General features: G+C 44.1%; 4 protein-coding genes and 3 non-coding genes across 8 annotated transcripts; 5 read left to right on the top strand and 2 right to left on the bottom strand.

The window, feature by feature from the left end:
* Positions 1–10355: 10355 nt before the first annotated feature.
* On the bottom strand, positions 10356–20030 carry MRPL18 (mitochondrial ribosomal protein L18). The gene is made up of 4 exons (XM_090042350.1): positions 19850–20030; positions 19474–19657; positions 12317–12551; positions 10356–10564 (listed from the first exon to the last, which is right to left on the bottom strand). The coding sequence occupies exons 1-4, from the start codon at positions 19923–19925 to the stop codon at positions 10493–10495; spliced, it is 567 nt and encodes a 188-aa protein (XP_089898476.1). The 5' UTR covers positions 19926–20030; the 3' UTR covers positions 10356–10492.
* A 292-nt stretch (positions 20031–20322) lies between these two features.
* Positions 20323–36379, top strand: TCP1 (t-complex 1). Its single transcript, XM_090042323.1, has 12 exons — positions 20323–20480; positions 23456–23541; positions 25607–25735; positions 26710–26807; positions 27569–27679; positions 29016–29197; positions 31355–31481; positions 32229–32404; positions 33109–33232; positions 34901–35093; positions 35490–35653; positions 35921–36379. The coding sequence occupies exons 1-12, from the start codon at positions 20408–20410 to the stop codon at positions 36135–36137; spliced, it is 1680 nt and encodes a 559-aa protein (XP_089898449.1). The 5' UTR covers positions 20323–20407; the 3' UTR covers positions 36138–36379.
* On the top strand, positions 22970–23104 carry LOC149873303 (small nucleolar RNA SNORA29). The gene has a single exon (XR_016440118.1). It is a non-coding gene; the product is annotated as a small nucleolar RNA SNORA29 (small nucleolar RNA).
* LOC149873302 (small nucleolar RNA SNORA29) lies at positions 24276–24410 on the top strand. Its single transcript, XR_016440117.1, has one exon. It is a non-coding gene; the product is annotated as a small nucleolar RNA SNORA29 (small nucleolar RNA).
* Positions 33312–33447, top strand: LOC149873301 (small nucleolar RNA SNORA20). The gene has a single exon (XR_016440121.1). It is a non-coding gene; the product is annotated as a small nucleolar RNA SNORA20 (small nucleolar RNA).
* A 10-nt stretch (positions 36380–36389) lies between the features above and the next one.
* Positions 36390–55887, bottom strand: ACAT2 (acetyl-CoA acetyltransferase 2). Its single transcript, XM_090042337.1, has 9 exons — positions 55650–55887; positions 47977–48111; positions 44669–44850; positions 43265–43382; positions 41539–41682; positions 40285–40407; positions 39376–39530; positions 37226–37336; positions 36390–36624 (listed from the first exon to the last, which is right to left on the bottom strand). Exons 1-9 carry the CDS (start codon positions 55711–55713, stop codon positions 36457–36459), a joined length of 1200 nt encoding a protein of 399 aa, XP_089898463.1. The 5' UTR covers positions 55714–55887; the 3' UTR covers positions 36390–36456.
* Positions 55888–76528: 20641 nt separating this feature from the next.
* On the top strand, positions 76529–112811 carry WTAP (WT1 associated protein). Of its 2 annotated transcripts, XM_090042298.1 has the most exons (8): positions 76529–76795; positions 78675–78712; positions 78803–78858; positions 89616–89674; positions 93064–93191; positions 104285–104463; positions 109265–109419; positions 111567–112811. In XM_090042298.1, exons 2-8 carry the CDS (start codon positions 78683–78685, stop codon positions 112148–112150), a joined length of 1191 nt encoding a protein of 396 aa, XP_089898424.1. In that variant the 5' UTR covers positions 76529–76795; positions 78675–78682; the 3' UTR covers positions 112151–112811. The 2 variants fall into 2 exon arrangements, with proteins under 2 accessions (XP_089898424.1, XP_089898434.1); XM_090042308.1 differs by lacking the exon at positions 89616–89674 and having other exon boundaries at positions 76750–76795.
* The last annotated feature ends 13765 nt before the right edge of the window (positions 112812–126576 follow it).

Here is a 126576-nt window from a genome sequence, read left to right as displayed (position 1 = left end):
GTACGGGGGGGGAGGGGCGAGAGCAGAAAGCAGCGTGGCAAAAGTGGGCAGGGAGCATGCAGGCAGCAGAAAGAGAAGCAGCAGCAGAGCAGGCGGGGAGCATGGGGCAGGGAACCAGGCCGCAGAGTGGATGGGGACCAGAGAGCAGAGCAGGCAAGGAGCACAGCGCAGAGAACTGAGCAGCAGAGCAGGCAGGGAACCGACAGCAGAGCAGCAGATAGGACAAGGGGTGGGGCACAGAAAGCAGAGCAGCAGATCAGACAGGGAGCACAGGCAGTGGCCCTTTGTCAAGAATGACTGTATAAAAACATAAGCATTGCCATTTGCTGGGGCAGACCACAGGCCCACATGGCCCAGTCTCTTGTGTCACATGGGGTCCGCTTCCAGACCATCCATCGCCACCTGCTCTACGCACTCATGCTCCACACCCTCCACCATCCCTCCTCGCTTGGACACGAAGTGGAGGGACATGCTCAGCAAGGACGAGGTGGAAAAGCACGCACGCTGTCTTGATCCAGTGAGCCACCGGCAACCTCAGCTGGCGGCTCCTGCGCAGAGCCATCACCATGGGCATGCATCTGGTGCAGTTTAGAGACACCTTCAACACCTGTCCCCTTGGTAAGCAGAGGGAAACCCTGGCACGTGCGTAGCTGGAGTCCACCAGAACCTCCTGCTGAGGGTCTGGCCACCTGCACCTTTTTATTTATGCATTCCCATCTGCAGCCCCAACAACTCCTAGGGCCTCCTGGTCAACCTCCTCCCAGTCCTAGCTAAGCTAGTGATATTTGTCACCAGGAAGGAGGAAGGACAACTGGGTATTGCAGGGCCACTTTCCATTCCCTCATCCAATCCTGTGTCTGGGTAGTTTTACTGGCCAGCATCCACTGGCTCCTTGGACTCATCTGAGGACCAGTGAACACTGTCCAGTGTGCTCTGCTCCATGTCCACCCCCCAACCCCCCACGCACTCAAATATATGACCCTCACTCCTTTCCCTGTTTTCCTTTTAGTTTGCCCAAAAAATTACTTGTCTTCAGTGGCCTCCCTCTTAAAGGATGCTTGTAGTTAACTTGGTGGGCTTTGGCCCATGCCTAATGACATAACAAATAGACCTGTCACAGTGGCAGAGAGAGGATGCTGGAAAGTAGAGTGAACCAAGTCTGCCCAGGGTCATCGCCACCCCCCATTCCTCTCTCATTTGCAACCTGCAACATTTAAGGTCCAGGAAGTTCTGGTTCAGAGGCTGTTGCCCTAACTCCCATGCTCAGTAGCTACTGCTGCCCCTTTCCTTCAAGCAATAGCTCCTATAGGATCTTCTGCATTTGGCCCTCACACAGTAAACTGAAGTTTTGAAGAAGTCTGGAGGTATTAGATGTGGTCAGTAAACTCCAAAGGACCTGCTGTGGTTCCGGTTTTACTTGTGGCTGTGGCGAAATGCCGGGCTAGCGGCTCCGGCACCGCTTAGGGGAGCCGCGGGCTTTGCGGAGTTGTGCGAGCGCGCGGCTTGTGGGGCGGAATTGAGGTAGCTCTTAGCCGCCCTCGAGGTTCGCCGAGTTGGCACAAGTAGACGACTTAGAGTAAGTAGTTAGTGTCTCTTAATCTATAGGGTGTCCGTTGGTTCACGAGGTTCCAGAGCCAGCCCTTGCATTCCAGCAGTGGAACTAGTCCAAAGCTAGGTGCGGCTGCCGACTCCTTAAGTCCCAGAACTGGTCAACGGCTCATTGATATGGAACGTTAGTAATAAAAGTTATTACGGAGCAGATATAGAGTAAAATAAAAAGATTTATTCACTCACCTGGCCTCACCCTCTTACAAGTAAGAGGGGAGGCCGGTTGGAACGAAGTTGCAGTAAATACAAGTATAGCGAGCGTAGATATGCTGTCTAAGCTACGATGAGAGGCAGTCGAGAAGCGGAGTCTCCGATGTTTCTTCAGTTACAGTATGCCGGATACTAAAGGGGTCTGTTGGTTCACGGGGTTCCAGAGCCAGCAGCTGCCGACTCCGTAGTCCCAGAACTGGTCAACAGCTCATGAATGGGATAGTCTATAGGGTGTCCGTTGGTTCACGAGGTTCCAGAGCCAGCCCTTGCGTTCCAACAGTGGAACAAGTCCAAAGCTAGGTGCAGCTGCCGGCTCCTTAAGTCCCAGAACTGGTCAACGGCTCATAATTGGGAAACACAAAGCAATACTGTAACACAGTGAATCGTTGTCAGTTGTCGGATTTCTGAGGCCTTTATCTTCGCTGGGATACGCCCAGGCGGGGAGGCTGAGAACCGGTCTGCAGGGTGATCAGGCCCACAGAGTTTTCCAGTTGTCGTCTCTGCTGCTTCCTGCTTTTTTGCCTCTTTTATAAATGTTTGTTGGACTGCCTCTATGACACTAACTATAGTATACAGATAGGATAATTTTCTTTTACATAATTATTGCTAGGCAGATTTTCTACATAAGTTTCATTTCTGCAAAAATGACACTTTTAGATAAGAAATGAAATTTACAGAATGCGCATGTGTAGCTTAATGGCAGTGGAGAAAAGTACAAAGCGTTCATTTTGATTAACAGTCCACTTCAAGGTTACATAAATGTGAGAGTGCCGCGCGGCAGTTACACAAAAAAAAGAGAAAATAATATAAAGTCTTTGCTAAAAACTATAAGATAGTTACATGCCCCCGTGCCGTGGGGCAGTGAAACATTTATGTAGTGGTCTCATTTAAAAACGGGTTGATGGTGAATAGTTCTTCTTCGTTAGGTCCATTAGGAAGTTTGGTATAGACAAAGGCACTTACAGAGTTTATACGATTTTGGATATACTTCATAACACAAGAACAAATACAAAAGAAAATGATAACAGGTACAAATACTAAGAGGAGTGCTGAAAGTAGGTTAGATAGCCAAGATGAAATATTAAAACCTAGTGCATTAAAGACTTGAGAAAGTAGACTGTTGCCAACGCCAGCGATGCTGTTGACACGGGTAGCTATTTTGCGAATACTATTAACCTGTTGGTTAAGTGGAATGGAAACATTTGGAATTGCAATACAACATAGGTCATTAGATAGGTGTAATAACTAGGAACAGGTAAACAGAGTGTGTTACTAATGATAGACATAGCATGGTGGGCATTAGCTTGTAGCTATAGTTCATTTACGGGAATCTTTAGGCGTGACAGATGGTGTTGTATAGTGGTTACGACAGTGATGCGCAGGGGTAGTGTTAACGGAACGATGAATAGGCTCGCCGACGTATCGCGTTAGCAGGGAATACAGCCACTTCTTCGGAGGAGTGGTTTCTACGGAGTCAAGGCGCGTATACAAGATGGGTGACGAAGGTTTCCCGAACGGCTGTCCCATACGATACACTTGCCCGTAGAGAAAATAAACTGATTAAGGCAGGGTATAAAAGCTATATACAGAATAATAGCTAGTCTTTTATCTCGGAACGACGACTCAGCCAATTATGATGGGCTAATAATGTCTTATTGGGCGTGTCAGTTTTAATGTGATAAGTGTTTGGGTAGGTTCCTGCAGATTGTATTGTTCCTTGGTATAGAAGCTGTTTCTTTTCGGTAGACCCTGGTAGGAAGCCAAATCTTGCTCGCTCTAATGACGTTCAAGTAGGTGGTCCTTGGGCTGGTGGTTGTTGGGGCAAACTATAGGCGGAGGGATGATTTGGCTGTTGAATCGAGGGCTGTGTCCATACTGGTTGAGTTGTAAGGGCTGCTGGGGGAAATGAAGAAGACGACTGAGATACAACTCCGGTGGGTGAAAAAGACTGCGGTTCTGCGAGTAGAGCAAATCGTTTTAATGTTTGACTGGCAGGGGAGTCTAGTTGGCGTTGTAAATGAAGAACAGTACTGCTAGGCTTGCCAACAGCAGTAATCATTACTAGGCGAGCTGCTTGCCCAAACCCGGCTCCATAAACTTGGTATGCTTCTTCTACTCCCTCTAGGGTAATTGGGACTTTACTAGGATCTGGTAGGTACTTATGTGGCCACTTGTCTATAGTGGTCCTGAAATCTGCGCTGCCAATTTGGTTTTCTCTAGGATCCCATCGCAGGAAAGAGCAGCCTATCATGGCATAAATAAGTGACAAAGCTCTTGGTTGTTCAAGTAGAGTAGAGAGTCCGTCATGGATTCTATAGGGACAGTTGAGAAGTGCCCCGACAGCTAGGGCAGCCGGCGATAACACTGGTAAGTCTTCTACATCTAGAATTTCGGTATTCACGCAGATTCCTCCACTCCACTGGGATTGTTGCATTAAAAATCGCGCTTCTGTCTTGTCCAGTGTCTCCATAGCATGTACGACTACGAGATGGCCTAACCAGATGGCGGGGGTTTCATCTGGGCCGATTCGTGTATCCAAATAGAGTTCTCGTAACTCGCTTCGGTCGCGCGTTCTGAAGACGATGGTTGTACGTTCTGTTTTCATGGGGTCGCGAGACTTTCCCTTAATTTTGTTATTTTCTGTATGCCGTTGGTTGCTCTCACCCTCGTTTTCTTCTTTTATACTTTCTTCTCCTTCTCCCCTTTCGCCCTCCTCTTGCTCCCCTTCATCTCTAGAAAATGGAAGTGTGTCATCCTCCTCTTCATCTTCTTCAGTAATAACTTTTCGAGTCCGGGTAGTAACAGGCAAGGCAGCTCTTCGAGTAACAGCTGGTAAAGTAGTTTTTCGGGTGGCAACTGGTAAGACGGCTAATGGCGGAGTTGTCGATGGTAATGGTGGATAAATTGACGATATTAGCGTGGTAGTAGTAGCAGAAGGGTTAAGTTCTGTAGTAACGACAGCGGCTAGTGGTGCGGCGGCAGCTGGCGGTGCGACGGCGGCGGCTGGCGGCATGGCAACGGCGGCTGGCGGAGCGGCGGCTGGCGGAGCGGCGACTGGCAGCGGGATGGCGGCTGGCGGAGCGATGACTGCGGCTGGCAGGACGGCGGTCGGCAGAACGGCGGCGGCGGCTGGCGGAACGGCGGCGGCGGCTGGCAGAGCGGCGGCTGGCGGAGCGGCGGCAACTGCTGGCGGAGCGGCGGCTGGCGGAGCGGCGGCAACTGCTGGCGGAGCGGCGGCTGCTGCTGGTGGAACAATAGCAACGACTGGGGGGTAGAGGAGCTTTGCGGCGGTGTTAACTGGAGGGTTAGGCTCTGAATACGGAGGTGGTTCCTTATATTCGGTTAATGTATATTCTGGAGCAGTTGGAGTAGTTGGGGGAAGGCATGGAAGTAACTTCGCTTCCTTTAAGCACTCAGGGCTCTTTTCTGGGTTGGTCAGCACGCTTGATGCCTTTGCGGCTGCTAGTTCTGTGGCATTGCGGCATGCAGTGTGGAGCTGCGACTCTAAGTCTCCTATAGCTCCTACAGCATTTATGAAGTGTCGCAACAAAACTTCTGTCACTCTACTGGGAATTATTTCTGTTTTGTTAAAGAGTCTTTTCTTGGCTCCCCTCTCGGCTTCTAGTTCGCGGCGGCAGCGGACTAGACTATCATAGGCCTTCCCAGTTTCAGGTATTCGCTGGGGGTTAATTTGGCCGGGGGGGTGCTTTCCTATGACATTATGAAGGAGCCCTAGAATAGAGGCTTGTTCTTCACTGGCCGGTGACGCATCTCCTTTAGAAGGGAGAATACCTGCAAGGGCTCCGTTTCCCCCTGCATTTGTTGGGGAAAATATGACTTTGGGGGCGGCCATTACACACCCCAGGGCAGCAGCAGCTAGTGAGCATGTCCAGATTCTACTTCCTGGTTCGTTTACCCAAATGCGACCAGAGATTTGAGTCTTAGGGTCGCTATCGCCTGCCGCATGATAAGCAAGATGATTCCAAAGATCATCAGAGGTTAATGGGGGTGAACAGTGTCCCAGTCGCCAGGGACACATGCAGACTAGCATGGCCTGATCGTCTACTTGGGATCCTGTTCGTGACGCCATGTGGCGAAATGCCGGGCTAGCGGCTCCGGCACCGCTTAGGGGAGCCGCGGGCTTTGCGGAGTTGTGCGAGCGCGCGGCTTGTGGGGTGGAATTGAGGTAGCTCTTAGCCGCCCTCGAGGTTCGCCGAGTTAGCACAAGTAGACGACTTAGAGTAAGTAGTTAGTGTCTCTTAATCTATAGGGTGTCCGTTGGTTCACGAGGTTCCAGAGCCAGCCCTTGCGTTCCAACAGTGGAACAAGTCCAAAGCTAGGTGCGGCTGCCGGCTCCTTAAGTCCCAGAACTGGTCAACGGCTCATAATTGGGAAACACAAAGCAATACTGTAACACAGTGAATCGTTGTCAGTTGTCGGATTTCTGAGGCCTTTATCTTCGCTGGGATACGCCCAGGCGGGGAGGCTGAGAACCGGTCTGCAGGGTGATCAGGCCCACAGAGTTTTCCAGTTGTCGTCTCTGCTGCTTCCTGCTTTTTTGCCTCTTTTATAAATGTTTGTTGGACTGCCTCTATGACACTAACTATAGTATACAGATAGGATAATTTTCTTTTACATAATTATTGCTAGGCAGATTTTCTACATAAGTTTCATTTCTGCAAAAATGACACTTTTAGATAAGAAATGAAATTTACAGAATGCGCATGTGTAGCTTAATGGCAGTGGAGAAAAGTACAAAGCGTTCATTTTGATTAACAGTCCACTTCAAGGTTACATAAATGTGAGAGTGCCGCGCGGCAGTTACACAAAAAAAAGAGAAAATAATATAAAGTCTTTGCTAAAAACTATAAGATAGTTACAGTGGCAGGTTAGGGTGCTAAGTCTGTGTTGTCAGGGCTGACAGTAGTCTCATGTGGAGGTTAGATTATGAATTGTACAGGAAGGTTTGAATAGGATCCTGGCTCAGGCAGGGGTTGGACTAGATGACTTCTGAAGTTCCCTTGCAGTCCTACCTATCTATAACAAGACAAAAGTTGCATTCTTTTTACTAATTTTTAAAAAGGCTCTAAAAGCACAGGTAGGTGATTGTAGGGCAGTTAGCCTATCACTCATCCACAGGCAACATTGGGGTAAGGTTATTATAGAAAGTAATGAGTAAAGATTTGCAGGAAAATAATAGAATTAAGACTAACCAGCACGTGTTTTTAAATAGCATGGTCTAATTTCTACGCAAGACCATCATGGTTTTTAAAGGAAACTGTTGACAGGATTCCTTCTGTAAGATAGTCATCTAGGTATTGCACAAATATGCAGAAAAAAAATTACAACAGCATGGGCGAAAAGGGAACTTGTTTGATAGGCTTGCTATTAAATAGCTCCAAGTGCCACTGTTTTCTTTTGCTGTCCAATCTGCTGCTGTTTTCTGCTTCCTGTCCTGCACCCACTGCCCAATCTGCTGCTCTACTTCCTGCCCTATCTGCCACTGTGCTGCCTGTCCCCTCCTCACTCTACAGCATGCCACTTGCAACACACATTGGAGAAGGGCCACCACTCTCACCATATTAGTGCAGCACATTACATTGATTTGGAAGCTGACTACAGCCAAAGGAGGCATTTCTTGAAGGCTTCCCACCCCCACTTACAGTGGCCTGTTCTTTGTCCATTGTGATCTCATATCTACCAATACTATAGAAAATAAAATCAGTGCTAGTAAAACTGGCAAGCAGACTGGTAAATATTAACAGATCAGTTGCACAAAGAAATCTGGCTCACTTGGCAATATGGGTTCATTTGAGTAAGTGTTGGTTCCATCTAGGAAAAAAATGCAGGCCACATGAACATGAAGGACCAAACCTTGCGGACAATTGTGTTGCGATGAGCTAACTGATCATCATGAACTTCCAGTACAGTGCTATGAACAATAGAGCTAATGGGATTCTTCAATATACAAGCAGTAGAGATACGTATATAGCACTGGTAAAACCATTACTGGAATAGTATTTAGACCTGGACCTAGGACCCACACTTAAAAAAAGAAAAGGTTCAACAGTGAAAGGGTTCAAAAGAAAGATGCACAAATAATGTAAGGGAGGAGCCTCATTATCTCAGTAAATTAATAGGATGCTTGATCAATTATAAGTCCTTCTTCAAATACATAGGGGGTAAAAAGAGGGTCCCGGGGTAATGTGGGGCCCCTGCAGGACACGATGGGCAACTTAGTCATCACGCCAGATGACAAAGCTAACATATTTAACGATTTCTTTGCCTCTGTCTTCCTAAGTAGGGACCAGTTCAGCCACCTCCCTGCTGGGCCCCCCTCGGGCCCCGGGAGAGACACGCCTGGGCCAAGGGTTAGCGAGGAGTTAGTTAGGGTACTTCTGGAGAAGCTGGACGTGTTCAAGTCCGCTGGTCCGGACGATCTTCACCCTAGGGTTCTACAGGAACTGGCTGAGGTCATTGCAGGACCCCTGGCACGGCTCTATGAGCACTCGTGGTGCTCTGGCGAGGTGCCGGAGGACTGGAAGAGGGCCAATGTGGTCCCTATCTTCAAAAAGGGAAAAAAAGAGGACCCAGGAAATTACAGGCCAGTTAGTCTGACCTCAATCCCGGGTAAGCTCTTTGAAAAAATTATCCTGGCACACATCCAGGAGGGCCTTGCGGGGGAATGCATGCTCAGGGGCAACCAACATGGGTTTATCAGTGGCAGGTCTTGTCAGACCAACCTGGTGGCCTTTTACGATCAGGTCACCAAATCATTAGACGCAGGGGTTGCTGTGGATGTAGTCTTTTTGGACTTCCGGAAGGCTTTCGACACTGTCTCTCACCCTGTCCTCATCAAAAAGCTGGGAGACTGTGGTGTCGATGCCCACACGGTCAAATGGGTCGCCAACTGGTTGGAGGGCCGCACCCAGAGGGTGGTAGTGGATGGGTTCTTCTCGACCTGGAAGGATGTGGGCAGTGGGGTTCCGCAGGGCTCGGTCCTCGGGCCTGCACTGTTCAACATCTTCATCAGTGACTTGGATGAGGGGGTAGAAAGCACCCTGTTCAAGTTTGCTGATGACACTAAGATGTGGGGGGATGTGGGTGCACTAGAAGGGTGCAATAGGCTACAAGCTGACCTTGACAGGTTGCAACGGTGGGCGGATGAGAATAAGATGGGGTTTAACACTGATAAGTGCAAGGTGTTGCACATGGGGAGGAAGAACCGGCACCACACTTACAGGTTGGGGAACTCTCCTCTTGCCAGCACGGAGACGGAAAAGGATCTTGGAGTCGTCATTGACTCCACGATGAACATGGGCCGGCAGTGTGGGGAGGCAGTCAAGAAGGCCAACCGTACCCTGTCATGCATCCACAGATGCATCTCGAGCAGGTCCAGGGAGGTGATCCTCCCCCTCTATGCGGCACTGGTCAGGCCGCAGCTGGAGTACTGCGTCCAGTTCTGGGCGCCACACTTCAAGAGGGACGTGGACGATATGGAAAGAGTCCAGAGGAGGGCCACTCGTATGATCAGGGGTCAGCAGGGCAGGCCTTATGAGGATAGGCTACGGGACCTGAACCTGTTTAGCCTCCACAAGAGAAGGCTAAGGGGGGACCTTGTGGCCTGCTACAAACTGGTCAGGGGGGATCAGCAGGTATTGGGGGAGTCCCTGTTCCCCCGTGCGCTGCCAGGAGTGACCAGGAATAACGGTCACAAACTGGCGGAGGGTAAGTTTAGATTAGATATTAGGAGGCGCTACTTCACAGTCAGGGTGGCTAGGGCCTGGAACCAGCTTCCAGGGGAAGTGGTGCAGGCTCCTAGCCTGGGGATTTTTAAAAGGAAGTTAGATGAGCACCTTGCCGGGGTCATCTGACCCCGGTGCTCTTTCCTGCTAAGGCAGGGGGTCGGACTAGATGATCTACCTAGGTCCCTTCCGACTCTAGCTACTATGAAACTATGAAACTATAAAGGAACTGTTTCTCATAAAAATGTAAAGATCAAATAACAAGGCTAAATATAAAAGAAAAGTTTAAATAATACTTTAATTCACCACTCAGGGAGGTACAATTTTAGGCATAAATGTGACAAACTAACCTAACAGGCCATGAGGCAGATCTGGCCAGTGTATCTGCTCCCTTGCTGCCAAATGTCTGGACCCATGGAGAACCGTGGGGCCCTGGATAGACTACCAAGTTCCAGGGCCCAATCCTGGTTTGGGGGGGAGGGGTCAGTGCCAGGCCCTGAGACCCAATCCAGTAAGCAAGGGTTGAGAAGAGACTGTGCTGAGCCCACAAGAGGTAGGAGTGGTAGAGGGCTCCTGGGACCCAATCCCAGCACATGGGGTAGGTCAGGCACAGTGCCAGGCCCCAAGGCCCAATCCGGCCTATATGCTAGCTCCAGGCAATCATCTGGCTCATGGGGCAAAAGGCTGAGAACCACTGGGCTAGAAGATTATCTAATTTCCTCCTCTGATCTTAAAAAACACCCTAATCCGCTTCTAGAATTTTAAGTAAAATGAAAGAAGAAACAGCAGCACTTGTTCTATGAAATAAAATTTTATTTTAAGATACTATACTCCAATTTGTTCAAGCTCTGGACCTTAATTTTTCCGGTGCCCTTTTCTACATGACTGTTGATTTTCCTTCACAAGAACTTTCTCCAGCAGTCTCCACATTATTGATAGATTCTTCGTGGCTCCCGCAGGACAACACCACCATCTGTCATGGCTTTTTCAAAACCCTGGAACTGTTTTTAAAAAAAAAAATAAAAAAATGCAAAGCTTTAAGAGCAATCTAAACATACTGAGCCAGATTCTATTCCACCTATTAGGCATCTAAGTGCAATTTTATTACACCCTGCTCAAGTCCCTAAAAAAATTTGAATACAGAAGTCAGGCAAGTCCTCCTCCCACTGCTGCTTTGTGACAACCTTAAAAAATGACAGTATGGCTATTTTGTGGCTTTGGAAAAAGGGTAGAACAGAATTGTACTTAGGCATCCAATACACTGAATAGAATCCGACTCCATGTGTCAGCAGACAGCATCAGATAGGCATCCTAAGCTACAAAGCATCAGAACTCAGATACTCCGTGTAGGCTATAGTAGGCCCTCAGCTGCTTAATGTCAATATGGTCTAGCGCTTGTTTGCATTCGACAAAATTAGGGTAAAGAAGAGGCAAAGGAAATGAGCAGGCCAGAGGATAATACAAAGGTAATAACAATTTCAAGACAGAATGGAAAAAAAGGTTAAGACCTAGGCAACCTTTAGCCTAGAGGACATTTAGTGGTCTGATGCCAGACAAGACCAATTTTAGACAAGATACGGCTCATGTGGAATAAAAATTGACATCTGCATATTAATTAGAGCAATGGTTTTCACAGGTGTCCATGGCCCTGAGCAGGTTTCAGGGGGCCTACTCAACCCAACGCGAGGAGCCACCTCAGCCCCCTAGGGTTTGGATGAGTTCTAAGGAAGGAGAGTGGGCAGGCCCACCCCAGTCTGCCCAGCCCCACAGCCTTCATTTTGTGGGCAGTGCTGCAGGCAGGTGAGGCTCCATACTGCTGCTGCTTAGGTGAGTGGGGACCCAGGGCTCCCTGACACCGAGCCCCACCCACTGCACCCAGGGCCATGTGGGTAGAGCTAGGGGGGAGGGTGGGGGTTTCAGGCTGGTCCTCTCTTGTGCAGGGAGCAGCAGCTCTACAGGGCCGAAAAGAGCTGCTGGAGAGGTCAGTTGGCAGATGCTGCAGATATGGATGGGCAGAGATCCAATCCAGTCCAGAGTGGCCGCTGGAATGTTTGTGCATGCCTGTCCCCATTTCCCACCCAGTCCTGCTGCAAGCAGCTAGGGTTCCCAGCCCTTGGCTGAACTCTCCTTGGGCCTCTGTGAAAGCCTGGGAGGGAGGTAGCCAGGCAGTAGTAGGAGCATCCACAGCCAGAGGCTGCTGACCATAGCTGGCCCAGCAGCACCACGCATTGACAGCACAGGCATCATATTGCCTGCTGCCTTAGGAAAATGGCAACTTCAAAAAGAAAAGATTTAATGATAATATATCCATGCAGGTGAAATGTCATAATTTAATGTCCACTATAATTATACTTTATTTTGTCAATTATCATTTTTTGTACCTACCTACAGAGAGAGAGAGAGAGAGGGAGAGAGAGAATCAATTTAACATAACTTTTAATCTACTGGATATGCAGAAAAAGTTTGTGGCACAGGTGGATGTGGATTTTTTATAGCATGCTGTGGGCCTCAAGGGCCTCCTTTTCCACTTAAAAAAATGAATCTTAAAATTCTCTAAAATTCTCTCAAGAAATAACAAAACTGTTATTTCTTTGGCTAAATGCACATTTCATAAATTTTAATCATTTGCTTGATATGCCTTATCTGCTCTGTATTTTATTATTACATTTGTATTAAAAAATTAGATAATCATAGCCACAGAAGAAATGCAGTAAAATTCCCATAACACCAAGTGTAAGGAGGTTGGCACTTGCCGAGTCAGAGTGGCGTTCCCAAGGGACAACAGCTTTGAATTCCACAAAGTTGATTCCTGCTTCCAGACAACGTTGTGCCAGCACAAGTCCAATATTCTTACATGCTACCACACCCCTAGGGCTGTATAAATGTCTTTTTATAGCCCACTCCCGGGTAGAGGCCGAGACAATAACGTTCCCCCTGGGATCTTCAACAAAGGCTTCCACATACTGCTGTGTCCGTTCAAAACGTAATCTGGGTAAAGAAGTATTGTGGAAAAAGAAAACTAGTCAAAGAATTAATAAGCCCCTCGAATAACTTGGTTTACTTATTTTTATTTTAAATTACATAATAGTGTACAACCAAATAAAAAGTGATGGCAACTTTAAGACCAAAACAGTATCTTTCCAAAAACCACTGAAACGGATACATTGCAATATAGTTGTAATAGCCCTGTTTCTCACTTAATTTCTAAAACCAAGCTAAAGGAAATAAGTTGCATTACAAACTAGGGGTGTGCTGATAAAGATCTCTTTGGACAATACTAACCAATTATTAACCAGCCATATTAGCCACACTGATCCAATAGCCAATATGCAACCCAGCAGCTTAGAGAGCAGCATCCAGCTGGTAAGTCTGTGGGGGGAAAAGGGGCATGGGAGAGAGAAGGAACAGATCAAGGCCCCCACAGTAAGGGAGGGAGTGGGGCAGGGGCACAATCCCCCCAGATGTGTGTGCTGGGTGAGGGCAGGCTGCAGCTGTGGGCTCGGGGCCAGAGGTTATGTTGGCTTCTTCCTGGTGAGGGGGACTGGGCCAGGGCTGCGCTTAGGGCAAGTGGCAGCAGAGCTAGGAGGAGGGTTATAGTATGGGTTACAGCTACCTCAAATTTCACTGTACCCCCTCCACAGAGCTGCCTCCCAGTACCCCCACTGCCCACCCCAACTGCACCCCCTCCCTTCCCCCCCACTGGAAAGAGGTCAGCGCAGCCCACCCCTGCCCCATGCATAAATTGGTGGGGGGAACATGCCCCCCATGCCTCCCTCAGGGACATGCACAGTAGCGGAGAGCCCCTTTCCCCACCCCCCTGGACAAGCTGCCTGTGGCTCTGCCCTGTGCCCCTCCCAGGCAGCCCCTGCTCCACTCCCTCTCTCACCATGGGGGCTTTGATCTGCCACCCCTTTCCCCCTCCACAGACTTACCAGCCAGATGCTGCTCTCCAAGCTGCTGGGCTGCATTTAAGCAATCTGCAAGTTACCTGTAAGTTACTATTTCTCTTTAAGACAAGGGTGGGCAAAATATAGCCCATGGGCCAGATCTGGCCCACCAAGGGATTTTGTCCAGCCCACAACAGGTCCCTTGGCCCCACCCAGCCAAAGCACAGGAGATAGCCCAGGCCGTGGTGTGTACAGTGGGGATGGGGTGGCATTGCAGCTGGACTTGTTTCCTGGTAGCTCCCACAGTGGCAGCTCCTAGCTGCTTCTACCAGTCTCTACCATTGCCACCAGACCCAACCCTGCTGCCCCGGCACCCCAGCCTATCTATCTGCCCCACACCCACCACTGGGGGCACCAGATAAAGCAAGTGGGTAGGGTTTCCATGGAGACCAGCCAGGAACCCACATGGGCAGGGTATGCTTAGCCGGGCATATGGGATGAGGCCTCAGGCAGGCTGGGAGTGGGGTGGGTGAGTGGGGCCAGAATGAGAATAAGATGGAATTCAATATTGGCAAGTGCAGGGTACTGCACCTAGGGAGAAAGAACCAGCAGCATACCTACAGGCTGGGGAACTACCTTCTCCTCAGTACAGAGGCAGAAAAGGATCTTGGAGTCATTATAGACTCGAAGATGAACATGGGCTGCCAATGTGGGGATGCAGTCAGGAAGGCTAACCACACTTTGTCATGCATCCACAGATGCATCTCAAGCAGGTCCAAGGAGGTGATCCTCCCCCTCTATATGACATTGGTCAGGCCGCAGTTGGAGTACTGCATACAGTTCGGGGCACCACACTTCAGGAGGGATGTGGACAACATGGAGAGGGTCCAGAGAAGGGCCACTCGCATGATCCAGGGGGCAGCAGGGCAGCCCCTGAGGAGAGGCTAAGGGACCTGAACCTGTTCAACCTCCAGAAGGAGAAGGGTGAGAGGGGTTCTGGTGGCTATCTACAAACTGGCTGAGGGAACCTGGCAATGGGAGAGTCCCTGTTCCCCCGAGCACTACTGGGAATAACAAGGAATAATGGCCATAAGTTGACAGAGTAGTTTCAGGCTAGACATAAGGAGGCACTACTTCACAGTCAGGGCAGCTAGGATTTGGAATCAACTTCCAATGGAAGCGGTGCTTGCTCCTACCCTGAGGGGTCTTCAGAAGGAGGCTAGAAAGACACCTTACTGGGGTCGTTTGACCCCAGCATTCTTTCTTGCCCATGGCATGGGATAGGACTTGATGATCTGCTCAGGTCCCTTCCAACCCCACCAACCCACAGTCAAATGGGTCGCCAACTGGCTGGAGGGCCGCACCCAGAGGGTGGTAGTGGATGGGTCCTTCTCAACCTGGAAGGACGTGGGCAGTGGGGTTCCGCAGGGCTCGGTCCTCGGGCCCACACTGTTCAACATCTTCATCAGCGATTTGGATGAGGGGGTAAAAAGCACCCTGTTCAAATTAGCTGATGACACTAAGATGTGGGGGGACGTGGGTACATTGGAAGGATGCAACAGGCTACAATCAGACCTAGACAGGTTACAAGGGTGGGCGGACGAGAATAGGGTGGGTTTCAACACAGACAAGTGCAAGGTGATGCACCTCAGGAGGAACAACCAGCACCATACCTACAGGTTGGGGAACTCCCCTCTTATCAGCACGGAGGCAGAAAGGGATCTGAGGGTCATCATTGACTCCAAGATGAACATGGGCCGGCAGTGTGGAGAGGCGGTAAGGAAGGCCAACCGCACCTTGGCATGCATCCACAGATGCATCTCGAGCAGGTCCAAGGAGGTGATCCTCCCCCTCTATGCGGCACTGGTCAGGCTGCAGCTGGAGTATTGTGTCCAATTCTGGGCGCCACGCTTCAAGAGGGATGTCGACAGCATGGAGAGTGTCTAGAGGAGGGCCACTCGTATGATATGGGGACAGCAGGGCAGGCCCTATGAGGACAGGCTGTGGGACCTGAACTTGTTCAGCCTCCAAAGGAGAAGGCTGAGGGGGGATCTTGTGTCCTGTTATAAACTAGGTGGGGGGGGGGGGGAAAATCAGCAGGCATTGGGGAAGTCACTGTTTCCATGAGCACCACCAGGAGTGACGAGGAATAACGGTCACAAGCTGGCAGAGGGTAGGTTTAGGTTAGATATCAGGAGGCGCTACTTCACAGTCAGGGCGGCTAGGGTCTGGAACCAGCTTCCAAGAGAAGTGGTGCAGGCTCCTACCCTGGGGGTGTTTAAGAGGAGGTCAGATGAACATCTTGCTGGGGTCATTTGACCCCAGTATTCTTTCCTGCCATGGCAGGGGGTCAGACTAGATGATCTGCTCAGGTCCCTTCCGACCCTACAAACTATGAAACTGGGATCAAGACTGCAGTGTGGCAACAGCACAAGGCTGGGTCCTGAGGCAGAACCACAATTGGCTGCCCTCACATCCCTGCAACAGGTGCTGGTTTTGCAGGCAGGACCATGTGGGGAGCAGATCATGGCTCTGCCCCATGCCCAAGTTGTCATGGCTCTGAGATCTTGATCCCAGCCCCAGACCTGCTTGCCCCACTCCCCACCCACCCACAGCCCCATCCCATCCACTCGGCTGCGCACCCTGCCCATTTGGGTCCTGGCCAGTCTCCAGAGAGACCCCAGGATCTTGGGGCAGTGACAGTGTGAGACGAAGGGCCAGGTGGTTAACAAGTGGCCACCTCCACAAAATGTATTTAAATTTGCGTTTCAATATATATTTGCAGGTTTTTTTGATTGGCTGTTCAGCATAGACAATGAGGAGTCTTAAGAGGTAACTAGAACCCCCTGCTTTGCAGTCTGTAATCATCACCATCTGAAATTCACCATAGAGCGCAGGGTGTCAAGGGCCTGCAGTAAGGCAATAGCCCTTGACTTCAAGAGGGCCAACTTCAATGAGTTGAAGAGATTGATAAGAAAGGCACTGGGTATCCAAGATGAGTGGTCGTTCCTTAAGGAGATGATCCTCCAAGCCCAAGGGGTGACAGTCCCAACGAGAATCAAAGGGGGCAAGAGTGCTCAAAAGCCCCCCTGCCTCACCAAAGGCATTCAGGAACACCTGAAAGCCAAAAAAGGAGGTATACACCCAGTGGAAGGGAGGGGCTATCACCAATGAAGAAGGCATCGGGTATGCTAGGCAATCTGGTGGTTGCACCAGAGGAAAAGACAGACCTTTTTAACAATTTCTTTGCCTCCATTTTTTTTTGTGCAGAGACCGGGACTCCCCCACCGAGATTCAAGACGGATTCAGGAGAGACTCTGCCAGGCCTAGAGTCAGGGAACTTCTGGAGGGGCTGGACGTGTTCAAATCCAGCAGGTCCAGATGCTCTCCACCCCAGGGTGTTGAGGGAATTGGCAGGGGTTATCGTGGGGCCCCTGGCACGGCTTTATGAGCACTCATAGTGCTATGGCCAGGTGCCAGATGACTGGAAGAAGGCCAATGTGGTCCTCATCTTTACAAAAGGGAGGACCTGGGCAACTGTAGGCCCGTTAGTCTTGCTTCAATCCTGGGAAAGCTCTTTGAGAAGAATATCAAGGAGCACATCTGTGATGGGCCAGCAGCAGGGATTATGCTCAAGGACAACCAGCATGGGTTCATTAGGGGCAGGTCCTGTCAGACCAACCTGACTGCCTTCTAAGACCAGATCGCAGAATCACTGGATGCAGGTGTTGCGGTGGACGTAGTCTTTCTGGACTTCAGGAAGGCCTCTGACACTGTCTCCCACTCCGTTCATTAAAAAGCTAGGCGACTGTGGCACTGATGCCTACACAGTCAGATGGGTCACAAATTGGCTGAGGGGCTGCACCCAGAGAGTGGTGGTGGACAGGTCATATTCGACCTGGAGGGATGTGGGCAGTGGAGTCCCCCAGGACTCTGTCCTTGGGCCCGCACTGTTCGATTTCTCTATTAGTAACCTGGACAAGGAGGTGAAAAGCACCCTGTTCAAATTCACTGATGACATCAAGATTTGGGGCGAGATGGGCATGCCAGAAGGGAGAGACAGGATACAGCTGGACCTGGACAAGTTACATGAGTGGGCGAATGAGAATGGGATGGGATGGGATTCAATACTGACAAGTGCGGGGTACTGCATCTAGGGAGAAAGAACCAGCAGCATACCTATAGGCTGGGGAATACCCTTCTTGTCAGCACAGTGGCAGAAAGAGATCTTGGAGTCATTATAAATTGCAAAATGAACATGGGCCGCCAGTGTGAGGACACAGTCAAGTAAGGCCAACTGCACCTTGTCATCCATCCACAGATGCATCACAAACAGGGCCAAGGTGATCCTCCCCCTGTATGCAACACTGGTCAGGCCACAGTTGGAGTACTACCTCTAGTTCTGGGCATCGCACTGTAGAAGGGATGTAGTCAGCATCAAGAGGGTCCACTCACATGATCTGGGAATAGCAGGGCAGACCTTACAAGGATGCTATGGGACCTGAACCTGTTCAGCCTTTACAAGAGAAGGCTGAGAGGGGACCTGGTGGCTGTCTATAAACTTACCAGGGGGGACCAGCAGGGAAATTAGACAGACCCTGTTCCCCCGAGCGCCTCCCGGATTTGCAAGGAATAACAGCCATAAGCTGATGGAGAGTAGGTTCAGGCTGGACATTAGAAGGCACTACTTCACAGTCAGGGTGGCTAGGGTCTGGAACCTAGGGAAGTGGTGCTGGTTCTTACCTTGCGGATCTTTAAGAGGAAGCTTGATAATTACCTAGCTGAGGTCATATGAGCCCAGTATTTGCTCCTGCCCAAGGCAGGGGGGTGGACTTGTAGGGTCAGAAGGGACCTAAGTAGACCTTCATCTATAAATCTACGAAATATTTTTAAAGATGCTGGATTATCCCTTATGTAAGAATCTTCAAGTTTTCCTTTACATTATCTTTTATGAATCACCCTAAAAAATAGTGTCAATCTTCTTTGCCCATATATTCAGACCTGCACAGACTGAACTTTATAGCATGCATAGTATTTTGAGTTAGTACAAAATTTGTAGTTATTCCAAAACTAAAAAGCTTCTTTTAAAATGTAAGCCTCATTCATAGCTTTTTATTATGCTTATGTTCAAATAAGGATTCAAGCTTTTTTTTTCTTATTTGTATTAATTGGTCTAGTAAAGCAGTATAGTCCATCTTACCAGGAGTGACCAGATTGGGTAATTCATCACTAAACACCCTAAAGAAAAATCCACTCCAGAGCACAGATGTTCTGCATCTTCAGACATGAACCAAGTGTCTCAAGCTGGGCATTGACACCAGGCAATCACAGCCACAAGAAAATTCACATCTCTCACTATGCAAGTTGCCTGTTAGTAACCCTAAAGCACATGGAAAGTACCCCATAGCATCTTTAACACAACTATGCCTCTGCATATCTGAAAGAGGAAAAAGTCATGGAATGTATGATTACAGGCCTGCCTACATGGACACTTAGGGTCTGTCTCAACCAACCTGAGCCACATGTGCCACCCTTCCTCAAGGGTGGCCACGGAGCTTAGGACAGCGATTCTCAACCCGCTCATTATTAGGCTCAAGGCACCCCTTGGAAAATACCAGTTCTGAGTTTTCTTGTCTTTTTAATTACAAAAACAAAACAGAATAGTTTTTCTGTGGCAAGGAACTCAGAAAGACCACAGTGGGGAAGAATTTTTTTTTTTAACCTTAGGGCTTTTTATCTGAAATCTGTTTCAGTCTTGCAAATCATATCCACACACCTAGCAGTGCTAACATGGCTTGGCATCCTGCACCACACCTGAAAGGATCTCAAGGCACCCAAGTTAGGCATCACCACCCTAAGCTATGTTGACCCTAATTACCTGCATACACAAAGTCTAAGTTTGAGGGGGCCTCTGGTCCAACAGTTTTACTACGAGCACTTCCTGAGAACCACCAGATCTCTCAGATTTAAAAAAATGCTCCCATTCTTTAGCTCAGTTATTGCTAAGCGAGTCCACAACTCACCTACGCCAAAACTCTCTGCTGGGCCAGCTTGTTTCCCAGCCACGCTCCTTCCTGGCGAGTGCCAACTGCTCCAGGTTCCGAGGGTTCCGGTTGGTGAAATCCGGGGCAACGACCTCATTTTCCCTCGTGTCCACCTCCGTGCTGGCAACTTCAAAGCTGGGTTTAGCAGATGTGAAACGAAGACCTTGGGGGAAAGTGGAAAGAAGAGACAAGGAAAAACAAGTTAGAAATACTGGATCTACTACAGCCAATGGCCTTGCCTGCGAGATGTCAGCGACTCTGCGTGTCCTAAGCAAAGTCTTAACAGAACTCAGGCGATCGCAAAATTAGTCCGCGGCCCAACGTAGCCCCTACGCGGAAGCCCCATCCCCGGCACCTTCTCTGGCCCCACGCAGCCTGGCAGCGGCACCGGCACTCAACGGCAGCGGCCGGACACAGCTCCGCAGCGCCATGGCGGCGGCGGCAAAACGCTGCCGCCCGCGCCGACCTGCCTCCTGCACTGAGACTAGAAGCCTAGAAGTGGAATGACCCACTACCCCGGAAGCAGAAACGATGTAAATTTCCGCCTCAGTAGCGAGGGAGCCTTCCGGGCAGCCTCGCTCTCGCACCAGGGGGCGGGGCCAATCGGCTGCCTCCTTCTAGAACATCCTGGAAGCCCAGCGCTGAGCTCCACCTGAGCCCCGCCCATGTCCTTCGAATTCCTGTGACGCCCACACCCGCGTCTCCCCGCCGGCTTCAGCGCCCAATCAGCGCCCGCCGTCGAAGCAGCGCTCTCCCGGCGTTGTGAGGAGCACCCGGACTGGGGCAACAGCCGTATGACGTTATACCTCCTCCAGGCAGCCATTGGCTGCTTCCTCCTCTCTCCCCTTCCACAGTTCCCGGCGTGCCCCGCACCCACCTCTCGGTGGCCGGCGTGGTGCGGGCAGGCGGGACCATGGCGGCGCTGGAGGGGCCCCTGGCCGTGCTGGGCGAGCGCAGCTCCGGCGATACCGTCCGCAACCAGAACGGTAACGGCCGCGGGCGAAGCCAACCGCCGCCTGCCGGTGGGGAGGGGCTGCGTGGCTCCGGGGTCCCCTCACTTACGGGGGGCAGGGTGGGGGCAGCGTTTGTCAGGTCTTAAATATGAAATTATCGTATTGGAAAGACAGAATTACTGTATTTAATGAAAAAAAAAATAGTACACTGGGCAATATGCAAGTTGATATGCAAAGAGGTGGTTGTCTCATTTGCTCGATTTTGCTCCCTGGGAGTCGCTCCTGAGCGAGGCCTGGGTCATCCAAGTGGAAGTGTTTCTTTATTTTGAAGGCAAGGAGTGGTAAGAAAGTTCCAATGGCCTGCCCGAAAGGTAGCTGAGGCTCCCTGAGAGTGATTTTAGGTTTCCATATGCTGTGTGAATGAGCTGCCTCAAAAGTGATCATATGTTTTGAGCACTTTTACTATTATTGATTCTGCAGGGGTTGAAATTGAGGCAAATACAATAATTACCATACAGCTGGTGATGCTAGTGGGGCAGGCTTTGGCCAGGCTTGTGCACAGAGTCGTTCTGGGTGGGTGGGTATTTCTTTTCCATAAATAGAATTGAATTATCAGAGGGGCATGTTGAATTCATCCCCCTCCCCCACTGCAGCCAGGCTGCAGGGGGCTCACTCAGATGGCCTGACATCTACCCCCCCCCGTGCCTCCATGCTGCCACCCCCCCCCCCACTTGTTCTCTGTCTCACATGTACCTGCACCCCCTGGTCCCACCCACGCACCCCTCTGCCAGCCTTGCTCTCTGCCCAGGGAGCAGCTCTAGCCCTGGCTTGAACCCCTGCCACAAGGGCCACTGCCTGGCTGGGTGGAGAACTGGAGTCCCCATGTGCTCCAGGCTAGATTGGGGCTGGAGCTTCAGGAGAAGATCAGTGTCTGGGGAGCAGGGGCTGCTGGGGGCAGCGATTCTGATCCCACACCTGGGTTGAAGTCAGAGCACCTACCTACCCCTTGCCCTTGCCTCCTACTTGAACCCAAGATGAGGGCTTTTTTTCCCCACCCCCTGTGTTGAATGGGGGAAAACTTTCCCTTGAATTCCGTATTTGAAATAAGTTGCTATCAGAGCTGTGCACAAATACGCAGAAACAGGATTTCTTCTTGAAGTGAAAAATGAGACTAGAAACAGAAGATGGAGAAAAGTGGTTCAAGATTTATTTCTTGATGACTCTGTTTGCACTAGTGTTCTTGTAGTGTCCCTAGATCGGGGGTGGGCAATATATGGCCCACATGCTGGATCCAGCCCTCTAGGCCATTCTGTCCTGCCTGCAGGACCCCTAAAAAATTTAGAAAATTAATATTTATCTGTTCTTGGTTCCTGTCAAAAATGACAGGAGCCAGGGGCAGTAGGAGCCAGAGGAAGCCCCAGCGGGCTCCTGCAACAGCAGGGCCTGACTGGCCCCAGCAGGGGCTTCTGGCCTGGGACCATGTGGCTCATCCAGTGCGAGAAGCTCAGATAAGAAGGGTGAGTGGGGGGGCAGGGGACAAGCTGGTGCTGGGGGGGGTGCAGGGCAAAGTGACCCCGCCCCATGGTCCATGATCCCTGCTGCAGCCGCTTGCAGCCCACACGGCTGTACTGAGCAGGCAGCGGGGCAGGGGAGGGGCTGCTTTTCCCATGCACAGCACCAGCTTGTAACCTATCCCCACTGCCAGCTCAGGCCCCGTGCGGGTGGGCTCGCCCGTTGGGGCTGTGTTATGGCAGCACCAGCTGTGACAACAACTCCGCCCGCCCCCCTGCTTGCCGTGCTGCGCAGTGTTTGCTGCTGCTGTCTGCCCGGAGCTCGCACCACAGTAGGCTACAGTGAGACTGCCACTGCTGCCTCTGGGCTGCCCAGCAGGCTGCAAGCAGTTGCAGCAGGGAGCATGGGCAGATACACTGCTTTTCCCTGCACTCAGCACCAGCTCATTTTCTGCCAGTGAGCATGGGGTTGGGGCTGCATGCTGCCCCGGTGCCTGTACCACAGGGTTGCGGGGGCACTGAGAGTGAGTGGGCATGGGAGCCAGTGGGAACATGGGGCCCAGACTGGTATCCTGGGGCCAGTGCCAGCAGGGCCCAGAGCAGAGTGACAGGAGTCTGGGGGTCTGGGCCAGCTCCCTTCTCTCCCTGCTGGTGCAGCCCAGCCTGGCTTCACAGACCCCTGTGTGGCCCTGGGACATTGTTCCCAAGATGGTGATCAGGGGGCGGGGCACCTGCCAAGGGGTGGGGCTACCCATGCAGCCCTCAAGAGCTTGCCAAAACTGGGTAAGCGGCCTTCCACCCAAAATAATTGCCCACCCCAACCTAGATTGCTCCCTGAAGGTAACCTGTCTGCCTCATTCACTATTAAATAAGGTGAATTTATATTAATAGGAAATTTGGTACCATCAGGTAAATACCGGTAGCAAGAACAGCTCTTTGTAAATACTGATTACAAACATAGGAAGGGGTTTGGTACTTTTAGAGTTCCAAAGGGAAGGTCAGATTTTAACACTTCCCATTTGACTGCCACTTCTTCGATTTACAGATTAAGTGGCTATGCTTATGGGATACAGAAAAAAGTGCTAGAGTCTGAAGGAAAAGATTGTTAATATCTCTTTCCTATATGAGATGGCAGAACATTATACAATAAGACTTTGAATAATAAGTAAATTACATGTGTTTAGTACAGTTATAGTTGTGGGTTGATTAACTGTATTAGGCAAAAATTACTATTTTAGTCCTGAAACCAAAGGAGGTGTCTTCATGGTGTCCATTCAAATTGTGCAAATGGATTTGTCATGGATCCTTATACTGTCACCCTAACCATTTGCATTTCCCCAGTCAAATAGGCCCTGAAGAAGCAGATGTGCCAGAAGTAGATAAAAATTATTTATATTTCGGGCTTTTAAAACAGGGACTGTACTTACAGAAATGTGGGCTATAGAATCAGCTATTTGTGAAGAGTTACATAATTACTTGTTGTTCCATTTTTTACAGTTACAGCTGCAGCTGCCATTGCAAACATTGTGAAAAGTTCCCTTGGGCCAGTTGGTTTGGATAAAATGTTAGTGGATGATATTGGTGTAAGTAGATGTATGTCTTTGTCTTAAACTGTAATGAAAAGGTCTCTGCTTGCTTTTTCTCAATTCACACTCTAATTTATTTAGTAGGAACCTGTTCAGTCTGTTCTTGTCTAAAATGTTGTTCATGGTCTTTATGCATTTAGCAATTTGACCTCTTCAGTATGACTATGAAGGAGCACTCATTTTTTACTCTAATGTAATAAAAGCCTTAGTCTGTCTGTCTGTCCATAACAGTTTATTTGCACTTTGATTGGTTGTCTTGGAAGCCAATCAGAGTGCTCTGCACAGACAAACACACAGGGCAGAGCGCAGCCCTGACGCCATGATAGCAGGGACTAAGGGGCTGGAGTGGGTGGGCAGGGGGGCCAGGTCGGCAGTGCTGGCCTGGCTTCTGCCCCCCAGCTGTGCTCCTTGGAGGCAGTGGTGGTGTGGAGTGCTGGTGGTGCAGTGCTGGCCTCGCCCCCACACCTCATCCAAGGGGTGGCCATGCCCCCCCTGCACAGACAGACAGGAGCTGGGGGGGGTGCGCCACAGGGCTGGAGGTGGAGCACTGTGGGGTACTGGGTGGCAGCATTCCATCCCTGCCCGGCAGTTTGCTACTTTTTAAATAATAGCTTTGATAATAAGTTACAGCTAACTTTTAATCCATGATGTGAATTAGATGCATCCTCTAACAAATCAAAATGTGGGCTCTGTGTATCTCAGATTCCAAAGGAAAGGTCAGGTTTTGTGCGCTTCCCATTTGACTACCACTTCCTCGGTTTATAGATTAAGTGGCTATGCTTATGGGATAAAGAAAAAAGTGCCAGAGTCTGAAGGAAAAGATTGCAAATATCTTTTTCCTATATGAAATGGCAGAACATTCTACAAAAAGATTTTGAATAACAAATAAATTACATAATTTGTTTAGTATTGCTAAGAATGTGGGTTTATTAATTGTGTACCCAGTGGTTATACATCCCTTGGACTATGTGCTGCAGCTCTGCTGCCCCTCTTTCCCCCCACCACACCCCCCCCCAAGCTGTGCAGGAAAGCAGGGTGTTGTGTAGGTCCTCCCCCTCTGGGCTTCATTGCAGGGGTACGTGGGTCACCCTGACCCCCAGGGCCAGGCAGGGAAGTTCAGAGACCCTGCCATCAGCAGCAAGGGAGTGATGGGGAAGTGGAGCCCGGGGGTTACTAGTTAACCCATCATAGTTACCATTTGTGCAGTCCTCGTTTACATTCTGGGGCTGCTGTTGCTATAGCTACTATGGCAGAACCCTCTAACCAACCTACACCAGTAGAAGGAGTTTCTCTGTTGCCAGGGTTATGCCACCAGCTTTCTTAACAGTGTTTTTGCCAAGAGAAACAGGGTTTTGTTGGGAGAGCTGTGTCAACAAAGAGGCCTTCTGGCTTAGCTTTGGCTACCAGCTGAGACGATATAGCTTTGTCAGCAAAACTTAAGTAACATTTATTTAAACTTGATTCCTGGGCATTCAGTTTGTGTCTGTAAATTACTGTATCCTTTTTAGTTAGGGTTGTGAATAACATAAAACAGCAGGTGATGATTCCAATTAGCAGTGTGACTGTCTCACTTTTAAATATCTAAATTAAGTGAGCAAATAACTTCATTTTTCTTGTTGTGTAGTTGTGTTATGCTACATCTAAAAGTCAAAGGAAGGTAGTTTTATGTCACCTTCATAATGGTCATCATCTTAAATTTATACTCATAAATGATTGACTTTTATTAACCTATGCAGAGGGATTAAAGGTTCACTTAAGCTTTTCATAGTTCTTATTCACACAAATGATTTCAGCCTATAAAAGTACATGTGCATTCTTGTATGGTAGTGCCTTATGTTAGTAACTTAGTTCTACCAGCTTATGATTTGTTGGGACTGCACATGTGTGTGCATGTAAAATAAAGACAAGGTAAACTGTAAGCGTAAAAGGTAAAAAAAAAAAAAAAAAATTGTGGGATCTTTCTGCTTGTTTGTTAACTTTCATTAAGATAGCCATATTTTAGTTTCATAACATTTAAAAATGTGTAATGGTTTTTCTGGTTTTCTTGTTTTCTGAAAACTAGGATGTAACCATAACTAATGATGGTGCAACTATTCTGAAGTTGCTGGAGGTGGAACATCCTGCTGCAAAAGTCCTGTGCGAGCTGGCAGATCTGCAAGATAAAGAAGTTGGGGATGGGACCACCTCTGTGGTATGTAGAAAGCCTCATCTGCAGATAGCATTGCCTGATTAAATGGCTGACTTTTAGAATGCTTGTGTTTTGCATACCTATTATAAATCCTGTTGCAGTGGGGGTTGAGTCTGTGCTATTTGACAGTATGGAATGGAGCTAAAATCTGTGTTTTTCCACCATACAAACCATCAGCAATATGCAGAACAAGAATAACAGAAGACAGGAGCACAATATTAGCATCAATGTTGTTAAGGACATGTTAAGCTTGCATTCTCAGGAAAAGTCATTCTTTATTCATTACTTGCAAATTGCTATTCCTTTTCCTATGTGAAGCTTGAAAATATCTTCTGGATGAGATGTTCTTTGGTAGAAAGGTATCATCTTTCCAGACCCTGTAGTTACCATTGCACTAGCATAACAAAAAACATAAATAGTGGAGATAAACCTGTAAACTACATGAGTTTCCACCAATGTAGTAGAGAATTGTCCCTGAAAAAATTGGAGATAAAATTCTATAAATACAAGTTACATGGGTTGTCTCCCTCTGTTTATCCCTGCTTAGCTGTCTGCTGAACTTATTTACCTGCTCCCCTGTAACCTAGTGGTAATGGCCCCCCCGCACTAGGATCAGGCCCTGGGGCCTAGCACAGCCATAGTTCAGCTGTACTTGTTGGGATTGGATAAAGTTCCCCATGGGTGTGGAGATTTGATTGGGGGTGGGGGGGTATGCCATCATTTCCCCACTGGCAAATTTCTGAACCCTTGAGGGGCCCTGTGGTCCCGATGACTAGGTGCCACAGGCCAGATATGGCCTAGTGACCATAAGTTAAGCACCCTGATTTAAACGATGGGCAACTCTTTCAAGCCATTATTTATCTCTTTGTGGAAGCAAGAACTGCTATGTAATTTTCACTCATTTTTCCACCTGGAAAAGTTTGTTTTTGGCACAGAGGATTTGATTTTCCTGCTGTTTGTTTTGTTTTCACAAACAGGTCATTATTGCTGCAGAACTTCTGAAGAACGCAGATGAATTAGTCAAACAGAAAATTCATCCTACTTCCATTATTGGTGGATATCGACTTGCTTGCAAGTAAGTCTGATTCAATGGAATAACAATGTATTCCAGTTCTAGGAGAGCATAATATATAGTGAATGTATTATCTCATTTACATGTGGAGTCGCATGTTACGTGGGGGTTAGGTTCTAAAGTCAGCGTGTAAGGTGAAAATCGCCTATAGGCAAAATTACCCTTGAAAATCAGCTGGCCTGCTCCTGGGACCTAGCACATATGCATGGTGGGGGCTGCACGCACGCTAGGTCCCAAGAGCTGGCTGGGGGAGCTGGGGGGCTTGCCCAGTGGTACAGTCCACTCCCTCCCCCATCCAGCTGCTCCCTCCCAGGGCAGCCTGCACCAAACTCCTGCCCGGTAGCGTGCATAACTTGCCAGCAGGGCTGCTTCCAATGTAGCTGCTTGGCCCCGTGCACAGCGCTGCCGGGGGCAGCTGCAGGCTGAATCCAAACAACCGGTACTCCGGGGCATACGTGTGTGATGAATTCACGTAAGTTAAATGTGCATATGATGTGACTCCACTGTATTTGTCAACAGTGCAGATTCTTTTCTTATGGTGCGTGTTTGTTAAGGCTTGGGGATGTTTGTCAATTTTGTTGTACCACAGTATTAAGTATGTCCTGACAGCAGGAAATTCTTGCTGTTTCATGTGGGAAAAACCAGAATTTTCATCAATAAAATGAACTAAGTGTTTATGGAAGGAGGAGCTGGGGAAAGGGGTTGTCATAGATATGAAACTGTTTCCAGAGGGAACAAATTTTTCTTTGTTTTTTATTCAACAGAGAAGCTGTTCGCTACATCAATGAAAATCTTATTATTAATACAGATGAACTGGGTAGAGAGTGTCTTATTAATTCAGCTAAAACATCAATGTCATCCAAAATCATAGGAATGTATCCTTTGTGGTAGCAGGAAAGTAACATTCACTTCATTTCAAACAAAGTGAGGAAAAGCTTGAATATCTTGTAATTGGTCATTCTCCTGTAATTGCTCTGTATGCCCTTTACTGCTTCTCAGCTGCTGTGTGTAAGTATCCCCATGCCCTTACATACTGTGTTGAAGGCTAACCTGGACAGCCTACTCCTGAATGGAAGAGGGCTTAATTGTCTTGGTTTAGCTTTTACTTACTGCAGGGTTATTGCAGAAACGTGAACAGTTTGTGCTTGCAGTTCATGGGGTGGGGCTTTGTTGTTTTACAGTAATTGTTCATTTGTCCATTTCTACCCCACAGTAAAAAAATAAACTGGGATAACTTTCCTTCGGCCATGCTCCTGCAGTGTAGCTCATATTGTGGGTTAAGAGTGGGCAGGAGTGTAATTACCATAGAACCGAAGTATAATAAATCTCATTTTCCCCTTATTCATGGGCACATGAACAGTAGTAACTGGCTATGCCTGATTTGTACAAAATTATCTGATGGTAAATGTGGCCTGAAAAGATTTTGGAAACCCCTGGTTTTCACAGTGTAACATTTTAACAAAGTGTTGCAATTAGCCTACTTTAAGATGAGATTTTAGTTATTTCTTGTGACAGAAAGTGACATCACAGCTGCTATAAGAGATTTGAAGGAGCTATTCTAATCTAAAATCCTATATTTTTCATTTTCCTTTCTCAGCTGTAGAAAATAGGATAGTGTGTGGTGTAATCTTTTTTTGGGGGTTTGTTTTTGTTTCATTTTTTGTTTTTTTTTTCATTTGTTTGTTACTAATTTAAATATTTATTTATTTTAAAAATAAATTGGTGGTTGGTTTGCCTCCTTTCTTAGTTTAAAGATTAAAATAAGCTCTTTGCTTTCCATTTAACAAACACGTCTTTCTTTTGTTTAACTTTGTGTCTTGTCCAGGTTTGTTGCTGCTCTGAAGTACATCCCTTCTCTCATACTCCTGTCTTTACCTTAGCCAGTATATTTACATTTTGCATTTGAGGGAAATGTTTCAGAGAAAAAAAATAGGTGAACATACACACGATTATTAATCTCCGTATTTCATGTAACAAATTCTGATTGCATTAAGCCTTGCTCTTTCATGGAGGTTAAAGGAAGAAAGTGTGGTATTAATTGTAGGTCATTTAAAGCTGTCCTTTTGCCATAATCACCACTGTACTATGGTGGAAGACTAGCTGCCTGGCATCAGTGCTACACATACAAATGCTATGCTGAGTTCTAAGTTAATTTGTACAGTGTTGGTTGTCTTTTTATAATTAATTTTGGCCTTAACAGTATTATTTTAGAGATGGTGACTTCTTTGCTAACATGGTGGTGGAAGCTGCAAGTGCAGTTAAATACACAGACCAAAAGGGTCAGGCGCGATATCCAATCAACTCCATTAATGTTCTGAAGGCACATGGCCGTAGCCAGAAAGAGAGTATTCTTGTGAATGGTTATGCACTGAATTGTGTGGTGGGTTCTCAGGGTAAGATTTTCTTTTTTGATAGATTAGTTATTGCACTCACTAAATTAATGTGTGCTTACGAATATTGATATGTGATGATGCTTCTGTTGATGCAGTAAGTTAGGAAATTAAGTATTTTTCATTTAAAAATTAAATTAATCCTAAAACAAGTCAACATTAAAATTCAGTGAAATTAAATTTCATTTAAATGTAAATGGAAAAAATGTTAATCTACAGCATGCTGAGTTTCACTCCCCCCCCAATAAAGTAGGACAAGAGTTGCACAAGAATATCTGGGTATTTTGCTAAATTGTTGATCTTGAGAAGAAAGGCTTCTTATCATATGCTGAAGGGCAGCAGCATTTGATTTTTTGACATGGTTGGTTTTTTCTTAAATTCTGGGGATTTGTAATTCCACATAACATTTTTCCTGTGCCTAAATCTTGCTAGTGGTCCTCCAGGGGAGGAGGCTTTTCTAAAATTTCATAATGAGTATAGCAGTTGAAGTTAGATATTTAACAATTTCTAACTACCCATCTCTAGGAAAAAAAGTAGGTAACTCAAGTTCAGACTTTGCCCTGAAACTCACAAGCATCTGTGAAGTTTGTCAAAGAAATTTGCAATGGATATAAATATTGAGTCCTGAAGTCATGTCTGAGAAATAACTCCTTGTTTATACCCAAGGCCACTAAGTTTTAAATATTCAGTTTTTCTCTTTACATTGTGTCTTTGTCCAAACTCCTTTTGAGCAAGATGGACTTTAATATGGTAGTTACCATGGTGTGTCCTGATGCCTCTTTTTCAGTTGTTCAGAGGCTTCAGTCAGGGAGTAGCAAATGGGCTAGGAAGGCAGAGTGGAACTCCTTGGGTAACACCCAGAGATTGCTGTCTGCAGTGGAAGGTCTCAAATGTGTTTGTTATAAAAAATTTTAAAAAATAAAAATCCCTAAAATTATGTTACTTGGATGTAAAAGCTAAGTCTATCAACATTTTTCTTTTACTGAGACTGTAGCAGTAGATCTCTATAGAGCAACATTTCAGTTATGCTGGAATTTGATGGTTCCATTTAATTATTTTTAGCAATAATGTCACTTAATGTTGAATTCAGAAGCACTTAAAGGTGCTTCCTAAGAAAGCAACTAAGATTATGCTTGGGTATAGAAAGGTATTTTACTACTCTTTGTCAGGGGTGGGCAATTATTTTGGGCAGAGGGCTGCTTACTGAGTTTTGGCAAGCCACTGAGGGCCGCATAATAAGCAGCCGGGGGCAGATAAATATTAATTCTCTAAAATGTTTAGGGACCCTGCAGGCCAGATAGAATGGCCTGGCGGGCCGCATCTGGCCTGCGGGCCACATTTTGCCCACCCCTGCTTTGTGTTGTTACTTTATCTACTTCACTTAGTTTAACATACCTTATTTTCTTGTACACAGTATATCCCCAAATAAAACAAACCTTGTTTTCAAAAGGCAGAACGTAGAGAAGAAAAAGTTCTTTTCCGGATTCATGGGTGACTGTGGCATAGACTAAGTTCTCCTGAGAACATAGAAGTGCCCAGAAAGTGTGACATTTCCAGGAGGAGTTGTGGATGAGGCTACAGGAACTTCCTGGTGTAGCAGATGGTCTCCAGGGATATCACACTTCTTGGATACTCTGGATTCCCTAGGATTTAATCTGTCACACCAGGTTAGGCCCCAGACCCTTGAAAGGGCAGTGTTTACAGGGTCTAAAGTAAAGAATTACTTACAGTTAAAAAACACAGTGCTGTTTCCACATCACAAACCTCATCAGGATACTACAACAGCTCAGTTTGTGCCTGAAGCATCACATACAGTGCTCAGCAAAATACCTACAACTGTGAGAAAGTTAACACAGGACTCTGCCATCTTGACAGCTGTATGGCATGCACAGTATCTCCACGCTTCCTTCTCCAGCAAAGACAATGTCCTTGATTAAGACGTACACCAAATTTGGGGGGTTGATTTTTGAGGGGAAAGTTGAATATGTGCAAGAAAATATATTTACACCCTTGCAACACATTAAAATTTGAGGAACAGAAATAGCTTTAGAGGTAACTGATTATCTTTATAAATAAGATAATGTAACTGGTGCTATTTTCATTAAACAGTTTTAATTAAATGCTTAATCAAATTTAGTGAAATCCTATTTTTTCACATAGGTATGACTAAGAGAATAGTTAATGCAAAGATTGCCTGCCTGGACTTCAGTCTGCAGAAAACAAAAATGAAGCTTGGTGTTCAAGTCGTTATTACAGATCCTGAGAAACTAGACCAGATCAGACAGAGGTGTGCTAGTTTTTTTCCATGTATCCTTTTAGTATTTTTAATTCTGGTAGGTTTCTGGATGGCTTGATGTCCTAAGCTGAACTGATAGGCAACAAATTAACTGCCGTAAGTAGCTATGGCATCTTAATATAACAGTGGAAAGTACCACATGCACCACTTCGTACCACATGCCACTTTTACTCAAAAATTAGCCATCCAGAATTGAGGTGCACGTTTTAAGCAAAGAAGCAAATTTTCATGCTTGGGGTTCTCGGATACCACATGCAGGCTCAGCTTCACTCACCTTAGCAGCTCCAAAGCTAAAGTATTAACTTTGTGACAGCTGCTGCTGAACTGGCAACAGCTTTTGAATGCTTCTAGGAGTGTTCAGCCATGGTGAGCTTATGCTGCATCGGGAAAGACTGGAAAGATCTTTTCTTTTTGGTTTTTGCTTCGTCTTTCCTTTTGTAAGCAGTATATATGTCGGGGGGGGCATGTGGTATGCAAAAAATATAGTACGGAATCATTGGAGTATGTTTGAATAATCTAAATTTAGTTCACTGTTACAGTATTAAACTAGGAAGCTAAATGTTAACAGGTAATTTCAAGTGGTTCTACATTAATGTGATATCTGGAGATCTGTGCTGTGTATCAGTTTAACTGTTCCATATGTGGGACAAAAAAGGCATGGTTACAGTTTAGGATTTTTGACGGCGATTTTTATAATAATTTTAGGTTATAAACACTTGTTCGTGTCACCTTTTGCAGAGAGTCAGATATCACTAAAGAGAGGATTCAGAAGATTCTAGCTACAGGTGCCAATGTTGTTCTAACTACCGGTGGTATTGATGATATGTGTCTGAAGTATTTTGTTGATGCTGGTGCTATGGCAGTACGCAGAGTTCTGAAAAAAGATCTAAAACGCATAGCCAAAGCTTCTGGAGGTATGTATGTATCACGACCTTGGTCATAGTTTAGAGTTTTTTTGAAAATGAAGGTGTTTGGGTTTTGCAGATTCCAGATAGGGAGCATCTCTGCTAAATGGAAAAGAAGTGCCATAGAGTAATGACTGTTGAAGATGTAGAATGAAGAAACATGATGGCTGGTAGTGGGAAGGTTTCCTCACTTTAGAAGAACCAGACTCGGTTCTTGTGAACTTGGCTTGAGTAAACTCTGCTTTTAAGTCCAAGTTTAATATTTTCTTAATTCCCGACTTTCTTTAATAAAATCATGCAACTATAGAGAAGAAACTATTTAACTTATAAGGTAAAACTCTTCAATCCCAATTTTTGTGGAACTTTCAAGTAAAGTCTGCCTAGAATTTTGCAGGAACTTTAACGTTAGTCAAGGTATAAAAACTTACTTTTCACATCCCTTCTTTTTAACTGTATTAGTGTAAGCCCAGAAACAATAAGAACAAATTGATTTTAAGAAGCAATGATGTAGTCTTCAAGAAAATTGATATTTCTTGATACATCCAGATGGTTTAGAAATGCTTAGTCTACCATTTTATGAGGAAATACTATTTAGCATACTGATGTTTGCTTTTTCATAGACGGTTATATTTATTTTAGAAGACTGACAGGATAATGATATGTGCTAGAATTACACATGCTAATTTCACCATCTATGTTTTTTGTTTTAAAAGCAACTGTGTGTTCAACCTTGGCTAACCTGGAAGGTGAAGAAAGCTTTGAGGCATCAATGCTGGGACAGGCAGAAGAGGTGGTTCAAGAAAGAATATGTGACGATGAACTGATATTAGTCAAGAAGTAAGAGCATGTTTCTTTAAAAAAAAAAAAAACCTGAGTGGATATGCCACGTTAGTTTTGTTGCACCGCTAAAACTAAATTTCCCATTTATTTGCTGCCATACGATCTTAGTAGTATGAGCAGTTATACGCATGGGATAAAGCATATTAAGCTCACTGTAAAATCAGTGGTGAAAATCACCAGTGTTTCACCTTTTTTGCTGTGGCTAGACATTTCTCAGACAGTCTAATTCTAATTATTAACTAGTGGCCAGTCAAGGTTGTTAAAGAATTGGCTTGTTTAAAACACATTATTCACAAACAGGCCTGTGCCTGCCTCAGCCTGCTTACCTTCTGTCTGGCTTCAGGGCAGCAGTGGCTGTGGTCCAGCCTGTGTAGGTAGAAGCACAACAGCAGCTCCAAGCCTGGCTGGGTTTGAGCTGAGGGTGCATGGGTGCCAAAAGTAAGCAGTAGGATAGAGGCAAGTTTGCTATATGGTCTCCTCTGTGCAAACTCCCTCCCCACTACACCGTCTCCCCACTGTAAAAGCCACCCCACCCAGGGCAGGCAGCAGCTCAGCTCTAGCTTTGGACCCAGACTTGGAACCAGGGCCACTGTGGTCACCTCCCACAGGCCAGTACTTGAATATAAGACTTGGCTTCCTCACCATCCCCCTTTTGGCTGGAAAAAGAACTCGTTGTAGAAATCAAGTAAATATAATAGTTCCCTATATGTTCCAATATGACATCTCTTTTTAGTTTCATAGGACTAAAGAGTTGTCAGAAAGTAGGATATTTACTCACTTCTGCAACTTCACAGCCACCTATTGCTATAATACCAGCAGTTCCACTAGTTTATTTTTGGCTGTTGAATAAAAGCAGGGCTGTCTAACTGATTGTGAGGGGCACAGGAAGCCCCTGAGGGATTAAACAGTGGCCTGCCACTCTTTGCTGCTGCCAGAATCCCTGGGCTCCCCTTCCCTCCTCCAGTTCTCTTGCCTGTCCCTAGCTGAAAGGTTCAGAGACCAAAGGACTGTCCACAGTGTGCCCACAAATGTAGGGGCCTGTGTGGCACAGCAGGACTGTGCAGGTAGCCCCCATGGCACATTAGGTACCCATGGGGTAAAGCAGTAGAGGGGGACTAATGGCATGGAATGGTGTGGTGGTGGGGAGAGTCCATGTGATGCAACAGGGAAGGGTCATGTTGCATTGCATAAGGAGCCCATGCTGTGCAGGGGAGTGGGCTCCCACAATGGTTTGTGGGTTTCTGCATTGTGGCAGGCAAGGTGGACATGCAGTCACTCAGAAATTGGGCAGCCCTAGAATAAAGAAAGCAGAGATTGAAACAAACACGGTGCTAAACTCTGTGTTTCTGTTGATAACTGGTTTTTATTTCATATTCACTGGTGGAAAATGTCTTTTCCTTCATACTGTAAGTAAAATTTCCTAATTAAGTGAGCAAATAAATAATGCATTAGAGCCTAAATACAAGCTTCTAACCTGTCCAGGGGAATTAGCATGCACATTGATTTTTTTAAGATGTATCAGTTGTTGCAAGATCTTTGGACAGCTTAACATTTAAGGCTAGATCTTTGTTAAAAAATTAACTGTGATGATGGTATAGTAGAACATTAGTGAGCTCTCTGAAGTGATTTTTTTCTGAAGTAAGCAACTTTTTTCTCTCTCAACAGTACTAAGGCTCGTACTTCTGCATCTATTATTTTACGGGGAGCCAATGACTTCATGTGTGATGAAATGGAGCGGTCCATACATGATGCTCTTTGTGTAGTTAAGAGAGTATTGGAGTCCAAATCTGTGGTTCCAGGTGGTGGTGCTGTAGAGGCAGCACTTTCAATATATCTTGAAAATTATGCAACTAGCATGGTAAGCATGCTTTATAAAACATTGTGTACCATTACAGAAAATAAGAACTTACTGCCAGTGGATTTACTAGTGCACAAGTCTTCACTTTCAGCTTCTGCAAGCTTTGTTGCACTTATGGGTTGGGAATAATTATTATACGTGAATATAAAATTCAGCTTTCAAGGCAACTTCTTCCAATCTGAGTAGTCCCCTTCCTCTTCCCTCTCTTGTTCCACCTCATTTTGATCAAAAACTTTTCTGGGCTAAAATCTTTTCTGTCTTCCTACAAAATAAATCACTTTAAACTGGCTTTCTTCTGAAGTTATGGCTGCAGCTGCCTGCTTATAATGCACCATTTGGCTTGAAAAATCTTTGTGAATAAAAAGTAACTACAATTACCTATTCTTCCTTCTTTAGGGATCCCGTGAGCAGCTTGCTATTGCAGAATTTGCAAGATCACTATTAGTTATTCCAAATACTTTAGCAGTAAATGCTGCTCAGGATGCCATAGATCTTGTTGCAAAGTTGAGAGCATTTCACAATGAAGCTCAAGTTAATCCAGAACGCAAAAATCTGAAATGGTAAGTATCTATGTGAAGTGGGGTGGGGAGTCAACCTGAGCCCATTTTCTTAAGTGAAGAGTTATTTTAGTAGTTTACTGATGCCACTTTACCTCTAACTATTAACTATTTTGTGATGTATTTATAAATTTACTAAGCTTCCCTGCATGCCATCCTGCAACTTGATCTACACACAAATATTACAACTGAACTACAGGCTTGTTTTGGTAAAGGACATAGGGCTGAATAGCGCTGCTTGTACTTACTTGATACACTTCTCAATTGCAGGATTGGTCTCGACTTAATAAATGGAAAACCTCGTGATAACAAACAAGCTGGTGTTTTTGAGCCTACCTTGGTCAAAACCAAGAGCTTAAAATTTGCAACAGAAGCAGCAATTACTATACTTCGTATTGATGATCTTATTAAGCTGCATCCTGAAAGTAAAGATGATAAAGGAGGGTGTTATGAAGATGCAGTTCGTTCTGGAGCACTTGAAGAATAAGAGGCATTTTATTTGTGTTGAGTTGAGTTATGTAATGTAGATTTTCCTGTCTGTCGTTGGCAGTGTGTTAATAAAAACACGTGCACAGTAAGAAAGGATTGTCTGTATTCAGCTTTGACTTATAAACTTTCAACCTCTTTTGAATTTAGTGTTTAGAATATCTCTTCCTGTTAGGAGAGCAGAACTGAGCAGTGTAAGTGTAAGACAGTGTTGTATAACTATTAAAAATATTGTAAGTAAAATTGAGTCAAGTGAGCTTGATAAAAGTTTATTGGAAAACTGAAACCACTAAAACAATACAAATAAGCTTCATTCATTTTCATCTTTCAATGCACATAGCTATTCCCATCCCACCTCCTATACAAAGGGCAGCAACACCACGTTTTCCACCTGTTCGTTCTAATGCATGCAGAAGAGTAACAAGAATGCGACAGCCAGAGGCACCCAGAGGGTGTCCAAGGGCAATAGCCCCCCCTTCTATATTCACCTGAAAAGAAATAAAGAGAGTAAGTCAGTCATATGAATTTATGACAGTGCAGCTTTGTCTCCTTCACGTTCCAGGGATTGGGAAGGAAATCACAGGAAAGTTCTGGGTAACAGTAATACAAGTTGCAGTCCACAAGTGTAACAATTATCTCCCAAAGGAACAGTAACAATAAGCCCTTAGGAACAGCTTGTCTTAAGCTGTTTTGGACCATGTTTTTAGCAGTTAGTTCACATGCAACTGCACAGTGAGGATGAGGCAGAGTACAGGGGGTTGTGGAATACTGGAAATACTAGGAATCTCTATCACAGAAACTGAACTTTTCCAGCAAATTTATTAGAAGTAAGTAATAGCACAATCTGCTTGAATGACTCCTAGCATGGTATGTCAGCACTAAGAGGCGTATTTCCTGCTGCAAACAAGGCCTATCCATGGCCTAAATGGGTATTTCTCTATAGAGAAGTTATAGAACTTAAGATGCAGAAAAATGCTACTGGAAGAGTTGCGTGTGCAAACCTAGGAACTACAGTAAATCCCAGTCACAATCTCCCACCACAGTACTCTAAAAAATTGCTAAGATTTTGAGGGTGAGTGCAGTAGTTACCTTTTCTGGATTTAGTTTCAGTTCTTTTGCTATTGCTGCAGCTACTGATGCAAAAGCTTCATTGATTTCAAACAAGTCAACTTGCTCTACCGTCCAACCAGCTTTATTAACCTAGAATAGAACATAGAGCAATTAAAATAAGGAGAACATACTGTATTTTATTGATCACTTTCAGGGTCTTTGACATATATTTAGGCCTTGAAACTTGTTAGTCATAACCCTCATTCAGTCTCTTCCAAAATTCTTCAGTATCTACAAGTTTCATGAGTTCTGATGTGAGGTGATGTGACAATTATGGTCATTTATCCAATATCTAACTGGGTATAGGTATGCTGTGAAAATGCAACTTATCCACTTGCATGCACACACGCATACTTGAGTACCAAAAAGGTAACATGTTACCACTATTTGAGTAATACCTCACACATACTGAAAAAGTGTCATAGCCACTCTTGAGTGTATATGGATGAGCAGAGATGAAGGGCAAAAAGCATTTTCAAAGTGGCACGCTGCACCATGCCTGGTGCAGACATCCCTGAGGTTTCTGGAGATGGTTGATTCATTATTAAACTAACGCATTGAAACAACTCACTGCATTACTCAATCCTCATCTGCTACACTGAAGACCTGGAGCTGTTACCTTGCATTTTTTCATACCAGATCCCACTGACATTAGAACTGCAACAAGTTCAGCTTAGCAATAACAAAGCAACATGAAGACACCTAATTATTAATAGACTTTAAAAAATTCCAGCTTAAAACCTATATAAAATGCAGGGGGTTGGGAACTTCTTTTTTTTTTTTTTTTTTAAAGGCATCTTCTACTGCCAACAAGTATTTTACACTTAGGGCATGTCCAGACAAGTGCGCGCACGTGCTCTGCACCACCTCAAAAGCTTTTGAGGCGCTAAACAGGTAGACGTGAAGGGAATTCCCAATATTTCAAAAAATACATTTAAAAAAAAAAAAAAGGTGGTACACATGGCTGTAGAGTGCGCTGACCAAAACCAGAGCCTGGAGGGCCAGAGCTGTATTCCAGCTGCCGGTCAGGCTCCACACACCCAGAGCACCACCACAGCAGCCCCATGAGGCCCCCAGAATCCCAGGTAAGGCTACAGCCTCTACCCCACCCAAGACAATCTGCCACGTGCCAGAACACACATGTAGGGGTGTTCCCTGGGAACAAGTAGCATCAGCTCAACCCCCGCCACGGAGAAGAGCCCAGCGCCAGCCCCTGCCCACAGTAGCAGGTTGCCCTTGCCCTGTACACAGATGTGGGGGGCACATGCCCTCCATGGCTCCCCTGGGGTGCGCATAGTGGCAGGAGCCACTCCCATGCCCCTGGATGAGCTGCTCCTGGCCCTATCTTGCACCCAGCCTGCCCCTGCCCCACTCCCTCACTGCAGGGACCTGCCTGATGCAGCCAGGTTGGCCATGTGCATGCTGCAGCTGCACGCATGCACATGACAACAATAATCGGCCAAATTAGTCAAAAAAAGCTTGACTGCCAGTAAGGACAATTTTCTTTTTATCAGTGTCGATACGATTTGCACCAATATGCAGTGTTTTCTGTGCTCTTTTAAAGGTTTTTGCCTCTAATAATAATAGGAAACTTGGGGAGAAAGAGCAGAAGAGCCACAGCATTAACACCATGGTTCTACATTTTTATTTTTTAAAAGAACAGAAGTCAGAGGAGACCATTCCATGCACCTTTCGATTAGAAAAGTGACTTCTTAGAAAGCTTTATGCCCTCATACAATGTGGTAAAATAAGGTATACATCTGATTAGAAATTAGAAGTGTTGGTGATTACCTTAAAAAAAAAAAAATCTTACTCTTAACCCAAAATGACACCTAGGCCAGCCACTCTGTAAACTAGACTAGTTTCTACTTAGACTGGACTCTAGACACTCATATAAAATACTTGCTTTGGGAAAAGAGGGCAAAGGGTAGGCAATCAAAGCCTCATATGCTCTCCTATTTGCTACTAGCCTGGGTACAGAATTCTTTCAACATAAAATTTTTCTTTTTTTTTCTGCAAACAAAAACCCAGAAAAACCACACATCCCCAAAATGTTAATGAGCGTGGACAGTCAAGACAACAAGTCTTAAAAACAGCAGCAACAACAATGATTTACTGATACTACTTACAGCTTTTTTTATTGCTGCAATAGGTCCGACTCCCATTATGGAAGGATCTAAACCTATTTGTGCCCAAGATACAATCTGTGCCAAAGGAAGAAGGCCTCTTCTAGCAGCTTCTGATTTCTTCATGAGAATTACAGCTGCAGCTCCATCATTTATACCTGCAAAGTGATAAACAGCTGCTTTTAGTTATAGCCTAGGCATTTCATTAGAAACAGACAGATCCCTGTCCTAAAGAGTCTGTCTAAATTACAGGTTTGGCAAACGGTAATGTATGCAGACTACTGATCTTTAGATAGCATACTGGCACATGGCTCCACTAATTTTGACAAAGCTATACTCATTTAAGGCAGTTGAGAATCTGGCTTAATGTTTTAACAGCTTAGCCTTACGCACATAAACCACCTGCCCCTGAATTACTTGTGAAAGTATTTAGGAATGATCTGAATGATGGTGGTGGAGGTTGCGTGGAACACAAGTTGGGAGGGCAACAGAAGGAACAATACGGAAGGAATAGAGACTACTGCAGGAAAATGAGTCCCAGAGTAATAGAAATTTGATTTTTCTTAACCAGTGACATTATACCATTATGGAACATTCAGAATGAACTAATCACCATATTTCTACTTTTCCCATTTAAAAAAGTGGGAAGGACAACCAGAAATGCAGTTAGATTATGAAATGGAGAGGTTAGTGAACTTGCACACCATTAACAAACAGCTCTGTCTGTGTGTCAAGAGAAGCCACTGAGATTTGAAAAAAGAGTCAAACTGATTCAGGGTTGATGTAAAAAAGAAAGTTCCTCCTAAATAACATACCACCACTCATATTCAAGTTCCTACACATGCTCCATGCATTTGTGACTATACGCTACAGATACTGTGCTACTGCATTTTTTTTCAGCCACTGACAAACCTGAGGCATTAGCTGCAGTTACTGTCCCAGTTCCATCAGTCAGAAAGCAAGGTTTTAACTTAGCCATCGTTTCCAAGTTACTTCCATGACGAGGATGCTCATCTGTTTTAACTTCTACAGGACCTGCGAAGTATCAGACATTCATTTAAGACCAACCCTCTAAAACTGTACGCCTAAAGACATTTTAAGCTCCTGAGAAAAATAGCTGACTGTAGTCTCTGTTGTACAGGATAAGTGATAAGCAACAGCTTACCAGGGGGATATTAGTCCCCTTCAAATCAACAGATTTTTCTACAAAGCTACCATCATGATAAGGTCAAGTTTGGGTTGCAGCCACATTGTTCCCTTTCAGGTGTGGTGGCAGCATGTGTAACTACTGCACACTTTGGCTTCTCCAACAACACCTCTATTATACCGGGAAGCATCTCACTTTTGCCAACCAATATTGCTCTTATCTGAGCTAGCTAATACCATCCAAAAAACCTGCAGAGAAATCCTCTGCGTTTCATCATTGGTTTTATTATCTCTCCTTACTGACTACACAATGCATAGCTCAACCCCCAAATGAGGAAAACCAAAGCTATTTTACACCTAGAAAATGCAAAGAAATTGAATGCACCTCCCTTGTAATTTCTCTTGACAAAATCAATTTTAGGGATTTATAACCACACCCAACACCAAAGTCTTTGCCCACTCCAGAACATCCTTGGATCAAGCAACTAACAAATGCCTACCTCCCAAGAGACCTATCTTTTTCAATCAGATTTATTTAAAAAAAAAAAAAAATAGTAACTTCTTGGTCTTTTCGGAAAGTCCGTGTACAACTGAATGTAACAAAGTCCTCAGGTTATTTTCATTGTGTGTTTCATTTGTCAGGGAGGTCTAGGCACAGGAGATCATGGCAAGCATGAACAAGTTGCAAGTTTAGTGCAATAAACATTTTTTGCAACAGGTCCTCTCTCAACTGCACCCCTAAGGGCAAATGCCACAGAAGTCGGGGTAAGAGGGGGCTGTTTATATAGAACCACTTGGAAAAAATAATTATATTTCATGAATTTGTACGTTCTGACTATACATTGATGAAATGAGAGAGAGAGAAGATCCAGGAACAAATATACCTATCAGAAGTTGGAGAAGTAGAATTCATCTTCCTACAAAACAGGTTCTTACAAAGACATCTTCCATTGATTGTACTGAACAGTACATCTTGCACTGTCAACTTGTATTCAATCAGTTATTACTGTACACACGCACCTTTTCGAGAAGGAACAAGAACAGAAACAATCTCTTTGTCAAAATATCCAGCTTTCTGCGCGCCTTCTGCCCTAGCCTGTGACTGCACAGCAAGTTGGTCTTGCTCTGCTCTGCTGATTTTCCACTGCTTGGCCACATTTTCAGCTGAAACAAACAAAATGTGTGTGTTAAGAAAGAAAATAAAAGTGTGATCCTTATCTGCAATCATTAAATTTAATAGGTCTGCAATTACAATTCTAACAAGTTAGTTTTCATCTTTGCTGGCAACAGTTAAACTTGCTTGGTGACTTTCATTCTAAATAAGCATTTTTATTTGATCAGAATTTTCTGCTACATTCAATTCTGGGTTCAGTTTCAGAGTTGACCTTTTTTAGGTTACAAGCAAGTAAAAACAAGTGTTTCTGGTTTTAAATGCCTATGGACAGCTTTTCAGAAGTTCCAGTTGCTAGTCAATACCCCCTTCCTCCACAAGATGTTTTCTGCCCATTCATATACATAGTTCAGTGTGTGGTCAAGGCTAGTTTTAAGGCTACTACTCTTTGGCTTGATGCCTTTACCCCTAGATGTTTGAGGATAGGGATCTGTATAATTTATAGTAACTTGTTGCAAGTACAGTCTGTTAGGGCAGGAGTGGGCAAAAAAGGGCCTGTGGGCCAGATCCAGCCTACCAAGGGATTTTATCCAACCATGATGGGTCTCAGTCCTGCCCAGCCTAGGTGCAGGGCGCAGCCCAGATCATGGCACATGGGGCCGGTTCTGCCATCCCCATGGTGCACAGTGGGGCTGGGGTGGTGCAGTGGCCGGACTCATTTTCTGGCAGTGGTGGCTTGCTTGGCTGCCACTGGGCCCAGCCCCACGGCCCAGGCACCCTGGCCCATCTGCCCCACATCCACTGCTGGGGGTAGGACCCACATGAGTAAGGCACACAACCAAGTAGATGGAATGGGGCCATGGGCAGGTGGGGAGCAGTGTCTCAGAGCAGAATGGGCAGGCAGGACCGAGATTGCAGAGAGTGACAGCATGGGGGTGGGATCTAGAGCAGAGCAATGATTTGCTGCCTGCATGCCTGTGACAGATGCTGGTTCTGCAGGCAGGACATGTGAGGAGCAGATCGCGGCTATGCCCCGGGCCCCATCCCATGATCCCAGACCTAGCCCCACGTGCCCATCCTGCTCCTGGACACCACTCTAGCCCTACCCTGTTTACCTGGTTGTGCACCCTGCCTGCATGGGTCCCAGCTAGTCTGCCAGGGAGACCCCAAGATCACAGGGTGGTGACAGCACAGGACCAGGGCCTGGGGAAGAGGCATGATCCATTACCAGCACACCTTTGCTCACAGAACCAATGCCCCCAGGGGCATGCAGGCAGCAGATCATGGCTCCGTCCCAGCCCCAAGAGCCCAGTTCCGGCCCTGCTCACCCAGGGTGTATCCCAACCACCAGGCCAAGCATGGAGCACAGCCACTTAGGGAGTTTCAGTGAGCTGTTGCAGGGGATGGTAGGGGTGCCCTGACCTGGCTCACAACAGCTCACCAAAACTCCCTAAGTGGTCCTCAGACCCAAACAGTTGCCCATCCCTGTGTTACAGTGTCAGAATTCATTTTCTTCGTTACTGCTTTAATATATGATCATTTGAAATGTACCAGAATCACAATCTGAACTGTCCTGAGTTAAATCACACTGTTCTGAACCTTTTTTAGTAAAACTTCAGAAGAATTGCTGCTTACCTGTTATACCCATGTGATATTGATAAAATACATCTCTAAGACCATCACATATTATACTGTCCTGCAAGGAGGTCTCCCCCATTTTCACTCCAGCTCGCATATGAATTAAGTGAGGAGCCTGTAGACAAGGGAATTTGAGAAAAAGTTTAGAAATCTAAATGGTGCTATTTCGACTTCGGTAAGAATTGCTTCTGCCTCAAACTTCATTATTAATAGCAACTCTGACTTGAGCTGCCGGCCAGAAAGAACCCAATCCGATATCTGTCCTCCCAGACTCCAGGTAGCCTATGAACAGTCTGAGAGAGAGACAGTACAAGAAGCTTGGCACACCAGTCAAAGCCTACTCCTCTGAGCTTCATGGGAAAGAACAAGTGCCAATGCTACACTGAGCAAGCCTTATTGCCCAATGTTAGGACTGAAGTATTCTTTAGCGGATGGTATTGCTAACATGCAGTCCAACTAAAACTATAAATCAGTCTCTTAGCTACCACACCATCCATTCTCTCCATGTCTAAAAGGTGCCACACTGCCCTGCCATCAACTTAATTTCAGACTAATATGAATAACTACCTCCCATTCATTTCCAACTTCTGCAGAAATTGAGAAGATTTTTGATAGAGCCATCCCCAGAGCACACAGAAGTTATGAAATAAACATAATCTGTTGTTTATACACATGTGCCTACTGCTACCTAAGGTACACCAAAGCCTGTCTATTCAAGTGTTAAAAGAAAAGATACCCAAGTCTAACTTCCACAGGTCAGACAAAAAGGTTCTGATGAGTCAGCATTGGCTTAAATTTTTATTAGTGATGGTCCCAAACAATCCCAGAGTACTGGGATAACTAGGAGCTGTACAGGGAGACCCTCCAGGCCTGATGGGAAGTTCACTAAAATGAAAAGAAATATTTTTATTGATCTACTTTAGATACAGAACAGGCCCTACTACAAGGTTCTTACAATTCCTTTTCTCCACTCCTAGTAGGATTATTTAAGAGATTCTATTGGGAATCATCATGTGTAGAAAAATAATTTGAGAGAACAGGTTTACAGTGCAGCATTTTCCTATTACACACAGACTCCTACTTAAAAGATCTACTTTTTAGATTGTACACTAAACAGTTCTATTATTGTTAAGTCAGGAAGTAATTCAAATAATCTCCTGTAATGGTACATATAACAGAATCACACATACAATGTGTTATACTAACAACATGTATGTGTTCTAGTAAATTAATTTTGGAAATGGTCCTACTGAGAAACAAATTGCACAAACAGATAATAGGAGGCTACTGAAAAAGGTAAATAAATCCTTAAAAGCATTTAAAAAAATTCCATGTTAACATCAGATACCGAAGCTCAAGTTGTGAGAGTGATTCTACATGGTTAGAAAGCCACCACCTCACCTTGCTCATGCTTTCCATGCCTCCTGCCACCACAATGCTGGAATCGTCTGTCATTAAGGACTGAGCCCCCAAGCATACAGCTTTCAGGCCTGATCCGCAGATCATCTGACAGCTCCAAGCAGGCACTGTATATGGGATTCCTGCACCAACGCTAGCCTGCCGAACAGGATTTTGACCAGCACCTACAAAATATTATTGACATCACAGTATTCCAATCCAAAAAATGGCCAATATATACATCCTAATACTTGGAAGGAATCTGGCTGTCACCTCCTAAGTTTAGAGCTCATTCTTACCCAGGAGTGGGCAATTATTTCAGTTGCTGCGCCACTTAACAAGTTTTGGTGAGCTGTTGAGGGCTGTATACAAAAAATTTCAGAAGATATCATTTTAACAAGTTATAGATAAACAAACCCCCAAATCATAGGTTTAACCCCCTCTCTCACTCCCACCCCCAAAAATCAAACATCTACTGTAACATATTTTAATTTTAATTTTATTTCAAAAAATATTTTTGCTGCAATTTGTGGGTTTGGTTGGTTGGGTTTTTTGAGAGGTGATTGCATAATAGCTCAAAATAAAGTCTTACTCAAAATAAACACTTACTTGTATATTGTGTGCAAGGGAGGCGGGGGAACAGATGTGTAGGTAGGTGTTTGTGTGGAGGGGGTGGGGATGTGAATGTGTGTTGTGGGGATCTGCCCCTGCAATACATCCCAGGAGCCAGCCAGGGTATGGAGAGGAGGCAAACCTTTTATTGCCACACTTTTATTGCCAGGACAGCTGGCCCAGGCAGTGCAGTGCAGTGCTGTGCAGTGCAAGTGTGCGCCATGCCCCCCTGCATCCAGCCCACAGCTTCCCCCACAGAGTTCTGCATGGGGTCAAGCCCCTCACAATCCCATCCAGGGTAGCCCACTCTGTGCTCCCACCCATACCCACCAATGGCACTGCCCTGGCCAGCACACACAGCTTCCTTGTGCGTCTGCTCTCACTGCTGCTGCAGCTACCCAGGTACTGCTCAACTCTCCCCGATCTCCAGCAGCTCCTCCTCCTCCTGCCCCTGCTGCACTACGTGTGGCTGCTCATCGTATCAAGCGGGCAGAGTGTGGACGACAACAGAGCCCATCATGTAGACGACAGCAGAGCCCACTACAGGCAGGAGCTGCTCAGCTGCAGCTTCCCCCTGCCTATAGTGGTGCAACAGGAGCAGGAGGAGGAGGAGGATGAGAAGTTGCTGGAGGCAGGGGGAGCCAAGTAGTACCTGGGCAGCAGGAGCAGCCCTGCTGGGAAGCTATACGTGCTGGCCAGGGCCTGAACCATCAGCAGGTGTGGGCAGAAACATAGTGCAGACTGCCTTGTGCAGGAGAGGGCAGGGCTCTGCCCCGTGTGGAGCACTGCAGGAGCAAGCATAGGCCATATACAATCAATTAGTGGGCCAGATCTGGTCCATGGGCCATATTTTGCCCACCCCTGTTCTTACCTGTCAAGGGTAATTAACAGGAGCTTGGTTAGACACCTACTCTTAGGAAAGAGGCAGAACTATTAGAAAGTATTCCTAAACAATAAGGGTTTTGCTCACATGACTTAGAGGGCAGAAAAGCCCCCTTTCAGCTGAAATTACTTCCATCTAGAACAACATGATTTCTCAGGTTAATTCAAGAAAGAGTAGCCTACCCCCATCATTTTATTCTGGCTGCAATACAGCCTTTTCAATAAGTTTGAGAGCTCATGGCAAAGACGGTGCTGTGATTCAAAGAAAAGCAGAGCAGGCAGAAAAGCAACTCTAGTTTGGAGGGTTTTACTACTAGTTTTTTGTTTTTGTTTTTTTTTAAAAGGGCTGTATCTATACTACAGACATAGAAGCCAGGGAACCCGGTTGCAATTTGTTGCATAAGCTAGATTAAAGATTTTAACCATATTCTGCCATGCACCTGTACTTGTGTGATAAAGTAAGGTATGAGAGCTGCAAAACCAGAGACCGCCACAGTTTCTTACCAATAATTTATCTGAACTCGGAGACCAGTGGAAAGCAAGTATTTAAATACAGAAATGTAGGATTTGCCTATTCAGCTTAGTGACAGCTTTCATAGTCTGCATTCCTTTTTTAAACCTTTATTTTAAATTATTACTAAATTTAAGCTTGAGCATTTTACACAAATCATGAACAGTTATATTTACTATATACGCAACAATAAGGATAAGGCACAAATATATAGCAAGAGTCAAAAAAGCTTTCATTCTTTTCTGTAACCTTTGATAGAAAGAATGGGAGCATTGTGTTTGGAATAAAGCTTTTTGCAAGTCCGTGTCTCCAGGGCAAAGCAGTATCAACTCTTTTGTATAAGAAATACAAAAAAAATAAAACACACCATGCAAGAAGATAGAGTACAGGAGACAAAGAAAATGAACTATATTTTGAAACTGAATAGATAACAAAATGTATACATCAGAGTTTATATTTATAAATAAGCCTATGAACTACAGTATTCTAGTAAAAGCAGAAGACTATTAAAAAGTCATATTTTTAACAAATCAAGCTTATTTTGCTGGATCCTAATTTAAGGATTACTTCTATGGCACCATAAGAGTGCATGCTGTATTACAGACTAATGTAAGTCAAGGGTGCTCAACTCCTGGCCCACAGGTCAAATCCACCCCATGGAGCCTTGGCATCAGGCCTATGGGACTCTCCATGAGCCAGGAAATTTGGCAGTGGGGGGAGGGGAGGCATCAAATAACAGTGCCACTCCTCCCCCACTGCCAAACTCCCAATCCCCATGTAACTGGATTGGGGCCACCTCTGGCCCCCATCTCACACATTGAGCCACTGGACAAAAAGTTTGGGCACCATTGATACAGGTCTTTGCCTCAAGGAACTTCCAATCAGAGTCAATATAGGCAGGAATGATTAACAAAAAGCATAAGGGACAAAAGAAGAGGAAGATTCCTATACTGACATATCATAAGCCATGATTAGTATTATAAACAAACTTCATTAGCTCCTGGGATTAAAGGTAAAATGGATATACAGTTTCCAGAATGTTGGTTGGGATATCAGGATCTGCTCTCTTTAGTACTTTAATAGCAATGAAAATTAACATTTTAATCATCATTTAAAAGATTTAATACATTTAAATGGAAAAAACAGAGGTTTTATAATACAGTGCAGATGGAAATATTCCACCAGGTAGTTTATTTTAAAAACAAAAATATGTTTCTAATTTTTTAAATTTTCTTGTGATTGGAGAGTTGGACTTTTTATATGCAAAAAACAAAACAAAAATAATCAAATCAATTCTTCAACATACCTGCTGTCAAAACTTGTCCAAATATAACCTCAGAGACTTCTTCTGGGTTGATATTTGCCCTTTTCAATACTTCTTTAATGACAATGGAGCCCAATTCATGGGCCTGCATAGTAGATAAGGCACCATTGAAGGAACCTAAATAGATGCAAATGACATGTTAGATTTTTAGAAGCAGATGGATTATACTTGAACTTTTTACTCCATATTCACCTTCCCAAGCCTGAGAATTCTGAGAAAGCAATGTCTGTGTTTTCACTTTAATTATTTCAAAATATTATACAAAGTGTTGTTATATGGCAATTTCTGTCTGTCAACTTATTTTTTTGCTCAAGTCAGTCAGTAGAAGAAGAACATTGAAAACAAACAGCTAGTTTGTATTGATCACAGTATGGGCAGTCCTTGGACTTAAGATGCAATTTTCAGGAACCAGTTATATCATAAGTTGAAATGTCACAACTTGGAACTGATTTTCCCATAGGAACAATGTTATAAATAGGGGTTTGGTTCCTGAACCGAGGCCCGATACCCTATTTTCGCCAAAAATAACCCAGAATTTTGTAGTCAATCAATTATAGATTAGTAATATAGCTACATTAATGTATTTATATTGTAAATAGCAATCATATTCATTTGGAAGAACTTCTTTGAGGGGACTTTGCTGGACTTTTTGAATGGCTCTTAGCTAGAGTCTTCACTGCAGGTTTTTCTGGAGTCTTGTCTGCTTTCTTAAAGAAGGTGTCCGAGGAAGTTTGGACAGATGTTCTCCAGGGAGATGGGCGACGCAGAGAACTTGTTTGCTGGTATGGCGTTAGATCAAGCATCATAAAGTCAAACTGACGTCAGAAAGTCAAAACAAGTGTCAATTTATAAACATCGTAAGTGCTATTTGTTGCAACTCAAAATGTCTTAAGGACTGCCTGTAGCTCAACAACCTAATGAACTCGCAAAAGAGGATGCCTGCAGGTACCATTCGATGTAATGTTGCTCATCTAAAAGTGACGCTTCCAGCCCATGTTCAGTTTTGCCTAAGCTTTACTTCAGGCATTGTAGCACTTCAATGTAGCAAAGCAAGAAAAAAAAATCATGTCTCTGCTGGATAAATATTTGAGGAAGAGACTTAAAATTACTGGGAAAGAGTTAATATGTCTTATGTAACATTTCAATTTAACACTATGTTTTGATGGAGAAAGAAAAAAGGAATCCATTTTCCTTACAGACTAGGAGGCACAAGGTGACTATATTCCAAGAATACGACTTGATTTAGTGAAAAGAGTGGGGAAAGAGAGAATATAAATGCCACTGTACTCACAGATGCTAAGGTTGAAATTGTGTGGCCCAAATATCAATTAAATATAATATGGCAGACTATGGCAGTCTGCCATCCTATATTCTGTTTGGAGAATCTCTGATGTCAGCTATTTCTATTATTGCATTGCAGTCCATTTTTTAAAGTATTAATATCAGAGAAAACAGGGCTGTAAGGGGATCCCTTGGCCCAAAGAAAGGATCAATTACACCTGAACCATTCCTCAGTGGAGGTTTCTCCAACTTCCTCTTTACAACCTCCAATAAAAGAGAGTTCACAGCTTCCTAAGGTAGTCTATTCTACTGCTTACAATTAACTATACTAACAATTAACTTTTCCTAATGTTCAATTTAAGAACATTTTTCTTATTCTTTCAAAAAGAAAAGCAGTTCTCCCACAGTTTTTTTAAAGTGATTATATACATTATTCTCTCTTCCCTCAACCAGAATATAATCCATCTAGGAGAAAGGGGAGAGAAATAGATGCTATATGCTGATTTTGCTTTCTGGGACTATTATTCTACTCAACACAGACCTTTTAATTCATTAGCCATGCTAAAAGTAACAAATCCTCTGTAACAGAGCATCGTGTCTCATTAGTACCTACAAAAGGGATAAAAACATTCCCTCAAAAGGAATCTCCAAATAGATCAGAGAAAGAAGAAGAAACAGGGAAAACCAGCCATGTTTAGTATACCAAGTGCAGGTTTAACAGCATTTCAGACAACCCTACACAATATCCCAGGGGAGGGCACAATACAGCCCGTGGGCCGCATCCAACCTGCCAGGCCTTTCTACCTGGCCTGTGGGGCCTTTAAAAAATTTAGAACATTAATTTATATCTGCCGGCGGCCACCTGTCAAAGATGACATGCTGCTGGCGGCAGCAGGACTCAGCGGGAGATGTGGAGCAAGGAGGCTAGCCCAGCTCCACCCAGCCCCCCACCCCCTTCCCATCCTCAACCCCCACCCAGATGCTCTGCGGCTTCTGGCCCCGTGCCCCTGCGGCTGTTCCACGTCTCTCCGTCTGAGCGGGTTAACGGGGGGGCCATGGGAAATAGCACAGGAAGTGGCAGCTGCGGGAGCGGCGGGACCCACATGGTGTGCAGCAGGTGGTGGAGCCACAGAGGGCAGCAGAGCCATAGTGGTCCTCAGCGGGTAGCAGGGCCCCAATGGGTGGCAGAGCCGCAGCCAGGCCCCAGCGGGTGACAGGGCCATTGTGGGCCCCAGCAGTTGGTGGGATTGCGGTGGGTGGTGGAGCAGCAGCAGGCAGCGGGCCCCAGCAGGTGGCAGAGCCGTAGCCGGGCCCCAGCAAGCAGCGGGAGCCAGCGGGCAGCAAAGCTGCAGCAGGACCTGGCAGGTGGCAAAGCCACAGCGGGTGGCAAGTCCCAGTAGGCGGTGGAGCCCCAGTGGGCAGTGGGGAGGTGGTGGGCCCCAGGAGGCGGCGGAGCCACAGTAGGCCCCAGCAGGTGGTGGGGTTGCAGCAGGCCACAGCAGGAGACGAGCCCCAGTGGGTGGCAGAGCTGCAGCCGGGCCAGAGCAGGACCCAGCGGGCAGCAGAGCCAGTAAAGTGGGCCCCCGTAGGGAGCATAGCCATGGGGGGCCCTGGCAGATGGTGGAGCCATGACGAGTGGCAGGGTTGCAGCAGGCGATGGAGTCACAGCAGGTCTGTGGCAGGTGGTGGGGCCCAGCAGGGGCCACAGGGAGCACTGCAGTAATGGGGGGCAGCAGGGAGCAGTGGGCAAGCCTGCAGGAGGGAAAAAGGTAGACGGGTCTTTTTCGACCTGGGCAGTGGGGCCCCCCAGGGCTCGGTCCTCAGGCCCGCACTGTTCAACATCTTCGTCAGCAACTTGGATGGGGGAGTGAAAAGCAACCTGTTCAAATTTGTGGATGACATTAAGATGGGGGGAGAAGTGGGCATGCTGGAGGAGAGATAGACAGGCTGCAACTAGATCTAGACAGGTTACAGAGGTGGGCAGATGAGAACAGGATGGGATTCAATAGTGACAAATACAAGGTATTGCACCTAGGGAGAAAGAACCAGCAGCATACCTACAGACTGGGGAACTCCCTTCTTATCAGCACAGAGGCAGAAAAGGGTCTTGGAGTCATTACTGATTCCAAGATGAACACAGGCCGCCAATGTGGGGACGCCAGTGTCAGGAAGGACAACCACACCTTGTCATGCATCCACAGATGCATCATGAGCAGGTCCAAGGAGGTGATCCTCCCCTTCTATGCAACACTGGTCAGGCTGCAGTTGAAGTACTGCATCCAGTTCTGGGCGCCACACTTCAGGAGAGATGTGGACAACATGGAGAGGGTCCAGAGGGGGGCCACTCACATGATCAGGGGCAGCAAGGCCCTATGAGCAGAGGCTATGGGACCGGAACCTGTTCAGCCTCCACAAGAGAAGGCTGAGGGGGGATCTGGTGGCCATCTACAAACTGGCCAAGGGGGACCAGCAGCCACTGGGGGAGTCCCTGTTCCCCTGAGCACTACTGGGAGTAACAAGGAATAACAGCCATAAGTTGATGGAGAGTAGATTCAGGCTAGACATCAGGAAGCACTACTTCACAGTCAGGGAGGCCAGGAGCTGGAACCAACTTCCAAGGGAAGTGGTGCTGGCTCCTACCCTGTGGGTCTTTAAAAGGAGGCTTGATAATCACCGAGCCGGGGACATTTGACCCCAGCATCCTTTCCTGCCCATGGCAGGGGGTCGGACTTGATGATCTGCTCAGGTCCCTTCCAACCCTACCAACTATAAAACTATGAATGCAGGGAAAGGTGGTGGCAGACAGAAACACGGAGCCTGTGCAACGGCTCTGGGACTGGCAAAGACCCAGGGCGGGGTTGTAATAACACAGAGCCTGGCCATGGGGTCTGCCTGGCTGCACTGTGTGTGGCTCACATGCAGCGTGTTAAAGCTGCACGCTATGGAGCCGGCACCCCGGCTCTCTCTCAACACACCCAGCCACCATACCCACACCCCACCGCACGCGCGCACACATTGACACATATACCCGCTTGCTGCCCACACAAGACACACGGTAGGACTGTATTTTAAGCTATTATGCAGCTACCTCTAGATACACCTTTTGTAAACACAGACCACAAGAGAAGGTTGAGAGGCGACCTGGTGGCTGCCTATAAGTTCGTCAGGGGGGCACAGAAGGGAATTGGTGAGTATTTATTCACCAAGGCGCCCCCGGGGGTTACAAGAAATAATGGCCACAAGCTAGAGGAGAGCAGATTTAGATTGGATATTAGGAGGAACTTCTTCACAGTTCGAGTGGCCAAGGTCTGGAACGGGCTCCCAAGGGAGGTGGTGCTCTCCCCTACCCTGGGGGTATTCAAGAGAAGGTTGGATGTGTATCTAGCTGGGGTAATGTAGGCCCAGCACTCTTTCCTGCTTATGCAGGGGGTCGGACTCGATGATCTATTGAGGTCCCTTCCGACCCTAGCATCTATGAATCTATGAATCTATGAAAAATCAGTAGAAAAATATTTTTAAATAAAATTAAAATAGGTTATACTAGGTGGCGTGTGTGTGCGTGCGCACGTATCTATTTTTCACGGTTTCCAGATTACAGCACCCTTCCAGTACTTCCAGGGCAAGTGAAGGGACTTCCAATGGCAAAAGGTCAGGGGCTAGGAGGTAGGACTTCCAGTCCCAATACGGCAACCAGGGACAGGGCAACTGTCAAGGGGCAGGGCTACCTATGTGGCCCTTGACAGCTCACCAAAACTTGGTAAATGGCCCTCTGCCCAAAATAATTGCCCGCCCTTGCTATATTCCCTAGTTCACCAACATCTGAAACAAATGGCTTTGAATGCCTGCAAGGTTTTTGGTTGTAGCCGTGTTGGTCTAAGGACATAGGCAGCCATGGTTCTTTGGGTAGATGTGATATATTTTATTAGATCAACTGAGTTGTTGGGACAAAATTCTTTGCAAGCATTCTGACACAAGTACTCCTGAAGGGTACCTGAAAGCTTGCAAATAACTTGGTTCCAATGACTCAGTTAGCCTAATAAAATATATCACATCTATCCAAAGAACCTTGCCTTTGAATGCCTGAACAGTTTTAAGACTAATCTGCAAAAAGCACAATTAAAATCACCACGAATATGCAATATTTTCTTACATACGCCATACACCTCCCTCCCCACAAAACTAGCTGCTGAGCATTACTGTGCACATTATACACAAAAAAGTATGCTAAGAGCTGTTTCTGCCTTACTGGCCAACTGCAAAAGCAAAACCTGCATGGGATTCACAGGGAGCAGAACAGAGCTCACTGGGCTACCTTGCTACTCCTTTAGTCGCTTCCTGCATGGAATGATTTCCCTGCTGCCCCTTCCCATTTAGTCTACCTCTCAAAAAAGCAAGGTGCATATATTATTCTAGGATATGTATTTGTGAGAAAATAGGGTAGACTTCACAAAGAATACAGGACAAGCTGTCCATACCTGCACAGATCTGGCTCTGAGTGGACTCATTCTTTTGGGAAAACAACTATAATGAAGTTCAAAACTCCTTCTCTCCATGCTCTTATCTATGTCATTTCACCTGCTGGTAGGGTACCTGCATGGTTCCCATCCCCTGGAAATTCTGCATAAGTCCCATCTTATTTGCATCTGCTCCCTAGGTAGGGCTGCACTCAGGCAGATGGGGGGTGGGGGTGGCACAGGCGATCAATGGCACAGTTACACCTTTGATTCCTGCTCCACCCAAACTTTTAAAGCCAGGTGCCTGGGAATAGCAGTGGCATTTCTATTCATGTAGTACAGAGAGTCAAATTGACGTCATGGCTCATTATCATCTACTGGAACCTGCTAACATCCCTCCTTCCCTTTTAATGGTCTTAATGTGCTATTTATCAAGGCAGGTTTCCTTCTGTAATGCTGCTACCTATTGGCCATGCCTGGTAATCCATCTCCCCTCTTTCATGTCTCCTCAGCCTGTTTTTAGTTCTAGCTCCCACAAACTCAAGTGAGATCATGCTAACTCATGAACACAAATGCCACTGTAGCAATGACTGGCAGCCAAGTGCTGGTTGCACAGACAGCGGCAAAGACTCCACTTGGTTGGAGAAATCTGGAGGAGAAGGCGTGTTTGACACCAATGGGAACAGACTAAAGCAACACCTTTCGATTGTTTGGGGGGGGTTTTGCCTCCTTTGCTGTCCGTTTTAAAGCTTTGCCCATCATATAGTGATTCTGGGCACGTGCCTACAAAGCTATATATGCCTCTTGCGTGGGGCCCAAAATGGAGCAATACACCCAGAATGAGTCTGGGGGCTTTTATTTAATACAGAGAAGTATAACAGAAAGCAAATAAGGTCTTCCAAGCTATACACCAGTTTATTGGGATACCATCCATCAGGCAATATTACCAACAGCAGCTACACAACACAGTCCAGAATACATAGACGCACTCTACTGGGGGAGTAGGTCACTTGGACCTCACAATATGTCTTTAAGGGTTTGAGGCAAGCTTCCAGACTCCCACCCCTGTGTCTGTGCTTATACAGGTCACATTCAGATTTCTGTACTCCTGTCTGTTCCTCCAAGCTAATGATCTCTTGGCCAATTCAGCAAGGACACCAAGTCAGGGCCTGTGCCCACCATTCTTTCCCAACGCAGCTGTATTAGCACTGGGTGCCATCACTGGCCGGTGTCTCAGCTTAGCAGGCATGCCCTGCATTCGGAGCCAGGCTGCACTGCTGCTGGGATCAGGGGATGGAAGAGGAGGAACTCAGCACAGCAAAAAGGAAGAGGCTTGAAGTCAGGCATTTATTCTCCACTCCTTATTTCCAGTTCCTTTGTCAAAGCTCATCTTTGCACAATTAAAGCTTGTGTCAGTATGGAATTAAGACATGCAAAAACGTCAGCCAAAATGTGTATTTACTAACAAACGTGTACAGTGGTATCAGGGATCAAGTACTAAGCCCAGAACAAGGAGCTGAGGTAAGGCTGGAATTATGGGGCAAAATTAAGGACGAGCTGGGAAAAAGGTGCCAGGAACTGGTGATAGGGGACGGAGGGGGGCAGGGGGAGAACCTAATGGACCCACGGGAGGGGGACAAGGGAAGGAGGGGGAACCTAAGGGACCCAACTTCAGTCCCAGGCAGTGAGGCAAGGGGTGTTCAGGACCTCCAGCAGGTGAGAGACGCCCGCTTCTCTTTCCCTGGAGAAAGAAGGGGCTGCACCCCCCGCCCCCCGTGTGTGGGTAGGGTGAGACTGGCCCGGGCAGGGGCCGCACCAGAAGCCTTTGTGAGGTCCCTTCCAGCCCGGCTCCCCTAGGCGACCTGCTCCCGCACCCCCTTGCCAAACCCCGGCTGCAGGTCTGTGCCCCGCCGCGCTCACCCACGGGGGTCCTGGCCGCGGAGACCACCACCACCGCGTCCCCGCCCTCGCCGCTCATGCTCATGCCGATGCCGATGCCGACGCCGACGCCGATGCTGGCCCCAACCCCGCTGCAGCAGTTCGGAGCCCCCTCGCGCTGGCCGGCTCCTTTCTGCCGGGGAGGGGCAGCCGAGCCATGTGACGTCGGCTACACAGGGCCAGCCGGAGCGGGTGACGTCAGCTCTGGCGAGCTGAGGGGGCGGGGCCGGCAGCGTTCGGCTGGGAGCGAGGAAGAGGGGGTGGAGAACTGGGGGTGCTGGTGTCCGCCTGTAGGCGGACCGGGAATCAGGTGGCGCCTTAAGCCAATAACTGGCGAGCTCCAGGTGGCGTCTGAGCCAATAGCTGCGAGCTGGCCGTCTGGTGTTCTCCCCTCCCCTTCGCTGGGTGCAGCCTGTTGGGCGCTGCGAGCAGGGCTCAGTGCTGGGGGTGGGATAGTGCCATGCAGTCAAAGGGGCGAAGGGCCCTGAGGAGGTCACGTGATCCAGCCCCCTGGTTGAGGCAGGGTCAGCCCTAGCCAAGCCAACCCATGCAACTATCACCTGCATCCCATGCAACTATCACCTGCATTGGCAACGCAGAGGGGGTGCACATGTCTGCACGTGCACCCCTGACAGAAGCACCACCAATGCTGCTGGCAGTGCCTGCAGGCTGTTACCATTTGCCCCGCCACTACCGACACTGCCAACAGTGTCTGTAGGTTGCTGAGTGCCACTCACCACCCAGCCTCTGCTGCTGACACTGCTGTGGCCGCATGCAGGAGCTCCCCACTTGCCGCTGCCACAGCCGTACCCTCCCAGCTTCCAGGGGCACGTCCTTCATGATTACTTGAGCCAGTGCCTCCCAAACTTCTCCTCAGCATGGCCCCATTTCTGGTCCCATTTCCTCAGCATAGCCCCTCACTACCAGCCCCCACCCTCATGACTCCATATGCAGATGTTGCAACCCCATTTGGGGTTGGAACCCACAGTTTGGGACTCACTGACCTAAACTCCCAATGCCCAAAGAAGGGTGTTTGTGCCTGAAATCTTGCAAAGAATTGTTTCCCAACTATTTAGTTGATCTACTACAGGAAACCCTCGCATTCATGGGCTTGGCATTCATGGTTTCAGATATTCACAAATGCTGAACCTGCATCTTAAATACACTGACAGAAGCTCCTTGTAAACTCTGCACTTGCCACTGCTGGGCTCCTGCTGCCAGACTCCTGCCGTTGCCAGTGCAACTGTGCCTCCCCCCAGCTGCCAGAGGCACTGCATTTATGACGTTCAAGAATGCAGTGCCATATTTGCAGATTTCACCATTCATGGGGATCTGAAGAACATATCCCCCACGAATTGCAAGTCGCCTGTAAAAGATACGCAGCTACCCAAAAAACACTGCCTGCCTGTGTCCTTAGACCAATACGGCTACAACCAACAGCCCTGACCTGAACTCTACGTAAGTAGACTGCTCTCAACCCTGACACAGCACAGAGCAGTGCTGCCTTCAGGCTCAGGCCTGCACCACCTCCCCTGCCTTATTGAGTCACTCTGCATCCCAAGCATGAGGGGTTCAGCTGAGATATAGTGACAATGAACTAACCCTTTCTTTTGTCCTCTTCTCAGGCCCTACAGCAGGGGTTTTCCACCTTTCTAGGTTCCGGGTCCCCTTGGAGAGCCTGGAAGCATCCCTGCAAAAGTGTTGGCTCTTTGTTTTCACTTGTTTTTTCTGACTGCAGGAAAATAGAGCAATTCCACCCTTGCAAAGGGCTTGGAAAGGCTGCTGCAGAGCAGGATGTTTTTAACACCATGAGTTCCTATGGGAAATCCAGAGGAATCTCCTTCCTTGGAGGTTTTTAAGACCTAGTCAGACAAAGCCTTGGCTGGGATGATCTAGTTGGGGATGGTCCTGCTCTGATCAGGGGGTTGATTTAGATGACCTCCTGAGGTCCCTTCCAACCCTCATTTTCCATAATCTGGGTTGATCTTGTGAATGACATTGGCACACCTTCCACTGCTAACGTGGCATGCGCTCCCCCGCCCCCATGGCACCCTTGACAGAAGCTTATAACACAGGGTGTTGCAAAGCCCCAGTTGAAAATCACTGCTTAAAGATTTCTGTTAGGCATGGTTTTCTCCACACTTGAAACAATAAAAAAAAGCTTGTCTATGCTATAGTCACTTGAGTCCAGCAGCTGGGCCTTTCAGGTAAACACCAAATATTAGAGCTACACCATCACTTCATCAAATATCATGAGACTAGTGATAACATGCCGCTCTTTCAGGTGCAAGTTTCTTGTTGTATTACCTCATTTCAGTTGTATAGGTTTGAGGAAGCCTCTCTCAGAGCTGCTGCACAGGTTTCCTAAGTAGTGACCCATGGGATATTTAAAGTGGCCTCATGGAAGTCCAGGAAACTTGTAAGCAAAGAGCCCATTGAAATTAATATATCAACATTTTTCTCTCAGAAAGGGCATCAACATGTGTGCCCAGCTCCACAAAGGTAAGTCAATGGGAGTTGGGCATCCATATACATTTGTGGATGAAGAAATTGTTTCTTACTGCTTCTTCAGCCTGGAGTGTTTCTTCTGGATATTTTAAAAAGTAGTTGTGGGGTAGTTATGGCAAGATGGTTGTGCGTTTTCTAGCAATTCCTGCTGAGACCATGTAATTAAGTGCTATAGCTAAAATGATCGTGCACAACTACTTTGATAGGAGCTTTTGCCATGTGCTTTTTGAAGATTATGTTTATTTAGTGAAGGGTTATTTCTGAGACTGGATCCATAGGCTAGTAATTATTGTCAAGACAAAATAAAAGTATCAGGGATTGCCTAACTTCAAAATAAGAAAGGAAAATTTTCAGTACCGCTGGCAACGTTGCAGAACCAGACTATGAAGATGAGAATTTAGATTACCGTGAGAAAGAGAAGAGTCAATTGCCAAGTTAAAGAGGCCAGCTCACATTGTGATGTTCAAACTGGATACCAACGTGGGACTGAGAAGTCCCAAGGTCCTGGGTGGCTAGGTCTGGGCCACTCAAGGAATTTTGAGGTGCTGACTGGATCCAGAAGGAATAAGTAGAATCCAAGGATAAGTTGAGTCAGAAAGCCAGGAAGTCAATCCTAGTGCAGGGCCACGAACAAGCGAAGTCAAGAAACCGGGAGATCAGAAAGAGAGCAGGTTTAGAAAGCAGGCTGAGGGTGGTCCTAGGGCTGGTTTTGTTCAATATCTTCATTAACAGTCTGGAAGATGGGATGGTTCAGGGGTGGCCAACCTGCACCTCCAGAGCCACACGTGGCTCTTCAGAAGTTAATATGCATCTCCTTGAATCTTTGCACAAGCACACAGTAAATGGAAGCTGGTGACCATGTGCTTGTGCAAAGATTCAAGGACATGCATGTTAACTTCTGAAGAGCCACATGTGGGTCCAGAGCTGCAAGTTGGCCAACCTGGTTTACACCCTAAGCAAGTTTGCAGATGACACCAAGCTGTGAGGTGTAGTAGATATGCTGGAGGGTAGGGCTAAGATTCAGAGTGACCTAAACAAATTGGAGAATTGGGTCAAAAGAAACCTCATGAGGTTCAGCAAAGACAAGTGCAGTCCTGCACTTGGGATGGAAGAACCACATGCACCGCTATAGGCTTGGGATCAACTAGCTAAGCAGCAGCTCTTCAGAAAAGGACCTGGGGGTTACAGTGGACAATAAGCTGGATATGAGTCAACAGTGTGCCCTTGTTGCCAAGAAGGCTAAGAGCATACTGGGCTACATTAGTAGGAGCATTGCCAGCAGATCAAGGGAAGTAATTATTCCCCTCTACTTGGCTCTGGTGAGGCCAGATCTGCAGTACTGTGTCCAGTTTTGGGCCCTGCACTATAGAAAGGATGTGGACAAGTTGGAGAGAGTCCAGCAGAGAGCAACACAAATTTTTAGAGGGCTAGGGGACATGACTTTTGAGGACAGCCTGTGGGAACTAAGCTTATTTAGTCTTCAGAAGAGAGACTGAAGAGAGATTTGATAACAGCCTTTAACTATCTAAAGGATGGTTCCAAAAAGGATGGAGCTAGGCTGTTCTTAGTGGTGGCAGATGACAGAACAAGGAGCAATGGTCTCAAGTTGAAGCAAGGGAGGTTTAAGTTGGATATTTGGAAAAAACTTTCTCACTAGGAGGGTGGTGAAGCACTAGAATGGGTTGCCTAGAGAGGTGGTAGAATTTCCATCCTTGGAGGTTTTTAAGGCAAAGCTCAGCAAAGCCCTGGCTAGGATGATTTAGTTGGGGATGGTCCTGCTTCAAGCAGAGGGTTGGACTAGATGACCTCCTGAGGTCCCTTCCAACCCTAATTTTCTATGATTCTATGAGAAGACAGGAGATCAAGTTGATAACAAAGTTGGAGAGAAAGTTGGGTCAGGAAGCCAGGAAATTAATTAGAGAATGGAGACAGAGACCAAGCTATGTCAAGAAGCCAGGAGATTAAGCAGAGACCAGAGTCAACATGCAAGCTAAAGAGAACAGCAAAGCAGTCAGGGATCAGATTAAGTCTTGTTGCCCAGACACTTCCTGTTTCTGGGCAAGAGTTTATATTGGGGAAATGGAGGGCCATCTCACCCCGACCAGACACTCTGGTGATAGTAGTGGACCCTGAGTGGAGGATTAGGCCCTGATGGAGGCTTCAAGCCATCCTGGATCAGTCTGGGTAGCCTGTCATAAAGTGGCAGGGTAGGATGAGCAGTCATGCTGACTAAACTATGCCCCTGTGTTCAAGGCTATGGCCTGACAGTCTACAGGAGAGGTAGGCAAAATACAGCCTACAGGCCGGATTCAGCCCACCAGGCAATTTCATCCAGCCCGCAGGCACCCGCCAGTTAATTGTACCCTGCCCAGCCCGATTGCTTCCTCCCACCATCATGCACAGGAGGGCTCCAGTCCTAGCCAGCATGCACAACTTTCAGGCAGGACTACTGGTTCCATTGCTGCACCCACTAGGGGACCTGCTCAGCTTTCCCAGCCTCCAGCAGCTCCTCTTCCCCCATGTGATGGAGTTGGCAGCCTGGCCCCACTCATTGCTCCTGGGACTCCACAGGAAGTGGCAGGGATCCCTGCTGCCTGGTGTAGTCCTGTAAGCTGCATGTGGCAGCGGGGGAGGGGAAGGCACCTGGCTCCATCATGTGGCACACAAGTCCCAAGAGCTGCACGTGAGCCCCACACTATAGAGGTGGACCAGTCTGGTTCCACTCCTTGCTGCCAAGTGCATTTCCTAAAACTGGCTGGAGCTGCGCCCCACCAGGTGACTGCACCTGCATGGGCCATGAGCACCCTGACGGCCTGCTGCTGGTGCTGCTGGGAGCAGGGGCCGTGCACCATGGGGGGGATGTGGAGGGCTGCCCACACTCTTCACCCTCCCTCACACTGCACAAACCCAACATACCCACACCCTACCCACACCCCCCACAGCCCCTCCACGTATACATACACCCACACCCCCCAACATATCTTACACTCCCCCCTGACACACACAGCCATATCTCCTCACAAGGTCTACACACACACACACTCACCCCCCAACCACCTCCCCCACACACAATATATCAGAATAAGACTTTATTTTTGAGCTATTATGCAATCACCTCTATACACACTATCCAACCACACATAAAACAAGACAAAAATATACTTTAAATAAAATTAAAACATGTTATAGTAGATGTTTGACTTTTAGTATACGATTTGCTTTTTTCCAGTTCCAAGATGGCAACTCTCCCCTCTAAAAAGGAGTACTTTTGGGGGCAAGGGAAAGGACTTCTGGTGGCAAGGTCAAGGGTTAGAGGGCGGGACTTCTGGTCCCAAGATGGTGACCAGAAGGCAGGGCATCTTTACAGCTTACCAAAACTCAATAAGCAACCCTTCAGCCAAAATAATTGCCCACCCCAGTCTACAGCAAGTGTTATAGTGCATAACCATATACCATATTTTCTTGCATATGTCACAAACCCTTTTTTCCAAAAAAACAGCTGCTGGAAATCGGAGTGTATGTTGTATACAGGAAATATGGTAAGAGCAGTTTCTGCTGCTGACCAGCAAAAGTTAAAGTAAAATCTGCAGGACTCAAGGGAACAGAACGATGAGCAGGTACGGCTCCCTGGATGCTGCTACTCAGTTACCTACTACAAGCAAAGATTTTTTTTCTTCATTCTGCTTTGTCAAAATAATGCATGGATTTTATTTTAGGGGGTATTATGTACAAGAAAATACAGTAGTATATGTTCCAGATGACCAATATACAACAGACTAAGGCATTTAAGTAATTGGCTTTCCAAATGCTTCAGGAGCTATTAATGGGCCCATTTTCCCTTCCTCCAATTCCCAGCAAGTCCAAGAGTCCATTAAGAGAGAGCACTTTGACTCAGAAATGAAGCAAGAGTTAGTGGCTGGTTCTGGATGTTTACCTAATTTGACTGGGTACAGTGCCTGACCCTAGAATTGACAAAAACGCTATTTAAGAATGTACTTAAGGGAACTTTCTGCTCCATCTTTGCAGCAACATCAAAGTAAGGAGCCTCCACGGCTCATCTGCATGTTATTCAGTGTTCAGTTGTTCAGTTGCAACGTTCAGTTATTCCTAGATTATAGCAGGATAGGTAGATGCAAATTCAGGACACAGAGAATGACACTGAACTATGTTTTTAGGAGACAGATTTTAACCCCTGGTTTGGAGTACCCAGATCCTTGTACCCCCTGCCAGTGGAGAAGGTGGGGCAGACTGAAGTGGAAATAAAGTTTAAAATTTGTATCTGTGAGCCAGGTGCTATTTGAGCAGTTCTTGATTTACCAATCCCTTTCAGTTCTCATATTCTATTGGAAAGTCTAAGTTACTATTTGTTTAGCAGCCTTTTGTTGTTCTACATGCTCAGTTTAGTTTTACAAATTAAAAATGTGTATATCAAGTGGCCTTTGAACGACAGACTGCTACTAAAGAGACAGCAGCAATAGCCTGCAGCAGTGGTGCCCAACCTTTTTTATACTGTGGACCAGCAAACTCACTCAAAGAATTTTGGCAGATCCGTTATAGAAACAATCTAATTTACATATTCAGCAATCTAATTTACATATTTATGTATAAGGAGTTATACTTGCAATTAAAAGTTCCTTTTTTTGTTTTTTTGCCATTTTCTTGGCATTGCACATCCTCTGCACAGTTCTCCTCTCTGTTGTTCAGAACTTCATTGTCCCTTTTAGCAGAAGCACTCTTTCCAAAAAAACAATCCATTGAAGTTTGCTTGATCATCTCTTAGCCACTGCATTTGATACAGAAGTGACTAGCCAGTTACCGCGGTCCGATTTCAAAAGCTAAAGTCACAGTCATTGGCCAAGTGAAGACATCCTCGCCCAGCCGATCAGCATGGCATGGGCATAGAACTGTTGCTAGCGGTGATTAAAGCTCATGCCACAACCCGGCAGCCAACCCTTCACGGCCCAGTATGGCCCGGTGGTGGGAACCTCTGGTCTAAAGAGCATAGGTAACTGTAAAAAAAGACAGAAAAGAGTAAATCATTTTGATGTCACAATCTCGTTAACATTGTCATCACTACTTTTTTACAATCCTATTATTCATTATGATTAGTCATTACGAAGTCTAATTGTATGCATGGTTTGATATACTGTAGGAATGTAACTGGCTATAACATATGGAGGCACAGGTGACGTGTAGGGGAGGCATGGGAGGGGCGCGTGGGAGGCCAGGGAGTGGGGAGTGACAGCCAGTGCCTCCCTTGAGATTGTGGGGGTACCGAGAGAAGCGCCAGCAGCATTTCTGGGGTTGCCACTGGCAGAAGTGCCAGCAATTGGCCACTGGGGGACCCCCCCCAACAGCGATTGGCCACTGGTGCCCCCCCAGTATCAGGAGGCACCCGTTGCCCATGTATGGAAGAATATTATGCTCAATGTGAGGAGAGATTTCTTTCTCATCCTAGACAAACAGGCAGCAAATGAATCTATGCTGCTGAGGATGCCTCTGAAGAAGAATAGAGAGAGTGATGGAAGTGGGAACTGCCTTGTGGCAGTTTGGAATGACATTGAATGTTCAAAATTGAAAGAAGAGGAGGAGATCTGAGAAAGGAGAAGTGCCAATGGCAGGAAGAAAGAAACTTGCAGAGCCAGGCAAAGAAAGATAGATGGACAGACTGAAAACCACCACATATAGTTTTCTCTTGCTGTGTTAGATTAGAGACAGCCAGTGAACTTGAGAACTGCAGCTGATGGGCTTGGATAGGTGGTGCTCAGGACCATTAGCATGCTTGCTCAAGCTGGTGTCATGATAAGTGAAATTTGCCAGCTCAAGACCCAGGAAATAGAAAACCATGAGATTCAATTTTAATTTAATCCACCCAGAAAAGCGGTATCTATGTATTGAGGTACTGTGTTATGGTGCAAATACGATAGCAGAAAAGTCTGACTAAACCAAAAGGACAGGTGAAGGCACGCTCTGGCATGTTAACAAGCAGATATGATGTAAGATTGTGTATGCAGCAAAAGAGTACTTGGAGTCATATACTGTCCATTGTGTAACTTGCACAGTATTCTGGTTTCTCTTCAGATCATATAAATCTTTTGTCCTTTGCTAAAGATCAGTATTGTTTAATCTGCATCTCTCCACATCCTTTCTGAATTGTGGAGCCCAGAATTGGATGCAGTACTCCAGCCGCAGCCTCACCAAGGCTGAGTACAGCAGGAAGATGACATCCTGGGATTTGCTTGAGAAGCATGTCTGGATGCAAACCAGTTTTGCTCGCTTTACCAGCTATGACATCGCATTGGTGGCTCATATTCATCTTGTGGTCAGTCATGACCCCCAAGTCCCTTTCAGCTGTGGTGCTAGCAAGCATAGCATTGCCAAGCCTATAAGCGTGCTGCAGGGTTTTTTTTCCCCAAGATGGAGTACCTTGCATTTTTCGGTGTTGAACACCATCAAGTCTTCATCTGGCCATTTTCTGAGCCTGTCTAGGTTGGCCTGAATTACCATCCTGTCCTCAGGTGTGGACACTCTACCCCAAAGTTTGGTGTCATTGGCAAAGTTGGCCAGTCCACTTCTGACGCCAATGTCCACATCATTAATAAACATGTTAAAGACTATAGGCCCAGGACAGTACCTTGGGGGACCCCAATGGTCACGGCTCACCACAATGATTGACTTCTGTCAACTACTGGGTCCGACCTCGGAGCCAATTCCCCAACCATTGGGCTGTGATGTAGCTGAGGCCACAGTTGGCCAATTTTTCCATGAGGAGATCTTGGGACACCAGATCGAAGGTGTTTTTAAAATCAAGATATATGACATCAATCTCTTCTCCCTTGTCCAGGTGATATGTCATCTGGTCATGGAAGGAGATGAGATTGGTCAGGCAAGACCTACACACAACAAACTCATGCTGGCTATCCCTTAGGATGTTGCCATCAGCCAGCTTGTCAAGACTGGTCTCTTTGATAATTTTTTCTAAGATCTTCCCTTGGACACAGGTCAGGTTGATGGACCTGTAGTTCCCCAAATCTACTTTCCTCCCTTTCTTGAAGATAGGCACCACATTAGCTTTCTTCCAATCTATGGGCAGTTCACCTGAGTGCCATGAGTTCTCAAAGATCCATGCCAGTGGCTGAGCTATGATGCCTGCCAGCTCCTTAACTACCCTCAGGTGTAACCTGTCAGGGCCAGCTGACTTGAAGGTGTCCAGCCTCTCAAGGTATTCTTTCACATGGTCTAAATTGATTTAGGGTAACAATTCTCCTTCCCCCCGGGCCGTCCCGTACCATATTGATCAGGACTGTCCCTTGGGGCTGGTGAAGTGTAATGAATTCCAGCACAGTTTGCACCAAAATTCATTGCTCAGGGGCACCACATTTCCCTGTATGCCCCAGACTGAAGCACATTGAGCCAGGACAGAGCAGCCCCAGCTGGCAGGAGGTCTGGGGGTCAGCCTGCCAGCCTGGGGCTGCTCCAACCTGGCTCAATATGCTACAGAGGGGATGGCTGGAGCACAAGGGTGCTCCAGTGTGGGGCTAGCCCCTGCACTGAAGCACCTTTGTGCTTCAGCCAGCCCCATCAGCGAGCCCATCAGTGTCTACACATGCATTGCAGTACACTAAGTAACACTACTGTAGGATAGTACTTGTGTTAACAAATGCTAACCTACAGAGGCATTTATTAGTTTACTGTGGCCTAATAGGCTGTGCATGTAGATGCTAAAATTTTACTGTGGACCTAATTAGGCAACTCCACAGTAAATGTCTTGTGTAAATGTGCCCAGTATAGGATGAATAACCTTAGAAAAATACTATGCGATTCCCAAGGACTTCTATGCCTACAGCACCAAGTAGTCTTCACCAAGTAGTCTTCAGTATTTTAAGTTCAAGAAGGAATATGGATATTCAAAGATAATACATATCATATTCACCTAACTCATCACTGATGGATTATTATTAATGTAACTATTTATTGGTTATTAATATTTGAAACCTTTACTGCAAATGCACACTCGCCATCTACGATGAACTTATCATACCATTCAATGTTAAATTTAGGGGGAGTGTGAAGTCCAGAAAGGGCAGTAAATCAACAGAATGTTGACCAGGTGGGTCCTTTTTTATTTCAAGCTCAAAATATCAGTAAAGCTATTGAAATAAACAGGAAACCCAAGCTAAGTACAGTAGGATTTCTCCCCATCACTAAAGTGGTCTATTGTCAACTCATATAAAGAGGTTAAAACAGGCATGGATTTTTGTGGATGATTTCTTTTAATTGGACCAACTATATATTTGGGAGAGAAAGGGAGATAAAGGTTTGGGTACCAAGTACTTCCTCAAAGTATTAGGTATGCAAAAGTGCATCTATATCCCTACCATCTATATAGTTGGTTCAATAAAAGAGATCACCCACAAAGTCCTTGCTTTTCGTGTTTTTTGTGGATGATCATAGCTACAATGTCATCCTGACACTAATTAAAACAAATATTTCACTCTCCTGACTGCTAGCTGAAGTGAGCTTCAGCATTTCTCTGTACCTGCAAGCAGCAGAATTATTTGACAATTTAGAATTTGAAAGAGAGGATAAGTAAGTTCAGCTCTGATAGATGTAAGCAACAGTAGTGGCGGGACTGAAATAAGAGAAAAACGGGTGAATGGTACAGCTGTTTTCCTACCAAAAGTTTATACATTCTGATCAGAGAATGTCTAGGATGCAGCCTCCAAAAGCACAAAAAGAACATTTATAGGAATGTACTAGATAACAGTTGCATAAGACAAACAGTTGTGAAACAGGTAGGTTACAGGTCAGAATGAAATGAAACAGTAAGGGCGTAGCATAAAAAAAAATATACTCAGAAGCTGTGCATTGGTTATCAACATAGTTAATGAATAATAAAATGAAAAGAAAACATTGTTCAAAGCTGGTACATTTTCCCATTACTTGGCAGTTTCAGATTTTAAAAACCCAATTAGTAATGATGAGGACATGAGTTTAGAATGGTGAGCCCGGGTTGTTACCAGTAAAAATTGCAAGATAAATACATTTTTGCTGTGGCACAAATATTACTTATTGAATCCCTAACAACATATTAAAACTGATGTAAATGTTAAGCAAAACCTTCAGAGTGTGAAGATTTCAATAATTACATTTTCAAGAATGGTCAAATTTCAGAGAGAAAACTGTGAAATTGAACTAGGATTAGACTTAAAAATTGGACCACTTTCCAGGTTTACAATTTTGTGAACAAAATATAAATTCAAACTTCAGCTTGCATAAGTTAAATTTTCTCATTTAAAATACGAATATTTGGGGTTTTCCACAAAATCACTATTTTGTGGTATTTCAAAGCTAAGATAGCTTTGTAAGGCTAAGTACAGAGTTTCCAAAAGCCTGAAGGCAGAAGTGCTCTATCACACTTTACTTAAAGCACTCTAAGTTAGAGCGGGAATGATTCAAACTGATGTTCAGCAGTTGATAGCAAGGAGCATCGGAGCCTGCCCACACTGTCCTAGACCAGCAGATAGAGGGCACTCTTATATTCCTCCCAGCATGCCCTGTGGGTTCCCTGGGCTGCTGAAGACTCCTGAGCAGAGCCAAATGGGCCAGCCACCCCGATTGGTTGCTGGTCATGGGCCACCATGACCCAAACTCCTGCCACATTACTGTGGACCCTCTCCCATGCCCTCCCAGCCCCCCCACTATGACTTGCATATGCCTCTGTGTCCCAACCTGCCTGCAACCTGCCATGGTGTCCTGCCACTTGCACCCAAGCAGGGAGACACAGGAGTTAGGGTGGGTTGTACTGTTTGACCTGCTCAACTGTCACTGGAGGCTGCAGGACATCACGCATACCTACCTGGACCTGATGTGGCAGCAGCTTGTCATGGCACATGCCCTCATACTCACAAGCTACCAGTTGGCCATGCTGCCCGTGCTCACCCACCACACCCTGCACCACAAGCATACTGGCCACGGGCCACCGCCTTTCATGCAACCAATGAAGATGAGGCACTCCAGAATGCTGTAGATGCTGAGGTGCTCTGGTACCACCTCCAGACAATCGAGCACTGGTTCTGGGCCTGCGCCACCAGCAGCAACTGGTGGGAGTGGATCATTCTGGACACCTAGAGCCAGAGATGATCCAGGGCAAATCAGAGATCACCTAGACACCTAGACACCTAGACATTCTGGACACCTAGAGCCAGAGATGATCAGGGCAAATCAGCCTGTGCAGTGCCCTGCACCCAAACACAAGGAAGCCGGTGGCAGATTCAATGGTGGGGAGTGGGGGCTGAGGGGTGCCAGACATGAAGCCGGCAGTAGCACATTGCTCTGCCTGGCTCTGCAGGGCCCGCCAAAGCATGGGACCTGGGGCGGTTGCCCCGATTTCCACCCCCCCCGGGGCAGCCCTGCCTAGGGCAATGAACAGTGGCTCCAGACCTTCCTCATGCACTGAGCCACCTTCATGGATGTCATTGCCCAGCTGGCCCCCACATATCATGTGCTAGGACATTGGTATGCAGCCACCCCTCACTTTGCAGAAGCTGTGGCCGTTGCCCTCATGAAGCTGGCTACCCCCATCAGTTACTGCTTCCTGTCAGCAAGTTCAGTATGGTAGGGACCAGAGCTGGAGAGGACATCTGGGAGGTGTGCCTGGTCACCCAGGACAACTTGGCCAACCATTTCATCTGCCTCATCATCCCACTAGAGGTGGTCATTAGCTTCCACTGCACAGGCTTTCCCAACTGCTTGGAGACCATGGGCAGCAACCACATCCCCATCTTGTGCCTGGGCCAGGCCACCCAGACGTTCACCAACCACAAGGGCTACTTCTCCATTGTCCTGCAAGGTGTCATTGACCTCTGAGGCCACTTCACTCACATCTTCACCAGCTGGGCAGGCAGCACCCACAATTTCCAGGTTCTTTGCCACTCCCCGCACCTTGAACTGATGCAAAGCAGGCACTATACTCCTGGGGGCCCTGGATTCATAATTGTTAACTTAATTGTCCCCCTGCTCCTCATCAGGGACCCTGCCTACCCCCTCCAGCCCTGGCTGATGAAGCTCTATGGGGGGCAACTGGATTGCTGGAAGAAGCACTTCAACTATTGCCTTAGCAGGTGCTGCATGATGACGGAGAGTGCCTTTGGCCACCTCAGAGTATGCCAATGGACTTTCAGTATGTGCCTTGAGGTGGATGAGGCAAACCTGATGCAATTCATCATTGCCATTTGTGTCCTTCACAACATCTGCAAGACCAGGGGGAGGTTTTCTGTGAAGCCCAAGGTGAGGAAACACATCATGTGGAGTGGGTCTGGCAGTGTGGGTACACACGGCACAGGGATGGAAGAGAGGGCAAGCCTCCTGCTAATGTTGTGGGCCCCGGCTCTGCACAGAAGCAGGCTGTCCAAACCTGCAAAACTCTGGCTGACTACCTCCTCACCCCTCTGGACCAAGAGCCCTTCCCTCATGAGTAGGGCCAGTGCATGTGCCCTGGCACCGTGGCATGTGTCTCTTGCCCTGGGCTTCTCAGCCCTGTATCCCGGGCAGTGCTGGCCACAATGGTGCCTTGGCACTGTTTCCTTTCCCCTCCTCCAGCTCAATTTCCCCTCCCCACATTAGGTACACACCAGGGTGCGGGGGAATGTGGCACCAGAAAGAGACTTGCCACCAAACTTTTCATGTGTTTAATAAAGAAAACCTGCTGAATGTTGCCCATGGCAGAACTCGTTCCCTTTTCCCAATTCTTACAAACCAGCTAACCTTTGGAGGGGGCAGCAGGAGGGGTTTGAGACAGGGGCAGGAAAACCTGGCTGGAAGGGACAGTTAGGATGGGGTGGGGGGCAGATGTCAGGGGGAATACCACAGGGGCTGAATTCAAACATGAAACCTTGGAGTGGAAGCATGGGTATGGGGGCTTTTGACCCAGCATCCTGCTTTCAGGGTTCAGAAGTGAAGACCAAGGACTTTTCTAATGTTGGAGCTGGATAGGTGTGTGATCCCAGACACACTGTCTGTCTGAAAGAGTTGCAAGACAGGAAGCAGATGTTGCTTGTGGGGTGGGGGCTTTGTGGTGGGTGGCTTCACCACAGTGGATACCATGGACTTTTGGCTTTTCCACATGGGCTCCCTGGCTGCTTGGCTACAGCCCCCAGGACCCAGTCTCTCTCTTTGAGGAGTCCAGATGGCCCGAGTACACTCGAGGCTCCTGTATTGCAGCCGACCTGACCCCTGGGACTGCCTATCCCCACCAAGGCTGCACTGGTCCCCCACAACAGGACTCAGGCCAAGAGTGGAGCCATGGACAACAGAAGAGTTCCTCCCAGACTCCACGGCTGGCATCAGGACCAGCCCACCATTTTTTGGGGCCCCCTGCAAGAAATAGTTTTGGGACCCCCTGCCCTAAAGAAGCCAGCAGTGGCACTGGCAGGTGGGAGTGGCGTACAGCCAGACGTGAAGGCAGTGGTAGCAAGCAGCCAGACACAGGGGCATAAGCAGAGGAAGAAAACAAAATTTGAAGGGGGTGTCTTATTTTTTTATTGTGGGGGGGCGGTTTGGTTTTTTGTGTCTGGGTTTTTTTTTGGTGGTTTTTTTGTGGTTTTTTTGGTTTTTGTGGGGGTGGGTTTTTTTGTGGGGTCCTTTTGGTTTGGTTGTTTGTTTTTTTGTGGGGGGGTTGGGTTTTTTGGGGTTTTGTTTTTTTTCCCTTCAAAGTTGCATCAAAAGAATGGCAGGAGAGACTCTAAATGCAGAGAGGTTACACCTGAGAGATTACCAGAGCCTGGGCATTCACCTAGGCCCATAGGAAACATGTAGGGGGGGTGCACATGCCCCCACCAAGATTGGTGGCTGCTGGTGGTTTCTGTGGGTGGTTACCGCCCACACCTCCCCCCCCACTCACTGCCGATGCCGGCAGTGCTTGCTAGCTGCCACTGACACTGCCTGTAGGTGATTCCCTCTTGTCTCTATGGTGTCCCCCACCACCCCTCTGTCTTGGGAGGCACCAGTCATTCATGCCTGGGCCACCAGAGACCCCCCCCAGCCCTGAACCTGAATCTCCCTTCAATGGAACGTGGGCTGGTAAGTAGCCAAAGGAACTAGGTGCCTCGACTGCCTTTCAGGATGGTGGGGTGGGGGTTACTGCTCTGAGTGCTGAAGGACAGAAGCCTTTTGAGCAATTAGAGGCCTGGTGCCCTGCACTGTGAACAGGCAGGGTGGGATGACTCCTCCTCCCTCCCACCCCAACCCCTTTCTGGCCTTCTTGGCTAGAACCTCCATAAAAGGGGGCTATGACCACAGTAATGGCCTGTAGAGGCTGCAATTCCCCCCCCACACACACACACTTCTTTCTCCCAGGGGTCCCCAGTTTCCCCCAGGGCATTGGTTCCCATTATGGCTGTGGTTGAATCATACTGTCCTGGGCTGCCTCCCCTTGGGGCTCAGGTCATCAGAAGTGGGGGAGAGGGCTGACTGGCCAATGCAGGTCACGTGGCAGCTGTGCTGACAGTGGGGATACAACTGGGCACTCCGTGCTGTGGCCATCTGTTTGGTATGGCTGGAGAGCACTTTCTGCATGTGTATCATGTGATAAACTTAAAACCTAGCCTAAGATATTCCTTCAGCCAACTCCTCTCCGGCACGAGAGCCTTAAAATAGTGAACTCAAATCTGGGCTCTTATTAGTTCTGTATTCTCTTTGTGATGGCTGGTGTAATTCCTTGCCGGCCAGTAGTTGTAATGACAATGGTATTGTGTCTCCACCTCTCCTATAGGAGACTGTCAAACTCTCCCACCCTCCCTTTTTTTTTTAGTGATACTTTATTTAAAAAACAAAACAAAAAAACTCTCTAGCCTGTCTCTTCCTGTTTCTTCCACAGCTTTGTTGTCTGAAAGCTCCAGTCTGAAGGCTCTAGACTTATCCTTGCAGCCCTTTCTGCTGGACACTTCCCCAGTTGACAAGTTGTTTTACATATTTTTCTCTTCTGAATGGCACTTTTTTATCTTGCTTTCTCAGCTGTTCATGGTCTACCTAAGCTAAGACAATTGCCTTCATGTCTTCAATGTCTTCCTAAGTCTCATTTCTTAAAATGTAGGATTTTAAGAAATGCATTCTCTCTGGGTCCATGTTACTGCATTTAAAACTGCTGTAGTGGAGAGAGCCTAGATGCATGAACAATATGCACTTCAAGGACTCCAGATTCAGGCAATTTTAAAAAGGATCTAAAACTCATACTTCATTTCTTGATTTTAAAACGAAACCTGTTCTTGTGGGCCAGACTCATGTGTTCAAAATTCACGATGATTGACAGCACCATATTAAACTTAACTGGGCCCAACTATTTTTATTTGTAAATTTGTCCCAGGTACATAGCCGCACTTCTTAAAATGCTAGTTTCTGGCCATACAATTCAACTGTAGCAAAAGTGTGCTCAGAGCCCAATAGCTTCCCTCTTGGCTGCTCAGTGAATCGAACCATCTCATTCAAGTACTTTATTTATAATGACACTTCTAGCTTTGTTAGATTTGGCAGCCAGTAGGTGCTGTTTAAGACTGTGAACACCAGGCACAAAAAAGGGCAGTACCAGCTGAACTGAGGAACCAGAAGGAAGAGGAGATTAGGTGAGAACAGGAGAATAATAGTAACAGAACCTTAAGATACTTTTTCTGGGCATAAAATCACTCTTTTATTGACACATTTTAAAATGTATTTTAACATGTTTTGTGTTTAATTGGTCTCTATGCTGAAAAATTAAAAGCAAAACAAAGCTGAGCAAGAAAGAAGTGCTCATGTTCAAGCTCTTTAGCAGTAGGATAATTGGATTAATGTGCAGGTCCAGCATTCATAGAACCTATAACAGGCTGAGGAGATTAAAAGCAGTATTCAGACTGTCAATAACCATATCCCACAGAACCAGACTGACCCTGGAAGCTAAGCAAGGTTGTATTTGGTTAGTAATTTTCTGGGACCCACCTTGGAATAGTGGATGCTACGTACTTCCTGACTCTTCTAGGGCCACAATGTGATTTATTCAGTACATTTCCCAACTTTGCCATGAAAAGCAGGTGCACAGAGAGAGAGTTTTGTTTTTTAAATGGATCATCTGATCTCACTAATGCATCTTGAACAACTGTGGCGGGGAAGAAACACACTATCCTGCAGAAGTATAAAACTACTAATGTTGCAACACTGTTATGCTTCCTAGAAGTAAAATGTTTAACGGTATCTTTTTCTGCATTTAATTTGTGGGAGCATTTTACTGGTGTTCCTCTTCCACTCCGGACACTTTTTTTTTTAAATCCTTGCATGTCTGCTGTTATGCAAATGTATGAATATTCTGTGGCAAGAGACAAATCTAGACCTATTCTCCATTGCGTATTTTTGTTTGTACGTGAGTGGGGGGAGGAGGGGGCAACAGCAAACTTTAAAAAAAAAATCTAGTAGTTTATTCTACTTACACATGTAGAATGAATATGTTACATTGTGTTTTATTTGTACTATCATAGGACCAAGAAGCTGAAATTGGGCCTTGTTCTGCTGAGTGATTTGCTGAGTAATGTGCCTGTTACTAAGTCTAGACCTTAGGGATTTTATTCTAGTGTGTCTTTCAAAAATGACAAGTGATAGACCTTGATGCTTTTTTACATTTATACCTTTTGTAATTTGAAGGGATAGAAAATATGAAGGCAGGAGGAATATTAAGAGCTTTGCCAAATTAAGAGTAAATGTTTTCGCTTGATCTGAGCCTTCAAGAGGCCGAGAAGCGATATATACACTTCTATATTTACCTGGCTCACTCTCATTCTGCCCAACTAATTAACTCATTTGAACTTATCCTGTAGGGTTAAATAAACAAGCTGGCAAATTTTCTTTTTGCACTTGTAGAATTATCCTCTGTCCACCTCACTGTTGCATGAACAAATCTAGAAGTATTCTATTTACTACCTTGGTGTTCCTATCAAGAGCTGTGCCTACAACATAGCAGCCTTCAGACTATATAGTATACCCCATCACACACTACCAATGAATACAGAATTGGACATCTTTAATGAACATTTGCAAGGCAGGTGTGGTGGAATGTCAGGAAAAAGGAGAGCAAAGTGCGGCATCTCTTCTGCTTCAGTTTCTGAAGTCCTAAAGAATGAAGTGAGACTTTAAAGTGCAACTTTAAATCTGTGACAAAACATTTTGATTTAAATATTTTTGAGGACATGTCACACATTTCCCTGAAATATTTTAGTGCAACACTGTCAAGTAATTTAAAGTGGAGTAATGCTCTGAAAACTGAATAAGGAAATAACCACTCTTTACTAACAGAACCATCTCCTGTGTGTCATATGCCCTCTAGCGACAAATGTTTATGCTGCTTTAGCTCTGTGGTATTTCACTGCCAGTAATACCACAGAGTCAACAACAGAAAGCAGAAAAGTTCCTTCTGCATCACTACCAGAGAGTCCTCGCGGTCATGCAACCTGGCTGCACAAGCAGCGGATGCATGTAGGCCAGCAGAACCTTTGTCCCTTGTATCAGGAGGAACACATTTACTCGTCAACTAGGCAGCTCTGATTAAACAACTACAGGCGTTAGCTCCCAGAGATATCCTGGGTGTTTATTTTGCTTGAATAAGTACAAGGGAAGCCAAAGCAAGTTCCTTCAAATTGTACACCATTTTATGGGGATGCTGTCCATCAGGCAATATTAGTAAGCGTAGCTACATGGGAAGCATGTTTGTGATTTCATTGCTCTACCTGGTGATGAAGTCTCAGGGCCCTTAGGGTCTGTTCTTACTGTTTAAGGCAAGTTCCAGACTCCCACACCTGTGTGTGCATGCATATGTAGGGGGTGGGGAGAAAGATTGGGGATACAGTTATACTATTCACTTTCAGATTTTATGTATTCCTGGCCATTCCTCTGACATGAGGATCTCTTGGCTGAGTCAGTAGAGAGCAGGGAAACTCAGCCATGGCTGGTGACTATTGTTCTTTCTGAGGATTGCCTGATTAGCATTGGGTATAATTCCCTGGCCTGTACATCTCAACTCCCTCGATGCTGCCCCGCACAATTCACTTCTCTCATGTGTTAATCATTGTGATTCAGACTGAACTGCTCCTGGGATCAAAGTAGCTGGGAGGAAGAATGTAGTGACATACCCAGCACAGCAAAAATGGGCAAGGGGGGGGTGCAGGACACGGGTAAGAAACCCGGAACCACACAACATCTGTCTGAAAAGGCAGTTTCCTCTGCACAGCTGCTTTTACAGACTGATGTGGGCTTCACTTAAGAAGATGGCTTTCCAGCATCTGGACCCCACAGAAATGTTTCAGTGCCTTCCACTTTGGGATTGCAGTATCTCCTTGCACAACTTGCTGCCTGGCATGTTGCACACAGGCAAGCTAAAGTGACTGCTGCATACCCAACCCCGGGGAAAAATGCACGTAGCAGCAGTTCCCATACTTTGACAGATTATGGATCACCAACTTAAAATGATACAATCTTAAATACCATCAGCAAATTTTTCAGTTCAACCTCATTCCTAGCTTGTTAGGAGCTGGAAATGACCTTAAGGACCACCAGCAAAGTTTTGTCATATAATTATAATAAATCTGTTAACACGTACCACTGACAGGTTGTCTACACGCCACTGGTGCTATGTGTACCACAGATTGGGAACCACTGGCATACAGCAAGAGCACTCAGCCTGTGCTGTGGAGTCCAGATCCAGCCTGCACAGCCACATCACCCAGCCCACTGGGCTCTCTCCCCCTCCCCGAACTGGCAGTAGGGGGGCACTGGCAGCTGACTGCCAAATTTCCCAACCTGTGGAAAGCCCAGCAGGCTAGAGCTGCCCATCAGCAGGGGGGTGGGCTGGCTCCACACTACTCAAATAGCTTGTAGGGCCAAAACGTTGAGATCAATGGTGCCACACAGGGAAAAGGCTAGGTCCAAGCTTGCACCGAGCTAGACACTTTGCCTTGCCCAAGGCAGATGAGGTTATTTGCATAAATCTGATGTCTTTTATTAGACCAACTTAAATAGTTGGAAAAAAATTCTTCTTTGCAAGCTTTTGGGTACGAATACCCTTCATCGGGCTGAGGAAGTTACCAACACCCCTACCCCTCCTCCCTCTCCTGCGGGGCGCCCCAGCCCCAGTGCGGGGGAGTAAAGGGTCCAGTCCTATTCCTGTGTCATTCCACTCGCGCCCTCACTCCGGCAGGTGGTTCGCGGCGGCGCCCGTATCCCTCCGCGCCGCCCCAGCATGCCGAGCACGGCCCCACAAGTGGGCAGCGCCCAAAGCAGCTGGGGGAGGGAAGTAGTGCCGGCGCTGTGGGGAGGGGAGGGGCGGGGCGGCTGGGCTCTCATTTCCTCCTTGGGCGCCATTTTGTAGCGCAGAGAATCCGCAAATAAAGAGCGGGCGGTGCGAGCGGCCCGGCTTGGCCTGGCTCGGCTCGGAGCGGTGGCGGCGGCAGCGGCGGCGTTGGGGGCAAGAGAAAGAGCAGGGGCACCGGCGAGCGCCCGCCCAGGCGGACAGCGCGGGCGCGGGGGGCGCTCCGCCCTCGATGTGACGGGCCGGGCCCGGGCAGGCGGTGCGCGGGAAGCGCCGGGCCTCCGCGCCGCTGGAGGAGGTGAGTGATCCGCCCGGGCCGAGCCGAGGCCTCCACAGCCATTTTGTGCACGGCCTGTAGCCCCCCCACGTGCGGAGGCGGTTGGCGGGAGGGGGAGAGCCCTACTGAGAGCAGGAGGTGAGTTGCGGGGAGCGAAAGGGGAGGAGGACGAGCTGATGTTTTGGGCGTTTCGCCCCCTCCCTTCAAGGAAGCACCGTGATAGCGGGGTTTTGCCCCTGCCGACTCCTCGCTCCCAGGGGAGGGGGAGATCCCCACGGTGTTCATTCCAGCTCGGTTTTCCTTCAGCTTGCTGAATGCAGCCGAATACTGTCAAAAGCATGCGCAAAAAAATCCAGGGTTGGTTTTTTAACTGCACGCTGCTCTCAGCCCTGCTGGATTTGAGGAACTTGTTAATACTTCCCCAAATGAGGCCAGTGCTGCTGTCTGTGATAGAAGGTTGGTGCAGGCAGGCTGCTGCCTCTCTGTGGAGTGACATTTATGAATGTTTAATGCTCAAAAAACCCCAAACAATGCCCCCCCCCCAAAAAAAACCCAAAACACCACCGTACAGTCCTACAAGCTGTATTAAGAACAACTTGGGTTTCAAAACCAAGCAACAGGAAGTGAAGGAATGTCAGATTATATAGTTTTTCATGCAACTTGAATTCTGCCCCCTGTGTTTTCACCCTGTGCACTCAGTGACCTTGTACCTACAGGAAAAAATTATGTTTTAACAGCATATTGTAAAGCACGTGCCCCAGGGGCACGCTGTTATGTTTGCCTAGGTCAGGTATACCTGTCACCTCTTAAATCGGAATGTTTGGCTTTGCATCCTGAACATCTTTAATATTTTGAGGGGAAATGTCTAGCCTTAAAAAATAAAGGGTTTTATTCATAGGGGATCAGCAGCAGGGTTTCCATTCTAAATCTTCAGTGCTGCAGCAGGCTTCTGCCACTTGAGCTACAGGATGTCAGTAGGCAGTTGTTTCAGCTGGCATGTGATGTGCTGGATGTACGAGCTGGAGAAGGTCTCTTTCTATATACTGTAGCTCTGGCTCTTACCTAATGCAGCAGCACCCTGTATTCCCAGTGTGCCATTGCAGCAGTATGGCTATTGCTCTTTAGGATGTCCGTATTTGGTTTTACTTGGGTGTGTTGCCAGTATTTTCTTGAACAAAGCTAGCTGACAGAAAAACTTCAATAGTTTATATCTTAACTGATGGAAAAAACAAAAGATCTCTCTCTAATCCTGGGGCTACTTCCCTGCTTGATTTCTAAGGCCATATTTGGATATCGGACATGTTACTAAAACGTAGCTGCAACATAAAGTTTTATAGTGGAGACTAGTAAGGCCACCAAAATATAAGGGGTCACTTTGTTCTCTCCTGTAACGTCACCCAAAAGAATCTCAAGTTATTCCACAACAGGTAGAGGATTACCAGCAGCTGGTAAAGTCAAGACTATGTGGCTCTAATTCTTTCAAAGCTTTCACGGATTAAAACAAAAGTTCAGGTCATGGTTTTTGCCCACAAATGGAACCATGGGGGGGGTGGGAAAGACTTCCTTTTCTTAAGAGGTCTGAGGTCAGGAAGTCATTTAGTCCAATTCTTTGCTCAAAAGCAGGCCTGCTCACTCCTACAGACACCTCTCTAAATCCAGGAGCTTGCTGATGAGGCTCTTCTGGAGCACACACTTAAGAGTAGTTGCTGGGGGTGAGCCCAGAGTGGCTTTATGGCATGCCTCTGTGTTTCAGGTGCGTGTGTGTGCATGCGCACTTCAGTCATCTGTCCTTACTGACTGGATCATAATGTAATGTCAGGCTATAGGTGACAGAACAGTTCTTAAACAGTAACTGAACCAAATCAAAATAAGTAACTTTTTTTTCCCCCCCCTTTCTCAGAGTTCACAATGACTAATGAAGAACCACTCCCAAAGAAAGTAAGTTTGATGCAGTATTTACTTTATCTTTCTTTTATTTTGGCAGCAGGGGAAAACAGTTAAATCGTGATTTCTGTTTTTGTTCTATAGGTTCGCCTTAGTGAAGCAGATTTTAAGGTTTTGCCTAGAGATGAACTGATCCTAAGGTAAAGTACTAAACAGTCTTAATGCTGTAAAAGCAGTAGCTTTTTCTAAATCAAAATTTAACCGGGAATTCTCAAAGGAAACCTAGAAACTCTTGCTTTTGTCATTTGCAATGTCCTTGTCTTGAAAACCTCCCTGACCTTCATTATAGCTCTGTGCCATACAGAGCACTTATGTTGTAAGTTTTTAAATAATCATTCAAGTTAAGAAACTGGCAGCTTACCTTTTTTTCTAAAAAATTACAAGGGAAATATCGAAGAGTTTACTGAGAAAAATGACATCCTAGATGAATTCTCTGGAAATTTAAAGAGGAATTATATTTGTTTCCAAAATGAATTGTTTCAAAGAACAGATTATTGTATCTCTTGTTGGGAGAGGTTGGTGATAATAAGTGTAATGTTGGCTCTCTGTAGCTATGGTTTATTGCAGAGACTGGGTTTGATGGCTCTGTTGTTCAGCACTTCCATGCGTTGGTCATGTACAATATTAGGTAATACTAATTGTATGTAGAGTTAATATTTTTATTGTTTACTGCTATATGTGAGTAGTCCTAAACTAAAGTCCTCATGGGGCACATTGGTTACTTCTGATGCTTAGGACCAACTCCTATTCCACTTGATAGACATCTGACTGAGATCTTATTCCATCCTGCGTGAGCTGTTGAAAAAAGCATATTAACACATCTACTGTTTGCAGTGTGTTGTCAGCCTCAGCTTTAAGACTAAATCACAAAAATCAGTGGGAAGAAGTCTCTTATAAATGGCAGAAAAGGTTATTTGAGTAGATGTGATATCGTTTATTAGACCAACCTGGGGGGGGGAGTTCTAACCACGCTTTTGTCCACAGTCGCCCTTCTTCAGGCATAGGAAGTCTCTGCTGTTCTGAAACTTCAAGGAATTTATGTAATTGTTTTTTCAGGGGTTCGAGCACAGTGGAACAGGATACCACTGAGATGCCAAATAGATGAAATAGTGGTTGGTTTTTAGTGTATTGTACATGGTAATTGTTTTAGCATGATCACTATATTTCTATGAGTTGGGTAAATATATTTGATTTAAATGTGTAAACTAAGGCCAAAATACTAAGTGCATAGGAGGATTAAAATATAAAAGCTAAGATTAAAATACAGAAGTACTGTATTTCAGTGCATTGGGTCATCTGTAGATCCTTATAGGGAGGTCATGTTGCTGGCTTAGCTGTGGGTGGCTATTTAGAAGACATCTTTCAGCAGTCTGGCAGTGCTTAATCTCAAAGACAGAAATTGGTTCTAACATCACCCAGAAATCGGAGGGGGAGATGGGGGGAATCAGTAGTTTGTTTCCTGAGTCCTGTGGATTACTGTCTTCTGGGTTGGGGGTGGGATCAGTGCTAGAATACCTGTCCTGATTGGTTTGCTTTTTGAACCTTTGCTTTAGTAAGGAAAATGGTTAGAAACTCAGAAAACTGAATTTAGCCTTAACATTTTCTGTACTATGATAAGGTGGCAGGTTGCAAGGGTCTGTAAATTCAACTGATACAACAAATTACATAAACATTTGAGGCCGTCTGGTCTACGCCTGAATAATTTGTTGTGTGGGTTTTTTTGTTTGTTCGTTTTTCCTCTTTCGGTGTGCATTTAGAAAAATATTCTTGGTGGTCATTGTGAGCCTCTTTTAAATTGTATTGTTTAGCTGTTAGAATACACAAGATTAAAGTCAACATCATAAGCAATAGAGATGCATTTAATCAAATTTCTTTCTGTAAAGATATAGATAAGGGGTGCTCAGATCCTAGCCTGGAGGTCAGATCTGGCCTATGGGGCTCCCCACAGGTCTAGAACTTTGGTGGCAGGGGAGCAGTGGCCACACTCCCTGCTGCTAGAATTTTAGGCCTGTGGGGAGCCTGAGGCCCTGCATGCTGGATGCCAAATCCCAGTGTACAGGGTCATACAGGGGTGGTGCTGGACCTGAGAGCCCAGTACTAGCATGCAGGTGGAGTATCAGTACTTGGGCTCCAATCCTGGTGTTGTGGGGCAGGGAGGGGGCAGTGCCAGGCACAATCCTGGCGCATAAGGCTCCTTTTGGCTTGGTAGATGAATGTTTTATAGCTTATATACTAGCCATTAAGCCACTTAAATGCAGGAAGATAGTATTACGATTTTTCCTGACAACCATTGTCGGCTAATGGATCATTTCCTAGTATAGACAAGTCAGTACCTAATTTATTTATGCTATAAAAAGCCAATTATGATTAATTTAGAAAAATAACCTACTTTTATACCCACATGCAAAGCTTTTGATGGGTATGAACTCATTTACATCTGTCAACAAATCCTTGCCCCTCAAACTAATTTAGCCAGACCTAGGTGACATTTGAGTTTAGCAGCATTGCCAGTGCTTCCTTTTAACATGTGTGTGTTTATTGGGTCCACAGTAAATTGTATATTTGGCTGTTAATTGAAGATTTAATAAAATCCCTATCATTGCTATACTGCTTGGTAATAAATAGGCTGTTCAATTTATAGCATGGTAGGTCAGAAAATGAGGATAGATTATACATACAGTCTTAAGAAGTTAATTCTTACCAGATCTTCATCAAAGTTATGTGTACTTAGAAATACAGAAAGACATTTCTGATCTAACTGGCTATAAATATAGATTTGTAAACACCAAATAAAGTTTGGTTTTAAGGTCAGGTTGTCTGTCTATCTGGAATATAAGATTATTAAGGGAGTGTATATTTCAGTTATACTGCTGCATTATGATTTGGTTGAGGCAACTGCTTTTAAAAGAAATCAACTTCTTTAGATTTCATGTTTTTATAATTTTTTCATAAAATGGACCACTTCTTGATCAGTGGCAACATTTTGTTGTAAATTAATTTCACTGTCCACGCAAGTTTGCACTGATTTAATAATAATAAAATATAGTGTGACTTCTGTTTTAAAAAGCCTTAGATTTTAGCTAATAGTTTTGGAACAATTTTAAAATGCCCTCATAGTGGCTGAGAAAAGGAACATTTTCTTCCACTTTTGGCATGGGTCTCTTCCATCTTTTGCGTGGTTTCTTCCTTTTGAATGTCTCTCTGCTTGTTGTTTTCCTCAGGTATCAGGATATTTACTAAATGGTAATATTCAAGTTTAATATTCAGGAATGTCAGTGATTTACCTGAATTCTTTTCTTAGAATATTTATAACATGTCTTAAATCCTCTCTAGTGCCTTTTAAGAGTTTTATTTTTTTGTATGCATGCAGAGCATCTCAGATGGTTTATGGATAATATTTTTATTTCTAATGGAGAATAAAATAAATATGTCCATTAACTAAATAGACTTTGCACCCTAAAATCTAATGACATCTTTGAAAGGTAAATCATTAACAGAAGTTCCAGACAGCTTTTTTTTTTTTTTTGATTCAGAGCTTATTGGGTGTGTACATAGGGCTTTGTAATGCAGCTGCACTTCTGGCAGGTGTGCCTTGTTAAAATGGTATTGTCTGGTCCTGTTTAGACTTAAGTTAATTCTGTGCTCCATTCATTAGTTTTTTTTATAGACACAGGTCTATTCTGTTGCTGTGCAGAGCGCCTAATACCATTTGGAGGTTCTAGCACTTACTGTGGCAATCGCATCTTCACATTGGCTTTGCTTGTCTCCTCTTTACAAGTTTTGTAGCATAAGCATGATCAGCATTTGCATCCTGCATGAGACTGCAGATGTACTAGCAGTTGCATACCCAGTTCATCTTAATCGCTGTCACTCCTTTTGACCCTACAAATGTAATGGAGAAAAATAAAAACAGGGAGGGAAGCTATAAACAGAGCAGACAAAACTATAAAGGCATATGGGCATCTCAGTAAGATCTTATGGTTTTGCAATAGATTTTCATTTTAGGAAGGGGCACTGCAGTACTATTCTTTCTTTTCCCCCTCTTTCTCTCTCTCTCCTTGCTCCTAATGTAGTGTTAGAAGCTTCAAATTGCAGGCTTCAGCTTTTTAAAGATTGGCGTTCTATTACATTTCCCTTTGCTGCTCTCCCTTTATTGATACAGATTTGAGAAAAGCCATGACAGAAGGGGAGAAGAAATGATGTTGGAAGAAATGCTGGGCAAACATCTAATTTTAAGCAAATTGCTGAAGAACAATTTGTTCTATTATATTCAATTAAAATGTTGTTATCTACTTTCAAAGTGATTAATGGCACCCCCCCCCAACTATATCTGCTCTTTCATTAGCCTGGGCTAAGTAGATTTTTATTGGTGAATAAAGCTTGTGTGCACCTGCTATGCTAATATGTTTGGAGCAGATTTTGTGGACTAGTAACTTTTATTTTGAAAAATTGTTAGGATTATCAAATTTTCCATATTTGTTTTGGGCAGTGAGATGAAAGTTTACAAACCCAAACATAATCACCTAGTAATTAATCTCTAGTCAGGCAGGCCATGCAGTGCAGTTGTCTACATTCCCTTTTATAACTTCACACTGTAGTCTCATTCTTCATGTTTAAGGTGTATATTGATTGCACTATATTGAAATACCTGTTTTTGTTCTTCTACTTGATTATTGATGTATGTCCAAAACTTTCTTTCTTTGGCTGTGTGCTGCTCATATGGTATGCAAATCACTTGTAACTTATGCAAGCCAGGTAGATGTGTAACTGTGGAAGTCTGTTTCTAAATCTGAGTAGCTGAAGCATAAATTTTAAAATGCTGGCTGTGCAGGAGATTAAAACTTTTCCCCATAATATCTTCAAAGTTCTTAGATGAACAGTCTGGTTAATTAAAGCTTTTTTCATCCAGGAACAATCAGAGGTTTATTACAGTAGCCTGTGCATGTAGGAACACTCCTAAAATAGCATTTTTGGTTTCAGGGAAATACCATTTTACCATGGTGGGTCATTTTATGAGAGCTGTGCTTGAAGGAACAGAAACTTTTGTTTAAAACGTGTTTTTGATGTATGTTTTGATTATTGCTCCTGTATTCATAACTGATTTAGAGCTGTTGCTGTTACAGTTAAAATTCATGCCTTTCTTGAATAGTACCCTTGTATTCATAATTACTATTAAAGCTGGTGCTACACTTTCACCAGTGGTTTGGGTGCTTTGTTAATCTAGTTGCAGTTACTGTATTATAGTTTAACATATGTTTGCCGTTTTGATTTTCTGTTTCCATTTTTGTTCATTTGCTTTGTAGATGTATGAGAGTCATTTTTATAAATACATTTTTATTTTTTTGCTTCATTGCTCTTGGCATCTTGTGTCTGGTAGTCAACTTGGGGGAGAACTCCTCTGTTAGTCAGCTCCTCCTGCTTGCTTCCATAGAGTTGTACTCTTAGCCAGAGATTACTGTTTAAGGAAATCTTTGCAGATAAATCTACTTTGATTTTGATCAGGCTGCTTATGTCTGTGTTGACAAACATAAGCATAATAAGCACAGTCTTGCAGATTTTGACTGATCTTGTTTGCTGAGATTTTTGGAGGATAGTGGGGATGCAATTTGCAGGGTAAGCCTATCACTTGGCTGGGGGTGTAGCTAGGAATACTCACTGAAGTTAACTCATTTCTCTTGGAAAGGCCAAGATGTCAGCTTCTTAAAAAATGTTAGGAAATGGTTGCTTAGGATGCTGTCTTGACATGCTCAGTCATTACACTGTCCCAAATCCTCTTTTGGGGAAAGGTTGCTTAGAGAGTTATGATGAAACTCTTTGGCAGAAGAAAAAGCAACTGGATTTGCTTGACTCCAGTCATATTGTTGCTCTGGCCTGAGAGCAGTCTTAACTCTGAAGGTCCATCTCCTAGTAGTGGATAAAGATGGGTGTCAGTGTTGATCTATACTTTCAAAAATGTTGATTTATAGTATTAGACTAGAAAATATGCACTTCTTGGTACTTGTAGATATGAGTTCTTTTTTGTAAGTAAAACAGTTATGGAACAGTGTCCATCTTCTCAGAGGATTCTTTTTGTTTAATGCTTGTGTTTTTTCTGGCTTTTCACTCCTTAATGTGTATGGACAAGTATAAATAAGATACTTTTTGACTGGGGCAAGACAGAGGAAAAGCCAAATGTATGGATTATTTCAGGATGTTGAAAAATGGGGAAAGGATTCAGAGAATTACAAGAATGACATTAAGTCTAAGAAATATCTATCTAATTATAGATTAATCATTTTAAGTTTAGAAATCATTAGATTATCTAGTCTTTTCTCTTGTACAACACAGCCATAGAACTTCACTCGGTTACAACTATAATTTATCCTAATTTGTATGAGTAAACCTCTAAAAAGCTATCCAGTCTTGATTTAAAGACTATTTCTATGCAGAGAAAGATACTGATACTAGAAGGCACTTCAGTTTTAAATTAAAAAAACAAACAAACATAAGAAAAGCCAGCTCAAATAAGGAATACTATGCAAGCCTTCCAATAGACTCCATGTAGAGTTGGGAGACCCAAGTTCCCTCCCTGACTTTGTCACTGACTTACTGTTTGTGACCTTGGGCAGGTCATTTCCTCTCCACCTCGTCTGTCATTGTCTGTTAAGACTGTAAACACTTCAGGGCTATAGCTCTGCGTATTGCTACTAAGACAATTGGGCTCTGATTACTGTTGGCTTCTCTAGATTTTAATGTGACATAAGAACTGCATTTACTAGACTATAAAATGAGATTTTTCTCCCAATCAGCATGGAGGGGATCCCCTTGTCTTATTTGCATACAAGGAAACATTGTTAAATACGTTGTCTATTATTAAACTGCTGCCAAAAGCAGCATGTGCTCAGCAATAGAAGCCAACTATGACATTGATTACATACAGCCAACACTGAGCATGGCTAAAACACAAGACCTATATGGTGACAAGCATAGAACCTACCACAAGGACAGATTAGTGCAGTTCATCTGAATAAGATATATTGGTAGTGCCTGTTGAAAGAGTTGGCACTGAGAGGGACTGCGTGCAAGTCATGGTGAGCTACTACTTTGAATACATTTTTACTTCTTCACTCCCATAGCTGAGTTGTGCCTTACTTCCCTGTTTCTTCACCTGCCTTAAATGTCTAGCAAACGTCACCAACCAGGGCCCCAAACAGTTTACTCAGAATCCCTCCGTTGTGCCTTTCTCAGCCTGTTGCATACGATTAGTGTGGCCCGTCCCTCCATGAGATAGAGCTGGAACAGGTTGGCTTGCACCTCATCTGCATATAAAGTTTTGGAGGATCCCAGGACTCCTGATATGAACACCTGGTTCCAGTCATGGTGGAAGGGATGGTGGGGTGGTAGCTAACAAATGGATCCTTTGAAGGGGGTATCTGGAGTACGTGTACATACTGAGCAGTGCTGGGCTTTGGGATCATCAGGGTTTGAAATGCTGTTGACTGCTGGGGTCCAGCCCGGTGAACTATATGGTAAAACATGAGTCTTTTGGCTTTAGACTAATATTATGCATTGTTTATAATTGATGATGATGTTATTATATAAATAAACAATGCACGATGTATAAGTAGGTATAAAAGTGTGTTTATGGAGTACTTGTGCTAAAACTTGAAGCAGTTTCAAGAAAGGTCAAATGCATCAATTCTGGATGGGTACCTGTATTAACTTGCCTATATGGTAAATTATGTTTATTCCAAAGTCAGTGCTTTCAAATTTGCCTCACTACTTTGTGCAGGGGAGAACAGGATCTGACTGTAAGGGGGCGGGGCAGGGACTGCAGGAAGCAGCAAAGGATGTAAAGTGTTATCTGACCCCCAGATTTATTTTCCCTGCTGGCAGGGATGGTGGCAAATCTCCAATTAGATTCTATACCTGGAGAATCATAACAAACTTATACATTTTCCATATATAGAATCTAATTACTGGGCAGTTGTCTTCTATACCAGGTCATCTTATATTCAAGTAAATACAGCACTTCATGCAGAACAGGAAATTAAATGAATCTCCCTATTTCCTAGCTTTTTCCTGTATTCATAGTGGTAAAAAAGTAGCATTTATGTTGCACAAAACAAGCAGATACATCTAAGTAAACTAGGAAATCTAGCTCTTTACATTTATAACATTTTGAGTTAATCTCTACTTCAAGCTGTTTTTCTTGTAGATGCTAATCTTGGTAGCCTAGCAGTGCATGACTCAAACTTTGTTGAAGGTCACCTTTAGGGAACACTTTCAATGGAGAGTTGCCCCTCATGGGATGTGCCCTGATGAGATATAAGCTTTTTTTTAGTTTGGAAGTGGGAAATGGATAGCATACGCAGGTGCTTCTGTAGGTTAGCCAGGTACTATGTAGTAAGGACACAGGACTTGCTTTGCTTTTTGAGTCCTTATTTAATGAATTACTTGAATAATGAGTTGTGACATGCCTCTAGGTTATCATGGCAAGCTGCATGTGGTCCCCATTTTAGTCTTTATAGTGGGGAATTTTCTTGGAAAGGCTTTTGTCATCTTGTGATGGTGCTGTTCTGTCTCAGTGACTTCTGTCTTGGGGAAAATAGCATCTTACTGCAGCTTCTGCTTCAGACAGGTTCTACCTGGAGAAGAGAACAGAGGCTGTTGCAGGGAAGGATTATTGTTTCTATGAAAAAGCTGAAAAATGACATGTTCTCAGTGAAAAGTTTTTATTCTTGGATATTGTGTTCCTTAGCTTTTGAGTTTTGACTTTTTCAGTAGTATTGAAGACTGGCTGTATAGTAGGGGTCTTCCTTATTCAAGAATGTTTTAACTCCAGGCATCCCAGAGGCTCTAGAACACTCTGACTAGTTTCTTTCTCTCCTCAGAAAAGATGCTGTCTTATCCAGCTTGCCCAGTAACATATGAAGGTGGTTTTGTGGGGGGGGGTGTAAGGATTTTTTTCTCTTTCTTTAACTGTAGATGTTTAAGATGCATGGTGGGAGTATTGGAATTGAAAACTAAAGAAAATTTCCTGATTTTTAGATGTAGAAGATAAGATCAAGAATGGATATGATGTGGTGTTTTTGTAGAATTGAGAGATTAAAATAATTCAAATCTTAACTAATACCTACCTGGCTTGAGTCAGAGTTGGGATTTCTATTGAAGCAGGTCTTCAACAAAACTCTTTCAGTGTAAGAGCATGGCTTACCAATACCTAGGTTTCTTGCGGGGGTTTTGTAGGAGATAAGTGAAGTGATCTCAGACATACTAAAATTTTTATTTGGAGACGGATCACTCTCTCTTTCAACTGAATTTTTATAATTTTACCTCAAAGTGCATATTTTTTTCAGACTTCATGGCAAAAGGGAAGACACTTTGCATATTTATAAACAAGGAGAAGCTGCAAGGATTTTGTTGATATGTGTGAAGAAGTTTGAAACTGCTGATTTTCATAATTGTCAACTACTCTCTTATGTTGAACCTTGCTGTTTTGTATAAGACCTCTTTAAGGCAGGCACCCATTCAGTAAACTACATAAGTTTGAAAGTGGGCTTCTTGTTTATTGTGTCTTGTTCCATGCTGTTGCAGGCAGTAGCATCATATAACACAGGGATCATCAGCGTTTTTGGGTAGAGTGCCAAAAACATCCACAACTTCAACTTGTAACATGTTGGCGTGCCTGGGGAGGATGGTGGGGGAGCCACGAAGGGCCTGATCCTTGTTGTGACCCTGTAGCCCTGGTGCCTTCCCTGCCAAAGGCATGTGTGCACACTCTGGCACCCATGCCAGCGGTTGCCTACCCCCAATATAAAAACTTTCATAAATTTATCAGATTTTATAATTCAGTTGTTTATCTCCAGTATTTCTGGAAGGCTGTTCCAGAACCTTGTTCCTCTAAAAGTTAAAAGCTTCCAATTTCCTGCCTAAACTTATTAGTGGCCAGCTTTTATACTCTTTTCTTGTTCTTATAACAGTATCAGTATCTTTCTATCCCTGGTGTTTACTCCTTTGATCTTTTTATAGAGGGATCATTTTCAACGCTTTGTTTGCCAAGCTAAATAAGACAAGATTTTAATAGTTCTTCGTAGGGCAGGATCTTAGTTGGCAACAGAATGCTTTTATGGGTCCAGAAGTCTAGTTTCTGGCACCCAAGTTAAGAATTTGGCAAGATTCTGACCTAACAAGAGTTTTGTTATTGCAAACTTTGGTGCTCAGTTGGTGGCTTTCATCAGAAATCAATCTAGTGTGCGTCTCCCTGAATTCATGGATTATTTGCATGGGTTGTCCCTAGGTATGGTAAAGGTGGCTAACGTTAATAGTCACAATGACTATTTTGGCTTTAACGAGACAAATTTGACTAGTTTACTTTAGACATTATTAATTTTAAGCTGTTTCAATAGCTCAGTGGTTTCTTAACCTCACTGCATGCTAATTCATTTGTAATGAATAGTAAGTATCTTGACATACCATCTGCTGTTTTGTCTTTGTAGTTTTCATATTCTCTTAGTGTTACTGAACTTAATGTTTTGATTGTTTTGAGGGACCATATATTTAAATAAAATATTCCCTGCATTTATAATTAGATGAAGGGATTGTGCATTTGTCCATAGTAACACAAACAGTTCCTCTTAGCTGCTTCTTTGTAATTTTTGTTTAGTGTCTTTCTAAAATCTGTAAGTTGTTTTTTTTTTCTCTTTGAGCTGAGTGTTTTAAACCTTTTTCCTGGCTAAAAATAACTTCCTTATTTTTAACCTATAAATAGGTTAAAATTTATAGGTGTAGTTGCATATTTTCCTTGTGACTTCTTTTTTTTAGTCATAGCACACGTGTAGTCTGAGTACTTAGCCACTTTTGATTTAGCAAAGTGTTTCAGAATTTTTTTGTTTTTTCTTTTCCTCTCCTGTAATAGGTGGAAGCAATATGAAGCATACGTACAAGCTCTGGAGAGCAAATATACAGATCTTAACTGTAAGTTAGTCCTGTTTCATTTTTAAGTGATAAAATGCTACATAAATGTTAACTTAAATACAGAGCCTCAAGTAACTTCTGTGCCTTATAAAAATAGTAGTAGTGGGGGATAACCAGTCAACATAGGTTGCCTGGTTGGTCACTGGTCACAATATTTGTGAAGTGTAAAACATGGAAAATCTGCATCCTCCTTAATGTAGATCTTAGCTCTTCCAAGTACTTTCAGCCACCCTTCTTCATATTGAAGATCTTCCATTAGTTTTTATTTTTCTTTGTCTTGGCAGGTTGAAAATTAATGAATTGTCCAAACTTCCATAATCTTAAAAGGAACTCAGACTTGGGCAGCCCCAGCCCAAGCCACCTGCCAGGAAGAGCATAGCATTATCCCTGGCTTCAGCCTGCAGCACCAGCCCACTCTTGCCCCATGCACAGATCTGGGGGGCATATGCACCTCATGCCTCCCCTGGGGGTGTATAGTGGCAGGAACCGCCGCTTCTCTGCCGGGGCGTGCCCCACCCCCTGGGAGCTGTGACTCTGTCCCACAGCTCGCCTCAGCTGGGTAGTGCCTGCCCCAGCCTTGGCCCCGCTCCCTCCTTCACCGTGGGGCCCTTGATCTGCGCGCGCACACGCACGTGCACACGACTTACTAGCTGGACGCTGCTGTTCAAGCTGCCACACTGGCAGCGTGCATGTCGCAGCTGTGCACGTGTGTGCAGCATTCATCAGTGACGTTATCGGCCACATCGGCCAAAAAAGCCAATTGCTGATGTCAATTTTTTCCTTTTTACTGGTGCCAATTATGATATGGACTGATGTATTGGTGCACCTCTACTATATATTGCATGTCTGTGCTCACCTGGATGCAGCCAAGAAGTTCAAAATATATCACTAAAAATTTTTAGTCTAATTGTGTATTTAAATTAAACATACTCTATTAATAAATTCAGCTATGTAGGCCTGTAATTAGAGTTCTCTAATCTGGACAGATGTTACATTTGAAGCATTCCACACAGTAAGCATAACATTCATAGCCAAAGAAGCATTTAAAAAATGATTCTTAATAAACAAGGAACATTTTTTGGAGTGTTTTCTTTTAAAAGGTTTCCTAAAGCATCTATATGCTCTGTGACGTGTTGGAGGAAGGGGTTGCTTGGTTCTCTGGTATCCCACAGTGTTCTCTTCCCCCTACCTTCCCACATGCTGTGCCCCTCAGCAAGGATGTAGAGCAGGGTCACAGGCGCTGATCACTCTCTGCTGTTCACTTGGCCACCCTTTGCAGTCTCTGGAGCTTGAAAGGCATGCAAAGAATCTTCCTATCTAGCCACAAGGCTGTACAGCACTGAAGATCTTCAAATGTGTGTCTGTTTGTAGCTTCATTTATTGTTTTTTTAAAGAGAAGTTGAGAGGAAACTTCAGCCCTACTCTTAATGGGGAAAGTTGAACACGTTTTAGAAAATGCTGAGCTACCAGATTTGGTTGTTTTATTAATTGGCTTCACAGGTAGAAGAAGGGCCTCTCTCCTTTGTGCCCAGTAGTTCTTAGTTTCTGTTTTGTTGCAACCCAACTTTTGGTTGGTTTGCAGCTCCCCTCTGCAGTTAGATACCATCTGTAGTAACTGAGTTTGTGCACTCAGGGATAACTCCTTAATTTGGGAAGTTTGATAACTCCTTAATTTGGGAAGTTGCTTTTTACTGCTCCCTTCCACTTAGTTATCTCAAACGTTTTTGCTGCTGTCAATGACTCTTCAAAATGTTTTTTTTCTCCTTTTAAAAAACAAAAAACCTGAATGATTGGATGCTTATTGGTGTTTTGACCAAAGATAAAACAGTTCACTCACTCCAGTTTTGCTTTGTAAATAATACCATCCTAACCCCCAGAAATTTTCACTGTAAAATGCTTCTGTCACTTCACATGTGCGCTAGTGATCAGTAACTAAAACTACTGCAGATAATGCATATACAGTACACTTTGTTTTTTTAGAAATCCTTGTCCCAGAACAGGTTTTCTTTAAAGCTTTTCTTTAATTTGCATTAACAGAAACCAGTATTCATGTAGTTATAATAACCATATTTAAGTAAGTTTCAATTCCTTGTCACTTTTAGAGGATAAATACTAAAAATATATGCTCCTCTGTTTGCTCTACCTGTATCTGTTGTTAGTGAAATCATTGGCAAAAGTTCTGTTACTGCTCCCTAGAAGCAAGATGCATATCTGACACGTAATTCTGACACATCAGAGCATTTATATAAGGGCGTGTGTAGATGAAACGGGAGCCCTAAATTGAAGCGGTGAGTTTTTAAAAACACCGCTTCAATTTAGGGCCCTTTAAAGCCATGTGTAGTGCATACACCTGAACTTACCTGCCAATCTGGCAGCAGGGAGGAGAGGGCAAGCTGCCAGCAGGTGGAGCGGTCTCTGGGCTGCAGGGGTGGGCTGGTGCTTCCCTCCGGTAGTGGCAGCACTTGCTTGTAGGCACCCAGCTCAGGTGGTCCTATGGGGCACTAGCTGTGGAATGAAGCATCAGGCCCCTGTGCAGCTCAGGCTGCAGGGGGGTGGAAATAAAAAAAGATCAGGCTTGCCACTTTTTTTTTTTGGGCAGAGCCTGCCTTCCTGGGCTGCTGCCAGGCTGCCTGCACGAGCTTCCTGCAGAGCCCCTGAGCTGCACGGAGCCCAGTGCTTTGCTCTGTGGCTAGGAGTGCATCAATCTAAAACTCCTCCAAGGAGTTTGCTATGGCAGCAGTATGCCTCCAGCACATGCAAACAACAACACTGTTGAAGCAGTGGAAAAACATTTAACCCGCTTTAAAGTGTAGCACTCGTTTTGTCTACACACGGCCTAAGCTATTGTGGGCTTGTACATTGAAACGAAACTTCTCAATGCAGTCGAACTCCCATTTCTCAAGTTGCCTTATGTCTTGGGTTATGGCTGTGGTGTTTTGATGTTCGTTTGAGTACTGTCTACAACAGTGCTGTTTAGAAATTGAATAGTAGTGATGCTTATTTCTTAGTTGCCAATTCCCCGTCGGTCATACTATATTAACATCCGTGATATTGGCAGCATATGAATTATGGAGAAGAAAAATAGTCTGTTTACAATGATGCTTTACGAGATGAGGCTATAGATAATGAATGCTCAACGTTTCAACAAAAGTTTAGCAGAAACGATCTTACTGGGGGGACTGATGAGACAAATGTAAAACTTGCTGTAGTGGCTCTAATATCAAAAAGTTCCTGATGTTGTGACCTTAGATGTTTCCTTTTTTTTTTCTCTTGGTTTTGAAGTGGGTAAGGTAGGCAGTTGATGCTTTGTAAAACCCTTGCTGTTTTGAAAGTGTTCTTGAAAGGGAACTACAAATTTTGTGCTTACTTTCTTTTAACACTCACATTAGCTAACGATGTGACTGGATTGAGAGAGTCTGAAGAGAAGTTGAAACAGCAACAGCAAGAATCTGCTCGAAGGGAAAATATTCTGGTGATGAGGCTGGCAACTAAAGAACAGGAAATGCAAGAGTGTACTGTAAGTATTTTAAAGTTGATATACTTTTTTCAAAATGTTCCAGGTACATATATATGCCTTTGTCTGAGCATATATTGCATGCAGTTATGGTTCACATGAAAAATGTGATCTAAAGAATGTAATTTTAACAGTATTGGAAGAGTATATTTTAACTTGGACCAATGGTTCTTAACTATGGTGCTCCAGCACCCTGGGATGCCATAAAATCCTTTTAAGGGTGCTGCTCAGTATTAGCACTGTTAGGCATGCAAACACCACACATGATATAAAAGATGAATGCAGAGATTTCAGTTGGGGGTCTGTAATGAAAACATTCTGGCTTTTTATGGCCTTTCTGAGGTATTTTGCAAGAGAAGAATTGTTCAGTTATTAAAAGTAAAAACTTCTAAAAGCTGGCATTTTCCAAGAAGTATCATGAGTCTGAGTAGAAAACCACTGGCTTAAACTCCATTAAATTATTTCATTAATTTAATGAAGGTGTTCTTCTCCTGACAAGTATATTAGTTGACTTGTTGCTTGAGGCGCTTTCATTTTCATATATAGTTTATCAAGTGATTACATTTTGGACAAATTTATACTTAAGGTGCAATTAACTTTATTATCAGTTCTGGATATGAGAGCAAACTGATTCTTGGAGCCATAGGCATAAAATGCCCTATTGCTAGAACTTTTAGGTGAATCTTTGTATTCAGAGTTCAGTTGCTAGGTTTTTATAATTCTTTCCACTTGTTCAAATAGATAAAAATTTTGTAGCTTTCATGCAAGAGTTATTTGCGTTTTCCTACAAAATTTGGAAGTCAGGTTTTCTATCTTTCTCAAAGTTCCTCTGTATTAAATGCATCTTTTTTTCTAGAGGTGTGCTGATTATATCAGTGCCTTATTAGTTTCGTACCTGTAAAAGAAAAATTAATGTTATTGGCTGTTGGCTTTTTTTTGGCCGGGGTAGCTGATAATGTCACCGATAAATATAATATGCCATCTGGCCGGGACCCCTGGATATCATGTGCATTTGCACAGATGCACACATGCATATGGCCAGGGATGCAGCTGGGCAGTGTAGAGAGCAGCGCCCTGCAGGCAAGTCTGTAGAGGGGAAGGGGCATGGGGGAGGGGAGATAGAGGCCCCCACAGTGAGGGAGGGAGTGCAGTATGGGTTGGGGGTGCTGCCCAGCCAGGGTGGTGAACAGGACATGGGGCAGGGAGCAGGATGGAGCTGTGAGAGGCTCGTCCGTGGGTTTGGGGGTGGGGGGTAGCTCCCCTCTGCTGCATTCACCCCCCTGGGGGAGGCATGTGTGGAGGGCATGTTCCTCCCATCTCCCTGAGATTTGTGTGCAGGGTGGATGTGGGTGGGCTTGGGGCTCTCCACTCTGCTGCCTTTGCCCCAGGGGCTCTGTGCTGGCCATGTGTCCCCTGTCTGCCTGGAAGCAGTGGGGCATCAAGTTGTGCCTCCTGCTGCTGGGTGGGCAGGGGATACACAGCTGATACGGCGCCTCTGGGGCAAAGGCAGCAGGGCAGAGAGCCCTGACCCCACATCAGGCAGCCCACATCCACCCTTGTCCCACTTGGCTTCATGCCAGTTAAGTGTCCCAGCACTGTAAAATAGTGGCACGGGTGCTTGAACTAAAGCTCATTTGACAAGATTTAGTTCAAATGCCCCCACCACCATTTTTAAGTGCCAGGACACTGATCCTCTGGATGAGCTCCCTGCTTCAGCCTTGGGTCCCATTCACTGCCCTGGGTAGGCAGTGCCAGCTGCCTCACTCCCTCCCTCACTGTGGGGGCCTCAATCTGCCTTTCCTACACTGTTTCTCTCCCCCATGCCCCTTCCCCTCCATAAAAGTACCTGCAGGGTGCCGCTCTCCCCCCGCCTGGCTTCGTTCCTGTAAATCGGTCGTTGGATCAGTATTGGCCAATACGGCTGGTTAAATAATCCTCTATCTGTATCGACCAAGAAAATCTTTTTATCGATGCACCTCTACTTTCTTTCTACTTCTACCTTATTCCTTCCTTTGTTTTTCTATGTTTCTTTCCTTTTTCTCATTTTTAATTTGGTCCTTTGAGAGCACTCTTTCTTTCTTTGTGATTTGTCTTGGATCTGTTTTCCCTTTTTATACTCGCTCTGTATTTGTATTGACCTTTCTTATCCAGTCAGCTGTTTTTCTTCACCCAGCACTTCATGAAAGATGTAAAAAGATTTTTTTGACCTAGGAGTTCAAGAGTTTATCCCCTCATAGAGTCTGCTTTCATGAGAAACAAAAGCCTAACCTCTTTCCACAGACTATATTTGTAGCCACCAACATACCCCCTATTTATTTATTTATTTATTTATTTATTTCCTTGCTGCTTCATTCTTCTGTCCCTGTCCTTTCTCTGGTATCCTGCCCCCAGTGGGGTCAGGAGTTAGAAACAAATTATGGTCTTGTCAGTTTTAATTATTTCTCTGGCTAAAATGCAAGAGAAATGTTTGCAAAGATCTCGCGTTTTCTTTTTTTCACAAAATTCTTTAGTCTTGCAGTTCTTTGTATTACAAAGCTGAAGCTGGCTTCTCATGTGCTACTGGGGACAGGAGGAGCCCGGCTGGGTTGGCAGCAGGGAGCAGAAGTGGCAGTGGAGCCATGTGCCACTTGGGACTGACTGGTGCAGGCAGGGGGAAAATACAGCTCGGCCCCTGCCGCTCTGGCCAGGCTCATCCCGTCCCGAGTGGCACACGGCTCTGCCGCCGCTTCTGCTGGCTGGTGCAGACCTGGCCGGCCTCCTCCTGTCCCCAGTAGCACGCGGGAAGCCAGCTTTAGCTGTGTGCTGCTCTGGATAGGAGAGACCCACCCAGGTCAGTACCAGCTAGCAGAAGTGGTGGTGAAACCGTGTGCCACTTGGGACTGACCAGCACAGGTAGGGGGAAAGTGCAGCTGAGCCCCTGCTGCTCCAGTTGGGCTCATCCTGTCCCAAGCGGCACATGGCTACTCCTCTTCCCACACGCGCTGCGTCTGCAATGTCAAACTGACACGGTGCATGTGGGAACCTTGTCCCTTTCCCAGCCCTTCAGCAACCATTAAGAAGCTGCTGAAGGGTTGGGGGAGGGACAAAGGGTGGGAATGAGAGTAAAACATGTTTACTTCCGTTTCCCATCACAGCACCGGGCCTCAGAAGGCAGCTTGGCAGGCCCCATGGCGGCCCACGGGCCTTATGTTGGACAAGCATGCTCTATCAAATATACTTTTTAGTAGAAGCACCGCAATGAAGAAAGGTAGTTTTTCTCCTTTATTTCAGGTGCTTTGTTCTTTCAGTTTGTAATACATTATTTCAAGACGTTTGCTAGTCTTCAGATGTGGGAGGGAGATGACTGTGTTTTGTAGTACTGGAAAGGAGGTATTTCTGTAAGTACTTTAAAAGCAATATGGATAGAGTAGCAAAACAGAATAAAAATGAGTGGTATATTCAGTGCTGTAAATGAACAAAAAGTTTCAACTGTTGCATGCAGTTACATATTTGTTAATTGTCTCACTTTGATTAGGGGGAAGTGGCCACCAAAATAACAGCTCTTACATTTTTATTTTATAGAAATCAGGCAGTATGGTCAATATACTATGTTTGGTACAACTTTAGAATGACACCCTCTCAGATGACTTCAACTAGATTTATCACTCCTTTATATCATCTAGACTCAGGAAATACCAATTTCTGCTTAAAAATATATTTAATTATTTTACTAGTATCACTTTAATAATTGGTCTATACCAGGGGCATCTAGCCCCTGTAGGTAGAAATATGGCAACAGGAAAATCAGGGGCTATCAGGACTCTGGAAGCTGTGGCAGTTGATATGTCTGTTTATCATTTGGCTGCCAAATTTCCAGCCACATCAGGAGCCCAACAGGCACTGTCTAGAGTGCAGTTTTATATTGTCCTCTGTGTGGGGCTGCCCATGGGGCTGGAAATTTGGTGATAGGAGGAATGGTGGCTATCTAGGCTCCAGGAGCCATGATGACTAATATGGCTGCCACATTTCCAGCCCTGTGGGCCAGTTTAAAACGCCATGTTCTGGATCCACGGACTGGCCCTGCGTTACTCATTTGGTCTGCCAGGCCATCCGAGTTCGACATTCCTAATCTTTATTATCTATGGTAGATTTATGGTTCAATAGTATTGATTCATCACAATTGAATATTAAAATGTCACAGGTATGTGCACACTAAGATAAATATCTTGTACCATCCTGTATAAATAATAGAAAATTGATCTGTATTCTTCAGTATATCAAGAGCCTATTTCAGTTAATTGTATGGTAATTGTTAATACTGCCCTAAGTCATGTGGTATATGATAGGTGTTATTGTTTCATTTTTATTTTCCATGATACTTCTGTGTTTTGATAAAACTGCTCACAAAAGATACCTGACTTACTGTCCTTGAAACTTAAGTGCTTTGTAATTGCTCAGTAGTTGCAGCTCAGATTGTAGCCATGTAAATTTAATTTCACTGCCCCTTTAATGCGTTTCAGCCCTGTTCTGTTAAAACGAGTCCGTAATCCAATTTTTTGCCAAATTTTAATCCCTTGTCTGAAACTTTTGGTGTAGAGTCTATTTAGCTGAATTCGCTGGAAATTTTCAGTCAAAAAGTTAACCAATTTCAAAGGAAATTGGGTGGCTTAAAAATGGTTTTTGTTTGTGTTAATTTTTGATAGCCTCTTCTTCAGAATGCTGTGATCTCCCTGGGCTTTGGTTTGGGAACTTGAAAATTATCAGAGACAGCCCTTTTACCTTTCTTGTGAAAATTCACCCATCTTGACCAAATTAATAAGCCTTCAGAAATAGCACATGCTCAGCTTTACTTAAAAGCTTAAGCTGTTGTTCACTGTTGTTAAGCTGTTAAACATTCTTCAACTTGGTATTGACCCAGAATTTTTCTGTAGCTGCAATGGCATATCTGGGCACTGGAACTGTAAACAGAAAACAAAAAAATGTCTCTTATATGTTCTCCTATTTCTGGGTCTGTGGAGCATGGATGATGAAGCTTCACATTTTAGATTCAAATAAAAAACAAACTAGAAAGTAGATCGAGACAGGAGATAAGTGGGAGGGCTAAGATTGGTAAGGCAAAAAAGCACCGGGAAAAGGATGAACAAGTCAAGAGAGTCCTGGAACAGGGAGTTAGGGACATAGTCTGGAGGGACAGATTGGGATGAGAAACCTGAATGACAATGGCTGAGGCTTGAATAGATGAACAGAATGTGACTGGGACAAAGTTCCAGGCATGGAGAAGAGTATGGACCTGGGGAAAGATATATTTGAAGGAAACTGGCAGAAGAAAGTTGCCTTTGAGAGGGAGAAGAATGGGTAAGAAATTGTCAGTTGAAACGCTGCCCTTCCGACTACACTTGGAATGGAAAACTAAGATTACAGTCTAATTTTTTCCTGTTCCGTCATAAAATTTGTGAAACTCACTGGCATAGTGGGTGTCTGATTTCTTTTTTTCTTCTAGTGTTGACCCAAGTAGAGGATGACAGCCAACTTGACTGTTTTGGCTTCTCTGCCAGCTCAAGTAGTAAAAATGTTAAGAGATGGATCTGAAGGACCTAGTACTGCTAATGATGAATAATCCTTCTGGATTTTAGTGTGTGATGTCACCTGTGAACTAATTTTTCTTTTTCTTGAAATTATAAACAACGGTTAAAATTTGTAAAATTAATTGTTCAGAGCTCTGGCAGGAAACTAAGAAAATATATATATATATATTTTTTTTAAAGCAGTGGTTTTCAACCTTTTTTTGTACCGGGACCCATTTGTAAATATCAGTGGCCACTCCCAGCCTAGTGCCCTTCAGTCATGAACCACTGCCCCCAGCCCCTCTGCCAGCCTGCAAGGGAAAAGTAACAAGTTTTCATGTTTTTCTTTTTTAAAAGAATACATTTTTAACATTTGTTCACAACACTTTCATATGTTCTTCTGACATGGGTCGAGAAATGCTATTTTAAAGGAAGTGTGTGGCAAACGAGTCCTGGGACTATCTGCTGAACAATACAAGATAAAATACTGAATAGTTTCTTATTACCCAAGTACCATCTATCCTGTGCCTTGGATGAGTCAAGGATCTCAAAGATGAAAATTAAAGCTTCTCAGTGCATGTTTACTGTGGAGTTACTTTAAGTTTATGAAGGCAACCTTACTTTTAGGATTTCTTAACTCTTAGCTGCTTGTCTTTTCAATCATTATGCTCTGTTAATTTGTATTGTGGGGTGGTTGTTTTTGGAGGGGAGGGGGTGTTATGTGATCTTCTCATTTTAAGTGCCAAACTATTTGAATAAAAAAAAAAAAACTTTCCAGAAACATCTTTGTGGTAAATTTGCTGCCAATGTGAAATTAGTTGAAAGACTACCTGTACCCACGTAAAGAAGCACAGGAAGGCTCTTGTGATTGCATTATAACTTAAATTTTACACAAAGTGCTAAAAGTTACAGCGGGATAGAACATAATGACTGTTCAGCATATGGTGGGGAGTTAAGGGGAGGGGGCGCTTGGATCCTCCCTGCCCTGGCTAGGAGGCAGGGAGTGCTGCTGCATGCTGAGACATGGGGCAGAAAATTTTCCAGTGCTTTATTTTTCCATGGAAAATTTTCCATTTCTAAAAATTCATTGTTTCATAAAATTCATTAATAACAATAAATGGATGCCAATACAATATTAGGCAAACTTAGTGGGCAGCAGAGAATGTCTCCTCATATGGTAGAAAGGATACTGTAACACATGGCTTGTCCAGGATTGCTCTAAGGATCCTAAACATTCTACCAACAGCAGCTTCTTGTAAATGGAACTGGAAGGCTTTCAGCTCAATCCAGACAAAAAGGAGAAATAGACTAACAAATAAATGCACTGCTAAGCTTGTTTCTATTTCTCAAAAGCTCTTGCTTCTGGAGACTCAGAAGCACAATTAGTGAAGAAGATGCAGTGTGATGATAAGTTGCCCTTGCCTATCCTCTGGTGAAAGATAATGTGGTTAAAGTAGTTCTGAATCAGATTTGTCTCAATCTGATTCTGAAATGGAACTAACAAGTAGTGCAAGTGATTCTATAGGTAGTGACAGTGAAACTGGAGGTGCCACTATGACCTGTGGAAGAGAGTTAATCTTTATTGAAGTAGAGTAATGGATAACCACAGCATATAAACGGTTCTTTGTGTGCGCTAAAGTTAGTATGCCAACAGTTTTCAGTGCCTTCACGGTTTTTCTTAAATTTTAAACAATGTAAGGGAAGTGCATGTTATTGTGTATTGTCGTTATTTTTTTACAGGTTTTCCAATAAAAATAATTTATTTCCATGTAAAACTTTGAATTTGTTTGAATATAACATTTAAACCACATGAAGTGTCCTGTATTTAATATTTTTCCTAATCAAATATTTCAGTTCAAATACTTGTGGCTATTGGGACATAAAATTAACATGGGAGTACTTTTTTAGTTTTGTTTTCCAAATATAAATCAAATAAACATGCTAAATCAGATCACACACTATTTAGGGCATTGGAACATTTTCAAATTCCAAAATTTCCAGAAAACCCACATCTCTGGTTGCATGCCACTCGGAGTACTGTGCAGGCTCTGGAGGCTGCTGTGAGCAGCTAGAAGGGCTAGCCCAGGGGTGGGCAAAATGCAGCTCTTAGGCTGGATTCAGCCTGCCATTTGATTTGTGTCCAGTCTATGGCTGCCCTGCCTGCACGCATCTTATACCTGCCGACAGCATCACACTGGTGCCAGCCAGCAGGCGCAGCTTCCTGGTGTGGCTGCCTGTTGCTGCTGCAGCAGCTGTCCTGCCCTGCTGTGCCACTCGGGGCAGCAGGTAGTCTGGGGAAGTGGAGGTAACAGGTGGAAGCTGGAGCTGGGCAGCTTGGCCATTTTATACACCTACCCTTGTCTGCTTCACTGGAAGTCCAGCACATCAGAGCAGACTCGATTTAATTGAGTCTGTGAAGCATGTGAACTAATGTGCTTGGCACTGAGTGGCATGTGTTTTGTATAAATGGTGAAATGAGCATCAGCGCACAGAAAATGGCAGCAGTGTGCTTTTGGATTAAAACACCTTTGTGTTGCTTCAGAAGTGCGCTGCTGCCATTTTCTCGGGACTGATTGTGCATTTTGCTGTTTATACAAGTGCATGTGCTGCAGTGCCAGGTGCTTTAAAAAGCTCCTGGTGCTGCAAGGCTTGCATGTGTATAAATGCCTCTCCTGCCCCAGTGCATGGAGCCAGCTCCTGGCTGCCTTCTGCCTGCACAGCATGATGAGCAGCCACCTGCAGGTGACTGAGTAGGTGGAAGCAGCAGGAGTGGCACAGCGGGTGCAGGAGGAGGAGGAGCTGCTGGAGGTGGGAGGAGCCAAGTAGTACCTAGTCAGCCACTGGGAAGCTGTATGTGCTGGCTAGGGAAGTGCTGTCAGTGGATATGGGGTTGGAGCAAGGCACAGGCTGCCCTGGGCAGGAGTGGGCAGGGCTCACTCCCATGTGGAGTGTTGTGGACAGCCGCAGCTTGGGTGGGGCAGAATATATTGCCTGGGCAAGCTCTTCCGCAAGTGTCTGTCTCTGTCCTCCTCCCCACCCCTACCCCAACTGGCTCCTTGGACCTAGCATATGGGAAGCCCCTACCCCCCCACATATGTGCATACCCCTCTCATGTACACAATATACGAGAGTAGAGTAAGTCTCTATTTTGAGCTATTATGCAATCATCTCAATATACGCTACTAAGAAAACCATAAATCAGGACAAAAAATATTTTTTGAAATCAAATGTTGAAGAAGATGTCTGATTTTTATTTTTTTATTATTATTATTATTATTATTATTTATTTTTTTCAATTTTATTTTAGTATACAATTTGTTTTTTAATCTGTAATTCGTTAAAATTGTATCTTCTGAAAGATTTTGTGCATGGTCCTTGTCATCTTACCAAAATAATTGCCCAACCAAGCCTGGGGCTGGTGTGGGCACTGTGCGCACCCCCACAGCCTCTCATCCCAACCCTACCTCCTTCCTCTGGCTGGCTGAGAGCCATAGCCTGCCCTGGCAGAGGGAAGGAGGAACACTGCTGAGAGACACTATCCTCCCTTACCTTCCCCAGTCCAGGCTGTATCTCGTAGCTGGCCAGAGGGAGGAGAAGGGACTGGGATGAAAGGCTGTCACTGACCGTTGGGGGGCAGCCCAGTGCTGGGACAGGCAGAAGAGACCAGGTTTGCCTGCCTTATTGTGGGATGAGGGCAGAATTGCCCAAAAGTAATGCTAGCTGTGAACCTGTACACAAGTTTGCTAAGGTGCTCTGCCCTAGAGCACCTTCATCTGATAGCTCATCAGATGAGGGTTAAATTGTTGTGCAATTGACCATTTTAAAAGTGTTCTGTTGCTGTGGACATTTGTAATGTTACAACGGTAGAGCACTTTTGGGGGGGGCCTCATTGTGCAAAAAATGTAACTTTTGTACACACCTGATGAGCAGTTAAAGCAAACTTGTTGTTTCAGTTGAAGCCCAAGAGAAATAGTACTATTTTAAGATCATCAGATTTTAAAATTTAGTCAATCTCTAAGAGTTCAAGTATTTTCAAGTACAAAATGTTTCAGTTTCCACTTGTTGCTTCCCCTGCCAGAGTTTCTCACTTTTTCGTCTCTCCCCCCCCCCCCTTTTTTTTGTTGTTGTTCAGTGAAAGACTGGCCTAAACAAGATGCAGGGTGATGATCAAGCTGCCTGCAACATGCAGCACTGTCAAATGCACAAAATAAAAAATAAATGTTTTTGGTTTGTGTTTGTTTTTTTTCACTTGCATGAATCTTGCTCCTCAGTTTTGCTAGTTGAATCTGCTATATGTATAGTACCTTTTGGATGCTGGTGAAAAATCATCCAGGTATATAGTAGGTGACCCTTGCAACTTTCCGCAGGGTTTGAGTTAAATGACTGTAGTGGCTAAAAATTACACTTCTCTCTCTTTGAAGTACGGAGTTCCTGTCTAATATAGTGCCTCCTGTTTTTGTAACTAACTAATAAATAGTTGTATCTGTAATATAATGTGATGAGTTGGATTTGGAATTTTAAATGCTATTTGTTTAGTGGCCCTTCTCATAAAATATATTAAGACAAAGTTGAAAAAATGGATTCAAACATTTGTGTCAAATAGTGGCAGATATGCCAAAGGCAAACAAGTAAATTTTATTATTCCTTGGTGCAGGGGTCAGCAATGTTTTTGGGCAGAGTGCTCAAAATGCATGCAACCTCAACTTGTAAGAGGTTGGCGTATCAGAGGCGGATAGCAGAGCAGCTGTGAGGTGCGTGACCCTTGTAGCAGCGCAGTCTCTGCCCCTTCCACCTTGTCCACCTCTGAGATGTGCTTACCAAGAAAAATGTCTGCGTGATGTGTTATAGCACCTGTACCGGGGGTTGCCTACCCCTGCTCTAGTTCCATTGATTGTTACAAATTAGGCAGCTTTAGTTGTGAATACTGCAGCAAAATCTGCTTTAAAGTCATATAAACATTTAATTTTTTTTTTCCTGAAACGCTTCCTGAAGTCAAATCTGGATGGAGTATTGCAGACGGTGCCTATTAGCATTACAGATGCCTGTCAGCAGTCTTCAACATAAAAGGGTTTCAGAGAGTCATTTTGGCAGTAGTAAAAACACTGTTTATATCAGTGTTTCTGTTGTCACTCTGATGTGGCCTTTATTAGTTATAGAAACTAGTCGAATTCTGTTTCTTGAGACAACTCAATTTTGTATTGTTTTTCCTATGTGTAGTTCTCCTTTGAAAAGAATGGAAAAGTGGTAGCCTAAATTTGTTCTCTGCAAGCACCTCAAGTTATGGGGAGTTAGATTTGAGGGAGAGGAGTGAAAATCTTAGCCTTTAAAGTAAACAGAGTCACTTTTTTTTTTTCTTCTTTTTTTTTCCTTTGGGTTCATTTTCCTGCTATCTGAATTCAGTGCTGGTAAAATACTGAAGGAAAACAAGTTTCTAGCCACATCCTTGGTAGGAGAAATGTGACTAACTTTAACACTACCCATACTGGAATCACTGTAAAACTTTTGTGTACTGTACTGATATTTGAATAACACTTTTTCTCTTGTTTTATGCAGAATCAGATTCAGTACCTCAAGCAAGTCCAGCAGCCTAGCGTTGCCCAACTGAGATCAACAATGGTGGACCCAGCCATCAACTTATTTTTCCTAAAAATGAAAGGTGAACTGGAACAGACTAAAGACAAACTGGAACAAGCCCAAAATGAACTGAGTGCCTGGAAATTTACGCCTGATAGGTAAACAAAAACAAATACTCCCCAGTCAAGACTTCCCTGACAGTCCCACTGCGAGAATGCTATGGTGGGACAGCCAAGTACTCGTTTCCACACCAAGACTCAGACGTTTTGAGCCAAAAAGCCACATTCTTATACTGTCCAGCTTGTAATGCTTAATGTAAAACTTACCAGATGAACCTTGTGTTTCAGCTTTTTTCTCCCCTTTGCTTCAGAGGCCTGATGGCGTCGGACTATTCTGAAGAAGTGGCCAACTCTGAAACAAATATCTTTCTAGACCATGTAGACACTTGCAAAATGGTTCTAATTGAAGAAAATAGAGGGAGAAACAGAAGTCTAAAGTCTGTGGCACGCTGTGTCTACAGACAGTGTGGAGGAGAGAGAACCTAGAGATTATAAATAATGAATTGAACATGTTAAATTCCTGTAAAATGTAGAAGTGGAATATGCTTCGCTCTTAACCTTGAGCCTAGTGACTTAGAGACACTAAGTCAGTTTTGCCAATAAGACTGGACTTCCTGCTTGTTCACTGAACTGCTGGGTCAAAACTCAATGAGGTGAATTTTGCATAAGAGTTTGCTAACCAGCTTTGAATAGCCATGAGAGAGTGGTATTGCATGACATCAGTGGTAGTGTACGTATTTGATTGTTTAACACTTGGGCTCTATAGCACTTAACTGAGCCTAAGCCAACATGATTTTAAATAATGAATTGTTCTTTGGATGATTGGTAACACTGTGGACTTCTAAAAAAAAAAAATTAGGACTGTACAAAAATGTAGGTCGTATCCATTGGAGGTTTTAAATTGTTTGAAGCAATAAATATATATTTGATCACAACTAGAGTGTATAAGGAAACTAGTTGTGAGGAGTATTTCACTGCATGGTTTCATGCAGCAATGAAAATTTTTGTTCTCCTAAGAATGGTCTCAAATGCTCAGCTTATAAGGCACTCACAATGGTAACTGTCTTTTTCAGTGTTGGTGGGATATTTTTGTTTTTGTATACCTGGGTTGGGTTTTTTTGGGGGGGGGGGGGGGTTGTATTATACTTTCTATATAAATGTGCCTTAAAATAGTTGTAAAATTATAGTTCAAGGAACACTAATGGTCAAACTGTGGTACTGTGAAACTGTGGGGATGAATTAGAATGGGAGAGAACTGAGTTGCCTTCATCTCTGAAAAGAAACGTATTTAATTGCATGCATCCTTCTGTGGTGGAATCAGTTGAAGAGCTTTACTACTCTCTTGATGCCTGTTGGTATGGTATCCCAAGTTATTTGCAAGCCCAGTAATATGGAACAGCCCAGAGTGCATATTCAAGGTGTATAATTATGGGGGAGAATTATGAAATGATATGGACTGGTATAGTCTTTGTATATTTTTAGAGTTGTTTTCCACCTAGAATATTGAAGTTTCTATGACCAAATCAATTGGGCATTTATTTCATGACTCCATCAAACACTGGAAAGTTAAATGTTGTCAGATTTTTACAAATGACAGCAGGTCTAACTTGTACTAAAAGTGATGCCTTATACAATAGGGAAAACAATTTGTTTCATCGTTTGAAATGCAATTTTATCAAGGTTAATTTACTTAAACATTCATTCTTCAGCTCTCTTCAGTATGTTGAACTGTTGTGTGCTTTAGGTAATTAATGCAGAAGATAGAGTAGTGTGCTTGTGTGTAGGTTTTTACTTAAGCAGTGGATTTACCACAGAGAAAAATAAATATTTGCCAGAGGTTTATCTCTTTAATTTTATACATATATTACATTTTTTTTGTTATGGCAGTATTTAATGTTTTAACAGTATAGCATCAAATAGAGGTAAGACTTGCATACGTAAATTGTGTTAATGTGTTACAAGCCATTTGTGTAAAAAATACTTATATATGCATATATTTACTCTAATATGCTGTCAAAAAGGTAGCAATGGTGGATTCATCTGGCATCCTGTGCAGATTGTTTGGTTTACTTGGAATTCCTAAATGTGGTGATATATTTTGGTAGAAGTTGCTAAACAGACGTCTTTGGGATTTGACTTAGGTGTGATGCTAAACTGACAGATTTATTACTACTTTGCCTTCCTTTCAAACAGAAGCATCAAAGAAAGTAGTTTTGCTAATATTTATATATCTACAACATTTCCCAATATAAATTATTTTCCCAATACAAAATTAGCTTGAGTGTAATCATGGGTAACTATATTATTAATGGCATGCAAGGGATTGATCAATTCTATTTTAAGTATTTATAATTGGGCTCATAACTGTCTTCTCAAAAGTAGGGAGAGAGAGAACCAAATTTCTCAAGCTGTAAAGGGCTTGTTGAACTTTTTATTTATCCCACCCACTCTTTTCCCTTTATGGCTCTTTCCCTTGTAACCTAATACCTCTTTTCATGGCACCTGACCTGGTGTTTGAATGGGAGCATGAGCTCTTGCAGAATTCTTAGATGTCCTTATAACGTGTCTGTTTCAAATCCCTTGGAAGCTCAAACACAATGAGTCTTGTAGGATTTCACTACTATAGATTTGTATGTTTATGTGATGTTTAAAGGGAGAGGAGCAAGGTGGATATAATCAAATCAATGGCTTCACTAAGCCTTTTAATCGCTATTGAGATTTTTGATGCACAAAGTAAGCATTTAAAAAAAAACATCAGCAGAAACATCACTTACAGAAAGCTCATGACTATAAATAAGTCTTTTTCAAGTCTAACGGATTACATTTTTACAGGCTTTGTAATGATGCATTCAGGTTGTTTTAAACATACAATTGAAAAATCTAGTTCTATGACAGGAATTATTTCAATATTTGCTTATTTTGATATCCCTGCATGTATTGACTTCTTATGATATAATTTAACATGCAATGTGAAGGTACTTGGTCACATTAAGAAATGCAAAACATCTGGAAAAATTAGAGGGGGAAAAATAAACTGCATTATAGGTAACTGTGCAAATTCCTATACAGGTAATAAATGAAGTAAACATAATAAAGAAATTTAACAGGCATTTGAAGTGGTTAAAGTTGAGGTTAATGATGGTATGCATTAATACAGTTGGGAATGGCTGTGTTAAGAAAAATTATGAACTCTAATCCAAAGTGGTTATGAATACAGAATAAAAACATACCAGTAGCAGGAACTTGCAAGGGGCTAAAATCATTTTATGTCTGCCTAAAACTTTTTCTAACACCTGTCATTGGTTAACTCCAAAGAGGTCCTGGTTTACACAGAGGAATTTATCTTAAACTGTTATTTGGATTGGATTGTACTAGGTCAGCACAATTTAAGCATCAAGGACCTGACATTGGACTTCACATCAAGAAAAAGAACAGGTGGCTGCACTTAGCAGAGTTGCAGGCTTCCAGGACTACTTTACACAGCCAGATATCTTCTGGAGCAGCCCATCTGAAAGATGGAGAGTCAGTTTGAAGACTTTTAAAATGGGCAGAGCTTTTAAAAATTTAAAGTGTTGAAGGTGTGAGTGCTGAAACCTTAATTCATTGCAAGGTGCTTATTTGAGATTGATTTGGTTGGGCACCACTGTTGTAGGAAAGAACTGTGGCTGTGAAGCACACTAGTGAAACTTGCTTTACCTTTTAATCTTCAAAATTGCATTCTGTCCTCGTTACTTTATACAGCTCCAAGCTGACTTCCTTGGGCTCGTCAGCTAATACAAGTCCTGTAGTTGAATTTGCAATAAATCTGTTTAAGTCTGTTTTTTCCAGGGCTTTCACTTCCTGTGGTGGGGGAGGGGGAGGAAAAAAGAGGTCAGTTTTGCTGTATCGCTGAACCTCAAAGGCAAAATATTTGTGATTTGCTGCTCTAGCTTTGGCAGACCACAAGTGTGTTAAGGGCTTTAGCTATCAAATTTTATTTTGTAATAAAATCAACTTTTATTGCCTATATATTAATTTGCATACTGGTTCCTATAATGCTTTATTTACACTGCCATTCTTAACATGAAGATTAAAGATGTGCAGGAATTCCTGATTTGACAGAAAGAGCATCTTGTCTGTTTTTTGTATGAAGCATTGATCTCATTCGCTATCTTGATTATTAGATGCTGAAGGCCACTGTTGACTAGAAACCTGGTCAGTCCTAAAAAGTCACTCTTGTCCTGCCATTTTCTATATTCTCAAATACATTTTCTTTTATTTTCCCTCTTTCACTGTGAAAGACATACAAATGGGAAGCTGACTATATCATTTATGGAAATAGACAAACTTGTTCCCAGTGCAGTTAAATGAACTAAGTAAGAGATTTCTATTTTTCACTTTTACTTTACATATTTAAAATAATAGAACCTAAACAGAATGAAATCCAGTATTAATTACACCTCTGATACTAAAAAACACTTAAATGGCTTGTGGAATACCTGAAGTGAGGGAATATCTTTAATGTTTGTAACTTAATCAATATATTTTTATGCAGTACTCAAAGGGTCAGATAACCAGGTACATCTTTAATCAGATACTTGATTTTTTTCAAGAATAGTCTCATACATTCTGTGACCCTGTTGGTAGTTTGGTTGTAACAAAAAAAGGAACACTGGCCATTTGTGTTTACAGTAATAAAATTTGCCTTGCACTCTTATGGAACAGCGACAGAAGATCAACAGACAGTGGAACAGCATGCGGTAACTATAGGGAGACTTTCTGCTATGACAATTACCTTAAGGCGTAATGTTCCTTTGTGACATGCAGAAGTCACATCTCCTATCCTTTTTATAATTGTAATTTGAGGAAAATTATAGAAGGTTTGTCTTCATTTTGTGATAGATGGCTCTTTCCTTTGCAGCCAAACAGGCAAAAAGTTAATGGCGAAGTGTCGAATGCTTATCCAGGAGAATCAAGAGCTTGGAAGGCAGCTGTCACAAGGACGCATTGCACAGCTTGAGGCAGAGTTGGCTTTACAGAAGAAATATAGTGAGGAACTTAAAAGCAGTCAGGATGGTAAGGGATTTTTTAAGAAAATGGAAATTGCCTTGCATCTGCACTGGCTTCATTTATTCTGCTGGTCATATGGCTATTGTGAATCATTTCATTTTATTGAGTATAAGACTATTTTTCTTTGCAGAATTAAGCTATATATAACACTTCCCCAAGAATATTAAGACTGACTACCAAGGAAAGAGTTGTAACTTCATGAAAGTGGAGACTAAGAAACAATTTCCCTTGGAGGGTGGTAGGCTATTACATGGTATTCTTTGTTGAGGCTGCAGATACTGCTGTTGAATTAGGTCTAAAACTGTTCAAATTGAATTTCTAAGTTCATGGGATGTATTGAGGTCAAATTTTGATTCTCTTCAAGCTTACTAAAACAAACAAAATCAGTAGAAGTCATCAGGAAAGTTGTGCTCACTGTCAAGATTTCAGTGAAAAATAGGCTGTTAGTTTTAAAATAAAACACTTCCCTGCAGAGAATCTGCAACTGAAGCTATTTGTAAACTGATTAGTTTATTCTGTGGTTAAAAGGAAAGTAAAAGAATCCCAGATGTGCAATTCCCAGTCCAGAGTTTTACAAAATTCCCTTACCTGATAGTGATGTAACAAGAGGCTTTCATAGGATGCACGCTTTTTTTTTTTTTTTTTTTTTTTTTTTTTTTTTTTTTTTAAAGAAAGATTTAAACTTTGACACTGTAGCTGAAACCCAAGTGTCCAGTTTTAGTAGGTGAAGTCCTGACAGAACTATAGATTTAATTGAATTATACACCTTGTGTGGTTTTGGTTTTTGGAGATGCAGGTTTTTTTTCTCATCTTGTTCTATGTAGGATTGTTATGTACAAAAGTAAGTTTGAGTGGTATATAGCATCTAGAACAGCAGTTCCCTGTTTCTTTTTCTTCCTGGTCCCAGCTGCTAAAATTTGAATCTCTTTTGAAGTAACAACTGCTAGTATGCTGGCCTAGAGTAATTGGGGAAAATATTTTTGCAACTTCTGGCATTAATTTTCAGTGTTATTGGAAAAGACTGCCTTTTTTATTCCCTAAAAAAGGAAGCTGTGTTTAAATTCCGTAGTTGACTTCATCTAAATTTATCAAATGCTAATTAAGACAGGGCAAGCGAATTTCCTTTTTTAAGAATTATATCTGCTGATCTCTATGCTTAAACATAGTATGGAGCTTTGAGCTTCAGAATGACTTGGAAATAATTGTTAATGCTCAGAACACTTTCTCCATAGTGAACTAAATGTTCTTAGCAAGGTTATGAAAGGCCTGAGCCCTTAGTAGCTTCTGGTTTGATTCTGTGCATAGTTGATCATTTTCTCTTTTGATTTTTCTTTTCTGTAGCTGCACATAATCTGCATTGTCATTTTAGAATTTTTTTTTTTCAGAATTAAAAAGCCCCCAACTTCTAAAACCAATATAGAAGCTTTAAACTGAAAAGTGACAGAAAACTGCATTGTGTTCTGTTTCTTATATTGATGCTAGATGAAGGGGTTTTTTTGTCTAGTTTACAAGTAATTTTTTTCCCCACTTGCCAGCATAGTAGCCTCAGTGCAGACTGAAAGGAAATCAGTTTTCTCTCTACACATTACTGTTAGTGAAAACGCTGTGAGCTTAGGTTAACTATTGTCAAGGTTATATAATATGCCAACCTTAAATTACTTTCTCTTGTAGATCTTAAAGGAGAGAAAAATAATCAAGACATTTGGCATTAAAGTAATTCATTTTGAACATCAGATGCCTTTATATATTGCATAAACGTGTACTGTTCTTAGTTTAAATTTTTGCTATAACTGCTAAACTGTTGTACTTGGGAACTAATTTCTCTTCCAGATACATTTACTCTTATTTTTAAATGAGACTTTCTTAACAGATCTGCAGCCTTCTTTTTGTCTAAGAAACGAATTCCTTCATACACCTGCTTTACAGCAGTGTAAAGAGTATATTGATGGCAGTTCAGAATTTCCTCCTAAAAGTGCTGCTGTGTCAACATGGGGATGTGACAGCTGAAAACATAGGCCTTGTGGCATGCTCAGCCCGTAAATGTTTGTTAATTGTAACTCAGAGTAGATGATAGTTTTGTGTTTTGTCTGTGAGGATCAAGATAGGAGCTATAAAGTGTGTGCTACAAATGTGTTTGTTTTTTTTCTGTTTAGAACTGAATGACTTCATCATCCAGCTTGATGAGGAGGTAGAAGGTATGCAGAGCACCATTCTAATTCTCCAGCAGCAGCTGAAGGAGACTCGCCAGCAATTGGCTCAGTACCAGCAGCAGCAGTCCCAGGCCTCAGCCCCAGGTTCCAGCAGGACTCCATCGTCTGAGCCTACAGACCAGGGAGAGGCTGTGGGTAAAGACTGCAGTCGTCTGGCTAATGGACCAAGCAATGGCAGCTCCTCCCATCAGAGGACGTCTGGGCCTGGATTTTATAGGGAGGGTAGTGGCACAGAAGAAGACTTCCCGGCTTCTCCAGGGAATGGTAATAAGCTGTCCAACCACTCTGAAGATAGAACTGGCAGAGGAGGTGGTAGCTACATAAACCAACTCAGTACGGGGTATGAAAGTGTAGACTCTCCCACTGGCAGTGAAAACTCTCTCACTCACCACTCAAATGACACAGACTCCAATCATGATCCTCAAGAGGAAAAAACAGTGAGCATGAAAGGTAATAGAACTGTGGGTTCTCGTCATGTTCAGAATGGTTTGGACTCCAGTGTAAATGTGCAGGGCTCAGTTTTGTAACATTTTTTTTCCCCGCAACATTTTTTTATACAGTGTCACTTGATTTGGGAGAGGATACTGTCCAGAAACCATTTAAATTAGTGCATACTTGTCACAATTTTGCCTTTTTGTGGGTTTCTTTTTGCTTCAATACCTCTGCCGCCACTTTGGAAATTTTAACAGTTAATTACGTTGAATGTTGCTAAAAGGACGTTTGTGTAGGCTCAAGTTATTTTTATATGAGTTAATGTGAAGTTGAAAATGGAAATTATTTCCACAAAGTATAACATAAATGATGTCTGTACAAATCTGTGTATATCTAGAATCTGTGCTGTGTAAGGGCATTCTAACTCGTACTGTTTATACTTATTTACACCACATTCAAAATTTGTCATAATAGCTGTGAGTTTATGACTGCCGAGTTTGCCCAGTACAGTAGTTTTATCACTAAAAGATGGACTTATTGAAGGAGTCCTGTAGTAGTTTCAGTGTTAATTACAGTTTTTTCCACCATGCATTTGTGCATTTTCTCCTTAGGTGACCGAATGTTTAAGAAGTTTGTGTGCATAGTTACTCAGTTTTTAAAAAAAACTGTTGTATCCTGTTTATGCATATTGCTCTGTGACTCCAATATTATCTTACCTGTACTGACCAAACCTAAATAAAACTTTTAATAACCTAACTTCTTTACTTGCCTCCATTAGTTTCATAAGACATACTAGTATGATGATGTGAATTTTACTCAGTTTTTCTGTTTGGTTTTTCTCTACTGCCAGAGTAGTACAAATCATACCAAAGAGTAGAGGTTTTTACATGCTATTTTGTATTCATTTGTAAGTGCTTGTAGTTTAATTTCAGGTTAGCCTCCCTGGGCTTATCTTACAGGTTGCTGCTGCTTTTTTATTTTATATAAGCAAGTGGGGAAAATTCTAAGACTGTGGATAAAAAGTTGATCTACATGAACCAGACTACTACAAAGCTATAAATGTCCTGTGTGCAAATACACAATATTAAACTTACAAAACTTAAAGAAGCAAGTAATCCACAGCCTCTGACTTGATCAGTTGCACTGCTTTTGCCTACAAGTTAAAGGTAGACTGATTTCTTTTTTAAATCATTTTATACTGACAGTCATATTTTCAGTTGCACTTTTTTTTGTTTTGTTGATCAGGAACAATCAAGTTCTCTAGCACCTAGATTTCTAATGGTGTGCTCTGTCCGCTTTATTACTTTAATGACAGCATGAAAGTGAGATGATAATGATTGCCTTGAAGTACGTTTACACTAGATAAAGATGCTATAGAAGTACTGTACTTCATATTTGTTGTTAGGGAAGAAAACATTTAATTTAGGGTTAGAGTTGGGGGAACCAAAACATTTTTGCCATATAGTTGCTATCTGGAAAGCAACTTTTTTTTAAATATACCTTCAACAAATCATCTTAAACTCCTAGCTTATAAAAATATTTGGTACTATAATAATGTGCGTCATGGTGTGCTAGAAATAATAGTCTATAAAATAACAGGCAAGAGATAAGGAATGGAAATAACTATCAAACACTGCTATAAGGGAGAAGTAATTCATTTTATGGATTGCTGTTAAATGTTAATTTGAAGTACAGTAAATTTTAAGTGAGGGCAAAAGTAGTTGGGGAATCTATACATGCAGCGAACTTCTCTTGAATTTTGTGTTTTTAATCAACTTCCTTTTTGCTGTAAAATAAGCATATGCTAGAGAAACTACTGGGGGCAGATACGTAGTGTACAGAGTAAGATGAAAAAAGTTTTCTTTCATCAGAGTACACTTTTGTTCAATAGATTTAAAAATACTTTTCAAAGAAGCAACTTTTAAATTGACTGCCCCTTTCATAGTCAGATCTTGACTATTAAAAGATGGTTTTGCTCAAATTTAAATGGCAGTTAAAATGTTAGTATGTTTGTATTTTAAATCTTAAAAAGATTAATATGACATTTTCTTGATTTGTCTATTGTTTAAACATTCATTTGTAAAACTGATAGAATAGTAGCTTGAAAATATTCAGAGACTAGTCTTTTTAAGAGGTTCCTAAATTAAGCTTGATTAAATATTATTAAGTAATTTTTTACAAGTTACTAGTATAAGTTAGCTGCTCAAGTATCAGTGTAAAAAGAAACAAGTTCCCTTCTTTCCATCTTCTTCCACCTCCTGCATATGCTTGTGTTCAAGTAGATGAAATGGAAAAAGTCAATTAGTAATTAGAAGCAACTAAAGTAGCCTTGCAAAACATACCAGCTAGAGACAAAAGCATGAAGTAATAGTTTCATTTACTGGAACTTCTTTTGCAAAACATTTGATAAATTACAACATAAATAACAATCAATGCAGAAATGTGAAACATAGGCTCTAGATTTCTGCACATTTTTGCCAGCTTTTAAATATATATGGATATATCAACTGGTTTAACTCCTAATTTAATTCATTTTAATACAAAGCTACAATATGCTTGCACACACACAGTCATAACTCATTTAATTCATTTTAATACAAAGTGGCAGTGTGTGTGTGTGTGTGTGTGTGTGTAAAAATCACATTTTATTGATCACTGAGGTTTAATGTGTTCCTTTTTAAATGCAAATACTGCATAATCACTGCTTTTCTCCTAATATTCAAGATGAAATTTTATCCTCAGTGAAGTCAATGATGAAACTTCCACTGAACTCATAGCAGTCTAGGTTTCATCCTGTATGGTGAAAGCAGTGTTGTTCTTTTTTCTGCCTCCTTGGATTGCTGAATGCTGCTTGAGATGAAGCCCCTGTAACCTAAATAAATGTATGGTACATGCTCTTTTAACGGATGGATAAATTAGTCCTTTTTCTTATCACCCTATATAGCCAAACTATGGACAGTTGTAAATTTTTCCATATATATTACTTTGCTGTTCAATCTCCTTGCATGCTTCATGCAAACTTCCTAGCAGAAGCAGTTCTTTTTTCAAAACAGGGGGCCAGTGTCCAGTTAGGGTTCCATGTGTTCCTTTACCTCACTGACTATAAGGGACTTGCAAGTCAGAGTATAATCCTTCCCGTTTCTCCTGAAGTACTGGGTTGCAGCTGCCCCCTGTGGCTACTCTTATCGCTACGTCCAAGAAAGCACAGAGGGGTTGTAATAGGGAAGGGCAAAATCAACAGTAAATGCCTTTCTAAAGGGGCTAGCTTATAGTAAATGGAAACTGGGGGTGGGAAGGAGGGGAGAGTGAGAGTGGGGTGATAAATTGAATAAAAGTTGCCAGTGTGGAAACACCCTGATCCAATTCAACAACAAGGTCTTAGACTGGATGAAGAAAAGTACTGCTTGAAGCTCTTGTTTTGCATTAGCTTTGACCAAATAATGGTAATGGTACCTTGAATCTATACAGTTGGTAAGGCATGTTCCCTAATCAAAGAAACGTGGAGTCCTTGATGTAAGAGATGAACATAAACTTTGAAGAGAGAATGTATAAATTAATACCTTTCCCTCTATCCAATTCCTTCCTCCCCTTTCCTTTTTTGCAGTTTGCCTTGCAACTGAAAAGGCAAGGATGTCTGGCTTGTCTTCCAAATAGCAAACCTTTAAATGTACTATAATTTACAGTATCTGATCATGAATGAAGCAGATAAATTCGTAAGCGTAGATGGAACCACAATCACCATTTTGACAGGTTGTAAAAAAATTGCACAGGTGGTGAGTTTAAAAAAAAAAATCTCAGAAGATGGATGGGAAAAAGCTTTTAGAAAGCTCCCTACACTCGCTTGAAAGACTAAGTGGTGACACCCATTTTAAAGACTTAAATTATGGTGAATATGCCATGTCCCTTAGCAAAGTATTCCAATGTTCGCCTTGCTTGCTAAGAGACCACATCTGTTTAAAGGCTAAACTTGTCTTAACTTTAATTTCACACACTAGATCACAACAGTCCCTTATCAACCAATTTTTAAACCCTCTGTTATTGTTTAACCTGTTCAGTGAGCTGAAGAAGCTGCTCTTCTTAAGCCTCTTACCTTTTATAAGATGTGTTTCAGCCCCTGGAACATTTCCATGGTCCTTCTTTGAACTCTCTCCAGAGTTTCTGCTTTCTCCTCAACATATAAACAGCAGAACGCTTTCTGGTTGTGGTTTTTCCAGTACTTCATACCAAACAAGGTCACTTTTCTGCATCTACTTAACACTCCCCTTTTTATATGTCCAAAGAGTGTGTGTGTGTGTGTGTGTGTGTGTGTGTGTGTGTGTTTTTAACAATGACCTTCAAATTCTCAAGTCACTGATTAATAACAGTGCCCCCACTCTTCCCCCATCCTGGACATTCAACCTACATTCTTTGTTCACAGACATCCTGCAATTGGCAACAAGTGTTCCCTGGGGAACTTTCCTGTCAATGGCCTTGATGTCTCACCATTAATTATTACATTTTGAGATCTGTCTGAGCCAGCCTTTAAACAATATAGTATGTACCAGTTAGTTCTATTTGATATGGCTTTTAATTGAAATCTCATATGGTATTATAGTCAATGCTTTGGAAACAAAAACAAAAAAAACAAAGAATGCGGTAGCTACATATTTCCCTTGAACAAGTAGCCTTATAATTCTGTTTAAAAAGGAAAAAAGTTTGTTTCACAAGAACTGTCTTCCACAAAACTATATATACTGACATGAAATGGTTCTTTTTAGCCTCCAAAATCTACTGTTTCAGTCTTCAAATTAACTGGTCCCTCACTTTACTTGATTTGTGATGGGGCTAACATCTTAACTAGCAGATTATCTTATATGCCTCTTTAAATGCCCTGTAGAATTGCTAGCAGTTCTTCAGTTCTTTTTAAATTTATCTAGTTTTCCAAGAGCTGTTGAGCAGCTTGTTCAGCAAACTAGTTTCTTTAAAGACCCTTGGATGTAGGTTATTGAGTTGTTTCTTGACTTTAAAATGTTTAATTCTAACAGAACCTCATATCAACCTTTGTCACAGACTAGGACTGTTTTATTCCATCCACATGATCATAATGAATTAGGCCTGTGCAAATAGGGAACTATTCTATTCAGATTTAGCTGATCTAGATGCTAGTGATTTGATTTGGAGATCCGAATCATTTTTCCAATTTGATTCAGTTGAATCGCTTTGGCAGATTCAGAGCTGATTTGGAGATTTGGCCATAGAGTAGAATGGGGAACCAATAAAATATAACTTTGTTGACTTCTGGCTGATTTGGATGAAACTTGCAGGGATGGTAGCTTCTGCTGAGAGCATGACACGTGCCAAGTTTCAAAGTGATGGATGGAGGTGTTTCTGGGAAACTGCACCTCAAAGTCCTAAAAGCAAAACTCATGTCACATGTGTGTGTTAAGCCACAGTAGGGTGAAAACTGCAGGGGTGGTAGCTCTTGCTGAGGCCACGAAGCCTGCCAAGTTTCAAGGAGACAGGTGTAGGGGTTTGGGGGAAACTGTACCTCAAGCTGCAGACGAGCAAAACTCATGACATGGGTGACACTGCATGTTATGGCACACCAGAGTGAAAACTGCAGGCCTGCTAGCTGTCAAGGAGATAGGTGCAGGGGCTTCTGGGGCCCTGCACGTCTAGCTGCTGACAGGCAAAACTTGTGTCATGAGTGCTTGTACAACTGTGTCCGTCTTGGGGCATGGGGGGGCGAGTGGGGAGGGTGGGGGGGAGAGTGGAACTACTGCAGGCCTGGCTCCTAAGGCCCTGCTGTGGCCATGAAGCCTGCCAACTGTTAAGGAGATAGGTGCAGGTGCGTTCTGGGGTCCTGCACCCATAGCTGCTGACAGACAAAACTTGTGACATGGGTGTTTGTGCAACTGATTGAGTCTGTCTTGGGACAGAAGCAGTTCCTGGTTCTGTATTGATTCTTTCCTCACCTTAGTCTGTGGTTTTGTAGATGTTAATCTTTGCTTATTAACTCCTTATCTAGTAGCTAGCTACTGTGCATTGAGCTGGTCCCTGAGTGAATCATGATTGATTGGTAACACAGTAGCTACTGAGGTTAATGAGCATGGATTAACGCATACAAAACAACAGACTAAGGAGAGGAAAGAATCAATACAGAGCCGGGAACTGCTGCTGCCGCCCCACGACAGAGACAGTCAGTTGCAGAAGTACCCATGTCACAAATTTTGCCTGTCAGTAGATAGGGGTGCAGGGCCCCAGAACCCCCCCTGCACCTATCTCCTTAATAGCTGGCAGGCATTGTGGCTGCAGCAGTTTTGTCCCTATTAAGAACAGGCCACAGCCTGGAGAGTTAGGGCAGTCTTGGAGAAGGTTGGGAGATGTGAGTGGGACTCAGAATCCTTTAACCACAAAGCTATTGAATTCATCCCTTACCCTGGCAGGCCCATGGACAATACTATCCCCTATTCATAGAATCATAGAAAATTATGGTCGGAAGGGACCTCAAGGAAGTCATCTAGTCCAGCATTTCTCAACCTGTGGGTTGTGACCCAAAAGCAAGCTGCAAGAATAGATGAAAGGGTCACAAACAAACTTTAAAAATGGATTCTCCTTTAAAGGAGAAAACTTTGGAAAGCATAGCTTTTCACTTGCAGGATGTCAGAGTTGGAGCCTGCAAGGGGCTGCTTGGGGCCCCCTATGCTCCAAACACCCAGCCTCTGCCCCACACACGGGGGTGGGCTGGGGGCAGAGGTCTGCAGGTCAGGAGTGAGGGGCACTGGGTTGGGGCTGGCCATCAATGTTTACAAATGGGTCCTGGTATAAAAAAGATTGAGAACCACTGCTCTAGTCCAATCCCCTCCTCAAAGCAGGGCCATCCCCTATATATCATCCCAGCCAAGGCTTTGTCTACCTGGGTCTTAAAAACTTCTAAGGATGGAGACTCCACAGCCTCTCTGGGTAGCCTGTCCCAGTGCTTCATTATCATTACCTTCCTCATAAGAAAGTTTTTCCTAATATCTAACCTACACTTTCCATTCTGTAACTTGAGACCATTGCTGCTTGTTCTATCATCTGCCACCGCTGAGAACAGTTTAATTCCATCTTCTGTGTAAACGTACTTCAGGTAGTTGAATGCTGTTATTAAATCCCCTCAGTCTTCTCTAGACTAAAGCCCAGTTCCCTCAGCCTCTCTTCATAAGTCATGCCTGCCAGCCCTGTAACCATTTTCATTACCCTCTGCTGGACTTTCTCCAACTTCTTTTCTGCAGTGGGAGGCCAAAACTGGACACATCACTCCAGATGTGGCCTCACCAGTACTGAATAGAAGGGAATAATCATTTCCCCCAATCTGTTGACAACACTTCTGCTAATGGACCCCAGTATGCCATTAACCTTCTTTACAACACAGGCCCACTTGGCTCGTATTCAGCTTATTGTCCACTGTAACCTCCAGGTCCTTTTCTGCAGAGCTGCTGCCCAGCCAGTCGGTTCCCAGACTTTACTGGTGCATGGGATTGATCTGCCCTAATTGCTGGACTTCATGCTTGTCCTTATTGAACTTCATGAGGTTTCTTTTGGCCTGCTATTAGTTCTTTTGGATAACACTCTACTTTGCCCTCCATGTCAGCCTCAATTTTAATTTTTCTGTGAGAGCTGAGCCCTTTGGAAGTGTGGTACCTAAACTCAACTTAGAGTCAAACTTGTGATTACAAGTGCCACATTTGTACTTAAATCTCACTTCATACACCTAACTCTTTTTTGGATCCTGGTCTGAGGTGCCAACTTAATTTGTACTAGCATCCTAGAATCATAGAAAAATAAGGCTTGAAGAAACTTCAAGATATCATCTCTGGTGGGCAAGCTGAGGGACTGCGGCATTGACGAATGCACGGCCACATGGGTGGCAAACTGGCTCCATGGGCACACCCAGAGGGTGGTGGTGGACGGGTTGATGTTGACCTGGGAGAGTGTGGGCAGCAGAGTCCCCCAGGGCTCGGTCCTTGGGCCGGTGCTGTTCAATATCTTCGTAAGCGACCTGGACGAGGGTGTGGAGAGCACCCTGCTCAAGTTCACTGATGACACCAAGCTGTGGGGCAAAGTGAATACACCAGCAGGCAGGGACCGCATCCAGGCAGACCTGGATAAGTTAGAGAAGTGGGCGGATCTGAACAGGATGCGGTTCAACAAGGACAAGTGCAGGGTGCTGCACCTGGGGAGAGGGAACCAGCATTATGGTTATAGGTTAGGGGCTGACCCTCTTGGCAGCACAGAGGCAGAGAGGGATCTTGGAGTTAGGACTGACTCCAGGATGAATACGAGTCGTCAATGTGACGAAGCAATAAGCAGGGCCAACCGCACCGTCATGCATCAACAGGGGCATCACTAACAGGTCCAGAGAGGTCTTGCTCCCCCTCTATGTGGTGCTGGTCAGGCCACAGCTGGCGTACCATGTCCAGTTCTGGGCACCGCACTTCAAGAGGGACGTGGAGAACCTGGAGAGGGTTCAGAGGAGGCCACTTGTATGGCTGAGGGCCTCTGTGGCCAGCCCTATGAGGAGAGCCTGAGGGACCTGAATCTCTTCCATCTCTGCAAGAGGAGACTGAGGGGGGATCTTGTGGCTGCCTACAACCCTATCAGGGGCCAGCAGCAGGGACTCGGGAAAAGTCTGCTCACCAGGGCCCCCCTTGGAGTCACCAGGAACAATGGCCACAAGCTGAGGGAGGGTGGGTTTAGGTTAGATATTAGGAAGAACTACTTCACTGTAAGGGTGGCCAGAGCCTGGAATAGGCTTCCCAGAGAGGTGGTGCTCTCACCTTTCCTGGAAATCTTCAAGAGGAGACTGGATAGGCACCTGGCTGGGGTCTTATGACCCCTTCCATCTCCAGTGCTCCTTCCTGCCCATGGCAGGGGGTCGGACTCAATGATCTGTCCCTTCCGACTCATTGATTCTATGATCTAAGCCAGCTCCTAAATGCCTACACTCAAAAATTCAAACTTCAGTTTGTGCCTAAGTTAAACATATTTAAAGAGTCTGAATTAGGGCTTTAGTGAACAGAATAGCAAAACATCATATATCTTCAAGTGCTAGGTACAGATGGGATTACTAGAGCCACAGAAACAAAAACGCTAAAGCATCTTGCCTAATCAAAGTTACAGCACCTGAAGGGTGTCAAAGCTCCTCTTCTTTCTTGCTTATTGTTGTCTATTGATAGAAGGCATTGCGGAAGAAATTCATGTGCAAAGGAACTTGGATTCAATTAGCAGCAAACAGCAGAGGAAAACTGCGCACTAAAATAGTCTCTTGGCTGTAGGAAAGAAAAGTGAGCGTTTGGTATATCAATGAAAATGGGTGCATCTACACAGGATGTTTACTGCACAGTTGACCAATTAACTGTGTAGTAAACATCACAGCGTCTACATGTGCTCTCCTATTAGGATGCACGAAACTAATAAATTCTGTAGCAAGGCAGTCTTATAAAATACAAGTACTGTACTACCCTGCTGTAGAGTTTTTTCTTGTGCAGCAGTGCATGTGCAGGTGCTGCCCTGGCTAGCTGGGGCAAAGGGTGTGGAGTCAGTATGGCCTGGGGGCTAGAGTCAGTGCCACAGGTGCTGCACGTAGGAGAGGGGGCCAGCATTAAGCATGCACTCTGTGCAGCACCCCACCAGACCAGTCCTGCGCACTGACTTTGACTCACATGGGTAGCCTGGGCCCAATCCAGACCAGTACTGGATCCAGTGCACAAGGCCAGTCTGGCATGGGTGCCACATATCCAGCCCACACCCAGGCCCTTTGCGCTGTGTCCAAGACACCAGGTCCAGCTTATGTACTGCATGCAGTGCAAGCTCCAGAGCTGGACCACCTTGCACATGGTATGCAGGGCTAGGCTGGTGGCAGGCACAACATAGGATGCTGGTATGGGGTGTGTGCTGCATGCCATGCCATGCTGGATCCAGTGTGGCCCACTCTAGCCTGCAGGGCCGGATGATTTTGACACTCCTGGCATAAAGAAATGGTTGTGACACTGATCAGCAGGTATCCTGGTTTTCTCTGATTAAAAAACATCCCCAATTTTTGGATTAAAAAAGGTAACCCAAGCTCCAAATTTTTCTGTGATCAAAAAGAATTAGCGGTGTTTCATTTTGACCATGGAAAAAAATGTAGATTTTTGGTTACCACATTTTTTAACCTGAAAGTTTGGGAATTTTTTTTTTATCAGAGAAAACAAGGATCCCTGCTGATCAGCATTAATGACAATGATCATAGCAAGTCACTTGCCTAACTATACTTGAGTTGTTTGTAGGCATCACTGAAGAAGGGAGTTTTAGGGAGGGATTTGAAAGGAAGCAAGTGATGTGGCAATGTGGACATTCCCTGGGAAATCCTCCCACTCATAAGGAGTAGTAGCAGGGTGATCAGGCAAGATTGGCATTATTTGCAAAATGAAGGCATAGAAGCAATGTCACAATACGCTGTCAGAGTGATAGGGCTGGAACAGACAGCAAAGAGTCTTACAATAGAAGACAAGCAGTCGGGGTGGATCCAAGGGGCTTAACTTGCACCCCCCACAAACACCCTTGATTCCTGCTTCAGCTAAAGTTTAAAGCCAACTGCCTAGCACTGGCATTTATATTTAGGCAGCAGTGAGGGAATCACCTGACTTAATGGCTCATTATAATTTGCTTGATTCCTTCTAAACTCATCATTCCACAGGTGTTAAGAAGTTGAACCCACTTTCCTATTAAATAGTCTTTAATGGTTCCGCTATTGCAGCTATCCTTATTTCTGTAAGGCTGTTGTTAACTGCTTCCAGTAATGTAGCTCCCATTTTACAGCCTGGCAAACTGTTTTTTAACTCAAGCTAAAAACATTAACTCATGTGTGGAAACATTTGCTCAGGTGTGAACATCACTTCCAATGAAGCTTTGGAAGCACTGTCCAGATGCTCAAGAAGGCTTTTGTTTTGTTTTGATTTTGTTTTATGAATCCGAAAGAGAGGCATACATTTCTATACCGACTCCAGGCCTAATGTAACAACAATTTTGGATTTTTTTTGCCTAGTTTGTTGTGTTACATATATATGATATAGCAAAATAATGCACATTCCAACTAACATTTTTTGCTTCAAAGTTAAATAATATAGGTCTAGGCCCCCACTTATTAGTTAAGCTTCATTTCTTTTTAACTAGACAAAAATCTGTGTTGTGTTATATGTGATGATGCACCACACCATCTGTACTCCCCTTTTCAAAATCCTAGGTCTGCCCATGCAAGCAGCATATGTTGATGTGGTAGAGGAAAAGCAGCAAGTGGAGGGGTACAAAGAAAAGAGAAAATCAGTTCAGTGATGACTTATGGAATGGTTTTTGCAACATAATTTGGAATAGGTAGAACCTGAACAAGATTGTAGTTGTCAAGATCAAAATGGAGACTCTTGCATTTGTCAGCACCCAAGAGGAATTTTAGCATGACTGAGAAGAGAGGCTAGAGCTTAGCAGTGTTAGACAAGTGGAAGTTTCAGGATTTAACTCTGACCTGAATGTGTGAATCAAGACAGAGGATCAAATCAAAGAAGATTTCTTAATTCTTTCTCCTTTGCTTTTGATTTCTGTTGCATATACGCTGTTGAAGCATAACTGGATAACTAAATTAACCAAGGGTAAAAATGCTTGGAAAAGGGCTCCATCTGGTGCTAAAAGAGCATAGAACTGACTCCCATTTAATAGTCTTCTATCTAAATAGTAACCAGGCCCAACCTGGCTCAGATTGTATGGTTAAACAAGATTAGGTAAGGCAGCGTGATATGACAGAGAAATATCTTAGCTGCTGGTTTTTATATCCATTACTCAAATCTAACCTTCCTGGTCTTGTTTTAATAGACAAAAAGGATGTGGGTTTTCAGCTGCGTTATCTAACTGTTAGCTTAATATTATTTACAAATCTCATCAAGACACTGGCTAACATATCTGAAGTTGGCTATAAAACTGCCAACTAACAGTCTCAGGCTGTACCTTGATAGGTCTTGCAAGTCACATTAAGCAAACTCAACTGAGTTAAAATAGAAAAACATGTATTTTTGCCCATGAAAACAGGACCTTACATGCTCCATAGTTTTTAACTGTACAGCTTTGCTAATTTTAAAAAATATACTAAAATACTTTATTGGCATAATATTATCAAAGTATAAAACACACCCTTTTGATGACCATCAGAATTAGATGCAATTTGCTCGTGATAAGATTAATGCTTTCCTCTTGCCATTGCCATTCATTCCCAATTAAGTGGCAGAGGCTATAGCTCTCTCACAACTTTTTTAGTTTCTTCTACAATTATGCACCATTAATACCTTTGATCATTTCTAAAACTACAAGGAAAATGTGTTTCTGCACCTCAGACACTCTTGTTCCACATCAGCTATGTAGTCATTTCTCTCTTGGTTTCTACTCCCTGGTTCCAACCTGTGGCTTTGGATCATTATAACTAACGATTTACCAAAATCGTAATTTCACAGAAAATGTGAAATCCAGCATTGCCTGCAAAATTGGGTAATGTCTGTGAAATCTGTGGCGGGGGAAATAACTTACTGAAAATAAAATGCTGGCTCACCAATTGGCAGTGAGGGGTAGGACCACATGACAGTCAATCAGTGGCAAGGGGTGGGGCCATAGAGGCCCCTCATCCAGTTAGAGCTGGGGTGGGCAAAATGCTGCCTGGGTCCCGGATGTGGCCCGCCAGGCCATTCAATCCAGCCTGCGGGGCCCCTAAAAAATTTAGAAAATTAATATTTAACCACGCCTGGCTGCCTATCATGTAGCCCTCGATGGCTTGCCAAAATTCAGTAAGTGGTCCTCTGCCCAAAATAATTGCCCACCCCTGAATTAGAGGCATGGGGGGCTCACTGCAATCAGCCCGCAAAAATGGCAGCCAGCCCTGCAATCGCTCATCAAAACTGGCCAGTCGCCGACTCGAGTTGGGTAGACAAAGTTATAACAGTAACAAAATTACAGTACAGCCAATATGATTACTACCTAGAGATTGGCTAAAGCTTGAGTGAACTAGAATCTTATTAAAACATTTTTAAAGTAAATATTTCAAATGATTTCTTTTAAAGAAAAGATTTAATTATATTCTTATCTTTTTTTATCATTCACATATTCAAACGTGTGTATGACTGCAAATATGTATTCAACTAGATATTTTATTAATCCTAGTCATGAATAAATATAATTTCCTCTTGCATTCATTTACTTGTATTAGCCTCTTAAACCAGATCGTATAGGGTTGGACACCGCAGCCATCAGACCCTAAGTGGCCAAATAACCATGTAAGAACCACTAATTTATATTCCACAGTCAATGCACTGAATCAACACATGTCCAGTGCCTGCTCACACAAAATGACAGCCCATTGTCTTCACTAAGCACTGGATGAAAATAGGCCTGTGCAGTTCATTAGAAGTTGGGAGCCTAAGGACTTCAGAAGGAGATAGGATATGAATAAGAAGAACAATGATATTCTGAAATAAGTTATTCAGGAATGCTTATTCCATTCCTAAAGAGCTATTTTGGAATAACAAACTTTAGGACTGGTCTGAGACAGACGAACCTGGATAACTATGTCTCTGCACACTCGTCATGGCTAGCAATAATGCACATTGTGTGCATGAGAAAAGAAAGAAGTGTTGAGATACAAGACTGCTGAAAGCTGAAAATAAAATCTAAGGCCATTAAGTATCAGGCCAGCAGGGCTTTAGAAAGTAGAAACTGGGCCAACTCTACAGCCCCAAAAACTGGCACAAGAAGCAAGTGGGGAGTTCCCACCTTTCTAAAGAGAATCATAGGGGTTAGAGTCACAAGCCAAAAGGCTAAAGGGAGGGAACAGGTGAAAGATAAAGAACCATCAGTACTGGGGTAACATACACTCAGCACCCTCATTTCCCAACCACACCTTTATTCCCTAGAGCGCTCAAACAGCAGCCCACAAGTCTGAATCCAGCTCTTTCAGTTCAAAGTCCTGGCTGACCAAGCCAGTGAGAGTTCCTACTCTGCACCCCCATGCGCAAAGTTGTTCAGCTCCCACATGCACCCTGCTCCTCTTCCCTTTACTCCAGCCTCAAGCTTCCTCTTCCTCTTTTTCCCTTGCCTCCAGCCCTAAGGGCTTCTGGGAGTTGCAGTCCAAATGAACAGACATCACAGCTCTGCAGACTGCTCCCCAGTTGCACCTGATGTTACACACATTATGTTACCACATTCAATTGCTTTTATTGAAAATTGTCTCCCTGTGATCAGTATGGCCAACCTGAAACATTTAAAAAAACCAAAACAAAATCAATGAATCATAGAAAGTTAGGGTTGGAAAGGACCTCAGGAAATGATCTAGTCCAATCCTCTGCTCAGAGCAGGACCATCCCCAACTAGATCATCCCAGCCAAGGCTTTGTCTAGCGAGGTCTTAAAAACCTCCAAGGATGGAGACTCCACCACCTCTCTGGGTAACATGTTGCAGTGTTTTACCACCCTTCTAGTGAGAAAATTCT

The sequence above is a fragment of the Crocodylus siamensis genome, chromosome 1, assembly GCF_052110815.1.
Source record: "Crocodylus siamensis isolate JL-2025a chromosome 1, ASM5211081v1, whole genome shotgun sequence".
In the NCBI taxonomy this organism is placed as follows: Eukaryota; Metazoa; Chordata; order Crocodylia; family Crocodylidae; genus Crocodylus; species Crocodylus siamensis.
The sequence above is the reverse complement of the archived record's forward strand: the minus strand, read 5'-3'. Positions and strand labels throughout refer to the sequence as shown.

Bases quoted from the DNA above. Each gene is read 5' to 3' on its own strand.
- TCP1 (XM_090042323.1), top strand. From the start codon at position 20,408: ATGGCGGCGCTGGAGGGGCCCCTGGCCGTGCTGGGCGAGCGCAGCTCC. The intron at 26,808-27,568 runs GTAAGTCTGATT...TTTATTCAACAG, and splicing joins GGATATCGACTTGCTTGCAA to AGAAGCTGTTCGCTACATCA. The intron at 32,405-33,108 runs GTATGTATGTAT...TTGTTTTAAAAG, and splicing joins CATAGCCAAAGCTTCTGGAG to CAACTGTGTGTTCAACCTTG.
- MRPL18 (XM_090042350.1), bottom strand. From the start codon at position 19,925: ATGGCGCTGCGGAGCTGTGTCCGGCCGCTGCCGTTGAGTGCCGGTGCC. The intron at 19,658-19,849 runs GTGCCGGGGATG...CTTTCCCCCAAG, and splicing joins GCTGCGTGGGGCCAGAGAAG to GTCTTCGTTTCACATCTGCT. The intron at 10,565-12,316 runs GCAAGTGCCAAC...TTTTAAAAACAG, and splicing joins GGGAACGCCACTCTGACTCG to TTCCAGGGTTTTGAAAAAGC.
- WTAP (XM_090042298.1), top strand. From the start codon at position 78,683: ATGACTAATGAAGAACCACTCCCAAAGAAA. The intron at 89,675-93,063 runs GTAAGTTAGTCC...CACTCACATTAG, and splicing joins CAAATATACAGATCTTAACT to CTAACGATGTGACTGGATTG. The intron at 109,420-111,566 runs GTAAGGGATTTT...TTTTCTGTTTAG, and splicing joins ACTTAAAAGCAGTCAGGATG to AACTGAATGACTTCATCATC.
- ACAT2 (XM_090042337.1), bottom strand. From the start codon at position 55,713: ATGAGCATGAGCGGCGAGGGCGGGGACGCGGTGGTGGTGGTCTCCGCG. The intron at 40,408-41,538 runs GTGCGTGTGTAC...GATACTTCGCAG, and splicing joins TCTTGTTCCTTCTCGAAAAG to GTCCTGTAGAAGTTAAAACA. The intron at 39,531-40,284 runs GTTTGTCAGTGG...ATCACTTTGCAG, and splicing joins AACTGCAGCTAATGCCTCAG to GTATAAATGATGGAGCTGCA.